The 144,179-nt window shown below is 44.3% G+C and overlaps 1 protein-coding gene across 1 annotated transcript; it reads right to left on the reverse strand.

The window, feature by feature from the left end:
- Window positions 1-26,036: 26,036 nt before the first annotated feature.
- ETV1 (ETS variant transcription factor 1) lies at window positions 26,037-91,091 on the reverse strand. Its single transcript, XM_040431286.1, has 13 exons — window positions 90,861-91,091; window positions 90,254-90,385; window positions 88,958-89,045; window positions 87,746-87,793; window positions 74,650-74,703; window positions 45,585-45,714; window positions 42,135-42,323; window positions 39,403-39,650; window positions 31,574-31,642; window positions 31,358-31,426; window positions 29,829-29,998; window positions 28,856-28,957; window positions 26,037-27,641 (listed from the first exon to the last, which is right to left on the reverse strand). The coding sequence occupies exons 2-13, from the start codon at window positions 90,296-90,298 to the stop codon at window positions 27,420-27,422; spliced, it is 1,434 nt and encodes a 477-aa protein (XP_040287220.1). The 5' UTR covers window positions 90,299-90,385; window positions 90,861-91,091; the 3' UTR covers window positions 26,037-27,419.
- Window positions 91,092-144,179: the final 53,088 nt, after the last annotated feature.

Raw genomic sequence — 144,179 nt, forward strand, 5'->3', positions numbered from 1 at the left:
TGGTTGCCGGCAGGTGGACCCACGAGGTGGCTGTCTCCACCAATCTACACTACGAACTTATAATTGGGAGAGACTTCCTGGGCTTCCCGGCACTGTGGCCTGCTATGAGAGTGACTGATACACATGAGACAGGGGTAACCCTAGCAGAGTGGCCCGGCTCAGGGGAGAGACCAGAACCCTGGGAACCTGAGTCCGAAGGGCCAGCGGTAGGGGTGACCGCCACTTCGGTGGAAGAGAGGGAGACGACCCCGCTAAGTGTGATGGTGGGAGACATGGAGGACTTGCCGCCGCGTCCTGAGCTGACAGACCTCAATGTCTCCGGGGAAAATTTTGCTACCGCCCAGCACTGGGACCCAACCCTATCCCGAGCCTGGAAAAATGTATTAATAGTAGATGGGGAACCACAACAACCAGGGTGTTCCCCCGTTTTGTGGTTAATCAGGAGATGTTGTACCGGGTAAACCAGCTGCGCAGTGAATCCATTGAACAGTTGGTGGTGCCCCAGGCTTATCGCAAACTTGTGTTAGAGTTCGCCCACCAACATGTTCTCGGGGTCATCTGGGAATGCAGAAGACACAGGACCGGATACTACAACGGTTTTACTGGCCCAGTGTGTTTAGGGAGGTGGAAGAATTCTGTAAGTCTTGCCCGACCTGCCAGGTAACTAGCCCCCAGCACCTTTTTCGCAGTCCTTTGCTACCTCTCCCGATCATCAAGGTGCCGTTTGAGTGAATCGCTGTGGACCTCGTAGGCCCAGTACCGAAGTTTGCTAGAGGACACCAACACATCTTGGTCGTCCTGGACTACGCCACTCGGTACCCGGAGGCGGTGCCACTGCGACATACATCGGCAAAGCTTATAGCTAAGGAGCTAATGGAGATGTTCTCCCGAGTGGGGCTACCTAAAGAGGTTCAGTCTGACCAGGGGACCCCTTTTATGTCCAAGGTCATGAGGGAACTCTGTAAGTTGCTGCTTATCAGACATTTTACGGACGTCCGTGTACCATCTGCAAATGGACGGTCTGGTTGAAAGGTTTAACAAAACTCTAAAACCATGTTTAAAAGGGTGGTGTCTAAAGATGGGAAGGATTGGGACTTTCTTCTGCACTATTTCATGTTCGCTGTGAGAGAGGTACCCCAGGCTTCTACTGGGTTCTCGCCCTTCGAATTTCTTTATAGCAGACATCCTCGTGGTCTGTTGGATGTGGCCAAAGAGGCGTGGGAACAGCAACCCACTTCGCATGAAAGTGTCCTGGATTATGTTATCAAGATGCCACAGCGGGTAGAGACCGTTTTGCCTCTTTTCAGGGAGCATATGGAGGCAGCTCAGCGAGACCAGAGTCCGGTCTATAATCGGCAGGTTCGGGTCCGGATCTTTAACCCGGGTGAACGGGTTTTGGTTCTGGTACCGACCGTGGACAGTAAGTTCTTGGCTAGATGGCAGGTGCCCTACGAGGTACTCGAGAAAGTTGGAGAGGTAAATTACAAGGTACTCCAGCCAGGGCGGCGGAAGCCGGAGCAGGTTTACCTTGTTAATTTACTTAAACCTTGGAAAGATAGGGAGACCTGTACGGAAGACAGTCCGCAGCCAGGTTTTCTACGGGAAGATGTTCCAGCTCCTATGTCTGATGAGCCAAGCCAAAGCGAGGAATGCTCGGGTCACCAAATAGTCCTAGCAAAACTTTAAGTTTACAGTAGAACACAGGGCAGGCCGGTTACAGGGAAACGCGGATGCCCTGTCCCGGGTACACTGTGTGGGCGTGTGGCGGTCCGGGTGGCAGTCCGGGTTTTGGCAGCACCTGGCTGTCCTTTAAATAGGCAGCTGGGCTCAGCAGCCGAGTCTCTGTCTTGGGATCTGAAGCATGGTGCTGTGCTGGAAGGCTGAGAGCCGCATGAGGGCTGCACGCTGGGAAACAGGCCCCTAAAGCCTGCTGTGAACTGCCGGGGATAAAACGGCTAGAAAGGTGACGTGTCTGTTCTATGGACTTATTATTGTGTGAATTAACATCAAGACTGTAATAATAAGTCATTTTTCTTTTGCCTTTTGTGTGAATAAACACTGACATTTTGATTTACAAACTTGTTTTGCCTCTGTACTGCATCCGCTTACCCTGCCTACCAGAGCAAATCCTCACACTGTGTGTAATGAATCTATAGGATATATGATAGATCACTATGTATATAATTAATCAATAGAAAATATGAGAAATTACTCTGTATAGTAAAACTTTAAAATATATGAGAGATCCCTCTGTGTGTAATAAATCTACAGAATATATTAGAGAGCGCTCTTTGTATAATGAATCTATAGAATATATGAGAGATTGCTCTGTGTATAATAATGCTATGGAATATATGAGAGATCCCTCTGTGTATAATGAATCTGTAGAATATATGAGAGATTCCTCTGTGTATAATGAATCTATAGAATATATGAGAGATCCCTCTGTGTAATGAATCTATGGAATATATGAGAGATCACTGTGTATAATAAATCTATAGAATATACCAGAGATCACTCTGTGTATAATGAATTTATAAAATATATGAGAGATCACTCTGTATATAATGAATCTATAGAATATATGAGAGATCGCTCTGCGTATAATGAATCTGTAGAATATATGAGAGATCACTTTGCGTATAATGAATCTATAGAATATATGAGAGATCACTCTGTATATTATTAACCTATAGATATATGAGAGATCACTGTGTATAATGAATCTATAGAATATATGAGAGATCACTCTGTATATAATGAATCTATAGAATATATGAGAGATCACTGTGTATAATAAATCTATAGAATATATGAGAGATCACTGTGTATAATGAATCTATGGAATATATGAGAGATCACTGTGTGTAATGAATCTATAGAATATATGAGAGATCCCTCTGTGTATAAGGAATCTATAGAATATATGAGAGATCACTTTGCGTATAATGAATCTATAGAATATATGAGAGATCCCTCTGTGTATAATGAATCTATAGAATATATGAGAGATCACTCTGTATATAATTAACCTATAGATATATGAGAGATCACTCTGTATATAATGAATCTATAGAATATAAAAGATCACTGTATATAATGAATCTATAGAATATATGAGAGATAAATCTGTGTATAATGAATCTATAGAATATACGTTTATGAGAGATCACTAGGTGTCACAAATGGTAGGGATAAGTGCAGCCCTAAGCTCCTCCCACACTACTATCCCTACCTACTTGCACAGTCCGTCCTAAATGACGGTGTACAACTGGGCGGCGGTCCCTAGCTTAAAGGGAACCTGTCATGTGGATATTTGATTATAATCTAACTAATTATATACAATCATTAACTACTAAAAAGTACCTTAGATGTATTCACTTACTGGTGTGACAGATGGTTACCTAATAATATACACACAAAGATGCCACATGCCGCATGCTAATGAGCTGATTTGAGTCCAGCATGATGTCAGTGAGTCCAGCGTTTTTTTAAATTCAGAGCTATAGCCACTCCCCTGCCCATCTGCTGCTGATTCATATGGGAAAAAAACTGTCAATCAGCAGCCGGTAGGCGGGGAGAGGCAGGAGCTCATGAATATTCAGGACTCATCATTATGAGCTGGAGCTTTTCAATACAAGATGAAGAAGAAAGTAAGACAGCATTTTGCTAAGAGAATCAGTCACTTATTTATGTTGCCCTTAGTTAGGACACCATAAAACTGGTGACAGTGCAGTGTCCCACTACCCTCGTGGGTACTGCAAAGTTGTTGTGTTATTGTTTTGCATTCCATATATAGCCTGTTTTTATGCTGCAATGCATCTTTATGTATAATCCCTGCTTACAGATGTATTTAGATTGCATTTCACTGAGCCTACCACTAGGGGGAGATAACACCTCCCATATAGATAGTCCAGCTCAGGCCTAGTCTAGGTGCAGTGCAGTCTAGCAGAGTGTGCAGTCTGGGTGTGTCAGCCTAGCCAGTTAGTTCCAGTTCAGTCTGAGTCTGGAGTTTTATTCCTTGAGTTGAAGTGCTCCATTCACTCAGCAGGATATTAAATTCAAAGAATACTAAAGAAGGAGACCCCCAAAGGTTTACGGCCATCCCCACAAGCACCTTAGGACCTTTGGATTCAAAAGTGAAGGATTCACCAGCCTCCGTCAACCTCACTAACCTGCACTGGGATCACCAGGACCAGCCTAGAAGTCCTCTGCCAGTAAGGCTACAAACTTATATCATTTAATAGCTAGAGAGACAGACATTACACCTGTCAGCAGTGGATCTGTTGTAGTTTTTCCCCTGTCCATCTTAATGAGACTGTACTATACTTGGATGTTACTGTTACCAGGAGCAACGTTCAGTAAAAGTTATAAGTTGAATTACCCCATCCTCGTCTCAGTCTTGGGTTCCTCAATTAACACTACAGTAAATGGTTGTTCCACCACAAAAGGTACTAGAGTCACGACTACAAGGGACCTTGCCATAGGCACATTAATACAGACCATCAAGGGCACCTCAAATCACCATCTGGCCTGTGTCCCTTACACCAGAGTGTGCCCCAGAGAATTTCTGTGCCGTTCTCCTCATCACTTGTGCAGTCCTGCCCAGGAACGATTTAACCGTGAGTAACCAGAACTGTATTTACCTCGGCCCACCTATTGCTCACACCGTGACCTCACGTATAATCCCCCTGTTTGGTCTGGCATACCGTAACAGGTTCCCTTTAAATAGCAGGAACAATTGAGTCATGTGACGGCTTTACGTTACACTAGGTTTATAATGAATCTATAGAATATATGAGAGATCACTGTGTATAATGAATCTATAGAATATATGAGAGATCACTGTGTATAATGAATCTATAGAATATATGAGAGATCACTCTGTGTATAAGGAATCTATAGAATATATGAGAGATCACTGTGTGTATAATGAATCTGTAGAATATATGAGAGATCCCTCTGTGTGTAATGAATCTATAGAATATATGAGAGATCGCTCTGTGTATAATGAATCTATAGAATATATGAGAGATCACTCTGTGTATAATGAATCTATAGAATATAGGAGAGATCGCTCTGTGTATAATAAATCTATAGAATATATGAGAGATCACTCTGTATAATGGATCTATAGAATATATGAGAGATCACTCTGTATAATGAATCTATAGAATATATGAGAGATCACTGTGTATAATGGATCTATAGAATATATGAGAGATCACTGTGTGTGTAATGAATCTATAGAATATATGAGAGATCACTGTGTATAATGAATCTATAGAATATATGAGAGATCACTCTGTGTATAATGAATCTATAGAATATATGAGAGATCCCTCTGTGTAAAATGAATCTATAGAATATATGAGAGATCACTGTGTGTATAATGAATCTATAGAATATATGAGAGATCACTGTGTATAATGAATCTATAGAATATATGAGAGATCACTCTGTGTATAATGAATCTATAGAATATATGAGAGATCCCTCTGTGTAAAATGAATCTATAGAATATATGAGAGATCACTGTGTGTATAATGAATCTATAGAATATATGAGAGATCACTGTGTATAATTAATCTATAGAATATATGAGAGATCACTGTGTGTAATGAATCTATAGAATATATGAGAGATCACTGTGTATAATGAATCTATAGAATATATGAGAGATCCCTCTGTGTATAATGAATCTATAGAATATATGAGAGATCACTGTGTATAATGAATCTATAGAATATATGAGAGATCACTCTGTGTAAAATGAATCTATAGAATATATGAGAGATCACTGTGTGTATAATGAATCTATAGAATATATGAGAGATCACTGTGTATAATTAATCTATAGAATATATGAGAGATCACTGTGTGTAATGAATCTATAGAATATATGAGAGATCACTGTATGTAATAAATCTATAGAATATATGAGAGATCTCTCTGTATAATGAATCTATAGAATATATAAGAGATCTCTCTGTATAATGGATCTATAGAATATATAAGAGATCCCTCAGTGTGTAATGAATGTATAGAATATATGAGAGATCACTATGTGTAATGAATCTATAGAATATATGAGAGATCACTGTATGTAATAAATCTATAGAATATATGAGAGATCTCTCTGTATAATGAATCTATAGAATATATAAGAGATCTCTCTGTATAATGGATCTATAGAATATATAAGAGATCCCTCAGTGTGTAATGAATGTATAGAATATATGAGAGATCACTGTGTATAATGAATCTATAGAATATATGAGAGATCACTCTGTATATAATGAATCTATAGAATATAGGAGAGATCACTGTGTATAATGAATCTATAGAATATACGAGGGATCACTCTGTGAGTAATGAATAGTTTGACTGCGAATATTCTAATCGCAAATTTTTATCGGAGAATTCACGAAGATGTAGAATATAGTGCTATATATACGTAATCGCGAATATTCTAGATTTTTTTTCACCAGTAAAATATGAGCATTATTAGTAACGATTTGTGCAATCGCGAAAATAATGACTGGAGATCACGAATTCTAGAATTTGTGAATTTACTGCGAATATTATGCGAAAAATTTGTGAAATTTCGCAAAAACGAATATTGCCTATGCCGCTCATCACTAGTAATGAATCTATAGAATATATGAGAGATCACTGTGTATAATAAATCTATAGAAATAGGAGATCACTCTGTATAATGAATCTATAGAATATATGAGAGATCACTGTGTGTATAATGAATCTATAGAATATATTTGTTTCCCTTTTTGAATTGAATATCTGAATTACAGGTGAGACTCGAAAAATTATAATATCGTGCAAAAAGTCCATTTATTTTAGTAATGCAAAAGGAATTGCATTAATTCAGCTTAAAATTAGAATATTGTGAAAAGGTTCAATATTCTAGGCTTAAAGTGTCGCACTCTCGTCAGCTAATTAATCCATACCCCCTGAGAAAAGGGGACCTCAAAATTGAGACTTTGGGGTTTCATAAGCTGTAAGCCATAATCATCCAAATTATAACAAATAAAGGCTTGAAATATCTCGCTTTTAGGGATGAGCGAACCCGAACTGTTTTCGTAAAAGTCCGGGTTCGGGTTCGGTGTTCGGCGCTTTCTTGGCGCTTTTTGAAAGGCTGCAAAGCAGCCAATCAACAAGCGTCATACTACTTGGCCCAAGAGGCCATCACAGCCATGCCTACTATTGGCATGGCTGTGATTGGCCAGTGCACTATGTGACCCAGCCTCTATTTAAGCTGGAGTCACGTAGCGCCGCACGTCACTCTGCTATGATCAGTATAGGGAGAGGTTGCAGCTGCGACGTTAGGGCGAGATTAGGCAGATTAACTCCTCCAAAAGACTTCATTCTGTGATCGATCTGCAGCTGTGGATCATTGAAATGCTAATATTGACTTGCTCACTTTTTTGAGGCTGCCCAGAGCGTTTTTAAATCACTTTTTTTCTGGGGTGATCGGCGGCCATTTTGTGACTTGTGGTGCGCCAGCACGAGCTATCACCAAGTGTATTTAACCATCGATAGTGTGGTTATTTTGTGCTATATCCCACATCAGCTGCAGGCTGAGCCTGTGTCACCGAAGTGCATTTAACCATCAACAGTCTGGTTATTTTTTGGCAATATAGTACATCAGCTGCAGGCTGAGCCTGTTTCACCCAAGTGCATTTAACCATCAACAGTCTGATTATTTTTTGGCCATATACTACATCAGCTGCAGGCTGAGCCTGTGTCACCCAAGTGCATTTAACCATCAACAGTGTGGTTATTTTTTGGCCATATATTACATCAGGGGCAAGTTGAGCCTGTCACCCAGTGCCTAAAAAATAGACCTGACATTTCTATTCAACCAAATCTGCACAGTTTTAGCTGGTCAAGTTATTTGTAGTGACCGTCAAAGCAGACTTTTTGTTCTGGGTTGAAAAAGCATTCCCAAATTTGCCATTCTGAAAATAACTAGTTTGTGGTATTTGAGGCCTACTTGAAATCTATCCCAAAAAGAAAATCTTACATTGAAGTTATTGATAGTATCATTCAGAAAAACCTAAGACACACGTTAGCGTGCTGATAGAAGTGTCATTCTGTGATTAAAGCTATAACTGTCACACAGCGCAAAAAAAACAGGTCTCACATCTCTATTCAACCAAATCTGCACAGTTTTAGCTGGTCAAGTTATTTGTAGTGACCGTCAAAGCAAACTTTTTGTTCTGGGTTGAAAAAGCATTCCCAAATTTGCCATTCTCAAAATTGTGGTGAACGGGAACAATGAGGAAAACATCTAATAAGGGACGCGGACGTGGACATGGTCGTGGTGGTGTTAGTGGACCCTCTGGTGCTGGGAGTGGACGTGGCCGTTCTGCCACAGCCACACGTCCTAGTGAACCAACTACCTCAGGTCCCAGTAGCCAGCAGAATTTACAGCGATATTTGGTGGGGCCCAATGCCGTTCTAAGGATGGTAAGGCCTGAGCAGGTACAGGCATTAGTCAATTGGGTGGCCGACAGTGGATCCAGCACGTTCACATTATCTTCCACCCAGTCTTCTGCAGAAAGCGCACAGATGGCGCATGAAAACCAAGCCCATCGGTCTGTCACATCACCCCCATGCATATCAGGGAAACTGTCTGAGCCTCAAGTTATGCAGCAGTCTCTTATGCTGTTTGAAGACTCTGCTGCCAGGGTTTCCCAAGGGCATCCACCTAGCCCTTCCCCAGGGGTGGAAGAGATAGAATGCACTAACGCACAACCACTTATTTTTCCTGATGATGAGGACATGGGAATACCACCTCAGCACGTCTCTGATGATGACGAAACACAGGTGCCAACTGCTGCGTCTTTCTGCAGTGTGCAGACTGAACAGGAGGTCAGGGATCAAGACTGGGTGGAAGACGATGCAGGGGACGATGAGGTCCTAGACCCCACATGGAATGAAGGTCGTGCCACTGACTTTCACAGTTCGGAGGAAGAGGCAGTGGTGAGACCGAGCCAACAGCGTAGCAAAAGAGGGAGCAGTGGGAAAAATCAGAACACCCGCCGCCAAGAGACTCCGCCTGCTACTGACCGCCGCCATCTGGGACCGAGCACCCCAAAGGCAGCTTCAAGGAGTTCCCTGGCATGGCACTTCTTCAAACAATGTGCTGACGACAAGACCCGAGTGGTTTGCACGCTGTGCCATCAGAGCCTGAAGCGAGGCATTAACGTTCTGAACCTTAGCACAACCTGCATGACCAAGTACCTGCATGCAAAGCATGAACTGCAGTGGAGTAAACACCTTAAAAACAAGGAAGTCACTCAGGCTCCCCCTGCTACATCTTCTGCAGCTGCCGCCTCGGCCTCTTCTGCTGCTGCTGCCGCCGCCTCGGCCTCTTCCTCCGCCTCTGGAGGAACGTTGGCACCTGCCGCCCAGCAAACATGGGATGTACCACCAACACCACCACCTGCGTCACCAAGCATCTCAACCATGTCACACGGCAGCGTTCAGCTCTCCATCTCACAAACATTTGAGAGAAAGCGTAAATTCTCACCTAGCCACCCTCGATCCCTGGCCCTGAATGCCAGCATTTCTAAACTACTGGCCTATGAAATGCTGTCATTTAGGCTGGTGGACACACACAGCTTCAAACAGCTCATGTCACTTGCTGTCCCACAGTATGTTGTTCCCAGCCGCCACTACTTCTCTAAGAGAGCCGTGCCTTCCCTGCACAAACAAGTGTCCGATAAAATCAAGTGTGCACTGCGCAACGCCATCTGTGGCAAGGTCCACCTAACCACAGATACGTGGACCAGTAAGCACGGCCAGGGACGCTATATCTCCCTAACTGCACACTGGGTAAATGTAGTGGCGGCTGGGCCCCAGGCGGAGAGCTATTTGGCGCACGTCCTTCCGCCGCCAAGGATCGCAGGGCAACATTCTTTGCCTCCTGTCTCCTCCTCCTCCTACTCAGCTTCCTCCTCCTCTTCTTCCACCTGCTCATCCAGTCAGCCACACACCTTCACCACCAACTTCAGCACAGCCCGGGGTAGACGTCAGCAGGCCATTCTGAAACTCATATGTTTGGGGGACAGGCCCCACACCGCACAGGAGTTGTGGCGGGGTATAGAACAACAGACCGACGAGTGGTTGCTGCCGGTGAGCCTCAAGCCCGGCCTGGTGGTGTGCGATAATGGGCGAAATCTCGTTGCAGCTCTGGGACTAGCCGGTTTGACGCACATCCCTTGCCTGGCGCATGTGCTGAATTTGGTGGTGCAGAAGTTCATCACCTTGCATATGCTGGACAGACTGTGCGACTGTGCTGGACAGACTGTGCTGGACATGACTGGGCCTCCATGCGAGACCTGTGTGCCCTGTTGCGCTGTTTCGAGTACTCCACCAACATGGCCAGTGGCGATGACAATACCACTTCTATGTCTCCTTGAGAAAACACTTAGGGCGATGATGGAAGAGGAGGTGGCCCAGGAGGAAGAGGAGGAAGAGGGGTCATTTTTAGCACTTTCAGGCCAGTCTCTTCAAAGTGACTCAGAGGGAGGTTTTTTGCAACACCAGAGGCCAGGTACAAATGTGGCCAGACAGGGCCCACTACTGGAGGACGAGGAGGACGAGGATGAGGAGGAGGTGGAGGAGGATGAGGAGGATGAGGATGAAGCATGTTCACAGCGGGGTGGCACCCAAAGCAGCTCGGGCCCATCACTGGTGCGTGGCTGGGGGGAAACACAGGACGATGACGATACGCCTCCCACAGAGGACAGCTTGTCCTTACCTCTGGGCAGCCTGGCACACATGAGCGACTACATGCTGCAGTGCCTGCGCAACGACAGCAGAGTTGCCCACATTTTAACGTGTGCAGACTACTGGGTTGCCACCATGCTGGATCCCCGGTACAAAGACAATGTGCCCACCTTACTTCCTACACTGGAGGGTGATAGAAAGATGCGCGAGTACAAGCGCACGTTGGTAGACGCGCTACTGAGAGCATTCCCAAATGTCACAGGGGAACCAGTGGAAGCCCAAGGCGAAGGCAGAGGAGGAGCAAGAGGTCGCCAACGCAGCTGTGTCACGGCCAGCTCCTCTGAGGGCAGGGTTAGCATGGCAGAGATGTGGAAAAGTTTTGTCACCACGCCACAGCTAACTGCACCACCTCCTGATACGGAACGTGTTAGCAGGAGGCAACATTTCACTAACATGGTGGAACAGTACCTGTGCACACCCCTCCACGTACTGACTGATGGTTCGGCCCCATTCAACTTCTGGGTCTCCAAATTGTCCACGTGGCCAGAGCTAGCCTTTTATGCCTTGGAGGTGCTGGCCTTCCCGGCGGCCAGCGTTTTGTCTGTTCGTGACAAACGCAGCCGCCTGTCTACAGCCAATGTGGACAAGCTGACGTTCATAAAAATGAACCAGGCATGGATCCCACAGGACCTGTCCATCCCTGCAGATTAGATATTAACTACCTCCCCTTAACATATATTATTCTACTCCAGGGCACTTCCTCATTCAATACTATTTTTAATTTCATTTTACCATTATATTGTGGGGCAACCCAAAGTTGAATGAACCTCTCCTCTGTCTGGGTGCCGGGGCCTAAATGTGTGACAGTGGCCTGTTCCAGTGGTGGGTGACGTGAAGCCTGATTGTCTGCTAAGACATGAATACAGATTCTGCGCTGACATAAGGCCAGATTCTCTGTTACGGGACCTCTCTCCTCTGCCTGGGTGCCTGGGCCTAAATGTGTGACAGTGGCCTGTTCCAGTGGTGGCTGACGTGAAGCCTGATTCTCTGCTATGACATGAAGACAGATTCTGCGCTGACATAAGGCCAGATTCTCTGTTACGGGACCGCTCTCCTCTGTCTGGGTGCCGGGGCCTAAATGTGTGACAGTGGCCTGTTCCAGTGGTGGGTGACGTGAAGCCTGATTCTCTGCTATGACATGAATACAGATTCTGCGCTGACATAAGGCCAAATTCTCTGTTACGGGACCTCTCTCCTCTGCCTGGGTGCCTGGGCCTAAATGTGTGACAGTGGCCTGTTCCAGTGGTGGGTGACGTGAAGCCTGATTCTCTGCTATGACATGAATACAGATTCTGCGCTGACATAAGGCCAGATTCTCTGTTACGGGACCTCTCTCCTCTGCCTGGGTGCCTGGGCCTAAATGTGTGACAGTGGCCTGTTCCAGTGGTGGGTGACGTGAAGCCTGATTCTCTGCTATGACATGAAGACAGATTCTGCGCTGACATAAGGCCAGATTCTCTGTTACGGGACCTCTCTCCTCTGCCTGGGTGCCTGGGCCTAAATGTGTGACAGTGGCCTGTTCCAGTGGTGGGTGACGTGATGCCTGATTCTCTGCTATGACATGAAGACAGATTCTGTGCTGACATAAGGCCAGATTCTCTGTTACGGGACCTCTCTCCTCTGCCTGGGTGCCTGGGCCTAAATGTGTGACAGTGGCCTGTTCCAGTGGTGGGTGACATGAAGCCTGATTCTCTGCTATGACATGAAGACAGATTCTGTGCTGACATAAGGCCAGATTCTCTGTTACGGGACCTCTCTCCTCTGCCTGGGTGCCTGGGCCTAAATGTGTGACAGTGGCCTGTTCCAGTGGTGGGTGACGTGGTGCCTGATTCTCTGCTATGACATGAAGACAGATTCTGTGCTGACATAAGGCCAGATTCTCTGTTACGGGACCTCTCTTCTCTGCCTGGGTGCCTGGGCCTAAATGTGTGACAGTGGCCTGTTGAGGTGGTGGGTGACGTGAAGCCTGATTCTCTGCTATGACATGAAGACAGATTCTGTGCTGACATAAGGCCAGATTCTCTGTTACGGGACCTCTCTCCTCTGCCTGGGTGCCTGGGCCTAAATGTGTGACAGTGGCCTGTTCCAGTGGTGGGTGACGTGAAGCCTGATTCTCTGCTATGACATGAAGACAGATTCTGTGCTGACATAAGGCCAGATTCTCTGTTACGGGACCTCTCTCCTCTGCCTGGGTGCCTGGGCCTAAATGTGTGACAGTGGTCTGTTCCAGTGGTGGGTGACGTGAAGCCTGATTCTCTGCTATGACATGAAGACAGATTCTGCGCTGACATAAGGCCAGATTCTCTGTTACGGGACCTCTCTCCTCTGCCTGGGTGCCTGGGCCTAAATGTGTGACAGTGGCCTGTTCCAGTGGTGGGTGACATGAAGCCTGATTCTCTGCTATGACATGAAGACAGATTCTGTGCTGACATAAGGCCAGATTCTCTGTTACGGGACCTCTCTCCTCTGCCTGGGTGCCTGGGCCTAAATGTGTGACAGTGGCCTGTTCCAGTGGTGGGTGACGTGATGCCTGATTCTCTGCTATGACATGAAGACAGATTCTGTGCTGACATAAGGCCAGATTCTCTGTTACGGGACCTCTCTCCTCTGCCTGGGTGCCTGGGCCTAAATGTGTGACAGTGGCCTGTTGAGGTGGTGGGTGACGTGAAGCCTGATTCTCTGCTATGACATGAAGACAGATTCTGTGCTGACATAAGGCCAGATTCTCTGTTACGGGACCTCTCTCCTCTGCCTGGGTGCCTGGGCCTAAATGTGTGACAGTGGCCTGTTCCAGTGGTGGGTGACGTGAAGCCTGATTCTCTGCTATGACATGAAGACAGATTCTGTGCTGACATAAGGCCAGATTCTCTGTTACGGGACCTCTCTCCTCTGCCTGGGTGCCTGGGCCTAAATGTGTGACAGTGGCCTGTTCCAGTGGTGGGTGACGTGAAGCCTGATTCTCTGCTATGACATGAAGACAGATTCTGTGCTGACATAAGGCCAGATTCTCTGTTACGGGACCTCTCTCCTCTGCCTGGGTGCAGGGGCCTAAATGTGTGACAGTGGCCTGTTCCAGTGGTGGGTGACGTGAAGCCTGATTCTCTGCTATGACATGAAGACAGATTCTGTGCTGACATAAGGCCAGATTCTCTGTTACGGGACCTCTCTCCTCTGCCTGGGTGCCTGGGCCTAAATGTGTGACAGTGGCCTGTTCCAGTGGTGGGTGACGTGAAGCCTGATTCTCTGCTATGACATTAAGACAGATTCTGTGCTGACATAAGGCCAGATTCTCTGTTACGGGACCTCTCTCCTCTGCCTGGGTGCCTGGGCCTAAATGTGTGACAGTGGCCTGTTCCAGTGGTGGGTGACGTGATGCCTGATTCTCTGCTATGACATGAAGACAGATTCTGCGCTGACATAAGGCCAGATTCTCTGTTACGGGACCTCTCTCCTCTGCCTGGGTGCCTGGGCCTAAATGTGTGACAGTGGCCTGTTCCAGTGGTGGGTGACGTGAAGCCTGATTCTCTGCTATGACATTAAGACAGATTCTGTGCTGACATAAGGCCAGATTCTCTGTTACGGGACCTCTCTCCTCTGCCTGGGTGCCTGGGCCTAAATGTGTGACAGTGGTCTGTTCCAGTGGTGGGTGACGTGATGCCTGATTCTCTGCTATGACATGAAGACAGATTCTGTGCTGACATAAGGCCAGATTCTCTGTTACAGGACCTCTCTCCTCTGTCTGGGTGCCGGGGCCTAAATGTGTGACAGTGGCCTGTTCCAGTGGTGGGTGACGTGAAGCTTGATTCTCTGCTATGATATGAAGACAGATTCTGCGCTGACATAAGGCCAGATTCTCTGTTACGGGACCGCTCTCCTCTGTCTGGGTGCCGGGGCCTAAATGTGTGACAGTGGCCTGTTCCAGTGGTGGGTGACGTGAAGCCTGATTCTCTGCTATGACATGAAGAATGATTCTGCGCTGACATGAAGCCAGATTCTCTGCTATGGCATGAAGAGACTGATTCTCTGCTGACATGAAGCCAGATTCTTTGCTATGGCATGAAGAGACTGATTCTCTGCTGACGTGAAGCCAGATTCTCTGCTATGGGACCTCTGTCCAATTGATATTGGTTCATTTTTATTTTTTTTATTTTTATTTTAATTAATTTCCCTATCCACATTTGTTTGCAGGGGATTTACCTACATGTTGCTGCCTTTTGCAGCCCTCTAGCTCTTTCCTGGGCTGTTTTACAGCCTTTTTAGTGCCCAAAAGTTCGGGTCCCCATTGACTTCAATGGGGTTCGGGTTCGGGACGAAGTTCGGGTCGGGTTCGGATCCCGAACCCGAACATTTCCGGGAAGTTCGGCCGAACTTCTCGAACCCGAACATCCAGGTGTTCGCTCAACTCTACTCGCTTTGCCTGTAAGGAGTCTCATATATTAGTTTCACCTTTTAAGTTGCATTACTGAAATAAATTTACTTTGCATGATATTCAAATTTTTCGGGTTTCACCTGTAAATTAACTTGTTAATAATATTGTAATGTATTGTGATACACCTACTGTACTTCATTAGACCTTTGGACATTTTGGTCTAATAGTCTGGTCTAATAGTCATTGTGGTTTCCAGTAGGTGGACCTTCAATGAGTAATCACAAAGTTATTACATATCTAGACTGGCCTTCAACACCTTGAGGACCACACTCCACCACCGGTTTACACACTGATCATCTGTGGGCCTAATAACTAGGGCACATACGGGGGCCTTTGTTAGGCCCTGCTGTCATAACAGCCCATTGGCACCTTGCGATAGCATTGTGGGGGTGCTACTGAGGTGACAGAGGATTCCCCCTATCCTTGTCTAACTGCAGCATCTAGTTCTGAACCCGACATTGCAGCAGGCTGTCAGTAGGAGCACCCACTGCTAATGGTGCTCCATAGTCTGAGTCTTTCCAATACTGTACATTTATAGTGCTTTGTGCTACATACTAGCAGTTAAAGCTTTTTTTTATGAAGATAGCGTTTTTTTTTTAAAGTTATCATTGTGATCAGCCATTTACCAGTGGACAGCATATCACTAGGTTACACCATCAACTTCTGACCATCATGACCATCGGCTTGCTCTTGAGGCAACATCGTCTGACCAGTCTAGGTAACGGCTAATCATGTGGCCGACTTTAAAAAAAAAAACATATATATGGAGCTGTGAGAAGAAGTAGCACATCATCCTTGTGATTGGTGAGGGTCCAAGAGGTCAATGTCAAAATTAATGTCATATCTTAGTAATATGACTTCAATGTCTCTTCTTGAAATAACATCAACAAAATATCTGCAACTTTGGGAGGACCTTGAAGAGTGCAATGGAAGGACTGTGTGTCATCTTACAGAATTCACTTTGGCAGGGCTGAGGAATATAGCGGAAATATTCCAGACAGCGATATCAGGGTCCAATACAGGTCACTAAAAGATTTGTGATGTCACCGGAGACCTCATTCATATTCACAGACCTAATTTTGCTCCAATTGGTATTCAAGTGCTATATTGAGATCAAGGTGCGAGACTGAATTGCATCCTAAGTTACTGACAAAGATCTCACCTCATCCAGACTCGTGAATTCATGGATTTTCCACAGAGAGTAGACAGAAAAGGATTTTTTTTATTGTAATCTACATAGTTCTAGAAGAAGAAGGTTTGGAACCTTAACAGTATTAGGAGATGAGAATCCTTTGCTTGTGAATAGGCAAATATCTTAAACACAAAATACATCTTCTATCTTTTTTATTGCTTGAGTGTATCTAAAATGAAGAGCTGCAGCAACCATAAGAATAGTTTTGATTACCGCATTGTGTATTCAGCTCCAATACAGACCTACAGTCAGGTCCATAAATATTGGGACATCGACACAATTCTAACATTTTTGCCTCTATACACCACCACAATGGATTTGAAATGAAACGAACAAAGTGTGCTTTAACTACAGACTGCCAGCTTTAATTTGAGGGTATTTACATCCAAATCAGGTGAACGGTGCAGGAATTACAACAGTTTGTATATGTGCCTCCCACTTGTTAAGGAACCAAAAGTAATGGGACAATTGGCTTCTCAGCTGTTCCATGGCCAGGTGTATGTTATTCCCTTATTATCCCAATTACAATGAGCAGATAAAAGGTCCAGAGTTAATTTCCAGTCTGCTATTTGCATTTGGAATCTGTTGCTGTCAACTCTCAAGATGAGATCCAAAGAGCTGTCACTATCAGTGAAGCAAGCCATCATTAGGCTGAAAAAACACAACAAACCCATCAGAGAGATAGCAAAAACATTAGGCCTGGCCAAAACAACTGTTAAAAAGAAGGAACGCACCTGTGAGCTCAGCAACACCAAAAGACCCGGAAGACCACGGAAAACAACTGTGGTGGATGACCGAAGAATTCTTTCCCTGGTGAAGAAAACTCCCTTCACAACAGTTGGCCAGATCAAGAACACTCTCCAGGAGGTAGGTGTATGTGTGTCAAAGTCAACAATCAAGAGAAGACTTCACCAGAGTGAATACAGAGGGTTCACTACAAGATGTAAACCATTGGTGAGCCTCAAAAACAGGAAGGCCAGATTAGAGTTTGCCAAACGACATCTAAAAAAGCCTTCACAGTTCTGGAACAACATCCTATGGACAGATGAGTCCAAGATCAACTTGTACCAAAGTGATGGGAAGAGAATTGTATGGAGAAGGAAAGGAACTGTTCATGATCCTAAGCATACCTGCTCATCAGTGAAGCATGGTGGTGGTAGTGTCATGGCGTGGGCATGTATGGCTGCCAATGGAACTGGTTCTCTTGTATTTATTGATGATGTGACTGCTGACAAAAGCAGCAGGATGAATTATGAAGTGTTTCGGGCAATATTATCTGCTCATATTCAGCCAAATGCTTCAGAACTCATTGTACAGCGCTTCACAGTGCAGATGGACAATGACCCAAAGCATACTGCAAAAGCAGCCAAAGAGTTTTTTAAGGGAAAGAAGTGGAATGTTATGCAATGGCCAAGTCAATCACCTGACCTGAATCCGATTGAGCATGCATTTCACTTGCTGAAGACAAAACTGAAAGGAAAATGCCCCAAGAACAAGCAGGAACTGAAGACAGTTGCAGTAGAGGCCTGGCAGAGCATCACCAGGGATGAAACCCAGCGTCTGGTGATGTCTATGCGTTCCAGACTTCAGGCTGTAATTGACTGCAAAGGATTTGCAACCAAGTATTAAATAGGGAAAGTTTGATTTATGATTGTTATTCTGTCCCATTACTTTAGGTTCCTTAACAAGTGGGAGGCACATATGCAAACTGTTGTAATTCCAGCACCGTTCACCTGATTTGGATGTAAATACCCTCAAATTAAAGCTGACAGTCTGCAGTTAAAGCACATCTTGTTCGTTTCATTTCAAATCCATTGTGGTGGTGTATAAAGCCCAAATTGTTAGAATTGTGTCAATGTTCCAATATTTATGGACCTGACTGTATGTGTCTCCATAGTTCCAGACTACAAATAAAGCCAGTTAGACTGCTTCTGCAGTCAGGTGTTTCTCTAATCTCTCTACTTCAGGAAGGTGGCAATGGAAGAGAGTAAGACATGATTGCAGGGTCAGACTACAAAGGGTTTGTTAATGTGTAACCATAGAGACATTTACATGTAGCCCCATATAAGAGGCCATGGTTCAAAATTTGAAGGTGTATTCTGGTCAGAAGAAATTTCGATCATAAGTGCACCACCAATGAGGCCTGGTGAGGCGAGCGCCTCAGGCAGCACCAGGAAGGGGCAAGAGGGGGGCAACGGAAGGGCCATGGGCATCGAGCGCTTTCATTGTGGCAAAGGGGTTAGGTTAAGAAATTGGCACGGGGGGGGTGGGCGCGTCGTTTCAGTTACGGTATCACTTATCCATTGCATAAGTGATGCTAGATCAATAGGAGACTGACTGCTGGGACCCCATTTATCACCAGAACAGTCTCCCAATCCCTCCTTCCCCCTCCAGCCACTAGCCAGTCTCTAGAAGGAGGTTGAATGGAGTGGTCTAATATCTGCTGATCTGTGGATTTCCAGCAACCAGAATCCCATTGACCTAGCTTTTGCCACCTATGTAGCTTTCTTCCAAAAACAGCACATCCTCTGTTGATGTGAGCAGCAATACCAGACCCAGCCCATGGACAGGGGGTTGGTATTTTTGGAACAAAGCAGCCATCTTTTTCCCTTTAAAAGGGGTTTTCCGGGTTAAGAGCTGAACCTGGACATAACCACTTCTTCCCTCATTCAGCATGAATGAGTGGAGCATCAGAGCATTTCATGCTCTGATGCTCCCACTTGCCCTGCGCCCTATGGCTCAGGGCAAGGGCTTTTTATTTAGATCCAGTGACGTACCGGGTCTCTGAATGGGAATGCTAGGCAAAGACTTCCGCCTAGCAGTGAGCCTCGGTGATGTTACTGGAACTAATAGGTTGTCTTTAGTCCATTAGTGTCAGTGACGTCACCGGGATCACTGCTAGGTGGAAGCCTTCGTCTAGCAGTGTAAAAATGCAAACAAAAACAGCCCTTGTCCTGAGAGATGCAGCGCAGGGCAGGGGAGAGCATCGGAGCATGAATTGCTCCAATGCTCCACTCCTACGGGCTGAATGGTTGAAGAAGCTCTGAACCCAGACAACCCCTTTAAGGTCCTCTTAGGCTATTCACAAGGTATACCAAAACAATAACCAGCCAATCAGTAGTGTTCTGTCAAATCATATGATGCACAACCCCTCTTTATATATCCGGACAGTGCTCTCCTGGCACCATTTTCAGTGTGGAGAGGGCCCTGAAGAGCATGCTTCTGCTGATATGAATTTTTACTCTGATTTGTACAAGTATTAATAATCTTACATTATCCCAGTAAAATGTATGCCTCTTATTTTAGTTGTAACTCCCAAAACTGTTGATTTAGTGCAATGTATATAGTATTCCATTTTTTTTTTTTTATCTGTACAGTGAAAACAACGTTTGACCAGCACCTCCGAACAAAATGAAATAAAGTACAGGTGTATGCTCCCATGGCTGCAATGCAAAAGCAAGCAAACACCATATGCAGCAGCACACTGCTCTATGCGCAAAGACACATGCAAACACTGGAAACACGGATAAGGCCTCATGCATACGACCGTTTTTCGGGTCCGCATCCGAGCCGCAGTTTTTGCGGCTCGGGTGCGGACCCATTCACTTCAATGGGGCCGCAAAAGATGCGGACAGCACTCAGTGTGCTGTCCGCATCCTTTGCTCCGTTCTGTGGCCCCACAAAAAAATTATAGCATGTCCTATTCTTGTCCGTTTTGCGGACAAGAATAGGCATCTCTACAATGGGCACAAATTGCAGAAGGCACACGGGCGGCTTCCATTTTTTGAGGATCCGCGGTTTGCGGACTGCAAAAAACAGCACGGTCGCGTGCAAGAGGCCTTAGTCTGAATTGCATCACTGCTATACTTACTATAAGAAAATTAGAAGCCATTTGCACACATTTGTATTGAATTGTGTCAGGTCCATCTACCAGCAACAAGGTGGCTTCCAACAGATAGGACCTACACTGTCATACTTGCCTCTCCTGGACCTAAGCCTAAAAATTCAGGGCAACATAGAATACAGCTATAGCATACACTGAGAGGCAGTCTGATAGCATAGGTCTCGACTGTTAGAAGCCTCCTTGTCGCTGGTAGATGGGCTGATACAATTATGATTAAAAATGTGTGCAAACAGCTTCTAATTTTCATATAGTAAGTATAGTAGTAATTCAGATTTATTCTTGTTTTCAGTGTTTGCATGGGTCTTCGTGCATGGAGTAGTGTGCTGCTGCATATAGGTTTTTATTTTTCATCTGTGACATGCATAAGCACACTACATTGCCATAGTAATTGACCCATAGTAGCCACATTATATATTACATCTATTGTAAGTGCACTTGAGTTCTTTCAGAAAGTAAGATAGAGTAAAACTGGCCACAAATGAATGGTGGACAAAACCACCAAAGGAAAGGCCGACCACCGGATGAGAGATGATAGATCAGGATTTCAGCTTCTCAATGTTCTCCCCTTTCTTGGCTGAGGAGGACACAAGCATCCCAAGCTTGCATGTGTTTTCAGAGAAATCTGGGGCGATAGCTGTTGGTGAATCATGATATGTACCTATCATTGATCAGAGGGAGAGCTGCATTTACATGCAAGCACCATCCCCTCTCTATGGGAACGAGAGATCGCTACTTCTTTCAGGCCAAGACTGCATGACCACACCTGAAACCAATGTAAGAAAATCTTCTCGTTATTGGGTCCTAGCAATACACAGGACATATTTGAGTCCATCCTAAATCTAGTTCAATGGCTAGATAAAGAGTAGGGTGCTGACCACACTCACAGATAAACCTGGACTACCCACATGACAAGTCCCAGAATCGGTTGTTTCGGCAGCCATTGGTGCCAGAAACCATACAGAAGACTCCACCCACCGCGTAGTTTCCAGTGCACCACAGCTCAACTCCTATTCACTTGAATAGAGCTAAGCTGCCATACCCCAGCATGGCCACTACACAGTGGACAGAAGCTTGTGTTACTGGCTCCATCCACTCTATAGGTTTGGGCACCATCAAACTGATATTGAAGGTGTATCCTGAGGCTAGGCCATCAATATCTTAATACTGGAAAACCCTTTTCATATGTGATGACAAGTTTACTTTAAATTATCATCACTGTCCAAATCCCATCTTGATCACAAGTCTGACCCCCTGAAGTAATAGCATCATAGCGTTATCAGACTGGCAATCAGGCCGGACAGTGGTTTCACTGGGTTTAGTGACATAAAATATAACCATGGGAACTTACAACTGAACTCTCCTATGACCACCATCAGAATTTTGGTTGCTTCTTTTCATCCGTATCTTGGCTTCTCAACATTCTAACGACCCTTTGCTCCATCACCGCCACTATCCAGTTTACCTCCACCTCAGGGGCAGATTTACTAGTGGCCCTTCTAGCAGTTATGCTCTTGAGTTACACATCTTCTGTATTTTTGGTATATCCAGAATAGTGGTCATCAGTTTTAAAAACTTCCATAGAATTAAGGGAGGCAACAACTCACGTGCCACCACCTCTCCATTAAAAACAGCCACGGCACCAGGAAGACCCCCATTCTGGAGATAAGTTTGCATTCCATAGGTTGGACCTGGATCTGTCAGACATTTACGTCATATAATGTGGGTAGGCCTAAATTTTGAAAATGATTAGACTCATTTAAGTCAATAAATTATGTTCAAGGTGCCCCATTCATCAGTGCCAAGAAGATAGCAGAAAACTATCACATTTTTCTGTATAAAATTAGATGCTGTGCACATGTCCTGCTAATTCACACTCTCCAAGATTTTTAGAAGTCACTGTACCATTTTTAGGAAAACATGGATGGACAAAATAAACAAACTCCAGTTTTTTTCTTTTACAAGCCCTAGACATAACATTTCCATTAACCTTGACGTGAATACCAATTATTGAACTCGTTCTTTTGTAATTTAATAGGGTTAGGGTTAATAGACATAGCCAGAATTTTAAGTTACCACTTGGGGGAGCTTATTGTAATACATTTATTTTTGGTAAACTTCCTCTTAGTGGTAGAGAATATTTTAACATTACGGCTATGCAGGTGTTTTGGTGCTCAGTATCAGAATAACACAGCTCTGAACCCTTTGGGTTAGACCAGGGGTGGGGAACCTGCGGCCCGCGGGCCGCTTGCGGCCCGCGAAGTCATTCAATCCGGCCCCCCATGCGATTGTAAAACACCGCCGCCGATTGTCACTATGGAGCGGAGTAAATGTATTGCTAAACACACTGACAATGAATGGATGATCATGGCGATCATTCACTCATTGTCCGTGTGTTTAGCAATACATTTACTCTGCTCCTGCGGCCCGCCCCTGTTAGCCGGCGCCAGCCAATAGCATTTACTCTGCTCCTGCGGCACTCCCCTGTTAGCCGGCGCCAGCCTCCAGCTATTGCACTGCAGCTAAGATGCTTCCCTAGGTTTACAGCCCCGCCCGCCGTGAGTGACGTCACGCCGCCGGGCGGGGATCACCATTCATGCTGGCTGGGATGACACTGATGGGAGGAGCATAGAGAGGACGAGCCAGCGCCACCGACGAGGAACCATTTCCAGCAGCAAGTAAGGCAGCCAGACAGCATCATGAAATACAGCAAATTTTTTTAATATGCAGCATAGCGGCGGGGGGAGGGGGGTAAATGTCCTGCACAGTGCACAGGACATTAATACATAAGTTACCATGACCAGTGCAGGACATTTACCCCCTCCCCCCATGCTGCATATTAAAAAAAAATCACAATGTCATTAGGGGAAAGTTCTTATCTTTATTCAGCAGTTCTGAGTCCCGACAATCTAATCTCCCCACGTCCTCTTCTATACAGATACCCTGGCTGAGTAATGTAATTACTGAGAACCTCTGCACAAGGATTACTCCGCCTGAGCCCGAAAACCATCAAATAGTCCCTGCAGAGTAATCCTTGTGCTGCTGATCCCGGCAATTACATTACTCAGTGTATTTGTATAGAAGAGGACATTGGGGCTCAGATTAAATTGTCCGAACTGCTGTATAAGGATAAGAACTTTCCCCTACCAACTTTAACTACTAGTGTTCCTCCACCAGCTAAGCCACAGTACAGTTTGAATCATGTGTCCGGGTTGAAGGCGGAAGGAGACCCGGACACATGATTCAAACCCTGTACAGTCCGGGTCAATCCCGTACAGGTGGCAACCCTAGGTAAATGTCCTGCTCCGGTCAATGGTCATGGTAACTCATGTATTAATGTCCTGCACAGTGCAGGGTGCTGTGTAATGTAAAGGGGTCCAGTGATGCAGGGAGCTGTGTATTGTAAAGGGTCCAGTGATGCAGGGCGCTGTGTAATGTAAAGGGGTCCAGAGGTACAGGGTGCTGTGTAATGTAAAGGGGTCCAGTGATGCAGGGTGCTGTGTATTGTAAAGGGTCCAGTGATGCAGGGCGCTGTGTAATGTAAAGGGGTCCAGAGGTACAGGGTGCTGTGTAATGTAAAGGGGTCCAGTGATGCAGGGTGCTGTCTATTGTAAAGGGTCCAGTGATGCAGGGCGCTGTGTAATGTAAAGGGGTCCAGTGATGCAGGGTGCTGTGTAATGTAAAGGGGTCCAGTGATGCAGGGCGCTGTGTAATGTAAAGGGGTCCAGTGATGCAGGGTGCTGTGTAATGTAAAGGGGTCCAGTGATGCAGGGTGCTGTTCTTTATTTGTAAAAATTGAGTATATAAATAAAGATTATACAAAAAAAATGTTTGACCAAATAATAACAGGCTAATTTTTAAGTTGATCATTTTGTATGGCCCCCGAATGATGTTACAAAAATCCAAATGGCCCTTGGCAGAAAAAAGGTTCCCCACCCCTGGGTTAGACCCAACATCCTCCAAAAAGGAAACCCAACCCATTAGCAAAAAAGGCAGCTAAACGAATGCTTACAAAGTCTTCCACCACAAACGGTCTTTGACAAATCATCTAGAACGGCATGGAAATGTTGTATACATTATTTTTAATTCAAATGACAAAGTGTTTAGTAAATTTTGCACACATCCTGCATAGGATTGGTCAACGTGCAGGTTAAAAATTCTATTGGCGCAAATACATTCATCAGAATTTAGACTTTGCGCTGGTCTGTAGTCTTGCATTCCACCGTGACAATGGAGATATTTGTGTAAAAAAAAATAAAAAATCATAAACTGATTTTTTTTTTATAACCAGAAAAAAATTAAAATTAAAAAACAAACAAAAAACACACACACAAAACATAAGTTTCCAATAAATTTTCAATACATATTCTTTCTGTACAGGTCTTCTTAAAAATAAAACAAAATGGTCAGAAAGGTAACCTTAGAAATTTCTCCCAATCTGATTTGTGTTCATTTACATAGAGCCTCCAGGTAAGTGGCAGTAGAACCAGTCAATCCATCCATTTCCTCCGAGAGTCCGTTAGAAGCTAAGTCTCCAATCCAATGTTACAAAAAGTTCCTGCTGAGCCTTCCACAGCAAGCAGACGCTTACCGGTTAATGTTGATGCGCAAAAAGCTGATCGCATTGCGGCAAAGCTATGCCCTAAGCAATAAATGATTTGTGTCATCTATTTTGTCCTGAAATGCTACCTGTAGATACAGCGAAGCATATAAATGACTGTAGAGTAAATTTAGCGTCAAAGAGAATAGTACAGAAAATATACAGCAGCAGAAGCAATTTTTTTTTTAGTATTTATACATGTTATGAACAGAACACAGCAGTAAAAGGCATAAATGCATAATAATTGGTACCATGTCTAAAAATTACTAAAGTACCTATTTAGTGTATTGGTTATTGTTGATTTTTTTTTGTGTTTTTTGACTTTTTTTTGTCCAAAAGAGTTCTTTTTTGCAGCCAAACAGCATTACATGGGGTTACACAGAGTACAGGTAATTCATAGTCACTAAATCACTTATTCATTGACCATATTTCTATCCTCTCATAAATGACTCCCATTAACAAAAAATTAAGGAAATTTGTAAAAAAAAAATTGCACCATGTTTTAAAGAACCTCTGACTCCGGAAAACAATTTGGATACATCCCTATGGACCCATTACAAGTAATTCCTAAGAAAGGAAGAAATTCCGGTTAAAAGTTTTGACAGAATCAGACTTGAAGATTATTCAAAAGGTGGAAGCTGTACCCCACCCCTGCTGCCTAAAGAGGTTTGTGCCACATAAGAAGGTATAGTTGTCAGGAGATGGCACATGGTAAGTGAGGGTCCTGTTATGGATTTGGCATAGGAGCCCAGGAGCTTAAATTAAATCTCAAAATAAAGTAGAGCCCATATCTATGAAGCATACTAAACCAACTGGCTTGTGTAGAGTTAGATCCAACAATACAGGCAATTTGTGAGTCATAGTTATCAGTCATAAATAAGTAAAACTTATATTCAACCAAAAATCTAGGACCCAATGCCATGACTTGAAGACCTGCACAATAACTACCGTGCCAAATGATTGAGAGTGACATTTCTTGGTCTTGTAGACCATTAATTGGTTTGACTTCAGTAGATTCTCTAATGATCACCACCAACCATGGCACTTTAGGTCTCCATCATGCCCCTAGCACCAAAACAATTCAGTTGCTTTCTCCAGTGATCACCACCAACCTAGGAAATTTAGGTCTTCATCCTGCCCATAGCCCAAACATTAGACACATTAAGCAATTTGAGAAAATGTTCCCCCATAAGATGGAATTTGGGATGGAGTTCAATTTAGTAATATATAATTTATCCTTATTCTGCCGCTCCTAACCAATCATGGAGCTTACATGGACATTTATGATGCATACACATTAGCAGTATATTGGCTGAACATGTCAGTTGACCATCTAATATACACAGTCTCCTGACTCTTCTATGACAGCAAATGTCAAGGGGCAGACGAGGACTGGGCTGGATAGTATTTCAACTCATCTCATTGATTGTTCTTGAGAAGATAGACTTCTCTGAAGGTAGCCTGATAGCGGCTTGACTTCCCTTCCCCATTCAGAACATATGCACATTTGGCCAAGCCGAGTTTGCATGTGGATTTGGGGTCAGGGATGATAGCTGTTCCGCTGATGGGCATCCTATTTCTTTGGCCACCCTAGGGGCTCGATCATATCACAGCTATTATTTTCCGTTCTTCTGCGCTGTTGGGAGAAGAAGAATGGAAATAACGGAAATGCCGGATTCGGCACATAACTGACAAACAGAATCGAACTGATCCCGTTGACTATAATGGGATCTGTTCAGTTTCCATTCTGGAGAACATCTTCAGGACTTTTGTCTGATATTTTTGACAAACTCTGTGACAGAGGCTCTGAACAAAGCCTTCAACGCAAATGTGAAAATACGCCAAGTCTGCAAATATGGAGTGTCCTTCCTGGATAAGATGAGCTTCTTTCCTCATATTATATATATATATACACACACACACACACACACACATTCCTGAACAACTTGTGCACCCAATTTGTATGCAAGAGTCAGTGGCCCTTGAATCAGCAAATGCATGCACCATTTTAGGGCAAAAAGAAAAAAGTATATAAAAAAAAATATAAACATTCCCAAAGGAAAGTTTATTTTTTTATATATCCATTTCTATTATGAAAATTAACTGTACCCTGTGTATTCAGAAATAACGTACAATATATCTTGAGATCTTAAAACTGAAGAAAAAAAACACAATCATGACTTATTAATGAAGTACCGTGAGCTTTAAGTTCCCTTCCCGAGCATAAATGAATATTATATATCCATGTGTTATTGTCCTGTTACATACATAGTATCAGTTTTATCCCCTGTCCCTCAAGTAAAGTGCTTTGTCCATGGCAGACCATAGGAGATATGCAACAGGAAAAGCCCAGTTATGATTTACTAAATATATATATATTTATATATTTATAAAAAAAATGTGTATTTTGCTTTTCTTGGGTCTTGCGAAGAAAAGTTGAAATGATCGTCATCATAGAAATGTCTTCCTCCCACTCCCATTAGTAAACGTATCCTTCATTGTATGGGTGGCTGTTACAGTAGCCTCCGTCTGCCATGTAGGGAATATTTTCATCAAAATGAGTCAGTGGTACTGTGTCCTCTTCGTTAATGTGTCGCTCCATGTCTGTTTTTAACAGCGGCCGTTGATTGTCTGGGAAGGCCATAGAGAAGAGGGCTTCTGGATCGCATACGAATTTGTACACATATCTCTCTCCGGCGACCTTGTGGAAAAAAATAAAAATAAAATAAGAATGTTTTTATAATCATCAACCATATCAAGTTCTACATAGCTGAGCCATTCAGGATGTGTGAATATGTGTGGGCATTGATGTGTATGGTCTGTGGCATCCACACAGTCTCAGTTGTACTAGGCTGAACCACCAGCATAGAATTTCCTCCCACCAAGAAGCCACTCAATCTTACTGGCTAAAATTTGGAAGAAAAATATGGTATCAAAGATTTAATAAAAATTTTTTAAATCTCAGAATAATAAACTGGGTCTCCATTGCGATTGGAAACCAGTAGGCGGCAAATGGATGGGCATCACAACATGAATGGAATGTCATAGGAGTTGTGCAATGTCAAAAATGAGGTGGTCTTGGTAGCCCGGCACCATAACGTGTCAACCGCACCTGTCATGCCTTTGGGAACTATCTCCACCAGTGCCTGACTTACCTATAATTTTAAAAAAATTCTGGAATCCCCTGGTCCTGGTTCGTGGCAGAGATAGCTGTGAATGCCTCACAGTTTCCATATCTCTGTTTTTAAGAGATTCTGATATTCAGGAAAGGTCATCAATATCAGATCAGCAGGGTTAGATACCCAGGACTCCCCCCCAATCAGCTGTTTGTAGAGGTCATGGTGCTCCAGTGAGCGCCACTGCCTCTTCCTAGGTCAGTGATGTCACATTCCTCGGTGATATGTGCCTAGGCACACACAAGCCCCAATGAAGTGAATGGGGTACAGCTGCAATACCAAGCACAGCTGCTATACAATGAACAGCTCTGTGCTTGGAAACCTGTGAGGAGGCGCAGTGCTCACCGGAGCACCTCTGCTCCTCAAATAGCTGATTAGTGGAGGTCCATGGTGTTGAACCTCTGCCGATTGGATATTGATGACCTATCCTGAAGATAGGTGAATAACATCAGAATCTCTGAAAAGCCCTTGAATCTCAGCAAGCATTTCAGCTCTCTACCAAGAGGGACCTAGAAGCCTTTTTCTCGGGCACGTGATATTTCTTACTGGTTCCACTTCTATTTGCCATTTATTTACAAGGGTCAAGTCTTCGAAAAAAAGAGAATTGCACCAAGGTAGGAGAAAATATATTGAGATGTGCCATTACAGAAATCTAGTATTCACAGTGCCAAAAAGAACATGAGGGAAGAGCAAAGGACATTTAGGGGCTTAACGGAGTTGGGTATGTATGGCATCTCACCTTTTGCATAATTCCCTTCTCATAATAGTAGCGCAGTGAACGACTGAGCTTATCGTAGTTCATGGCAGGTCGGTTCTTCTGTATGCCCCATCGTCGTGCCACCTATGGAAAGAAAAACACACACAAACCATATGATTAAACCTATCTAGCGAAAACATGCCATTTTCAAATTCTTAACATGTAGTCAACTTTTTGGTGCCATTTTTTGAAGACTACATCTATTTGAGGGACCTTTTGTTACCTTTCTGAGAGTGGAGTTGTATGTGCATTGTATATTATATCTGTATGACCAGGTAAGTATATACAGGTAGTACATGCAATACAATAGTCTCAGTACTCCATGATCTTCCAATACTTCTCTCTATACAGTCAGGACATTGCATATTCGTAACCAAAAGATGGCTGCTTGAAGGCAATATACTCTTCCTGTGCCGAAGTTTGACAATGAACTGTATGCCTGGCAGAAGCAAGGTAGGGCAGACTTGACTGCTTTGAGAAATGGGCTAGGCATTGACTAAAAAGGTAGCTACCTCCAATAGGTGGCACTATAGAGACAGCTTTCTTCATTTTGGTAGAGCGCTAATTTACATATCTTTTCCCAGAGAGCATTGTGCCTGTAAGACTTCTCTGTGCTAGCAGTTGCTCTCCAAAAGGAGAAACTGTACCCCCCACCAGAGACATGTCAAAGCCCTCTCACCCAAACAACCATTACCCTGCTCTGCACGGACAAGGACTCTGAAACAGATCTTGACACATTGATGTCTCTTCTTTTTACAGAAGTCTTTGGTTTGGCTAGTCGTTTTAAAGGGTTGGACACTGATTCATAGGGTTGCAATGGTGGCACTAGACAGAACATTTTTTTCCTTCTGGAGGAGAGCTTTTTTGCATATTAGACCAGCAAAAGACATGGCTGAAAATGTGCACATGGTTTCCTACTGAATGTGGGATGCTTGTACATATGCAATACACTCACCTCCTCAGGCTCAATGAGCTTGAACTCCATGCCTCGGCCCGTCCAGGCAATAAAATGGGAGTTGGCCGGATCGTCAAGTAATGCAACTAAAAACTGCCATAGCTGGAGTGACCCTCTTCTCTGATAGGTCGGTCCTTCGCGGTACAGTCCCGGTTCCTGTTTAATATCACCTGCAAAATGAAAACATACATTTCAAAAAATTATTAGACTTGATAAGTTCTATATTCCGGGCTCTCCATGTTATAAAAAACAGCATATCATACATTTTGTTTGAAGGTTTTTTGGACTTCTTAAAAGGCACAACCCTAACCCTAAAATGTCCCACTTTAGAAACTGACGAATTAAGGTTAGTGTCGCTTTAAGTTTAGTGCTATATCACACAGTTCTCCAGTTACATAGTATTACATTCCCTTGAAATTCCTGAATTCAGCACGTGTTATGCAATACACACAATCCATTCACAGAGTGGATAGAGTCCGCCTGGAACGTCCGTCGTTTGGCTGTAGTCCTGGGTGTTGCAGAAGCAGCGGCATGGTTTTGCAGATGTTGTTGACAATAATAATATGCATGATATATGCTCAGGACACAAAAGCTCCAAATGTTTTCTTAGCTTATCCATAAGTACATGATTTGTATGATAAATATGCAAAACCATGTGCGTCAGTCATCAGCAATGCACAGAGCTACATCTCTGGCCTTCTCTGCCTAGTTAATTGCATGGCTGGTTTTAAGCAAATAAGTTCTCAAAACACAGTGACTGGCTGAGATTTCATTGGTTAGGAAAATGTAACCGCTATATTGAAGCTCTTGGTCTTGGAACTAAAGCTGGCCATGCACATTTTGGCTTGTTCCAGTTGACCATTGAATGGATACGTGGGCCTCTCGACTCTCCTCAATGATAGATGGTAGATAGGGATTGGGCAGTTGACCCATCCTTTTGTTCCTAGAGGAGATGAGACCCTGAGGTGTCTAGGAGCATCTTTCTCCCCTGTCCCCATTCAGGACACACCTTTTCTTGGCCGAGGCAAAATGTTCATGTGTATGTAAAGGTTGGGAGAGACTGCTCTTGAGCAAATGAGCATTTGGCTAGATCTGGACCACATTGATGACAACTTCAGGTCCTGCTCTATTGGAATTTTTGGGCCTACCCACGAGGAGCATTAGGAATAGAAATTGTCTGCTTGTGAACATTACAATCACATGCGCCCATAATATTCTAATATGACCATACTTGATGGTTACTACTAGTGATGAGTGAATAAAAAAAAAAAAAACATTTGCAGTTTGCCATTTAAGGTCATGTGATTCTTCATCTTTCCAGTCTTCTAATCTGAAAAATGGCTGATGCCATTTTGAGAAATTCATTTTAAAAAAATCACCAAAAGTAGTTGGATTTCACCCAAATTATTTGGAAAATTTGGGTCAATGTCATTTAGAAGTGATTCACTCGTCTCTAGTTACCACGATTTCCTCCAGCATTGACTATATAAAAATAGATCAAATGATAAATCCATGTCCTGAACACATACCGTCAAATTTCTCTGGGACCACACACGTATCATCAAAGAACTGTCGAGGACCCTTCTCAAACATACAACCTAAAAAAAAAAAAATAATATGTCAAACATATCAAAGAAAGGTCAACGTGAATTGAAACCGATACACCGTTGCCATGGGGAAGAGCACAACGTATGTATAAATAAATAAATAAATAAATAAATAAAAACAGCTGTAGAATAAAATACCTTCGGCCCCGCTGGGATGAGCCAGGAAAGCTTCTTGCCTCATGAAAATGGAATGGCAGCTAGGCACTTCTGCAATGAAAAACAAGACAATGCTAATCAAAGAAGTGTCTGGAATTGAAAGCGTGCAGGTTATCAATGAGACAGCCAGCGGACAGAAGAGTAACAGAAAGGGACGCGCGCTGCAGCGAAAGGAAACCTGTCAACACATGGTTAGCCTTCTCCCCGACACAAGCACGTGGCACGGCAAAATGAAACGAGAATATGAAGAACATTGATTTTATCTAACACAGTCACTTGAACTCAAACTTTCAGCATAATCAACCTTGCTAAAGGTCAGCTCCTTTGGCAATCACACTTTACTTTAAATAGCACTTAGTACCCCCCTCCCCCTTTAAACCCGCGCGTTTCACATTTGCCTCATCTGTTCTGATTAATTACATTATTTAATAGCTGTACAATGTTGGATCGCCGCAATCTACATCTAAGTTGAAAAGTGGTGCGCCGATAATTAGTTCTTAAAACGTTTTTTTTTTGTGTGTTTGCGATTGTGTGTGTTGGAACGTTATACCACAAAAGACATAAAATGGTTTCTGCTGTGCTTAGAGATGTGCGAATCGATTCAGCACGAAGTTACCAAGTGTTTTGGATTCTAAACAATTCGGCCAAAACAGCAGATGTCATTTTACAGATCAGAAGAAGGATCACATCACGTTGGGTGACAACCCGGCAGTCTTCTCCATGACTCCTTGCAGGGGGTATACTTATATATAGGAGACAACATCAGACAGAGAACGAGACAGTAGAACACAGAATACAGATAGCCTGGATTAGTGTCAATGTGTGTGCCTCAAAGTATTGAGGCACCCCTCCAATCCATCCTCAACTTTGCTGCCCGACTAATCCACCTCTCACCCTGTTATTCCTCTGCCTCTCCCCTCTGCCGATCCCTTCACTGGTTCCGCATTGCCCAGCGAATTTAGTTCAGAATACTAACAAATACATACAAGGCCATCCACAACCTGTCCCCTCCCTACATCTCTGAGCTACTTTCCCGATACATTCCCACACGCACTCTCCGATCCTCACAAGACCTCCTTCTCTCCTCTTATCACCTCTTCCCACAAATCGCCTCCAAGATTTCTCCAGTGCACCCCCACACTCTGGAACTCGCTACCCTAACATATCAGACTCTCACCTACAGTGGAATCCTTCAAAAGAAACCTGAAAACCCACCTCTTCAGACAAGCCTACAACCAGTGACCCTGCTGCCTCTATACCGCCATGACCCAACTTCACCCGCACCTACTGTGTCCTTCTCCCATACCATGTAGATTGTAAGCCTCACGGGCAGGGCCCTCTCTCCTTCACGCCTGTTGTAATGCAACTTGTTGGGTTATATTTAGTAAAGATAAAATGTATCCATAGCATCCATAGACCCTCATTCCCCAGCATGTGCCTAGACACTGGTCTACGTTGGACTCTGCATGGGAGTCTGTCAAAAATACATATTGGAGAATACTCCTAAGGAAGCAGAAAGTGAGGTCTGAATGGAGCCTTACAACAGTCACTCAGTTCAATATATTTTTTGGACTCCAGCAATTGCCCTGGGCGGCAATTCCAGCAGCTAATGTCTAAACATCCATAAAAATACTTCAACATAGAACAAAAACTTAGTGCTTATAAGAAACATAATTTGGAACATCTAGAAATGTTCTGATCCCAGTCAGGTCACTGTAGTTGACTTTGCTAAAGGTTCAATTTTATGTAAGACTCAAGCAACAAAGCCCATCACGGGGACAATGAGCGTGTACTCTCATTCCATAGACACGGGCACAAACATGCTTTTGTTCTTGCGCAACCTTCTCCAAACTTTTGTAGAGCAAATTTGGACTTGGGCAGCGGATATGATGTTCTTACAGAAGATTACCATGTTTACGCTAGGTAAATATTGAGCCAGCGTTCTAACAATAATGGCCTTTTAAAGCCAGAGCATAGAAAACATCCCAACTCTGTTGAGAGTTGTAGTACACTTAAAGGGAATCTGTCACCAAAAAAAATCACTGATAAGCCAGACATAATGCCTTGTAGGGCTAGCTCAGCTGAATGTAATGAGAACTGTGTCATACTTAATCTCTCCTGTGGGGGCACTGCAGGCAAATGGAGCACTTGATGCCTCATGCCAACTTCCCCCACAGATAACAGCTGACTGATGAGAGCAGCAAGACAATCTTCAATCAGCTAATATTAGGAGATCTTTCTAACAGAAGATATTGTGCACAATCCCTTTAAAATTGAGTCTGTCATAAGGTAATTCACTATTTGACCAGGCACATTGCCTTTCCGGACTAGCTCAGCTGAATGTAATGATACCTTCCATGTAGTGATCCATTGCTTCAATCAGGAGAAAAGTACTTTTAAGGAGGTTGTCCGGACTTTTACTATTGATGACCTATCCTCAGGATAGGTCATCAACAGGGGTGTACCTAGCCTTTCTGTTGTTGGCTGAAACTGCCCCCCCATGCCAATTTCTTGACCTAACCCCTTTGCACAATGAAAGCGCTTATTGCCCATGGCCCTTCTGCTGCCCCCTTTCTAGTCTCTACCTGGTGCTGCCTGAGGCGGTCGCCTCAACTGGCCTCATTGGTGGTGCACCCCTGGTCATCAATATCAGATCAGTGGGGGTAAGAGGAGAAAGCCCATAGACCACAGGGAGAGAGAAGGAAGACGGCACGTGCACACTGAGCGCCGTCTCCTCTTACAGCCGATCGGCGGGGGTGCTGGGTTTCGCCCTCAGTGCACTTAAGAGCTCATTTGCATATCGATTAAAAGGACTTTTTCCAGAATGAGGCAACATATCGCTAAGTGAAAGGTGTCATTACATTCAGCCTAGCTAGTCCTACAAGGCACTGTGCCTGGCATACCAGTGAATTTCCTGATGACAGACTTCTGTGAAAGGCCTTATGCACTTCTTACAATCCCTTTCAGTTAGAAATTACCCCCTGGAAGATTGGCTTATTGCCCTTAGCAATCAGCTGCAATCTGTCTGGGGAAGTTGTCAGCATGCTCTCCATTTCCCTACAGTGCCCCCACAGGAGAAATTAAGTATTGCGCAGTTCTCATTAAAACCAATTAGCTGTCCGTGAAATCTCTAGCCATTAGCTAATAGATCGGGGTCCTAAGGGTTTTCTATACCAGACCACCCCTTTAAGATTCAGGAGAAGCCCACTGTCTTTCCCAGAATTCTGCAGCAGCTTGTCGAAAGGTCTAAACCGTTAATTTATGGCTCAAACAGTGGGTCAGGGCCTAATCAAATTGCAGAAACATTTCTAAAGTGATTATTCAATCAAATGACTAACATGGTTAATTAGGAGCCATAAACATTGCTCTGAGGTTCATCAAAGTAATGACTTGCTCAGAAAAATAGTAGCTAATTAAATTGCTGGCTGCTTCCATTTCTACCTTATCTAATAACCAGTCACATCAATGAAATTTAGCATTTACAGTTTCAAACTGTACGAAATGTTGATAGAAAACACAGAACTATTTGCACCGGTTAAACAGGGTGACTTCAAAGCAAACAATTAGAAGACACTGAAGACTAATTGTATCTCGCTCCGCGATGAAGACATGACTACAGCCAAGCAAACGTAATTCCAAGAGACTATCTTGATTCCAAATTCTTTATCGGAGGGGGGTGTGGGGAAACGATTAACGGGAATTGGCTTCATCACGTCATCAACGGTCAGGAATATAATAAAATAATTTTGGCCTTTTTATAAGCAAAACAGATAAAGCTTAAAAAAACAAAATAAAAATGAAATAGAAAACAAAGATAAACAAAATATTACAGAAAACAAGAGGAAAATAAAAATAAACAATCCTATAAATTAAAAAAAAATTAAATAACTGCACGAAAAAGCCTACGCGGATAAAAAGAACACAATAGAATGGAACTTTGCTTTGGGTTCTGTTTGCATCTTTTCAAAAGATATTGAATAAAAACAATTATTATGAGGTACTTGAGACTGAAAGAGCGATGCTGGAAGAGACTGCCAAGAATCTAATTAAGGCAAAATGAAAGCAAGAAAAATAAAAACAAGCCTGTGCTTCATGACGTTAAGGTCAAATTATGAGCACTTTTTCTCGAAGAGCGTTTCCATGCATTTGCAGTGATCTAAGGCAGCCAGGGATAAATGGATAAAGCAGTAATACAAGCTGAAGGCTAAAACAAAATTCCAGCTATAGATGGGTCTTTAGTTGCACAAGATTACAAAACATGGCTGATTTCCTTTAAAAACTGAACCATGCCCATCTAGAGGATATATCTGGCATTGCAGCTTAGATCCACTGAAGGGAATGAGCTGCAATACCACACACAAACTGTTGGGGCACTGTTTCTGGATGAAAGCAGCCAATGTTCCCCACCCCTTTAAATGGATCATCCTCGAGATAGGTCATCAATATCAGTAGTGTCAGACTGAGGTTCTTCAGGCCCACCAGAGGAAATTATTCTCTGAATCCAGACACCATATTATCAATAAAGTCAAATAGGTTTTGAATCAAATAGACTCTAGTGCCAAGTGATTGGCTCCAAAGGCAGCTCCAAGTGGTATTTTCTCCTGGATCTTTGGGACTCTCTAAGGCTTCAGAGACTGGGCCCACTGGAGGATCCTCTGGTACTCTGGTGGGTCAGTCCGAGTCTGAATATCAGACTGACAAAGTTCCAAGACCTGGCAGCCTCACTAACCAGCTGTTGGAAGAGGCCGCAGTGCTTCCTAGACTGGTGACATCACTATATAAAGGTCACATGGCCTAGGCACAGCTCGGTCTTATTCAAGTGAATGAACCTGTGCTGCAATGCCAATCACAGCCACTATGCAATGTAGGGTACTGTTCTTGATAAGCGGGGAGGAGACATGCAGCGGACTCTTCAAACAGCTGATTGGGGGGGTGCCAGGAGCCGGACCATTAATATTTGAATCCCAGCTAACAACTTTAAGTGTTCCCTTATAATTTCCTTTATGGAGAAATTGAAAGCTACTATAGTCAAGAAAAAGGTATCTCATTTGGGTTATTTTTAATAAAAATGGACTATGGCTGCAACCACCACTAGGGGGAGCTTACTGAAGACAGATTTATAATATAAGAAATCCATACTATTTCCCCCCCCCCCCCAGTGGATGCCAGAGGTTTGTCATGCTACTCTATGGTTATGATGAGAAGGGGTGTTGAGGTCCGTATCAGAAAACAGATCTCTGTCTGATGGTTTCACAATAATTATTCTTAAAAAAAAATAAAAAATGGGGGGGCAAAAACCACCACAGCCAGACGTTACATGAGTTTTTTTTCGCATTGGTGTTTTAAACCATTTTTAGGAGTTGTTATTTTTTTTCCCATAGACTTCTTCATAGGAAGAATCAGGTGCAGAATACATGCCAAAATCCACAATGTAAGCATGCCCTAGCTTTGGCTAGTCTTCCCAGTCACAGTACAGGGAAGACTGGAAAAAAAAGTTGAATGGAATTCACGATAGAGTATTTTAATCTTTCACAGTTGAGAACACAGCTTTCGACATCTGTGTATATCCGGTACACACGAAGCCCATAAAATAGAGTCATATAACATACTGGCACAGCCAGCGAACATTAATCATTGCTGGAAGATATTTGGCAAGCAGAACAGCTGATGGAACTTTACACCTTCCAACTCAAGATTATTAAACCGCTCACAGAATTTCCCCCCCCCAACCTCTTCGTTGACTTTATGAATGAAGCTCTGAGCTGTACAAAGGCCATTCATGTAAGACAGCGCTTACAAAGGCAGACCCCCTGGAGATCAATCAGTCATGGCTAAAACCTGTGTGATTGGTTTAAGACCATCTCCAGAACTTCCATTACCGATTTAAAATGCAGCCTGTGTTCTCGTGACCTCTCGTAATGCATAAAAGAGTAAATCCAGACTGCGCAATCCTCAAATCAAATAACCAGAGAGTAGTACTTACTGGAACTCTCGATCTCCATGATATGTGTTTATTTGTGCTGCACCCACAACATTAGGTGAAAGCCTGAGCTACTGAGTCACAATTTTTATTTTTTTATTTATTATTATTTTACAGTTTGGCCTTCAAAGAATGCTTTTTGTTAACTATAGTCCTCCTTATATATCCAGTCAAGGAAGGTCATTGTGTCTCAAAACTAAGAGTACTGTAACATTCAGTCTAGTAGGAATCAAATATAAATAGAAATAGTCTTGATTAGTAATTTGATTAGTAAACCAATGAAAACAGGAGATAAAGAAAAGCCTGGTTTGAGTATGGCCAGGCTTTGTGAACCTCTTCTCTGCCTTCATGGGTGTGTTAAAGGGCACAGTTACCAAAGACATTCAGGACTTTTTAGCCCAACCTCTTGAACCGAATGAAACCACCCAGTAAAAGACCGCAAACCCCACCCTTCCTTTTGAAATGAGCCCTCTGCTTTCGTTGACTCTTGACAATGATGAAAGGAGTGTAGAGGATTAGAGAAACATGGCTGCCTTCTTCAAGAAGTAGTGTCAATCGTTCATGGGCTGTGTCTGGTTTTGCAGGTCTGTTGAACTGAAGTGAGCATGGATGACATCTAATACAACACAATCTATGGAGAGGTATGGGATGGTTTTTGGAAAGGCAAAACATGGCCAAGTTTTTCCAACACTGGACTGAATTTCCATTTGTGCTGAAGACCTGAGTAGGACTGAGAAGAAATATCTTCCATGGACACCATTGCGTGACAACTCCATATAAAAAGCTATAGTTGTTAGTCCGTGATTCCTTAGCAACCACTCTGTCTCAGTGTCAGTTCAGTTTTAGGCTGAGCAGTTGGGTCAAAAACGGTTTAGAAAATTCGAGCTATAAAAATGATTCAAGAACCTTCAGATACAAGTGCAGCTATGTCTCCACCAAAAGACTAAAAAAGTTATACGGGTAGATGCAGCCAGAAAACGGGCAGTCAGTTCATCTAGACAACTGTATAATGGATGAAGTCCATCCTTCTAAGAGGGTTGAAGTGTAGTCTAAGTTGTAGTTTGGTTACCCAAGTAACCAGACCATTTGCTTTATAACCCTTCCTTCCCATTTTTTGATGGGAGATGTGGCGGAACTTTTAACTTGAGGTATGCGGTAAAGCAACATAAGGCATGGGAGAGATATTTATCATGTATCAGGGGGCAACTCATACAGACATTCCCTAATATATTATTAGTGAGAATTGTTTTAGCTATTTGGCATGTCCTGAATCCACTACAGGGTTACTCACAGATATTCAAATTCTGTGCCTAGACACCATTTACAGAAGACCCAAAATTTTAATCTATATCCTAATTTTTTTAAAGTCAAGGTCAACATTTAATATCACTTTCCTTTCATACCTGGATCTCACTTTTCTGTCTGACATTTGATAAACTTTGTCCCAATGGTCTGGCAAGTGACTCACTGAAGATTTATATGTTATAGCACCTTAATATTGGTGGGAAGGTATATATAATCCTTAAGATGCAACCCCCTCATCGATACAAAGAAGAGGAACTTAAGCTTCTATTGGAGCCTTCCTTTCCTTTGAGTAAAGCAAGTCAATCAGACTGTACTGTCTATCAAACAACACTTATAGAACTGTAACCAGGATGTGCAACCAATTCTGGGACAAAAACTTTACTTGGAGAGAGACATGCAATATTGGGCTGGACTAGCCCACTAGAAAATCCTCCAGTGGACCCAGGTTACGAAGTATTAAGAAAACCACAAACTTCACCAAAAGGGTGAGTAAATACTGTATATGAAATACGATGCTGATGGTTACCTGAGTCATAAGCAAAATCTCTAGGTTCCTGCTTAATCATAAGAGGTGGAGGGAAGTTCTGGTTGGGGGCATTGCCCACCATAGTGCTGTGTTCATACACTGGATCATGATATTCTTGTTTAAATCCTTGAGGAGGGAACTGGATGCTTGGCTCGGACATTTGTCGTTGGTAGACAGGTCGTCCTTCCCTTGGCAACGCAGGAAGCGGTGGAAACGAATTACAAGGTTCTGAGAGTTGCCGACGAAACCTGGTTTGCAGAAATAAAAAATGGAGAACTTTAAAACTGAATACTAAAAAATAAAAAAATAAACTAAAATAGTCCTTATGGAATTTTGGAAAATTAATTCTGAAAGTCTTATCTGGAGGAAACATCTGTGGACAGGCCAGTTGGAATCATCTTCACAAAGAATCAGTCTTTAAAGGGTGTTAAGCTAGAACATATGATGCCTCAAGATATGTACCTCAAGGGCAGTTTCTGGGATGTTTTGTGGGCATTCTTGGGTGGGACTTGAAATGACTCACGAATGGGTATTCAAACATTGAGAGGTTTTTTTCAGACAATCATTTTATGGGTCTTAATCTGTCCAAGAACATTGGATTATTAGGGCCTCCTCAATATCAACTGATAGTAGATTTGGAGGATGAGGCAGGCTGATTCCTACATGCCCAGTCCCTTTGTACTACCAAAAGTGCCTCCACTGAGGTTTCACATTAGCTTGCCTTCTTCCCCTGTATATTGAGAGAGAATGGAGAAGATAGCTGCTCGTCAAACATAGTTTGAGTATAAGCCAACAAAACTTCTCTATGGAGAGCACCGTTTCAGTCTTTGAATGTTCATCAGCACAAAGTATTCATTGCATACTACAAAGAATATACCACAATCCCTAACAGATCCTTCACATCCTAAAAGCATATAAAAACAGCCATTTTTTTCTCTCTGCTGTTGCCAACTCCGGAGACACTCAAATTCTGAAGCCAATTTTTTTTATTAGACGTATAAAACAAATCCACTTTGCAAAAGAAAGAAATGAAACTATAGCTGTTTGGTAGTCAAAGGTTAATTGCCGGATTGTATTTTAAAGGTGCAACGTGAGATAATCTAAGTGATTCCTCAGCGTTATCCATTGAAGGTCGCAAGCCTAAGGTAGATTTATGGACGGGGATAACAGCCTGCAACAAATCTAGAGGCCGGAGCCATGTTCTTTTTGCTATAGGCCTGACACTGACATGAGCCGTGTCCAGCCAAGGTGATTCAAAACCATTAGTGAACAGCATAAGTAGCATTTTACCCCGCGCCTGAAACATTTGCAAGGCAAAACGTGTATACAAAAATGATGTCGAATTTCCATGTTAGTGTAAGAATATAGGGATAAGGAAACACCAATGAGAGACACAGATCTCAATTTACATCTCTGGATTCTTGATGTTGAAACCACTCTGAGCAGGAGAAGAGGTTGTGTCCTCTGGGGACTTTGATGGCATATTGCTTAGGTAAGTCAGATAGAGGTGGGACCTGCACCTAAGACCTACACCTATCTCTAAAACAGGCCCCCAAAAGTGAAGGAGAGTACACCACGCATGCGCGGGGTGCTCTCCATTTATTTTCATGGAACTTTAAAAAAAATAAAAAATAAGCCAGCGAGTGCGCTCGGTTATTTTCAGAATGGTGAAGACAACACCTTTAAATAAATGGGTAACCCTAATGGAGGATAGTCCTCCATTTGGAACCAAAATTAAAGGGGTTTTCTGGGAGCAGAATATTGATAGCCTATCCTCAGGATAGGTCACAAACATCCAATTGGTGGGGGTCCAGCACCTAGAACCCCTGCCAATCTGCTGTCTGAACAGGCAGCAGCGCTCTGGTGAACACAGCAGCCTCCTCACAGTATACCAAGCACAGCGGTGTACATTGCAAAGTGGCTGTGCTTGGTATGCGAATGGGACCGAGCTGCAACTGGACCATGTAACCAATGAGTATGACGTCACTGGCCTAGGAAGAGGCTGTGGTGCTCACTGAAGCATTGCGGCCTCTTCAAACAGCAGATCGTCTGGAGGTGCCGGGACCCGGACCCCCACCGATCAGATATTGATGAGCCATCCTGAAGCTAGGTCATCATTATTTTGCTCTAGGAAAACCCATTTTAACCAGAGTACATAATGGTTCCAAAGAGCATGTTTCCAGAGGGCTCAGCATGTTCAGGTATTACACTGAAATCCCAGTTCTTTCAGAGAAGAATATGCAATGCTTCATTTCACCTGCGGAGGCACTGCAGAAGAACTCAACACTTGCTGCCACATTCCAACTCGGATTACAGAATAGAGAATACTATTTTCAGCATATTTGTGGGGTCAGGTCTATTCAACAGAACAGTTTTGCCCACAGCAACAGGCAAAGCTTCAGTTTACTGCCACAGCCTCAATAGCCTGATCAGAGAGCAGTTTGTTGGTATCCTTCCCCTGCCTATCCGAAACACTACCAGATACAACCCTGCCCGCAGCAGACAATCCCTTTAAGTTGCCCTCTTTCTGAAAATTCATTTCAGTTGAAAATTTTGAGTTGCCACATGCATTAACACAGTTCTAGATTTCCATAGGGGAAGTCACCCAGAATTTTTGGAGCACTATATAAGCTGGACATGAGTCACCAGGGCTTTCCATTAGAGAAGTCGCCTCATCTGGATCACTTTTCTGGAATTATGCTCTCGTTGGGGATCCCCCTTTCCTTGCTTACCTGTGGTCCATTGTGTAGGTGCTATCCGGAATCGGCTGGGATGGTGGAAGATGTGTAGGAAAGAGATGTTCTGCTTTAGGATTCTGTGCTGTGTTCGGCGATGCATGATGTAGTGGGGACACTGGAGTGCTTGAAGGGGTTGGGGGGTTAGAGGGCTTCATTCCAACTGGTGGCTTGTGATCATAGGCACTAGAAAGAAATATGCATAAAATCGTAAATTTATTTTTAATGAGCCTTTAAATTTTACAAATCAACATGGTTGAAAAGTGGAATAATCTGGGAACAACAAAACAGTGCCCCTACTGGCAGAATAGTTGTGTTACATCCTATTTTTCACACCAAATTGACTGTAATCTCATACATCTTTATCAAAGACAAACATGTAAAGTGATAGGTGATAACTGCTAGATAAATAACTTTTTGCGTCTTCTCTAATGTCCACAGCTTCAGCTCCTGTGGTAGGTGGGTAGGTAGGTAGGCTTATGGGAGGATGGTACTCAGCTTTACTGATCTTCAGAATGGAAGAGCTGCCTAGCTATGAATTTGTATATCTTAATTCAGAATTTAGAGGGGACCCTCTCCTTTTAACCGGAGTGGATCGCTTGCAAAGAGTGTCTCTTGCTCTGGAGGACCCACCATGTCCATGCATTACACAAACAAACTATTGGTTTTCAATGAGACCCGTGCAGTACTTTTCTTCACCTGTGAAGGCTCTGCAGATAAACTGTACACTTTGTCTAAATGGCCAAAAATACAGCAGATTGCTATTGTCCCAGGAGCAGGACACCTTGATTTTAACAAGATCTGACTGAAAGACTTCGGCCTCTTGCACACGACCATATGGCTTCGGCCTCTTTCACACAACCGGCTTTTTTTTCCATTTGCGGGCTGTTTTTTTGCGTTCCGTATACGGAACCATTCATTTCAATGGTTTCCGAAAAAAAAACGTATGCATTATGTTTCCATATTTCCGTTCCGTTGAAAGATAAAACATGTCCTACTATTGCCAGCAAATCACGTTCCGTGGCTCCATTCAAGTCAATGGGTTTGCAAAAAGAAACGGAACACATACGGAATGTACTCCGTAGGTCTTCCGTATCCGTTCCGTTTTTGAGGAACCATCCATTGAAAATGTTATGCCCAGCCCATTTTTTTCTATGTAATTACTGTATACTGTATATGCCATATGGAAAAATGGAACGGAAACAGAAACACAACGGAAACAAAAAAACGCAACAATGGATCCGTGAAAAACGGACCGCAAAATACTGAAAAAGCCGTACGGTTGTGTGAAAGAGGCCTTTTTCAGTATTTTGCGGTCCGCAAAAAACAGATCCGCAAAAAATACGAATGACGTCCGTGTGCATTACGTTTTTTGCGGAACGGAACACCTGGCCCCTGATAGAACAGCACTATCCTTGTCTGTTATGCGGACAATAATAGGACATGTTCTATCTTTGAACGGAACGGAAAAAGGGAAATACGGAAATGTTTTTTTTGCAGATCCATTGAAATTAACAGACCGTATACGAAACGCAAAAAACGGAAAAAAAAAACGTTCGTGTGCAAGAGGCCTTAAAGAGGTTTTCTCATCTGGAAATTCATGGTATACAAATAGGCCAGGTCCTGCACCTATCTAAAGAACGGGGCCCTATCAGGAACGGAGAGCATGCTGCGCATGCACAGATGTCTCTGTTCCCTTCTATGGGACTTCCAAAAATAGAAGTGCTGTCTTGACTGTTTTAAGAAGTCCAGTGGCGGTGAATGGAGTGGCCAAGGCTTCCTCACCATTCACCCCTATGGAACTTTCAAAAATAGCTGAGCAAGCGCACTTGGTTGTTTCTGGAAGCTCCATAGGAACCAATGGGGAGGGTACAGCCACCTGTTCATTCACCGCCAAGCCAGCAAGTGGATATTCTCTCAATTCCAAAGAAGTGAATGGTGAATGCACGCTCTCCAGTCACGATGGAGGACCCATTCTTGAAGGGTCCCTATCAGACATCTAGAGCATTTCCCCATCGATATGCCATAAATCAGGAGATGGGAATATCCCTTTAAATTGTACCCGTTTTATTATTATTTTGGAAGAAGGGAAAAAAATGAAGCAGCGCTAACAGGCTATAAAGCAGCAGATGTCCTTGTTACATTAGACATATTTACATAGCAGCTGAAGGAGAATCACGTGATCACCTGTGTAGCCTACTACCTACCAGTCACAATGCATTCTCCGCTGGACGAGCAGCGCAACGTAAATCACTTTAAAAGCCTGTCTCGTCTATGCTAAACAAAAATGCATTACGGTGAAGGGGGGGGGGGGGGGAAGCAAAGGTTAAAAAGCTCCCTGTAAACACTTCTGCTGAGAAGCATTATTTCTCATCTAAAGGGAAAGTAGAGCCAAGAGGCCCCAAAACAGCCCCGTAAATTACACAACAGTCATCCAGAAAGACCCGTAAATTACAAAGGTGTCGTAATGCGCTTTAGGTGTTGGTTGCAAATTCATCTGCATCGCAATCTTCTAGAGAAAGTTTTTTAAGAATCTTTTTTTTATTTTTATATTTATTAGATATGTAATATTTTATATTATTTTTTATATATTTTTATATTAGTTATATATGTAAATATTTATTTTTGTAGAAGAATCAAAACGTGTATATTTGTTTTTTTACAAACTCCTTTCAGCCGTCGGGGTGTCTCTGCAATGGTGATTGATATTTGACCCTGCCCTATTATTGCACATATCTAAATCAGTGAGTGACTCCAGCTTTAGCTGCATTGTCCACTGGAGTCTAAGGTGGTCTGAAATCCTCCTAGCACATCACAGGCTGAAGGCTACCGTAGGCTTCGGACAGCCCGGCCGGTGTGTGTGTTCTCAATTGCAAAAAGGGCAAGAAGCTGCTGCCAGAAGTCTCTAACGGCGGCTTATCTTCCTTGAGAGAAAAGGATCAGACATGTAGACAGCCAACAGGCCCAATCCTTCTTTCCCCAGACATCAGGAAAAGTCAGAAGACCCAAAAAAAGTAGATGCTTTAAACTGGTGAGTGCAGCTGATGTTCGTATACAAGGCTGCCGTTGTTGACCCATTTATTATGCTGCGGCTCTGCTTGTTCTGACCGGCTCCCATGCACAAGCAGAAGCTCAGCAGGAAATTATTTGCATTGCCAATAAAATGATAAGCTTTGTGGCTACTCAGACTGTAGAGCCTAATAAAAAGAGCCTATAGTGTGCCCCTATATGTGAACTTGGCCAAAGCATTTAATAATAAAAATGGTAAAAATAATATTAAGGGGCGGAATCTCGCATAAATTAAAATCAGAAAGGTCATTTAAAGGTCAACCAAAAGCTTCCAGATTTTAATAGGTGCCCAGATGCAAAAAAAAATGAAAAAAAATTATTACTGTAATCTGATTGGCTGACGAAAAAACCAAACGTGTCCACCATCCGTGCACTTACCTGACATTGTACAGGCACTTTTCTCCATAGCTGAACTTAAATGGTTGTTCCTGACTGCATGCGGTGTTCAGTTCAGAGCAGGGGCTGTGGGGTTCCTTCTTAATTTTTAACGGGACACCATGAAAAGCCACTAGGAGAAAAGTATCAGTCATAATTAATGTAGATCACGTCATCACATTTAGCAAAAATAATCCACAACTATCGTGTGGGTCAGTGCGAAAGCATATTTTCAGCTTCGCTACAAAGTCTCAAGAACTAAAATAGAGATATACACACATATATATATATATATATATATATATATATAAAGCTCTGTATGCATCATCCCTGCCCCTCCGCTTTGTCCTGGGGAGGTGTAGTACTCATCGACTTTTGGGGACTGTACTCTATGGACGCGGTTCTGTTCAATAAAGGAGTTGTTGGACCTAGGAACCATCAGTGGTTGGAAGGTGGCCTCATAAAAAATAAAAAATTAAAAAAATAATTCACCTGTCTATAGTCCCTTCCATTCCAGCTCACTGCCCACTTCCCAGTTGCTTCTGGTCCCAGCCGGAACCTAAGCAACTTGGTCCACGACCACTGTGGTTAATCAGTGGTCACATAGGCCTGAATAGCATGTCACTAGCACCTTCAATAACATGTGAAGCGATTGGCCACAGGACTAAATCATTTTAGTTCTGGCCGGGACCAGAAGTGGCCACCGGACACTGGAACAGTTGCGTTCATTGCAGCTACTACAAAGCACACATGTTCTTACTGCACAGTCTATACAGATAATACAGAGGTTGTGCCCTCAATATGGCCGCCGCCCCCAGGAAAGTTTATAAAAATTTAAAAAATTGCAAATATTTGCAACAATTGAAAACAAATTAATAAAAACAAAAAAATAAATCTCATTGCTTCTCTTCAAAGATTAACGTTCCCTCTATGTATGAAGAGTGCAGGGAGCGAGTCAGGTTTGTAGATGCTCAGCCTACAGGCTATGGGGCTTTAAGGCTTTAAGATCCTTACCTGACACTTAATAACATAAGAACGTTACGTCAGGTCGCTCCTGTACACAAATACAGGGCAGCGCTAAGCCTGGTGCAGCTAATACGCACATCTCTCCGACTGACTGATAATACCGTCAGGTTTGCCAGTCAAATATGAACTGGTAGAAAAAAAAAAATGGTCTGCGATTTCCATATGGATCATCTGGTGGTTTTGTGACAAATAACCTTACAGCTGGAATACCCTTCTAAACGTGATCGATATGTCAGCCACCTAAAAGGACGATGATTCCTCGAGCAGAAAGCACAGCCCACAGAGCCTTACAGCGCCACGCAGCAGAGCACACAGAGCCTTACAGCGCCATGCAGCAGAGCACACAGAGCCTTACAGCGCCACGCAGCAGAGCCCACAGAGCGTTACAGCACCATGCAGCAGAGCACACAGAGCCTTACAGCGCCACGCAGCAGAGCCTTACAGCACCACAAAGCAGAGCCCACAGAGCGTTACAGCACCATGCAGCAGAGCACACAGAGCCTTACAGCGCCACGCAGCAGAGCCTTACAGCACCACGCAACAGAGCCTGACAGCGCCACAAAGCACAGCCCACAGAGCCTTACAGCACCACAAAGCAGAGCCCACAGAGCCTTACAGCGCCACGCAGCAGAGCACACAGAGCCTTACAGCGCCACGCAGCAGAGCCTTACAGCACCACAAAGCAGAGCCCACAGAGCATTACAGCACCATGCAGCAGAGTCTACAGAGCCTTACAGCACCACGCAACAGAGCCTTACAGCACCACAAAGCAGAGCCCACAGAGCGTTACAGCACCATGCAGCAGAGCACACAGAGCCTTACAGCGCCACGCAGCAGAGCCTTACAGCACCACAAAGCAGAGCCCACAGAGCCTTACAGCACCACATGGGAACACACAGCGTCTGTATGGTGCCACTCAGCAGTCCTTCACAGCCTTCATGGTGCCACAAAGCAGAGCCCACAGAGCGTTACAGCACCATGCAGCAGAGTCCACGCTGCCCACATGGGAACACATGTTTCTGTATGGTGCCACTCAGCATAGCCTTCAGAGCCTGTATGGTGCCCTGTGACAAAGCCCATAGGGCCTGTATGGTGTCACAGAGCAGAGCACAAAGAGCCTTGCGCAGCCTACAGAGCCTTACAGTACCACTGAGCAGAGCCCATAGAGCCCGTATGGGAACACACAGCTTCTGTATGGTGCCACGCAGCAGAGCTCACGTAGCCTGTATGGTGGCACATGGAAGAGCTCTCAGAACCTGTACTGCGCCATACACCAGAAACAAATGGCACAGCCTAAAGAGAATGATGGTGCCACCCAAAGCCTATATGCCACCCAGCAGATCCCAGAGAGCCTATATAATGCCACTTGACAGAGGCCACAGAGACTGTACTGAAAAATGCATGGTACAGTAGGGTACAGCAACACACGGCCAAATCCACACAGCTCGAACAGCGCCTTATGGCTATAGTGTGCTGCCATATGACGCCTTTCATACAGCTCCAATGCTTCTTGGTCATACCACATAATGCTGCCCTTCTCCACCAGATCTCACATTACAGAGTTCTTCAATTCTCCATAATACCGTGGAGGGGACTTTGTGCACCTCTGTATGGACTACATGCACACAGCTCAGCTACCTGCATGAAAAACATGGCTGCTGTCTTCCAAAAACAGCTCAACTCAATTCAGTAGCAATATCAGACAGTCGCAGAGCTGTTTTTTTTTTTAGAAGGATGGCGGACAAGTTTTTCTCATCCTAGAATATCTCTTTAAGCCTCACCCCTCCTCTTACACACATTGCTTCACCTGCTTTAGCACCGGAAAGGACACAGAGAGGACAAGAGAAGGAAAGTGAGTCTCCGGAGACAGGCATTAGATATATATATATATTTTCTTCTGTGAGATGGACTAATAAAAAGTTATCTTTTTGTTTTTTTGTTTTTTTTTATTTTGCTTTATTTTAGAATTTAAAAAAATTCTAAATACTACAGACTTGCAAAATTGTGTATTAATAATTGGGCAAAAAATTTTAAGTTAAAAAAATCCCCGCATCATATGGGAAGTATTGTCGTGGCCAAGCCGTTCTTAGAAGATGGATGGGTTCCTTTATACCACGCGACGTTTGAACTGATCATTAAATGGCAGCATTCTTTCACCATGTGCTCAATTCAATATCAATTAAGATTATCAACCATTCATATGCATTTAGTCAATTTTGCCAGCGCGGTCAGTGAATAGCGAAGAGGACGATTAGATTATTTCATTTCCTGTGGCAAGAATTCCCATATGGATTATACACTGCAAATTGTTCAATACAAAAACTGGATTTTTTTTCTGTACGTAGCTTTTAGTAAAAGAAGACACTCATGCGATTTATCAAATGTATATGAAATGATTTAGGAGAGAAACCAATAAAAATAGTAAAAAAAAAAAGAAATAGTTCACTGCTAGGAGATATGATAGAATAGCTATGGCACTAATAATGTGTCACAGATACAAAATTGCAACTTAATATCAATTATTTATAAATAAAAACTGAACTATAGCAACACTTTCTTTTAGAAATAGCAAAACATCGCAATGAAATTATTATAATAATAACATAAAATATAAGAAAATATAAAAAATACCTTCATACAATAAACAGATATTATGGTTTCATGAAGATTGTATCCATTTTTTTTATTTTAATTTTATTCCTAGGGTATAGTATGCGCTTCTACGTTACATTGTCCTAAGAATAAAGACGTTACTATATTGATAGTTGCCAAAGTTTCTAAAGCAATTTAAAGGGTATGAATAAAATATCCTCAAGTGGATGCTACATCTACACAATGAAAAAGACGTAAACAAAAGCAACGAAAACGTTAACAGAAAGAGTTAATCTGGAGCTTCTATTTGCCATGGACGCGGCCATTTTGAGAGCCGAGTCAATATTTATTTTAATGACATCACTAACAAACCAAGTGCCGTTAATCTCAAGCTAAACAGGTCGTACACATTAAAAACTGAAGGTCAAAAGACATTTAAAGGGCTGTTCTGATTATATAAAGTTATCCCCTATCCACAAGATGGGGCATATTAGATCAGTTGGGATCCTACTGCTACAAGAACGCACTCCATGGAGCGGCCGGTCAGGCATGCATGAAGAGCGACCAGCTTCTCCATTTATTTTGGGGAGCTCCATAGGGAGCTTATTTCCGTGATCAGTGGGACCCCAACTGATCTAATAGTGATCGCCTATCTTGTGGATGGAGGATAACATAATATAAGCAGAATACCCTTTTAAGCTCCACCCCGTGGAACACCAAAAACCTGTCTGAGAACGCCCACTTCTGTCCTGCCCATTTTTAAGACAGGGTAAACCCAAATTTGCCAGGATTATTTCAGAAAATTAAAGAGGTTATGCCATGATTGACTTAAAGAAAATTAAACTAAAACAAGTGCATGACAATCTCCTTCTAACAAAGCTAGAACCAGCCCTGTACCTCACATGGGTCCAGAGATCTCCCAATTCGTTCATCCAATTACTTTGCTAAATTGTCTTCAGGCTGGTAGCTTAGGAGGCATGTCCTTTCTGCTTCAGCTCTCTCCCTATCACAGCTCTGGAGGTGCATCCTTTGTGCTGCAACTGTCTCCCTATCACAGCTCTGGAGATGTGTCCTTTGTGCTGCAACTGTCTCCCTATCACAGCTCTGGAGATGTGTCCTTTGTGCTGCAACTGTCTCCCTATCACAGCTCTGGAGGAGTGTCCTTTGTGCTGCAACTCTCTCCCTACCATAGCTCTGGAGACGTGTCCTTTGTGCTGCAACTCTCTCCCTACCACAGCTCTGGAGGCGTGTCCTTTGTGCTGCAACTCTCTCCCTACCATAGCTCTGGAGGTGTGTCCTTTGTGCTGCAACTGTCTCCCTACCACAGCTCAAAAGGTGTGTGCTTTCAGCTCTAGCTCTCTCCCTGTGATATTTAAAGCCTCATATGACTGGTGGCAGTTGAAGGATGGAACAACATGCTCATCCAGCTCAGTAGGCGGACACACACATTACTATACAGAGTAAACACCAGGGGGCAACATTATAATGGATTTTCGTAACAAAAAGTAAATTGCAAATCAAACCAATTTTTCATGTTGAATTATATTAAAACATTAAAAAGGGCATCGGTCAGCAGTTTTGTACCTATGCTTGCCAGCTGAAGGCATCTGTGTTGGTCCAATGTTCATATGCGTCAACATTGCTGAGAAAAATGATGTTATACTATATGCAAATGAGCCTCTAGGAGCAACAGGGGCGTTACCATTACACCTAGAGGCTCCGCTCTCTCTGCAAATACAATGCCCTTGTGACAACCGCACATGAAGTGGTCAATGAGCTGACAATTCTGCAGGTAAGACTGGGGCACTATGTTCCAAGTCATGCGGCTGTCAGCCACTGCAACGTGTGTCCTGAACTGTAAAAAGTTTCATTGTGCCATCATATTACTAGGTAAATAAGCAACAATACATAACAATAGCAATACTAAAAAAAAAAATATATACCGTATTTTTCGCCCTATAAGACGCATTTTTCCCCCAAAAGAGGGGGGGAAATGCCCCTGCGTCTTATTGGGCAAATACTAATGAAGCGCTTCCATTTTGGAAGCGCTCATTAGTACCGGAGGACCGGGAAGCGGTGAAGGCTCTGTACTCACCACTTCCTGGTCCTCGGCTGTCGGCTGTGAGGGCTGCGCACAGCGTGAGGGCGCGCTATGACCAGACGCTGTGCGCGCCGGGTCACAGCACAGCCAACAGCAGGAAGAAGACAGAGCGCGCTAGAGGTGAGGAGCGGCGCCGTCTAGGAGCAGGAGAGGTAAGTAGTTTTTTTATTTTATTTGCTCTGTGGCACTTGGGCTCATACTGGGGGCATAATAAATGGCACAGGGGCTCATAAATGGCATGGGGGGGTCATAAATGGCATGGGGGGGTCATAAATGGCATGGGGGCTAATAATGGCGGCTCATAACTGGCATGGGTGCTCATATATGGCATGGGGGGCTGATCTGAGGTCTTACTGGGGTCTTAACATTGGGGGTCTGATCTGAGGTCTGATTAAGTGGCTTATTAACATTGGGGCGGTCAGATGAGGTCTAATTGCTGGCCTGATCTAAGATCTAATGAAAAATATTTTTTTCTTATTGTCCTCCTCTAAAACCTAGGTGCGTCTTATAGGGTGACAAATACGGTAGATGAAAAATGTAAAATACATTTTTAAAATAATGTAAAAATAATAAATCAATGTATATAATGCAGTTTTGTTTTCCACACTTCTGATGTGATAGGAGAAGGTAGCTAATGAATGTTCATTTCCTTGCCAAATCTAAACGTCGAGCCGGGGGGAAAGGCAAAATGAGTAGGCTGTTTATTTAAAATGATTTAATTTTTACATTTTTTATTTTTTTTTAAAGAAAAATAAAATAAAAAAGGAATGGCATGTACATTTCTCAAAAAATAAAAATAAACAAAAGAAAACAGTATTTCATAATACCAAAAGCCTGTGCATCTGCTAAAAGGCCCGCTTCCAGCTTACTGGCATTTGCACAAAAAAAATTTAAAAAAATAAATTCATCTTCGTTTTCTTTCATTTTCTGCTCCTTGCTTTACCTTCCCACATGGAGTTGGTGCACGTAAAAGCCTGTTAAGTACTAAATTATTCCTTATCAAATCACCATCATCTGGAGTCATGATCAACACTAATTAAATTAAACTCGCTGAACACGGCTCCAGCCTGCTGCCTGCTATATACATTTTGCTTGCATGCTGTACACAGAAGTAAAAAAAAAAAAATCTTTAATGCTTCTGGACTATGCTGTATCGTCTAAAGTTTGGAGATTGTGAAGCACTCAGCACTGATAGTACAGTAACACTTCATCTGAGATGCTGAGTAAGAATGAAGTGATGCTAAAACCACTTACATTATGCCAATCCTGCAGATTCAAGGCCGACCATCCACAAGAAGGGACTATAGGATACATCATGTGCAGATTTACGAGAGGAAAAAAAAAAGTGTACTTCTCAAGTTTTAACCATTAACGGGACAGCATCAATATTTTTTGAAAATGTGATCTTTTTGGAGGCTATGGAGAGTCCCCTGACATCTCTATAATGCTCCAGTCAAAAGTTATAGCATTGGATTGGAGTCTTTCAAAAATATATTTTTTGATTACTTAAAGGAACAAGCCGAGCCAAAGTTGATACACTGTGTTATACCTAGTGATAGAACTGCGGGGGTGGAACACAAGTCAAAGAGAGAGAACTGCCCCCAAGGCTCTACACTATGGATAACCATACTTAGATACTTTCACAGAACATCTAGAAGCTCCCGAAAAAGAGGAGACACCTCCCAGACTCCTTGCAAGTGCTGACTAATCTCCTGGAACCAGCATGGAAGATGACTATGACTTTTATGTATTGGAAGTGCATATGGCACTGGGATTCTTCATCAGTAGATGTACTTTTCCATGGTATAACAAGGACTGATGGAAGTGCCACTGCTAGATCCCCCAACAATCAGCAAAACGCAGAGGGAAAGAGCACAGGCTGGAGAACCAAGTCCAGTAACCAGACCAGGTACTCCATCAAAAGGCTGATCAGTTCTTCTGGTTTCTCGGCTAGATGCCTTTGATGGCAGCTTATGTCCTCTCGAAACAAAGATTGGGCACTTAAATTGAACATTCTCCTTCCATTGACATCATCTGCCACGGGAGAGTCAGGAGGCCGCCATACACAAGATAGTTGGCTGGTCCCACCTAACCTGTTAGGTTCAGCTGAGCTTTCTTTTATATGTATGAGGAACCTAAACCTATTAACATCTATATTGTCAAAACAACCGACACCTTGGTGGAGCCAAATGGACCATACTATAAGTCAGGGATGGCCAACCCGAGGCTTTTCAGCTGTTGCAAAACTACAACTCCCAGCATGCCCAGACTTCCTACAGCTATCAGCCTACAGCAGGGCATGGTGGGAGTTGTAGTTTTACAACAGCTGGAGAGCCACAGGTTGACCCTCCCTGCTATAAGTCATTGGGGGTCTGATGGGTGGTGCCTGTGTCCATCATGAGACACATTCGGCACAGCATTGCTAAAAGGGTGTTTCTGACGGAAAGAAATACAGTATAACCCGATGCTGCTGAGTAAGCTTAAAAGAAAGCTGTACTTATCTCAAGGATACACCCCTTGCTGTTCCTGTACCAATGCTGTCTGGTTCCCCACCACACCCTTCTTTGTGGTGAAAGGATGACGGCAGCAAAGCACTGGCCATCTACAGCCATCACATGCCTCATGTCAGATCCAGGAATCAGGACCTACAGCCATCACATGCCCCGTGTCAGATCCAGGAAGCAGAACCTACTGTCATCACATGCCCAGTGTCAGAACCAGGGAGCAGAACCTACAGCTATCACATGCCCAGTGTCAGAACCAGGAAGCAGAACCTACTGCCATCACATGCCCAGTGTCCGAACCAGGAAGCAGAACCTACTGTCATCACATGCCCAGTGTCAGAACCAGGGAGCAGAACCTATTGCCATCACATGCCCAGTGTCCGAACCAGGAAGCAGAACCTACTGTCATCACATGCCCAGTGTCAGAACCAGGAAGCAGAACCTACAGCCATCACATGCCCAGTGTCAGAACCTATTGCCATCACATGCCCAGTGTCCAAACCAGGAAGCAGAACCTACTGTCATCACATGCCCAGTGTCAGAACCAGGAAGCAGAACCTACAGCCATCACATGCCCAGTGTCAGAACCTATTGCCATCACATGCCCAGTGTCCAAACCAGGAAGCAGAACCTACTGCCATCACATGCCCAGTATCAGCACCAGGAAGCAGAACCTACTGCCATCACATGCCCAGTGTCAGAACCAGATAGCAGACCCTACAGCTATCACATGCCCAGTGTCAGAACCAGGGAGCAGAACCTATTTCCATCACATGTCCAGTGTCCAAACCAGTAAGAAGAACCTACTGCCATCACATGCCCAGTATCAGCACCAGGAAGCAGAACCTACTGCCATCACATGCCCAGTGTCAGAACCAGATAGCAGACCCTACAGCTATCACATGCCCAGTGTCAGAACCAGGAAGCAGAACCTACTGCCATCACATGCCCAGTGTCAGAACCAGGGAGCAGAACCTACTGTCATCAGATGCCCAGTGTCAGAACCAGGAAGCAGAACCTACTGCCATCACATGCCCAGTGTCAGAACCAGGAAGCAGAACCTACTGTCATCAGATGCCCAGTGTCAGAACCAGGAAGCAGAACCTACTGCCATCACATGCCCAGTGTCCAAACCAGGAAGCAGAACCTACTGCCATCATATGCCCAGTGTCCAAACCAGGAAGCAGAACCTACTGTCATCACATGACCAGTGTCAGAACCAGGAAGCAGAACCTACTGCCATCACATGCCCAGTGTCAGAACCAGGAAGCAGAACCTACTGCCATCACATGCCCAGTGTCCAAACCAGTAAGAAGAACCTACTGCCATCACATGCCCAGTATCAGCAACAGGAAGCAGAACCTACTGCCATCACATGCCCAGTGTCAGAACCAGATAGCAGACCCTACAGCTATCACATGCCCAGTGTCAGAACCAGGAAGCAGAACCTACTGCCATCACATGCCCAGTGTCAGAACCAGGAAGCAGAACCTACTGCCATCACATGCCCAGTGTCAGAACCTACTGCCATCACATGCCCAGTGTCAGAACCAGGAAGCAGAACCTACTGCCATCATATGCCCAGTGTCAGAACCAGGGAGCAGAACCTATTGCCATCACATGCCCAGTGTAAGAACCAGGAAGCAGACCCTACAGCTATCACATGCCCAGTGTCAGAACCAGGAAGCAGACCCTACTGCCATCACATGCCCAGTGTAAGAACCAGGAAGCAGACCCTACAGCCATCACATGCCCAGTGTCAGAACCTATTGCCATCACATGCCCAGTGTCCAAACCAGGAAGCAGAACCTACTGCCATCACATGCCCAGTGTCAGAACCAGGGAGCAGAACCTATTTTTTATCACATGCCCAGTGTCCAAACCAGTAAGAAGAACCTACTGCCATCACATGCCCAGTATCAGCACCAGGAAGCAGAACCTACTGCCATCACATGCCCAGTGTCAGAACCAGGAAGCAGACCCTACAGCTATCACATGCCCAGTGTCAGAACCAGGAAGCAGAACCTACTGCCATCACATGCCCAGTGTCAGAACCAGGAAGCAGAACCTACTGCCATCACATGCCCAGTGTCAGAACCTACTGCCATCACATGCCCAGTGTCAGAACCAGGAAGCAGAACCTACTGCCATCATATGCCCAGTGTCAGAACCAGGGAGCAGAACCTATTGCCATCACATGCCCAGTGTAAGAACCAGGAAGCAGACCCTACAGCTATCACATGCCCAGTGTCAGAACCAGGAAGCAGACCCTACTGCCATCACATGCCCAGTGTAAGAACCAGGAAGCAGACCCTACAGCTATCACATGCCCAGTCTCAGAACCAGGAAGCAGAACCTACTGCCATCACATGCCCAGTGTCCGAACCAGGAAGCAGAACCTACTGTCATCACATGCCCAGTGTCAGAACCAGAAGCAGAACCTACTGTCATCACATGCCCAGTGTCATAACCAGGAAGCAGAACCTACTGCCATCACATGCCCAGTGTCAGAACCAGGAAGCAGAACCTACTGCCATCACATGCCCAGTGTCAGAACCAGGAGGCAGACCCTACAGCTATCACATGCCCAGTGTCAGAACCAGGGAGCAGAACCTTTTGTCATCACATGCCCAGTGTCCAAACCAGGAAGCAGAACCTACTGCCATCACATGCCCAGTGTCCAAACCAGGAAGCAGAACCTACTGCCATCACATGCCCAGTGTCCAAACCAGGAAGCAGAACCTACTGCCATCACATGCCCAGTGTCCAAACCAGGAAGCAGAACCTACTGTCATCACATGCCCAGTGTCAGAACCAGGAAGCAGAACCTACTGCCATCACATGCCCAGTGTCAGAACCAGGAAGCAGAACCTACTGCCATCACATGCCCAGTGTCCAAACCAGGAAGCAGAACCTACTGCCATCATATGCCCAGTGTCCAAACCAGGAAGCAGAACCTACTGTCATCACATGACCAGTGTCAGAACCAGGAAGCAGAACCTACTGCCATCACATGCCCAGTGTCAGAACCAGGAAGCAGAACCTACTGCCATCACATGCCCAGTGTCCAAACCAGGAAGCAGAACCTACTGCCATCACATGCCCAGTGTCAGAACCAGGAAGCAGACCCTACAGCTATCACATGCTCAGTGTCAGAACCAGGAAGCAGAACCTACTGCCATCACATGCCCAGTGTCAGAACCAGGAAGCAGAACCTACTGCCATCACATGCCCAGTGTCAGAACCAGGAAGCAGAACCTACTGCCATCACATGCCCAGTGTCAGAACCAGGAAGCAGAACCTATTGTCATCACATGCCCAGTGTCAGAACCAGGAAGCAGAACCTACTGCCATCACATGCCCGTGTCCAAACCAGGAAGCAGAACCTACTGCCATCACATGCCCAGTGTCAGAACCAGGGAGCAGAACCTACTGCCATCACATGCCCAGTGTCAGAACCAGAGAGTGACAGGGGTCCGGACGGCATCATTATGGGAGTCTGGGGGATAATAATAATTCAAATTCTTTCTTCTAAAAGAACCTTTTCTTTTCTCATATTAACTTTGCCTTTTTTACAATCATTTATTTATTTAATTATTTCTGATGCTTATAAAATAATAAATATTATAAAACATTTAACCAACCGTCTCAAACTTAATTAGTTCAGTAAAGATGGCCGAGAGCTAGGAGTGATTGCTCAGAACCCGATTTATTAACTTACCATAGTCCATTACTGGCACATTGTTCTTTTCTATGTTGGCATGTACGACTATCATTTTTCTTTATAGTACAATAAACTTTGCAGCATGACGCTTTACAGCAGAGCACAATTACTGAATAATTAGGCTTCGCTGTAACCGGCGCACCTATAACATAGCACCTGGTCGAATTCCAGAGGCAAAGGGGACGACCTGCGTGTCAAAAAGGACGATGGTGTCACAAGCTGTAATTTTTTTCCTTTTCAGTCTGTCTTCCTGTACAACAACACAAGACTGAAAGCACTTGACATATATCAGAGGCTCTCTCAGATTGTCTTCCAGTACATTTACCTCTGCCAAACTGGTGCCCTTCCCCCCACGCCAAAATCCATTACTGAAAGGCCTAATCTCAGCTATCAGCATAGAGTGCCTTTTATGGAGCCATTAAACCATTTTTCTTGTTTACTGTGCCCGAAGAAAGATGTGAATTATGTCTGTGACAAATCTAGCGATAACGTTTCTAAACCGCTATTAAAAACAGACACACACAAAAAAATAAAAAATTACAAAAAAATATTAAAAAAAAATACAGGATTGACCTGAGCTTAACTAGTTTGATATAAGGGTTAAACTTCGAGTAAGAAGCAAAAATAAAAGCATTGAGTTCCGTGAACGTTATTAATCGCTCACTAAAAAGTTTCCATTGCTAAAAATATCCAAAAAGCAACATTTAAAATTAAATTTCTTCCATTTCAAATTGTTCCACTGACAGCCATTTATAAACTAAGCAACTTTTTAATATTTAGAGGGTTCCTCGGCTTTAACGACCGATCCAGGCACCCGACTGAAACAAATAGACTTGTGTAGAGTCCTTCATGTACGGGAGTCACCTAATCATCCAGTTATGGACCCGGCTCTTGACGCCCTTTGTCGGGGTCCTGGTAGTACATCTGAATAAACCCTATAGGGCAGGCACGCTCAACCTGTGGCCCTCCAGCTGTTGCAAAACTACAACTCCCATCATTCCCTGACAGCCTACAGCTATCATCCTACAGAAGGGCATTGTGGGAGTTGTAGTTTTACAACAGCTGGAGGGCCGCAGGTTGAGTATTCCTGCTATAGGGCATTTCAACATGATACTCACAAATAAAAAGACTTAAAAGGACTATTTCAACTTTTCTACCGCAGGCCACCCTAGTAATCACTGGTCTGGGTGATAAATCCATTGATCGGTAAAGGTCAAAGGGTTCAGTGGGGGTTGGGTGCACCACTGAGTGCAATTTCCTTGCAGTGGCCACTATAGGGGACATGTAGTATCACACAAATCTCAATCCAGTGCAAATCAGGAGCCAATCTTTCTAATGCAGAGTGGTGGGACACTGGAGCAGGAGGATTCCCTCAGAAACATGGAACCTTGGAACACGCAACCCCCTTAAGAAAGAAGGGACCCTGGAGCACGCAACCCCCTTAAGCAAGAAGGGGCCCTGGAGCACACGACCCTCTCAGCAAGAAGGGACCCTGGAGCACATGACCCCCTCAGCCAGACGGGACCCTGGAGCACACGACCCCCTCAGCAAGAAGGGACCCTGGGGCACACGACCCCCTCAGCCAGAAGGGACCCTGGAGCACACGACCCCCTCAGCCAGAAGGGACCCTGGAGCACACGACCCCCTCAGCAAGAAGGGACCCTGGAGCACACGACCCCCTCAGCCAGAAGGGACCCTGGAGCACACGACCCCCTCAGCAAGAAGGGACCCTGGGGCACACGACCCCATCAGCAAGAAGGGACCCTGGGGCACACGACCCCCTCAGCCAGAAGGGACCCTGGAGCACACGACCCCCTCAGCAAGAAGGGACCCTGGGGCACATGACCCCCTCAGCAAGAAGGGACCCTGGGGCACACGACCCCCTCAGCCAGAAGGGACCCTGGAGCACACGACCCCCCTCAGCCAGAAGGGACCCTGGAGCACATGACCCCCTCAGCCAGAAGGGACCCTGGAGCACACGACCCCCTCAGCAAGAAGGGACCCTGGAGCACACGACCCCCTCAGCAAGAAGGGACCCTGGGGCACACGACCCCCTCAGCAAGAAGGGACCCTGGGGCACACGACCCCCTCAGCAAGAAGGGACCCTGGAGCACACGACCCCCTCAGCCAGAAGGGACCCTGGAGCACACGACCCCCTCAGCAAGAAGGGACCCTGGGGCACACGACCCCCTCAGCAAGAAGGGACCCTGGGGCACACGACCCCCTCAGCAAGAAGGGACCCTGGAGCACACGACCCCCTCAGCCAGAAGGGACCCTGGGGCACATGACCCCCTCAGCAAGAAGGGACCCTGGAGCACACGACCCCCTCAGCCAGAAGGGACCCTGGAGCACACGACCCCCTCAGCCAGAAGGGACCCTGGAGCACATGACCACCTCAGCCAGAAGGGACCCTGGAGCACACGACCCCCTCAGCAAGAAGGGACCCTGGAGCACACGACCCCCTCAGCCAGAAGGGACCCTGGAGCACACGACCCCCTCAGCAAGAAGGGACCCTGGGGCAGGGAACCACCTCAGCAACGTGGGACCCTGGAGCACACGACCACCTTAGCAACGTGGGACCCTGGAGCACGCGACCACCTTAGCAACGTGGGACCCTGGAGCACACGACCCCCTCAGCAAGAAGGGACCCTGGGGCACACGACCCCCTCAGCAAGAAGGGACCCTGGGGCACACGACCCCCTCAGCAAGAAGGGACCCTGGAGCACACGACCCCCTCAGCCAGAAGGGACCCTGGAGCACACGACCCCCTCAGCAAGAAGGGACCCTGGGGCACACGACCCCCTCAGCAAGAAGGGACCCTGGGGCACACGACCCCCTCAGCAAGAAGGGACCCTGGAGCACACGACCCCCTCAGCCAGAAGGGACCCTGGGGCACATGACCCCCTCAGCAAGAAGGGACCCTGGAGCACACGACCCCCTCAGCCAGAAGGGACCCTGGAGCACACGACCCCCTCAGCCAGAAGGGACCCTGGAGCACATGACCACCTCAGCCAGAAGGGACCCTGGAGCACACGACCCCCTCAGCAAGAAGGGACCCTGGAGCACACGACCCCCTCAGCCAGAAGGGACCCTGGAGCACACGACCCCCTCAGCAAGAAGGGACCCTGGGGCAGGGAACCACCTCAGCAACGTGGGACCCTGGAGCACACGACCACCTTAGCAACGTGGGACCCTGGAGCACGCGACCACCTTAGCAACGTGGGACCCTGGAGCACGCGACCACCTTAGCAACCTGGGACCCTGGAGCACGCGACCACCTTAGCAACGTGGGACCCTGTTGCACGCGACCACCTTAGCAACGTGGGACCCTGGAGCACGCTACCACCATAGCAACGTGGGACCCTGGAGCACGCTATTACCATAGCAACATGGGACCCTGGAGCACAGAACCACCTCAGCAATGTGGGACTGTTTCTGCTTCTGGGTAGGAACCAACTGGCTATATCACTGAAGACTGGCCTGTCCCTGGGATTCATCAGAGTAAGGCCTCATGCACATGAGCGTTGTGTGTTTTGCGGTCTGCAAACCGCGGATCCGCAAAATACGGATGGCGTCTGTGTGCATTCCGCAATTTGTGGCACGGACAGCCTTTAATATAACTGCCTATTCTTGTCCGCAAAGCGCGGACAAGAATAGGACATGTTATACTTTTTTTGCGGACCGCGGAACGGAGCAACGGATGAGGAAGAGCACACGGAGTGCTGTCCGCATCTTTTGCCGCCCCATTGAAGTGAATGGGTCCGCATTCAAGCCGCCAAAACTGCGGCTCGGATGCGGACCAAAACAACGGCCGCGTGCATGAGGCCTAAAGGAGGAAACTGTAATTGAGATGTTTTGCAAAAGTTGAAGGTGGCAACAAAGTCGACATGCAACTTTGTTGCAACTAGGAAAGTTATAATTATAGCACATAAACTTCTGCCTCAGGGAAAACACATGCATGCTCACCCAAATATGCATGTGTTATCAATGGGTAGAAGAGAATATACTGCTGCCAGATACTTCTGGTGATGGCTCATCTTCAGGGTAAATATTACTAAGGACTGCCGGTTACCTATTTCCTACCCATATACAGCCTTTTGGAATAGATAGAGCATAGTAAAATCAGGTTAGCTATTTGTACCACTGAAAGTGCATAGTTGGCATCACAATTAAAAAAAGGCGTAGTCGTTCCTACTCTAGGAACTGCCAAACACTGTCCCGCAGCCTCCGGCACTCCTCATTATAGTAGGGGTTAGAGAAAGAGACAGTCATAGAAAGTATACAACACCAACCTCACTTGCAAATTTTAATGCAAAGTCTGCTGCTAATTTAGTGGAATTTTCTATATTCTCTTTCAAAAAGTATAGCAAAAATGGAACAAAAATATCTATTTTATACAATAGTTTTCGTAATATCATGTATAACGTAAAAATATCGGATGTAACAAAAATGTTCACATTTCTTTTATATTTGTTTTATTTTAAAAATTTTAAACAAGTGCAGCAACAAAAAACAAAAATACTAAATATCCATTTTAAAATTCAGCACAGAATGAAGGCGACCACAGAACAGATGAAATGAGGCGTTTGATGCCTTATGCCCCATTGACACCCTCAGCAAAATGTGACAGGCCGAAGGCTACTCAATAAAGGCTCAGCCCCGAGAGCGGCTGCCTCCAGGGCACGGGCAACAAGTGCACTTTACATATTACCTTTGTCACTTCCCATATGCAGCAAGTGTGGAGCGGCAGATTACAGAAGACAGAAAAAGACAGATGGTCTTTATTTGGCTCAACTCTGCAGCTGTAAAATTGGTTAAGGGCAAAGGTGATCCTGCTAATGATAGGAGAAGGATATTGTGTTAAATCCTAGACTACCTAATTGATTTTCTGTAAGTGAGCAGTATTTTCTGTCTAGGGTAAAAGTAGTTAGTAACCTGGTGCAACCCGACCCCTCAGTTCCTTGTTAGATTTCACCCGTAAGTGTCTTTAATGGAGGAGATTATTCATACTATGGCCAAACTAGGTGGACACCAATATATGATCAGAGAGAGACAGAGAGAGAGAGAGAGAGAGAGAGGGGTCAGAGAGAGAGAGAGCGAGAGAGAGAAAGAGAAAGAGAGAGAGAGAGAGGGTCAGAGAGAGAGAGAGAGAGAGAGAGAGAGAGAGTAGGTCAGAGAGAGAGGGGGCAGAAAGAGAGCTAGAGAAGGGTCAGAGAGAGAGCGAGAGAAGGGTCAGAGAGAGAGAGAAGGGTCAGAGAGAGAGAGAGAAGGGTCAGAGAGAGAGAAGGGGCAGAGAGAGAGAGAGAGAAGGGGCAGAGAGAGAGGTGGGGTAGATAGAGAGAGGGGGGTCAGAGAGAGAGAGGGAGAGAGGTGGGCAGAAAAAGAGTGAGAGAAGGGTCAGAGAGAGGGAGAGAAGGGTCAGAGAGAGTGAGAGAAGGGTCAGAGAGAGCAAGAGAAGGGTCAGAGAGAGAGAGAAGGGGCAGAGAGAGAGAGGGGGTCAGAGAGGGAGAGAGGTGGGGCAGAAAGAGAGCGAGAGAAGGGGCAGAGAGAGAGGTGGGGTAAAGAGAGAGAGAGGTGGGGTAGAGAGAGAGGGGGAGCAGAGAGAGGGGCAGAGAGAGAGACAGAGGGGCAGAGAGAGGGGGAGAGAGAGAGGCAGAGAAAGAGAAAAAGGGGGAGCAGAGAGAGGGGGGAGCAGAGAGAGAGGGGGAGCAGAGAGAGAGAGGGGGTCAGAGAGAGAGAGATGTGGGGCAGAAAGAGAGCGAGAGAAGGATCAGAGAGAGAAGGGTCAGAGAGAGAGAGAAGGGTCAGAGAGAGAAGGGTCAGAGAGAGGGGAAGATAGAGAGAGAGAGGGGCAGAGAGGGAGGGGGACACAGAGAGAGGGGGTCAGAGAGAAAGAGGGGGTCAGAGGGAGAGGGTCAGAGAGAGAGGGGGTCAGAGAGAGAGAGAAGGATAAGAGAGAGAAGGGTCAGAGAGAGAGAGAGAGAGAGAGAAGGGTCAGAGAGAGAGAGAGAGAGAAGGGTCAGAGAGAGAGAGAGAGATGGGTCAGAGAGAGAAAAGGGTCAGAGAGAGAAAAGGGTCAGAGAGAGAGAGAGAAGGGGCAGAGAGAGAGGTGGGGTAGAGAGAGGGGGTCAGAGAGAGATAGAGAGAGTGGCAGAGAGAGAGGGGCAGATAGAGAGTGAGGGGGCAGATAGAGAGAGAGAGGGGCAGAAAGAGAGAGAGAGAGGGGCAGAGAGAGAGAGGGGGGGGCAGAGAGAGAGGTGGGGTAGAGAGAGGGGGTCAGAGCGAGATAGAGAGTGGCAGAGAGAGAGGGGCAGATAGAGAGGGGCAGAAAGAGAGAGAGGGTCAGAGAGAGAGAGAGGGGGTCAGAGAGAGAGGGGGTGAGAGAGAGGGGGTCAGAGAGAGAGAGAGAGAGAGATGTGGGGCAGAAAGAGAGCTAAAGAAGGATCAGAGAGAGAAGGGTCAGAGAGAGAGAGAGAAGGGTCAGAGAGAGAGAGAAGGGTCAGAGAGAGAGAGGTGGGGTAGAGAGAGGGGGTCAGAGAGAGATAGAGAGAGTGGCAGAGAGAGGGGCAGATAGAGAGAGAGAGGGGCAGAGAGAGAGAGAGGGGCAGAGAGAGAGGGGCAGAGAGAGAGAGGGGCAGATAGAGAGAGAGAGGGGCAGATAGAGAGAGAGAGGGGCAGATAGAGAGAGAGGGGGTCAGAGAGAGAGGGGGTCAGAGAGAGAGGGTCAGAGAGAGAGGGTCAGAGAGAGAGGGGGTCAGAGAGAGAGGGGGTCAGAGAGAGAGAGAGAGAGAGAGAGAGAGATGTGGGGCAGAAAGAGAGCGAAAGAAGGATCAGAGAGAGAAGGGTCAGAGAGAGAGATGTGGGGCAAAAAGAGAGCGAGAGAAGGATCAGAGAGAGAAGGGTCAGAGAGAGAGAGAAGGGTCAGAGAGAGAGAGAAGGGTCAGAGAGAGAGAGAAGGGTCAGAGAGAAGGGGCAGAGAGAGAAGGTCAGAGAGAGATAGAGAGTGGCAGAGAGAGAGGGGAAGATAGAGAGAGAGGGGCAGAGAGGGAGGGGGACACAGAGAGAGGGGGTCAGAGAGAGAGAGGGGGGGTCAGAGAGAGAGGGTCAGAGAGAGAGAGGGGGTCAGAGAGAGAGAAGGATCAGAGAGAGAAGGGTCAGAGAGAGAGAGAGAAGGGTCAGAGAGAGAGAGAGAGAGAGAGAGAAGGGTCAGAGAGAGAAAAGGGTCAGAGAGAGAGAGAGAGAGAGAGAGAAGGGGCAGAGAGAGAGGTGGGGTAGAGAGAGGGGGTCAGAGAGAGATAGAGAGAGTGGCAGAGAGAGGGGGGCAGATAGAGAGAGAGGGGGCAGATAGAGAGAGAGGGGCAGAAAGAGAGAGAGGGGCAGAGAGAGGGGCAGAGAGAGAGAGGGGGGGCAGAGAGAGAGGTGGGGTAGAGAGAGGGGGTCAGAGAGAGATAGAGAGTGGCAGAGAGAGAGGGGCAGATAGAGAGGGGCAGAGAGAGAGAGGGTCAGAGAGAGAGAGGGGGTCAGAGAGAGAGGAAGTGAGAGAGAGGGGTCAGAGAGAGAGGGGGTCAGAGAGAGAGAGAGAGAGAGAGAGATGTGGGGCAGAAAGAAAGCTAAAGAAGGATCAGAGAGAGAAGGGTCAGAGAGAGAGAGAGAAGGGTCAGAGAGAGAAGGGTCAGAGAGAGAAGGGTCAGAGAGAGAGAGAGAAGGGTCAGAGAGAGAGGTGGGGTAGAGAGAGGGGGTCAGAGAGAGATAGAGAGAGTGGCAGAGAGAGGGGCAGATAGAGAGAGAGAGGGGCAGAGAGAGAGAGAGGGGCAGAGAGAGAGAGGGGCAGATAGAGAGAGGGGGCAGAGAGAGAGAGGGTCAGAGAGAGAGGGGGTCAGAGAGAGAGAGAGAGAGATGTGGGGCAGAAAGAGAGCGAAAGAAGGATCAGAGAGAGAAGGGTCAGAGAGAGAGAGAGAAGGGTCAGAGAGAGAGAAAGAAGGGTCAGAGAGAGAGAGAGGTGGGGTAGAGAGAGGGGGTCAGAGAGAGATAGAGAGAGTGGCAGAGAGAATGGGGCAGATAGAGAGAGAGGGGCAGAGAGAGAGAGGGGCAGATAGAGAGAGAGGGGCAGATAGAGAGAGAGGGGCAGATAGAGAGAGAGAGGGAGGAGAGAGAGAGGGGGCAGAGAGAGAGGGGCAGAGAGAGGGGCAGAGAGAGAGTGGCAGAGAGAGAGAGAGGGGCAGATAGAGAGAGAGAGAGGGGCAGAGAGAGAGAAGGAGGGGCAGAGAGAGAAGGGGCAGAGAGACACTCATGCAACCAATCACTGGCCTCTGCGATCAATCACCATACAACAGATGGGAAACATAGAGGCAGTGGTGATCACAGAGTTATCTTAAAAACCTGGATATTCACTTTAAAGAATATCTATTTAGCTATTTTAATGTGTTTTTTTTTTAACCATTTACTGCAACTTTCTAAGTATCCTATAGAACTCCTATCATTGTATTTAAAAGGTCTTGATTGTTCCATTTAGCAAAATAATTAATAATAATTGAATAAGGACATCAACGGTACCTTTATATTGTAGCGTTTGTGTTTCTTTTTTTACATTGCATAGTTTCTAGCTAGAACTGAGATTTGGAGGGGGGAAAAAAATACAGAAAAAAAAAAGTGTAAAACTTATTGTCTTCTATGCTGGAGCTGACAATCACCCATATCATTTGCATGACAAACATCATAGTTGATAAATTATTTACATCATGTTACACTAAAGACATTTCGGAAACACTTGAGTCTCTCTATTCGGAGTTTGGACAACGATTATAAATTAGAGCAGAGAAAAAATGTAACCCTCAGCCGGTGGCATTCTGGGAGATGGTATATGGGCAGTGGCAATGGGCTCTGACAAATGATAACATGATATGAATTACACATATTCACATGCTCTATGTATTAACTGCCAAGAAGTGACAGCCCCATGCGATGCCAAGATTCGGGCGCGCACACTCACATTCCGAAATACTACATGCTCCAGCTTGTGGCAAACATTAGAACAACTGCCCAATGAAAACAATTCCTCTATAGGATGGCAGCATTAGTCACAAATTATATTTTGCTCCTTTATACAAGACAGAAGTGATTCCAGATGACTCCTCATAAAGAAGTACATGAAAAGAAATGCGGTTTCACCCACGCACTAAACAAGTATCTCTAAAAAACAATGCAACTCACAAAAATGATACGGCAATCAGGAGCCAACAAAAAATCTAAACAGCCACTGTTGCAGGTGGCAGTATTATAGCAGTTATATTCTTGTACATAGGAGCAGTATTATAGTAGTTATATTCTTGTACATAGGAGCAGTATTATAGTAGTTATATTCTTGTACATAGGAGCAGTATTATAGTAGTTATATTCTTGTACATAGGAGCAGTATTATAGTAGTTATATTCTTGTACATAGGAGCAGTATTATAGTAGTTATATTCTTGTACACAGGAGCAGTATTATAGTAGTTATATTCTTGTACATAGGAGCAGTATTATAGTGGTTATATTCTTGTACATAGGAGCAGTATTATAGTAGTTATATTCTTGTACATAGGAGCAGTATTATAGTAGTTATATTCTTGTACATAGGAGGCAGTATTATAGTAGTTATATTCTTGTACATAGGAGCAGTATTATAGTAGTTATATTCTTGTACATAGGAGCAGTATTATAGTAGTTATATTCTTGTACATAGGAGCAGTATTATAGTAGATATATTCTTGTACATAGGAGCAGTATTATAGTGGTTATATTCTTGTACATAGGAGCAGTATTATAGTAGTTATATTCTTGTACATAGGAGCAGTATTATAGTGGTTATATTCTTGTACATAGGAGGCAGTATTATAGTAGTTATATTCTTGTACATAGGAGCAGTATTATAGTAGTTATATTCTTGTACTTAGCAGAAGTATTATAGTATTTATATTCTTGTACATAGGAGGCAGTATTATAGTATTTATATTCTTGTACATAGGAGAAGTATTATAGTAGTTATATTCTTGTACATAGGAGCAGTATTATAGTAGTTATATTCTTGTACATAGTAGGCAGTATTATAGTAGTTATATTCTTGTACATAGGAGCAGTATTATAGTAGTTATATTCTTGTACATAGGAGCAGTATTATAGCAGTTATATTCTTGTACATAGGAGCAGTATTATAGTAGTTATATTCTTGTACATAGGAGCAGTATTATAGTAGTTATATTCTTGTACATAGGAGCAGTATTATAGTAGTTATATTCTTGTACATAGGAGGCAGTATTATAGTAGTTATATTCTTGTACATAGGAGGCAGTATTATAGTAGTTATATTCTTGTACATAGGAGGCAGTATTATAGTAGTTATATTCTCCTACATAGGAGCAGTATTATAGTAGTTATATTCTTGTACATAGGAGCAGTATTATAGTAGTTATATTCTTGAACATAGGAGGCAGTATTATAGTAGTTATATTCTTGTACATAGGAGCAGTATTATAGTAGTTATATTCTTGCACATAGGAGCTGTATTATAGTAGTTATATTCTTGTACATAGGAGCAGTATTATAGTAGTTATATTCTTGTACATAGGAACAGTATTATAGTAGTTATATTCTTGTACAGAGGAGGTATTATTATAGTAGTTATATTCTTGTACATAGGAGGTATTATTATAGTAGTTATATTCTTGTACATAGGAGGTATTATTATAGTAGTTATATTCTTGTACATAGGAGCAGTATTATAGTAGTTATATACTTGTACATAGGAGCATTATTATAGTAGTTATATTCTTGGAAATAGGGGGCAGTATTATAGTAGTTATATTCTTGTACATAGGAGCATTATTATAGTAGTTATATTCTTGTACATAGGAGGTATTATTATAGTAGTTATATTCTTGTACATAGGAGCAGTATTATAGTAGTTATATTCTTGTACATAGGAGGCAGTATTATAGTAGTTATATTCTTGTACATAGGAGCAGTATTATAGTAGTTATATTCTTGTACATAGGAGCAGTATTATTATAGTAGTTATATTCTTGTACATAGGAGCAGTATTATAGTAGTTATATTTTTGTACATAGAAGCAGTATTATAGTAGTTATATTCTGGTACATAGGAGCAGTATTATAGTAGTTATATTCTTGTACATAGGAGCAGTATTATAGTAGTTATATTCTTGTGCATAGGAGGCAGTATTATAGTAGTTATATTCTTGTACATAGGAGCCGTATTATAGTAGTTATATTCCTGTACATAGGAGGCAGTATTATAGTAGTTATATTCTTGTACATAGCAGGCAGTATTATAGTAGTTATATTCTTGTACATAGGAGGCAGTATTATAGTAGTTATATTCTTGTACATAGGAGCAGTATTATAGTAGTTATATTCCTGTATATAGGAGCAGTATTATAGTAGTTATATTCCTGTACATAGGAGCAGTATTATAGTAGTTATATTCCTGTATATAGGAGCAGTATTATAGTAGTTATATTCTTGTACATAGGAGCAGTATTATAGTAGTTATATTCTTGTACATAGGAGGCAGTATTATAGTAGTTATATTCCTGTACATAGGAGATAGTATTATAGTAGTAATATTCTTGTACATAGGAGGCAGTATTATAGTAGTTATATTCTTGTACATAGAAGCAGTATTATAGTAGTTATATTCTTGTACATAGGAGCAGTATTATAGTAGTTATATTCTTGTACATAGGAGCAGTATTATAGCAGCTATATTCTTGTACATAGGAGCAGTATTATAGTAGTTATATTCTTGTACATAGGAGCAGTATTATAGTAGTTATATTCTTGTACATAGGAGCAGTATTATAGTAGTTATATTCTTGTACATAGGAGCAGTATTATAGTAGTTATATTCTTGTACATAGGAGCAGTATTATAGTAGTTATATTCCTGTACATAGGGGGCAGTATTATAGTAGTTATATTCTTGTACATAGGAGCAGTATTATAGTAGTTATATTCTTGTACATAGGAGCAGTATTATATTAGCTATATTCTTGTACATAGGAGGCAGTATTATAGTAGTTATATTCTTGTACATAGGGGCAGTATTATAGTAGTTATATTCTTGTACATAGAAGCAGTATTATAGTAGTTATGTTCTTGTACATAGGAGCAGTATTATAGTAGTTATATTCTTGTACATAGGAGCAGTATTATAGTAATTATATTCTTGTACATGAGGGTAATATTATTGTAGATATAATTCTCTCTACTTAGGCTACATGCACACGACCGTATATGTTTTGCGGTCCGTATGTCATCCATTTTTTTGGCGGATCCATTGTAACAATGCCTATCCTTGTCCTCAAAACGGACAAGAATAGGACATATTATATATTTTTTTCGGGGCAACGGAACGGACATAATGGGTCCGCATCCTATCCGCAAAAAAAAGGAAACGGACACGGAAACAAAATACGTTCGTCTGCATGTAGCCTTAGTCTGTAAAGTTGCAAAAATTTGCTGCAATGTTTAGTTATCACTCTTATATTATCATTAATTATGAAATTAAAAGAATCATAATATTTACAACGTGTTCATTTTCTTTTTACACTGAACCCGTTATAATGAATGAATCTTATGGCTTGGAGATAAACTACAAATGAGCATCAGCTTTAAAATGCGACAGTTTCTTTGGTAGATTTGTATTTATTCACACCAGAAAGCTTAAATATATGCATTTTTTTTTTACCTCCCTGTACTGTAAATGTAAGAAGGTACATCATGAATACATCTGCATAATCATGTATGGAATCGGCAGCAGCGAGCGACCCCCGCGTATAGCTTATAGGTGGTTACAGCCTCTTACTGATGATGTTCACAAAGTGATAATGTATCCACTCTATATAACTTGTGATTTGCTCATTTCTTTCTTGCAGTGTTTTTTTTAGATTCTCTTCTTTGGAAACCTTCCTTCCTAGTAGATACAATACAGTTGAGGTCACCAGAAGACAGAACTCCAGGACAAATACAGAGAGGTCGGGGCTAACAAATGTGAAACTTCTGAAATGTCACTATATTCAACATTTATTTTAATTGTTACTTTTTAATTTTTTATATTTTTTTTTTACACCACTTTATGTAATGATTCAAATGTGTACGTTTATTAGTACAGTGCATATTCCTATTCCCACCACTAGGGGTGCTGTTACAAGGAGGGTCTAATACAGGGATCAGCAACCTCCGACACTCAGGCTGTTCAGAAACTACAACTCCCAGAATCCTCCTTTCACTTCTATGGGAGCTACAATAACTGCCAAGTAAGTGGGCATGCTGGGAGCTGTAGTTTCACAGCAGATGGAGCGCCGAAGGTTTCAGATCTACTTGATCTCACTGATCTCTTTTCTATAGAAATCCTAATGATGATTGATCTTCCCTGGCATTTGACTAGTGGTGTCCGCTTGTGGAGTGTCAAAACCTCCCTTCCTTACCAAATCCTCACATTTTTTATATATATTTTTTTGCATCGAATCTTTAAAGCTACAGAAGCATTGCGTGTGAATATACCTACAATTCCAAGATTACTGTCCCTTTAAGAAACAAAGTGCAAGGCACGATCTATAGAGCTTCTCCATGTATGTACAAGTAATGGATGACAGCTGTAATGGTAGAACCAGGCCTGCGAGTGCACACAATGGGGCTCATGCAAACCTCAACGGTCCCCACAAATATTAATGGCCGAGCTGTGTTTGACAGAAAGCAAACTGTACGCCACCTGGGCTGCAGGTAATTAGCACTTACAGGGGGGAACGGAACCACCCTCAAGATGCCAATTAGCAACAATAGTCATCACCTAGAAAACATACTGAAAGGTCTATTCCAGAAGACTATTATTTACAGCTACAAATATGAAATCTAATGGGGGAAAAATGCATTATCACTATATGCAACAGCACTCATCCTGAGCTTCCTGGTTCATGAATAGAACACCAAGCTGCAGTGCAAACTGACACTAGAGAGTAGGATTGATAAGATTTTGAAGGTCATTGGGGCCATTCCCAAGGAGAGGAAGGGACATGATGACGCTAGAATTCTGGATTCTGTGTCCACGATCCTGGCATAATCTTAAAAGGGACCCCCATACGCGATTGGAATACGGAGCAGGGATGAATAACCCTCACTACATGGGCTCATTCAGAGAGCCGTATGAATGGTTCCGCATCCGTTTTCCGCATTTTTGCGGAAAGGGTACGGACCCATTCATTCAAAACGGGGCCGCAAAAAATGCGGGCAGCACACCGTGTGCTGTCCGCCTCCGTAGTTCCGTTCCGCGGCCCCGCAAAAAAAAAAAAAAAGACAGAACATGTCCTATTCTTGTCTTCAATCGCGGACAAGAATAGGCGGTTCTATCATAGGGACGGCCGCAAAATGCGTAACGCACATGGCCGGTATCCGTGTTCTGGGGATCCGCAAAACACTACGGTCGCGTGAATGCGCCCTATAGCAGTGACCAGCAGCCTGACACTCATCATCATTGCTGAAACTACAACCCCCAGCATGCTTCACTAGAATGAATGACAAGGTGACCAGATATCTCCTCTGTATGTGATCTGGGTATAATATATATATTCAGATGTAGCAGAGTTGAATTAGTCAATTAACCCTTTAATAATATGTGACGTTCTATAATGCAAAACTACAAGTAATAGCTTATGTATGGAACTCTGACAAACTCAACTCTGCTGTTACATCGGTATAATTATACCCTATCTGCAGTTTTCCATAGGAATGCATGTAAACCTGCTGCTGTACAAAAATAAGCAGTGACAACTTCAGCTCTGCTACACCTGCATGACCGAAAACCAAACTCAGCCCTGCTAGGTTTGCTTTGCAAGTTGTGACAAATGACAAACTCCAGCTCTGTTACATCTGTATGGCGATATAAAATGTAGACTCAGCTCTGCTGCATTAGACAAGCTTAACTCTGCTACATACGCAGCAACCACAAGAACTTTGTACAGGTTGCAGGACAATTGAAGTTATTACAGTAATTCACAGCGGAGCATTGAAAATAAATGTGGATTTAAAGCACAACCACAAACTCCGGCAATAAAATAATCATTTAAGCTGCAAAGAAGATCCTTCAAGACTCCTTGATGTGGTGGAAAAGGAGGAACTCTCCAGCCCTGAGCTGTAGTCACCTCTCACGCATGGCACCATATGGTCAGCGACTATAGACAGTGTTACAATAGGAAGTGCTGGGAGGGGAATGTAACAAGACCCTCAACTCTGGCCGCTCACCGCCTCTTCTCCAAGGTGGAGATGAACAAATATGCAGCTCTTGTCACTTGGAGACCATCAGCAAGCAGCCTCCATTATAATGATGGGAGGAGATAGGCGCTGCCCAATAATGTAACCCGCCAACGGGCCTTCATTTTGAAAAAGGTAATGGCGGGGTGACAATGTATTAAAGTGAGTAACATAGGATTAAGTATAGGATACAGTTATACCGAAGGACAATATATATATTAGATAGTATTAGATAGGAGTTAGTTAGTTAGATAGATAGATAGATAGATAGATAGATAGATAGATAGATAATAGATAGATAGATAGATAGATAGATAGATAATAGATAGATAGATAGATACACAAGTACAAAGAGGAGTATATCAGCGTCTGGAGGAACGACATAAGAACATCCCAGAAGCTGACAGTATACCGGAGCCTGCAGAGGGAGTACAAACCGGCCCCATATCTGGAGAAACTCCCCAATCCGAGATCCGAGAGACTGACAGATCCTGAGCCGCTACAGACTGAGCGCCCACAGCCTGCTCATTGAATCCGGGCGTCACCGATAGAGGTACTGTACATGGAGAGCAGACTGTGCCAGCAGTGCGACCAGGAGGCCGTGGAGGATGAGGCTCATTTCCTGCTGCGGTGCCCCAAATACTCAGCAGTGAGGGAGACTGACTTCAGGAGACTGTCTGATCTCTGCCCAGACTTCACCTCCATGGAGGAGGAAGAGAGACTCTCCATACTGCTGGGGGAAGAGGAGAACACAGCGGCCACAGCAGCACAATATATATTACTGCCTGCCATAGACTGAGAGGAGCCTGATATACACTGGACTCCTATACCCCCACCCTGGATATGTCCCCATCCCCCAACCCCACCAAATTTTTTCCCACTTGCTTTGGCAATGCTGAGGCTACTTTCACACTTACGGCAGGACGGATCCGACAGGCTGTTCACCATGTCGGATCCGTCCTTCCGCTATTTCGCCGTGCCGCCGGACCGCCGCTCCGTCCCCATTGACTATAATGGGGACGGGGGCGGAGCTCCGGCGCAGCACGGCGGTGCACGGCGAAAGCCACTGGACTAAAAAGTCCTGCATGTCCATTTTCACGGTGAAGCTTCCTCTATTGTTTGTATGCTTCAGCCAATTGTAATCTGCAGATAAGAACATATACACAGGAACCAGGCCATTTGTACAAGACTAACTGCAGCAAATGCTCAATCTAAGGCCTCTTGGCTTTTTCAGTATTTTGCGGTCTGCAAAAAAACGGATCCGCAAAAAATACCGATGACGTCCATGTACATTACTTTTTTTGCGGAACGCAACCGCTTGCCCTTGATAGAACAGTCCGTTATGCGGACAATAATAGGACATGTTCTATTTTTTTGAGGAATGGAAATACAAACGTACAGAAACTGAATGCACAGGGAGTACCTTCCATGTCTTTTTTTTGCGGACCCATTGAAATGAGTCCGCAAAAAAATAGATTAAAAAAACGGAATGGAAAAGTAAAAAAAAAAAACAGTTTGTGTGCAGGAGGCCTAAAGCAGGTAGATGCAGCAGTGCCGACTATGCGCACAGGTCCCCTTGACATTATAGTGCAATATCTGTGGCCTCACATAGGGCTGTAGGTAAACCGAATACATTAGCAGACCAACCCAAATTGGCTAAATCCACCAATTGTCCAAGCAAACATAGTGATGAGACGTAAATGCTACAGCGGAGATTTCTGAACTCCACTAGATGACTTACAATACAAGCAATCAGCTAAGAAAACTCAGAAGGTCCAACCCGTAGGGGACCAGAGTAATGGAGGCGGCGAGTACTTACAGTTATCAGCCTGGTAGTCTGGAACAAACTGCTCATCGTTGTCCGGCACTTGAGCTGTAAAAAGAGGAAAGAAAATATATAAGAAAGGTAAAAATGAAGTAAGAACAAATAATAGTGAATAGTGCATAGGGGGGATGATAGACAGATACAGCAACAGATAGAGTGATAGGAGATAGCAGTATGAGAGAGAGCGAGACAGAGAGAGAGAGAGCATGTCAGAAAGATTGAGAGAGAGAGAGAGCAAGCATGCGAGAGAGAGAAAGAAAGCATGCGAGAGAGAGATAGAGCGCGCAAGTGCCAGAGATAGAGAGCGCGAGAGAGCGTGAGTGCCAGAGAGAGAGAGAGCACGTGAGTGCCAGAGACAGAGAGAGACAGAGAGAAAGGACAGAGACACAGAGAGAGAGACACACAGACAGAGAGAGCACCAGAGAGAGCCAGAGCGTGCTAGAGAGCTAGAGCCAGAGCATGCCAGAGACAAAGAGAGAGATACACACACCACACAGAGACAGAGAGAGAGATAGAGCCATAGCATGCTAGAGAGAGAGAGCATGCCAGAGAGAGACAGATAGAGAGAGAGACAGACAGAGCGTGCCAGACAAAGAGAGAGACAGAGAGAGGCACACAGAGAGAGAGACAGAAAGAGACAGATAAAGAGGTATAGATGATAGCAATAGAGAGATGATAGAGAGAGATAAAAGAGATAGGCAGACAGAAAAATACACATATACTTATCCATATGGTGACTCAAATTCATAAATATATATATATGTGCACACATACACCCCACATAAACATACTCCTAAATACATGGACATCTATCTACATTTGTGAATACAGTATATACATAGACGCACGCGTGTACACGCACTTCTATACATAGACGCACACGTGTACACGCACTTCTATACATAGACGCACACGTGTACACGCACTTCTATACATTGACGTACACGTGTACACGCACTTCTATACATAGACGCACACGTGTACACGCACTTCTATACATAGACGCACACGTGTACACGCACTTCTATACATAGACGCACACGTGTACACGCACTTCTATACATAGACGCAGACGTGTACGCGCACTTCTATACATAGACGCACACGTGTACACGCACTTCTATACATAGACGCACACGTGTACACGCACTTCTATACATAGACGCACACGTGTACACGCACTTCTATACATAGACGCAGACGTGTACGCACACTTCTATACATAGACGCACACGTGTACACGCACTTCTATACATAGACGCAGACGTGTACGCGCACTTCTATACATAGACGCACACGTGTACACGCACTTCTATACATAGACGCACACGTGTACACGCACTTCTATACATAGACGCACACGTGTACACGCACTTCTATACATAGACGCACACGTGTACACGCACTTCTATACATAGACACACACGTGTACACGCACTTCTATACATAGACGCACACGTGTACACGCACTTCTATACATAGACGCACACGTGTACACGCACTTCTATACATAGACGCACACGTGTACACGCACTTCTATACATAGACGCACACGTGTACACGCACTTCTATACATAGACGCACACGTGTACACACACTTCTATACATAGACGCACACGTGCACACGCACTTCTATACATAGACGCACACGTGTACACACACTTCTATACATAGACGCACACGTGTACACGCACTTCTATACATAGACGCACACGTGTACACGCACTTCTATACATAGACGCACACGTGTACACGCACTTCTATACATAGACGCACACGTGTACACGCACTTCTATACATAGACGCACACGTGTACACACACTTCTATACATAGACGCACACGTGTACACACACTTCTATACATAGACGCACACGTGTACACGCACTTCTATACATAGACACACACGTGTACACGCACTTCTATACATAGACGCACACGTGTACACGCACTTCTATACATAGACGCACACGTGTACACGCACTTCTATACATAGACGCACACGTGTACACGCACTTCTATACATAGACGCACACGTGTACACGCACTTCTATACATAGACGCACACGTGTACACGCACTTCTATACATAGACGCACACGTGTACACGCACTTCTATACATAGACGCACACGTCTCAATGGGGCACAGAAGTTGCAGACAGCAGACCGTGTGATGTCCATTTCGTTACCCTACAAAAATAAATAAATACAACATGTCCTATTCTTGTCTGTTTTTTGGAGAAGAATAGGACATTTCCACAGGTGTAAAAAAAAAAAATATGTCAACATGCACTTGGTCGGTATCTTTGTTTTGCGGATCCACGATTTGCGGACCGCAAAACATTTACGGTTGTTTGCATGGGCTTTTAACCCCGGATTTCTACTAAGGAAACACCACGGCTTTCATCCTGTGTGGACAGACTGATGGACAAATGTTAATTTTCTGCAGAAAAATGTTCACATGTTGCAGAGCAGAGTTTGTCATCAGACACAAGCCAATGTTTTATCTGTGGTTTCACATAGAACAACGTTATCACAATACACAGGAATGACCAACTCAGCTCTGCTACATCTGTATATTTCTCTGGGTCTCTGTACAATACACACAGTACATGACAAATCACACACAAGCAGCGCTCCATCCATCTATAGATCCCGGCCGGCACTGAATCGTCTGATTGTGGCCTGTGGACAACAGCCCATTGTGCTTTGTTTCGGCGAGCAATCGGATAGAATCGCTGGATATTCAGACAGTAATATAAAGGGTCATTGTGCTGCTCATTAATGTTACAAATGTTGTTGCTGTAAGCGCTACAAGATGTCGCTATGGAAGTATCCAATGGAGGTCGCCACGGAAGGTACACGGCCAAAAGTTTCCAGAAAGTCCAAAGGAATAGATACAGAAGAATGGAAAACTTTTGGAAACATCTAATTGAAAATGTTTACCCAGAGTTCAGACTGGAAGATGAAAGTTACCTGGATTTAAAGTAGTGAAATAGAGAGGAGTAGACGGAGAAAAGAGAGAGTAGAAGGACAGAGAGAGAAAAGAGTACAAAGAGAGAGAAAGAAAGAAAGAAAGAAAGAAAGAAAGAAAGAAAGAAAGAAAGAAAGAAAGAAAGAAAGAAAGAGAGGGGAGTAGGAGAGAGAGAGAGAGAGAGAGAGGAGTAGAAGAAGAAATAGAGAGAGTAGAAGGACAGGGAGAGAAGAGTAGAAAGAGAGAAAGATGTAGAAGGATAAATAGAGAGAGAGAAGAGTAGAAAGAGAAAGAAAGAAAGAAAGAGGAGTAGAAGGAGAAAAGAGAGAGTAGAAGGACAGAGAGAGAAGAGTAGAAAGAGAGAGAGAAAGAAAGAGAGCGAAAGAAAGAGAGAGAGAGAGGGGAGTAGAAGGAGAGAGAGAGAGAGAGAGAGAGAGAGAGGAGTAGAAGGAGAAAAGAGAGAGTAGAAGGACAGAGAGAGAAGAGTAGAAAGAGAGAGAGAGAAAGAAAGAGAGCGAAAGAAAGAGAGAGAGAGGGGAGTAGAAGGAGAGAGAGAGAGAGAGAGAGGAGTAGAAAGAGAAATAGAGAGAGTAGAAGGACAGGGAGAGAAGAGTAGAAAGAGAGAGAGAGAGAGGGAAAGCGAGAAAGGTGTAGAAGGATAAATAGAGAGAGAGAGAGAAAGAAAAAAGAGAGAGAGGGGAGTAGAAGGAGAACTAGAAAGAGGAGTAGGAGAGAAAGAGATATGTAGAGAGAAAGAGAGAGAGGTGTAGATGGAGAAATAGAGAGGAGTAGAAGGAAAGAGAGAGAGAGAGAGAGAGAGAGAGAAGTGTAGACAGAAATAGAGAGAAGAGCAGAAGGAGATAAAGATTGAGAGGAGTATAAGGAGAGAAAGAGAGAGAGGGGTTATGGAGGAGAGAAAGATGTAGAAGGTGAGGGAGAGAGAAAGAGGTGTAGAAGGAAAAAGAAGTGTAGAAGGAGAGGGAGAGGTGTAGAGAGGTGTATAGAGTGGTATAAAGAAGTAAAGGTGTAGAAAGATAGAGAGAGGGGAGTATAGACAGAGATTGAGGTGTAGAGAGAAAAAGGCCTAAAGAGATAAAGAAATGTAGAGATAGAGAAGTAGAGAGAAGTGTAAAGAGAGGTGTAGAGATAAAGAGAGAAGAGTGTCAGGGGAAGGGGAGATACATATTTGCAGCTGTCAGAGCCTGCTGGGAGTTGTAGTTTCACAACAGCTTGCAGAACATATATGATACAATCTAAAAAGGCAAATATGTTTCCGAGATTGATACAATTTTCTAGACTTAAAATACTTGGATTAATGTAAAAAAAACAAAAACAAAGTGTTTAATGTTAATAAAGTTATACAAATGTTAAACAAAAAACTGATTTAATCCACAATGACATTTTTGGGAAATGCCACTGAGCACCTGAATGACAGATCCGAGTAATGCAAACAAGTCATTAGTATGTCCATGGCACAGGCAGAGTTAATGCTGCCAAATGCTCCTTGCTCCATCATCCTCGGATTACACAGCCATCAATCACCATAATGAGAAGAAAAAGCAGAGGAGCGGCAGATTAACCCCTTCTTATCTGCAGCCAGACTCTATCTTCTCTCTGTAGGAGTGGATTCAGTCTATTGTCCCTGTTATCAGCCGGGGGATGACTGTACAGTTCTAGAAAACTGATGCAACGGCTTCTTTCTATCACATATCTCCAGGGCCCAGAAATGGGGATCCAAGTAGAACCCGGGGGTGTAGGCCTTGTAGCCATGTTTCCTGATCCCACCAGCCCGACCCCTGCGTCCACTGATGGGAAACCTTAGACATCAGATTCCCAGTAATTATCTCCTTTCATTGTGCGCCATCACTTTGTTTCTACGATGATCAGGCCATAAATAGTTAAAAATACGGCTGCCAATCAAACAGTTAGCAACATTCCCTGTGGGCGTCTGCCATCACCCTGTGGACTCGCCAAGACCCGATCTTCTCTAACGTTACAGACCACGAAGAGTTAATAATAGATGTACTGCGGGCCAAACATCAAAAAAGCGACATCCATACCGGCGTCCCCAAACGAGGGGAGGGGGGGGGGTCTCAGAGCTGGGGACCCTTAGGATTGCCAGAATGGGATGGATAGATAGATAGATAGATAGATCCAGGGGTGCACCACCAATGAGGCCAGGTGAGCACCAGGAAGGGGCATGGGCAATGAGCGCTTTCATTGTGGCAAAGGGGTTAGGTTAAGAAATTGGCACTGGAGGGGGGGAGAGACCATTTCAGTTTTCACCTTAGGCAGAAGAAAGGCTAGGTGAACCTCTGGGTAGATCGATAGATAGATAGATAGATAGATAGATAGATAGATAGATAGATAGATAGATAGATAGATAGATAGATAATAGATAGATAATAGATAGATAATAGATAGATAGATAGATAATAGATAGATAGATAGATAGATAGATAGATAGATAGATAGATAGATAGATAGATAGATAGATAGATATGAGATGGATGGACAGACAGACAGATTGATAGAAAGAAAGAGAGACAGACAGAACAGACCATCAGATATGAGATGACAAAACAAGATAGATAATAGATAGATAGATAGATAGATAGGAGATAGATAAATAGATAGATGATAGATAGATAGATAGATAGATAGATAGATAGATAGATAGAAGATAAAACTAAGTTTCACACATCATATACAATGTAACAAGTGCTGCCATCCACCTCCGGCACCTGATACATGTATCTCAATGTATCTACAGTGTAGGGATGGATGGTTTCTCGCTGAGAACCATCATACAGTCCTGTGCTAATAGCTATTTGGAGATAAAATCGGAAGCCTGTTTTCGCTTTATTATTAGCGGGTGCGGAGGAGGAGATGGGAGCTGTATTAACATCGACGTGCCAGTTCCAACCCACCCCCAAGATGTCACGCTTTTTACCAAATCAACAGAATCAAGGAAACATAATGGAGATTTCAAAGAGAGACTCCTGACAAGAGACGTCTCGAAAAAAAATTTGCAAGTGTATCAGCCTGGGTAGCAAAAAAATTTATAAAAAATATTGCATGTGGCTGCGGAAAAGAGAGACGGATAAGGAAAGGGTTAATGTTTTAATTAAAACGAGCTCTATCCACTGTAACAATGACCTGCAGCCAAAGAAGACAGAAGATGTATGAGTCACTCGTTCTGCCAGTGAATGAGACAGCTGATCCGATGCAATTTCTCAAGACAAGCGAGCAGGACTGGAGTTCTGCCTCCATTCACAAAAACACTCACAGAAGTTCACCATGAACCTCGCGCTCCCACCACCCACTCACCTTAGTGTCACACCCTTCTGCCCGGAGAAAAAATAAATAAAGTCAAACTTCATCTTAGTAAACACCAGCCATCCGGGGACAGGAGAATATGTATTTAAAGGAATATGAAAGAGGTTATAATACTACAGAGTAGCATTATAACAGGAGCAGCTAATTTCAGAAGTGGGGACAAAGTAATCATCATGGGGGTCAGAACAGGAGCAGTCAATATCAGAAGTGGGGACAAAGAAGTCATCATGGGGTCAGAACAGGAGCAGTCGATATCAGAAGTGGGGACAAAGAAGTCATCATGGGGTCAGAACAGGAGCAGTCGATATCAGCAGTGGGGACAAAGCAGTCAACATGGGGGTCAGAACAGGAGCAGTCAATATCAGAAGTCGGGACAAAGCAGTCAACATGGGGGTCAGAACAGGAGCAGTCGATATCAGAAGTCGGGACAAAGCAGTCAACATGGGGGTCAGAACAGGAGCAGTCGATATCAGCAGTGGGGACAAAGCAGTCATCATGGGGGTCAGAACAGGAGCAGTCAATATCAGAAGTCGGGACAAAGCAGTCATCATGGGGGTCAGAACAGGAGCAGTCGATATCAGCAGTGGGGACAAAGCAGTCATCATTGGGGTCAGAACAGGAGCAGTCGATATCAGCAGTGGGGACAAAGCAGTCATCATGGGGGTCAGAACAGGAGCAGTCGATATCAGCAGTGGGGACAAAGCAGTCATCATGGGGGTCAGAACAGGAGCAGTCAATATCAGAAGTGGGGACAAAGCAGTCATCATGGGGGTCAGAACAGGAGCAGTCGATATCAGCAGTGGGGACAAAGCAGTCATCATGGGGGTCAGAACAGGAGCAGTCGATATCAGCAGTGGGGACAAAGCAGTCATCATGGGGGTCAGAACAGGAGCAGTCGATATCAGCAGTGGGGACAAAGCAGTCATCATGGGGGTCAGAACAGGAGCAGTCGATATCAGCAGTGGGGAAAAGCAGTCATCATGGGGGTCAGAACAGGAGCAGTCAATATCAGAAGTGGGGACAAAGCAGTCATCATGGGGGTCAGAACAGGAGCAGTCGATATCAGCAGTGGGGACAAAGCAGTCATCATGGGGGTCAGAACAGGAGCAGTCAATATCAGAAGTGGGGACAAAGCAGTCATCATGGGGGTCAGAACAGGAGCAGTCGATATCAGCAGTGGGGACAAAGCAGTCATCATGGGGGTCAGAACAGGAGCAGTCGATATCAGCAGTGGGGACAAAGCAGTCATCATGGGGGTCAGAACAGGAGCAGTCGATATCAGCAGTGGGGACAAAGCAGTCATCATGGGGGTCAGAACAGGAGCAGTCGATATCAGCAGTGGGGAAAAGCAGTCATCATGGGGGTCAGAACAGGAGCAGTCAATATCAGAAGTGGGGACAAAGCAGTCATCATGGGGGTCAGAACAGGAGCAGTCAATATCAGAAGTGGGGACAAAGCAGTCATCACGGGGGTCAGAACAGGAGCAGCCAGTATAAGTAGGGACTAAGTAGTTGTCATAGGGGTTAGGGAGTTTTCTGCACTATATTTAGTCGTTTGTCTCTACTCTTCATAACAGGAAGCAGTAGCTTCTAGTCGTCTGTCCTAGACGCTCTCCTTAGCCTGAAAGAGCTGACAACAGGGTACAACAGAATGCAATCACCTGCACAGCAATATCTAATGGGTTAGTGCTCAGTCCTAGAAGACTGTTCTAAGGAAGCTTTAAGACTTGGATGAATATTCCTTTAAAACGTCACTGTAGGAAATGTTCTGCTTAAAGGGATCATTTGGTTTGGGTAACCCCTTGATATACTACCAGTCTCCAAACTAGGGTAATGCCAAGGTGGTCATATGCTTGAAAATAATGTTAGGTGAAGACACTGATTTTAGCGGCACCGGCTGACTATCTAATGTGTGTGGGGGCCTCATAACTCTACCTCAATGGTATGTGTCGGGAAAAGAAGGATCAGGCAGTTGGGTTTGACATGTCCGATCCCTGTGTCCTCAGAGGAGATAAGCCACCAACAGTAGTTTATTTTTTTCTCCCCACTTAGAACACATGCACACTAGGCAAGCCAAGCATCAGTGTCTGGAAGAATATCTGTCAGCCAAAAGAGCATGGCCACAAAGTCTTATGTGTATCACCCCAAGAACATCAGATTCTCTTCAGATCTCACCAAATTTACCTGGATCTGGCAATGGACTGTAGATGCGCATGGCCAGCCTTAGTCATGCATTTATTTTTCCCCCAAAACATGTTTCCTATGGGGGAGGGGATCATATTATCATTTATTTCTGGAATGGGGTGGTATAAAGCACAAAGCAGCAAAAGAAAAAACAAAACAGAAATGTTACGTAGATTACATGTTGCTTTGTGGACTTTTTCCAACCTTACCAATGATGATACATTGTGACAAAATATGGGCAATAGACATCCAGCTCATGGGAAAATAAAACTAATTCATGGCTGGTCAATCTTCTGGCTGATAGAACTACGTAGTACAGGACCACCATAAAGTATGGCTCCAGGAACTTGCTGTTGGCCAGTAGACCAAATGATCACTAGGACCATATCCATCGTCACCTGCATGAGCTTCACACTTCAGTTAGAAATGGATACAATGTTACTATTTAATATGTACATAAAATATTCCAAGTAACAAAACATATAGAGCCTAATGATACATGAGTTACGATACACCCCTGATCAGATGAGCCTTGCAATATTATTGGGACGCTCATTCTGTATGATGTACAGATACATCTTTAGCTCTGGGCAGATGTGCATCAGTCAAAAGCAACCTCTTGTCACTGTGGACCTGGTCTGGAGCCTGCAATATTCTCACAGGACAGATTTGTACTGGCTTTTCCTATTCATCTGAATGGAGCTTGTAGAAGCCCATGAGTTTGATGCAGACAGAACCCCATTCAGATATCTAAAGCTGATTTTCAGTGGCAGAAGTTTCCATGAAGGCTGGAAAGACATGTTGTTTCGATACAGTTTTTGATCCAAAGCCAGGAGTGGATCCAGCAGGAAGGAAAAGTTTTAGTCCTTCCCTTTATATTTCCAGTCCATTTAAAACCACTTCTGGCTTTGGCTTAAAATAAAAAACATCAAAAATTGCTACAAAAACTACACATGTGATTTCAGAAGGACTCTCCAATGCCAGTGGAAGAGAGTTGTAGTTTCCCCTCAACTGGACATCCGGTTTCTACAATACCATCACTCTATAAATGGTTGAAATGGCCACATAACTGGTAAATTTTTGGACACCTTATGTTCTGCTCATACTAAAAAACTTCCCAACTTGACCAAACAACCCAAAATAACTTCCTGTAGAGATATGACATTGGGCTAAAGCTAAGCCAAGCATCACGATATATCATAACTATGCAATGCTCCCTCATCATGAGTCAGACTTAAAAAAATAATAATTCAATAGCGGAACCTTTGCCTCCGATAAGATGTTGATATTTTCACAGAGAATCAATAGGTTATGTCAGCACAAGGCAGGTTTGTCGCAGAAAATTCCTGCAAATTAATTGCCCATGTGTGAATGGGGTTGTTTCTGCACGGATTTCTGCAACAATTGCACTGTGTTTGAATTCATCCTTCAACATCTGCTTGGGTGAAATACCCCAAATCATTAAACTTATCCGCATGCATCAACAGTTTGTGAAAATGTTTAGTATGTTTTAAGCCCCAAAAAGTAAGAAAACTACAACCATATGATTGCTACACAATGGTACAAAATGGACAAAACGACAAAAATGCTCAAAATTCCAAAACTTTTTGTAATATTAGCCCTTGGTAGTTCTCATGCCGAACCTTACTAAGGAAAAAAAAAATAATTCTGCTACTGCTTAATTACATTAGAGGGTAACGACGGATACTAAATACAATGGGTAATACTCTGGGGTACAAATTATCTTCTCCAATTTATCGAAGGGAACTTACCAAGAACTTTGCAGCTCTCGGAGTCAATGCTGTTTAATCCATGCTCTACCAGAATATAGTGGTCATAGTACACAGGTGCATGACTACAAGCTATTCAAAAACTTACTGGCCATATATAAAGGACAAGTCGGAGTCGCGTCAACCCTCCTCCCCTACCCACGCTGGTGGTCGAGTGTATAGACAAGAATCGATCTGCCTGTCCTCTACCGGTATACATACACAGATAACCCAATGTCAATATTCCAAAAACATCCACCCATTTTGTGTCTACAAAACTTTCACATTTCTTAAAACCAAAAAATGAAACATAGAAAGCAATTAAGTCAAGTCAACAAATCCTATAGGATAGACCTAGACTGGTTTTACAGGGGTATTTTTGGATTTTTTTTTTCTATTAGACCCTAAGTATCCACATGATCTATGAAACCTATTGGGAAAACAAAAAAAAAACAAAGATAAGACCATTCTAAATGAAAAGAAAAAAAAATGCACAAAGCCTAATGATATTAAAGGTTTAACTCTATGTAGGATATGGGCAGCGCGGTGGCTCAGTGGTTAGCACTGGTGCCTTGCAGCACTGGGGTCCAACATCTGCATGGAGTTTGTATGTTCTCCCAGTGTTTGCGTGGGTTTCCTCCGGGTTCTCCGGTTTGCTTCCACACTCCAAAGATATAATGATAGGGAACTTAGATTGTGAGCCCCATTGGGGACAGTTGGATGCTAATGTCTGTAAAGCGCTGCGGAATATAGTAGCTTGATATAAGTGCAAAAAATAAATAAATAACTAAATAGGACTGTCCAAGAGAAGTCATACCTACAGGAGAATAAGTGAAAGACTGGACGAACTCAACATAAAGCATGTTATAGTCTACAGGATAACATCTTAGATGCCTAAATGACCCAAATAAACCAATTCATGGAGATGTCTACCACTAAGATCTTCAAGAACTATGATAGTTGTGGGTTCTTTCTGACATGCCAACTTTTAGATCCGCGGTGATGCAACTTTGGCAATAAAGATATGACTTTTTATTTAGTGCATGTTACAATCTTGGGTTTTTAAGGCGGAAACAATGTAACTCAAAGAGGCCTACACTTCACATTAAAGGGAACAAGATTTCTTAGGATAACATTACAATTTTTCAACCGAACCAAAAAAAGGTCAAAAACTATATAAAGGTGCCAGCTGTATTATCTAAATCACCTACATCATTCTGCAATTATAGGTCTACTGCTGTATAATATCTAGATACAGAGCAGTGATTATAAGTCAGGAATGCTAATAAATGAGACCATTTATACCGAGAGGTAGTAATGATATAGAAAAAGTTATCGCCTCCAAGACACAAAACTATTTACTTGTATACAAGGGCTATAATAAAACTTGCCCCAACAGGTAAAGTCTACACCTGGTGTTTCAAGCACATTTCTAAATCATCTGCTTGACAACTCATCCCATAGAGAAAAGACTTGTAGTGGAAATTATCCGATGAAGCACAGTGTCGTAAATAATAATAATACTTTACATAGATACATGATTTTTTGGGCTATTGAATGTGTTCTGTTCTAACATACGAGACTGTTCACACTACAGAAAAAAAGTGTTACATTGAAAAAATATATATATAAATTTCTTTAAAAAACCCACCAAGTGTATCATATAGTTAAAACTTAAAGTAACTTGTGAGATCGATATCTACACAATATTAATAATTCTGCCTAGTTCTATTAAAAACTGCTGAAATGTAGTTTTAATTTAAAAAAATAAAATAAAGTTTTAAGGAGCAGTCAACCCAAATCAAAATGTATAACATGGACTTAATACAATACACAAAATATTCTAAAAAAATATCTGTAAAAGCATCAATATACCATCTGCCTACATCTGACAATCATATAAATATCCTGGAGAAATAATGGAGCCCAAAAACAAAAATGCACAAAGCGGCTAAAATCTACAATAAAATCCAAGAAACCCCTGTTGAAGCGACAACAGTTGCTAAAACTTTCCATATTGTGACACGGCCATCCCTAGAAGAGCAGTAGGCAGAATGAATCATGCATAAGAAGAAATTTGGAAAGAAATTAAAATTGTACAAAAATATGAAAAAATTAATTAAAAATGGTAAAATGCAAAATAAAGATAAAATAGAAATAAATGCCAAAAATAAAAAAAAATAAAAAAATAAATATATATATATATGAAATAAAGTGCAACATTTTGGTATTCTCAAAAAATTTCCATTGATACACACCTAGAGTCCTATGCTGCGCGCAAGGCGGAAAGAAGACACTGGCACTCAGTTCTTGAAGCATCCCGTCCTCCTAAACTCAGAGATACCAATTTCTGCCATCAGAAAGCTGCTCTTCCAGAACACCAAGGAGTCATGTGTGCAGCTCAGAAGACAAGAGCGAGCCCTGTTCTGGCTGTATACAGTCTCTGGAGGTGCACTGATATAAACCTGATCAATTGCAATTAAAAACCTGAACAGAGGCTCCGAACTTCCAAGTCTTGCTGCATTAGTTCTTGCCAAAAGCAGATGTGATTGTGAGCTGGAAGCAATTTCTCCTGGTAATTTGTGATGACACTGGGTAGAGCAGCCCCTGAGTCCCCAAAGACAAACTCATCAGTCTCTCTAATGTATGCATGACACATGAGGTGGCTCTTTTAAAGCTCAATTAATTGGGCTGAACATTAAGACAGCAAGTTCAAGACTTTTTTTCTCCCCCCCCCCCCCCATCGCCCAACATCCATCCATCCATGATCTAGAGGGTTAACATGCATTTTGTTTTGTTTTGGGGTTTTTTAGTTTTTTTTTCTTACCTTCTGCAAGCCACGTCTCTTGCAACTGACTCAGATCTTGGAAAAGCTCTGTAGACAAAGTTCAATAGTTGCATTTTAATCCATCATGTATCCCGTAGCGTACACATAGATATTTCTAAGGTTCTCCAGTCTCAATCTGGTTGCTAACCTCCTCTATGGGACAGATATATGGTCTTAGTTGCATTTTAACCCATCATGCGTCCTATAGTGTACATATAGACATTTCTACGGTTCTCCAGCCTGTGTCAAGGGGTCTCAATCTGGTCGCAAACTGCCTCTATGGGATAGTTATAGGGTCTGCATCTCAATATTGCTTCACATTAAACTGGCCATAGCTTGTGTCAAGGTGTCTCAATCTGGTCGCTAACTTCCTCTATGGGATACTGTAGCTATAGGGTCTTAGTTGCCTTTTAATATATCATGCATCCCGTAGTGTACATATAGATATTTCCAAGGTTCTCCAGCCTGTTGTGAGGCGTCTCAATCTGGTTGCCAACTTCCTCTATGGGATAGTTATAGGGGTCTGCATCTCAATATTGCTTTACGTTAAACTGGCAATAGCTTGTGTTACAAACTAGACCATCCTGATGGAACATGTATGACATATATTGAATGGGCCATGACTGGTGACATTAGAAATCATGGACCATATTAGAGAAGGTCTGGACCATGTGTGATGCAAGCACCATTACTAAGCTATGTCATACAATGTGTTTAGGTCAAATGTTATGCAATGATGAATAGTAGAGATGCATCCAGTGTATAGTGAGAAGGTCTGGACCATGTATAGTGAGAAGGTCTGGACCATGTGCAATGCAAGCACTATCACTAAGCCATGTCATACAATGTGTCCAGGTCAGATGTTATGCAATGATGAATAGTAGAGATGCATTCAGTGTATAGTGAGAAGGTCTGGACCTTGTGTGATGCAAGCACCATTACTAAGCCATGTCATACAATGTGTTTAGGTCAAATGTTATGCAATGATAAATTGTAGAGATGCAATCAGTGTATAGTGAGAAGGTCTGGACCATGTATAGTGAGAAAATCTGGACCATGTGCGATGCAAGCACCATCACTAAGCCATGTCATACAATGTGTCCAGGTCAGATGTTATGCAATGATGAATAGTAGAGATGCATTCAGTGTACAGTCCATCAATGACTATATATATATACACACACACACACATTCCACCCTTGCACATCTCACCTTCTGAGTCATGAGCCAGGTCTCTATTTAAAAACTTTCTTTTCCTGCTATTCGTGGTTCTCTCATGGCAGATTGTCCCACTTTGATTCTAAAAAAAGCAAGAATCAGAGTCTGAGACCAAGTCAGCTCAACAGTGAGAAGAAAAAAGAAGAAAAGGAAAGAGATAGCCTCATTATATACACCTGGTATACAGAGAGAAGCCTGCTTGGGGTTAGATTGTAACAGTGTTGCAGTGTCTCTCTATGGACAGGTAGTGAGGCTCCTGCAACATTGTAGCAGGTAATAGAAACACTCTATTGCCATTATACTAGATGAAGTTTCTGCAACATTGTAACACTGAAGCTAAATGTCTTCTGATACTTTATTAACTTCCTATTGGGACTTTTGCAACATGGAAACAGTCACAGAGATTAACCCTTAACTGGGGCTTCTGCAACATGCGGAAACTAATAGTCAACTAACAGATTAACCCTTGCCTGGTCACACGTAGCAAGACTAATAATCCACTTTCTGCTCCAGGGAAACTAACGGGTTAACCCGGATAAACTTGCAATTAACCCCTTAATGCAATACAGTCACGTACATTAACCCTTAGCTACATTAACCCATTAACAACGTGGGAAACTAACAGACACGTAGGTTAACCCTTACATGGTCGAGACCAATCCACTTGGAAAACTTGGAAGAATGTAATACAAGACCTGTCCTCTAGCCGCAGGTCCTCGGTGGTGTAACGTAGGAGTCTAATAGACACAGATTAACCCTTGCCTGGTCACATGTAGTAAGACTAATCCGTGGAAAACCATGTTAACCTGGATAACCTTGTATTAACCCTTTTATGGCAACATAGGAAGCCAATGGTCACACAGATTATCCCTTAGCTGGCGCTTTTACAACATAGGGAACTAGCAGACACACAGGTTAACACAAGAAACCAATAGTCGCATAAATTAACCCTTGCGCTGTCACATTTAGCAAGACAAATCCACAGATTCTAATGTTCACCTGGCTAAAAACTTATTTTTAACCCTTTACTGCAACATACAAAACTAAGCAGAGCATGTAAGTGATACAAGCCCTGCTATAGAAGCTCCCTTAGTAGTAGGAATGGCCACACTTATAAAGCAACCCCCCAGCCCTACCTAGGAACCTCAGGGTCACCTATAGGGTTAGTGATAAAAGAGCCATACAAGGAATGTATAGAGCTATAGAGGAAAGAGGGAGGAAGGAAGGTGCAATAAGTTTCAAAACTTCTCCAGCAACATGGAAGACTCTCGGGGCGTTGAAGCCACTCACATTGGGAACCATGTAAGGCACTTGCTGATCATGAAATCCATCCATCCTTGGGAGACTGTATTTACACCTCTCTCTTTGAGTCACAAACTGTCTGTTGCCTGCATTGATCTTGTGATTTCCTCAGGATCTGAGCTGCAAGGGAAACAAGAAGGCTTTAGAAAAATAAAAAAAAAACCTGAATGAGAGGCTCGCATTTGCATAGCTAATTAACCTTCAACAGTTCCATTCATAAAAATCCCTCCTCAGCACTGAGCTGCATTTGCATGAGAGGCTGTGGCTTCAGCTGGAAAGAGGGGGGAGAAGAAGAAGAAGAAGAAGAAGAAGAGAAATCAACAACAGGGCAAACAGAATAGCATACAACCTGGCCATTGTGGGGTCTGGGTGGTGGTGGTGGTGGTGGGCACTGGGTTCACCTCCCTCCCCCCCTCCTCCTCCAGCTCACTCTTCTCTCCCTCCAAGGGATGCACTGCTTTGCAAACGTGTGCACACAACTAGTAATGGCGATCAAGATGATTTGCAGGGAGAGGAGGCTACAGGGTGATTCCCTTCCCATAGGGTCGAGGATTGCATGCAGGAAAAAGACAAAAGTTGTTGCAAAAAGACCCACCTGATGGCGACTGCTTGCACCAAACTCCTTGCAAATTTAATCAAAACCATTAATTATTTCCCAAGCACTTCCCCCTGTGCAGGCTGCAAGCTCCACTGACAGAGCTGGATTGTGTGGTTTTTCCTCTGGTTCTCCTCCAGGGGCCTCCTATCCAAACTACTGAGAGCTCTCTCTCTCTCTCTCTCTCCCTCCCATTTGCTCTCTGTCTCTTTCACAGGATCAGATTTCTGACTGTCAATCAAGCTTCCCTCTCCCTGCAACCCCCCGGCCCCCCCTGACAAGGAAAAAAAAAAACAATGGCTCCTGCCTGATCTCCTCCCTCCTCCTCCTCCTCCTCCTCCTCCTCAGGGGATCTGTCATTCTGACCTTTCCTCACCCTCACAGTGAAATTCGGAAATGCTTTTGTTTTCACTCCAGTTCTATGAACTTCCTAAAAACAACCTGGTATAAAGACAGACAGGAGGCAATCCTCCGCAGGGGCGCAAGGGGTTAAGCGGCTGCCAGTTGCACTGCCCTGGTGGTGGGTGCATGAGGTTTTCTTTTTTGCAGGTGCCATGTGCATTTACAGTGGAGGTCCTTTAATCCGGCATGCTCGGGGGAAGGGGGGGGTCCGATACTCCGGCACAGTCCAGGAGGTTCGATAATCCGGCACAGTCTAGGAGGTTCGATAATCCGACACAGTCCAGTGCGATAATCCGGCACAGTCCAGGAGGTGCGATAATCCGGCACAGTCCAGGAGGTGCGATAATCCGGCACAGTCCAGGAGGTGCTACAATCCGTCACAGTCCAGGAGGTCCGCTAATCCGGGACAGTCCAGGAGGTGCGATAATCCGGCACAGTCCAGGAGGTGCGATAATCCGGCACAGTCCAGGAGGTGCGATAATTCGGCACAGTCCAGGAGGTGCGATAATCCGGCACAGTCCAGGAGGTTCGATAATCAGGCACAGTCCAGGAGGTGCGATAATTCGGCACAGTCCAGGAGGTGCGATAATCCGGCACAGTCCAGGAGGTTCGATAATCAGGCACAGTCCAGGAGGTGCGATAATTCGGCACAGTCCAGGAGGTGCGATAATCCGGCACAGTCCAGGAGGTGCGATAATCCGGCACAGTCCAGGAGGTCCGATAATCCGGCACAGTCCAGGAGGTCCGATAATCCGGCATTCAGTTCTAGTGCAGAACTGTAATTTATCTTGTATTCAAAGGAGAAGACACCAGAAGAACTAAAATTCCTGAAGAATCCTCCGGCAAAGTTTTCTTAGGCTACATGCACACGAACGCTGTTTGTTTCCGTGTGTCCGATCCGTTTTCTTTTGCGGATAGGCTGCGGACCCATTCATTTCAATGGGTCTCCAAAAAATGCGGACAGCACACCGTGTGCTGTCCGCATCCGTATGTCCGTTCCGTGGCCCCGCCAAAAAAAAATAGAACATGTCCTATTCTTGTCCGTTTTAGGCATTGTTACAATGGATCCGCAAAACAAAAAAAACGGATGGCATCCGTTTTTTTTTATGCTGATTCGCAAATTGCGGACCGCAAAACACATACGGTCGTTTGCATGTAGCCTTACTATATGATGATCTAGAACAGGTATTCTCGACCTGCAGGCCCTCCAGCTGTTGCAAAACTACAACTCCCAGCGTGCCCTTATAGCTGTAGGCTGTTCAGGCATAATGGGAGTTGTAGTTTCGCAACAGCTGGAGAGCCGCAGGTTGAGCGTGCCTGATCTAGAATGTTTAATAATCTATAAACTATGAGCTGATGAAAGGAATTTTACCCTGAAAAAAAAAATAAGTAAATAAATAAATAAATGATAATATATATATAATATTATTTTTTTGGGATCCTAAGGCTCTGCTCACGCATTTCGACTCTCTCCAAATCCCATATCAAAACCGACAACAAGCCACATCCCTAACATGTAAGAGTGGGTTCACACTTCGAATTTTGACCGTGTCCAAATCCGCCACGTATCCCGCTGCAGTTTCTGCCATGGGTTTTCATTTTGAATGGTGCGGTCCCGCTCTTAGTTTAGCTCGGGCCAGCGGGCCCCCGTTGCAGCTTTCTGACGCATCTGCGTAGTAACTGTGCCAAGAGTGGGAAAACAGGACGTGAAAAATCCACGGCTGCATGAACTGCGCCGTGGCTTCCCATGGAAAACAATGGGAGACGATTTTCAGCGCTAAATTCATGGCAAAAATCCATTGTGTAGACAGACCCTAGGGTCACCTGCAAAGGTTGCGGAATATGTGCATTTTTTTCCACGCGGATTACTGTACGGAAAAACTGCGCATATTACCAGCAAAGTGTATGAGATTACACGTATCTGATGTACACTTTGCAGATTTTTTCCATGTGGGAATTGACCTGCCGAACTCGCAGAATGTCAATTATGTTTTTGGTTTTAGCTGCGGATTTCACCCTTTTTTAATGGAAAGCACCCTAGCATCGCGGGTGACGCTAGGGAGGCTCCCCCCCGTCCCCGTCTGCCATTGGTTGCTCCCCCCCAATACCGGATGTTTTCATCTGTGTACAGGAAGTAGCAGCGGTGCGGGGACCGGGAGCAGGGTAAGTATATTACCTGTGAGGGGCTCGGCTCATGAAAGGGGGGCTGTTTGAAAAATTGGCTTCACGCATATACGTTTTTTGTGTCATTTTCGTGCACTTTAGCATTTTTTACAGCCTTTTTAGTACTTTGGGGTGTTTTTGTAAATTTTTTCAGTAAAAGCAGCAGTTCCAGGGGTTAGAGGAATGTCCACGAGAAAGACGAAGAGCAGGTCACACAAGTGTAAAAATATAGCATGCTGACGCTTTTGGGCATTTTTTTTCTGATGTTTCAAAATCTCCTTCTCTATGCACAGAAATTTGCACTGGTGTGTTAGTGTGTTATTTTCTTTTTGAAAACGGCAGAATGATCGCTTGCGGGTTTTTTGTTTTTTTGTCGGTACCTGCATAATTTTCTTGTGGCGTTTATTTCATTATTTATTTATTTTTTGTGGCCTATCGCCAGCTTTGTGATAATTCAGAAAAACTGGCAATGGTGTAAAAAACTCCTGAAAAAATTGCCGGGAACTCCAGCACAACGCTGTATTTTTAAAAGGAAGCCAGAAAGCCCAAAAATAAAAAACGCCAGCTAATGAACAAAAACACCAGAAGCAAAAAAAAATCCATACCGAAAAATGGCAGCAAATATCTACATGTGAAGTGTGAACCCACGCTGCAGGGGCAAAAAGCTCCAGGAAACAAAAAAAAAAAACATGGTCACAGTTATTTAGAAAGAAATGCTGCTAAAAACAAACAAACAAAAAACAAAACACAGCATGCAGTATGGAAAAACATGAGCGATATCAATGGTGTGAATTAAAATGTCAGAAATAAATCATGCATATAGGGAATGTTGTTTCCGCTACCTCGCAAGGGGAATTTCGGCGTTGGATTTTTCGTGCCACCGAATAAAAAAAAAAATCTACCGTGATGATAAGAAGCATTTTGCTTATTTTGGGCAATGCAGAGGACTGGCCCCAATGAATGCCAATTGTAATTATACTCGGGCATATCTTCCGGGCACCCCCAGCACATCGCCGCAGAAACCCAGTGAACAGCCTCAGACTTCTGCCATGGAAACTTCCAATACTTCAGATTTTTTTTATGCTTTTATATGCCACAAAAATACACCAACAGAGGCGAATTGGCCATAGATCTTACAGGGAAATTTCCCGGTGGGCCGATGCCCCAGGAGACCACCTAAGTCCTCCTCTCTGCCGCTGACCGGGTACATAATGAGCACTCAACAGTAATTAACTCTGTGAGAATCAGGTACTCATGTACCCGGCCAGCAACAAAACATGCCCTCCTGAATTTAAGTGCTGTGGCCCGCACCTCACCTCCTAAGCCCCCTGCTCCATAGAGAACTGGAGGAGGAGGACAGAAATTGGCATCCATTGATGGCCACCGCAGAGGGACCGCTTTTAGGGTAACATATTGTGCTGCATTGTGGTACATGGTTCTGATGGACAGTATTATGCACTATAGTATTGCTAACCCTGACCCCTCTCTATCTCCATTGTTTTTTAACTTTTGTCCCAGATTTAGGGCTAGGTGACCCAAACCAACACTAGGAGACACATTACTACAGTCACGGCTACGTGCAAGGAAGGCAGGCAGCAGGGGGCTACACACTTTGCTTCCTGTGACCATTTAATTTTGAAGTTTGAGCACTTTATATTTCCATTGACCTGTCAATTTTCCTATCGTGTATTTATATGGACGTGTGCGTCTATGTATAGAAGGGTATGTGTTTGTACTGCCGAGGACGTCTATATGTGCATGTGTTTGTACTGCCGAGGACGTCTATATGTGCATGTGTTTGTACTGCCGAGGACGTCTATATGTGCATGTGTCTGTACTGCGGGGGACATCTATATGTGCATGTGTCTGTACTGCGGAGGACCTCTATATGTGCATGTGTCTGTACTGCGGGGGACGTCTATATGTGCATGTGTCTGTACTGCGGGGGAGGTCTATATGTGCATGTGTCTGTACTGCGGGGGACGTCTATATGTGCATGTGTCTGAACTGCGGGGGACGTCTATATGTCCATGTGTCTGTACTACAGGGAACGTCTATATGTGCATGTGTCTGTACTGCGGGGGAGGTCTACATGTGCATGTGTCTGTACTGCGGGGGACATCTATATGTGCATGTGTCTGTACTGCGGGGGACGTCTATATGTGCATGTGTCTGTACTGCGGGGGACGTCTATATGTGCATGTGTCTGTACTGCGGGGGACGTCTATATGTGCATGTGTCTGTACTGCGGGGGACGTCTATATGTGCATGTGTCTGTACTGCGGGGGATGTCTATATGTGCATGTGTCTGTACTGCGGGGGACGTATATATGTGCATGTGCCTGTACTGCGGGAACGTCTATATGTGTATGTGTTTGTTCTGCGGAGGAAGTCTATATGTGCATGTGTCTGTACTGCGGGGGACGTCTATATGTCCATGTGTCTGTACTGCGGGGGACGTCTATATGTGCATGTGTCTGTACTGCGGAGGGCGTCTATATGTGCATGTGTCTGTACTGCGGGGGACGTATAAATGTGCATGTGTCTGTACTGCGGGGGACATCTATATGTGCATGTGTGTGTACTGCGGAGGACATCTATATGTGCATGTGTGTGTACTGCAGAGAACGTCTATATGTGCATGTGTCTGTACTGCGGGGGACGTCTATATGTGCATGTGTCTGTACTGCGGGGGACGTCTATATGTGCATGTGTCTGTACTGCGGGGGACGTCTATATGTGCATGTGTCTGTACTGCGGGGGACGTATATATGTGCATGTGTCTGTACTGCGGGGGACGTATATATGTGCATGTGCCTGTACTGCGGGAACGTCTATATGTGTATGTGTTTGTTCTGCGGAGGACGTCTATATGTGCATGTGTCTGTACTGCGGGGGACGTCTATATGTCCATGTGTCTGTACTGCGGGGGACGTCTATATGTGCATGTGTCTGTACTGCGGAGGGCGTCTATATGTGCATGTGTCTGTACTGCGGGGGACGTATAAATGTGCATGTGTCTGTACTGCGGGGGACATCTATATGTGCATGTGTGTGTACTGCGGAGGACATCTATATGTGCATGTGTGTGTACTGCAGAGAACGTCTATATGTGCATGTGTCTGTACTGCGGGGGACGTCTATATGTGCATGTGTCTGTACTGCGGGGGACGTCTATATGTGCATGTGTCTGTACTGCGGGGGACGTCTATATGTGCATGTGTCTGTACTGCGGGGGACGTATATATGTGCATGTGTCTGTACTGCGGGGGACGTATATATGTGCATGTGCCTGTACTGCGGGAACGTCTATATGTGTATGTGTTTGTTCTGCGGAGGACGTCTATATGTGCATGTGTCTGTACTGCAGGGGACGTCTATATGTGCATGTGTCTGTACTGCGGGGGATGTCTATATGTGCATGTGTCTGTACTGCGGGGGACGTCTATATGTCCATGTGTCTGTACTGCGGGGGACGTATAAATGTGCATGTGTCTGTACTGCGGGGGACATCTATATGTGCATGTGTGTGTACTGCGGAGGACATCTATATGTGCATGTGTGTGTACTGCAGAGAACGTCTATATGTGCATGTGTCTGTACTGCGGGGTACGTCTATATGTGCATGTGTCTGTACTGCGGGGGAAGTCTATATGTGCATGTGTCTGTACTGCGGGGGACGTCTATATGTGCATGTGTCTGTACTGCGGGGGAAGTCTATATGTGCATGTGTCTGTACTGCGGGGGACGTCTATATGTGCATGTGTCTGTACTGCGGGGGACGTCTATATGTGCATGTGTCTGTACTGCGGGGGACGTCTATATGTGCATGTGTCTGTACTGCGGGGGAGGTCTATATGTGCGGGGGAGGTCTACATGTTTTTGCAGGTCCTGCAGAAAGAAGAAAGAAGAGGATACCGGCTGCGCGATCAAGTGGATGAGGTGAGGTTTTTTTTATTTTTAACCCCTCAATGGCCATTTTATTTAGCATTCTGTCTTAAGAATGCTATTATTTTCTGTTATAACCATGTTATAATGGAAAATAATAAAATCGCCCGAACACCGAACCCGAACTTCAGTGAAAAAGTCTGGGTTCGGGTCCAGGTACCCAAACTTGCAAAGTTCGTTATGAACCCTAACTGCAGTTCGGGTTCACTCAACCCTATCAATGAGCCCCCCATGTCCATGTATCTGTGAGTATGTATATGGAAATGAGGTGATTTGTATTTGTGCAGAAATATATTTTCGAATTTGTGTCTATATGAATAATTATATGTATATCTATCATCTATCTATCTATCTATTTATCTATCTATCTATTATCTATCTATCATCTATCTATCTATCTATCTATTATCTATCTATATATCTCCTATCTATCTATCTATCTATCTATCTATCTATCATTATCTATCTATCTATTATCTATCTATCTATTATCTATCATATATCTATCTATTTCTCGATCTATCTATCTATCTATCTATCTATCTATCTATCTATCTATCTATCTATCTATCTATCTATTATCTATCTATATATCTCCTATCTATCTATCTATCTATCTATCTATCTATCTATCATTATCTATCTATCTATTATCTATCTATCTATTATCTATCATATATCTATCTATTTCTCGATCTATCTATCTATCTATCTATCTATCTATCTATCTATCATCTATCTATCTATTATCTATCTATTATCTATCTATCTATCTATCTATCTATCTATCTATCTATCTATCTATCTATCTCATATCTATCTATCTATCTATCTCATATCTATCTACACTATCTATTATCTATCTATTATCTATCTATTATCTATCTATTATCTATCTATCCATCTATCTATCTATCTATCTATCTATCTATCTATTATCTATCTATCTATTATCTATCTATCTATTATCTATCTATCTATCTCATATCTATCTATCTATCTATTATCTATCTATCTATCTATCTATCCATCTATCTATCTATCTATCTATCTATCTAAGCCCTGGGGGTCCTCTTTCCTTCTGTTACATTCTTTCTCTGTGTCTGTATCTCTCATTCTTTTACATATATTGCACTACAGGATATGTTGGCGCCATGGAAATAAGGAACATTTCTTAAGGTGCATTTAGACGCACCAATTATCGGACGAATTATCGGGAACAGCGGTTCCTGCAGACGGTTGTCCCTGACAATCTGCCCGTCTAAATGTGCCGCCGATCACCGGATGAACATGAGAAACGCTTCTTCATCAGGTGATCCTGTCGCTCGTGCAGACACCACCGATCATGGCTTCTGGGCAGCGGATCGTCCGGTCTAAACATTGATCTGCTGCTCAGAAACCATTATTCTGTATGGGGACGAGCGATCACAATAGACCCCTCCGTCCTTGTACTGTGAGGGAGATCGCTGCATGTAAATGTGTCTCCTCCACCGACCGTTGGCCGCTGCATCGCCCCGTGTAAACCCAGCGTTATTCTTTCTGCTTCCTGGAAGGATATTCGGCCTCCAGGCTTCTGCTGCCTCCTTGTAATGTGAGCAACAGTTTGCAGAGAGCGAGTGTCTGGAGCGGCCTGAGCAGGATCGGTTGCCCTGGTAACCCTGGCGGGGTTTGGATCCTGTCCAGTCTGCCTGGGCGGCTCAGCCAATGGCAGCGCCTGTTTTTCTAATCTGATTGATGTGTTTATTCATAGACTCTCAGCCTCGATGTGCCTCCAGGCCTCTCAGCCATAGAGCTTCATTCACAAAAATTCCACAAAGGGTCACATGGAACTAAAGGGGTGGAAAAGAAGCCAAAGTTACCAGAGCTATGAGAGAGGAGGAGGGAAGAGGAAAGGAAACATTTACTTAAAGGAAATGCGTGCGGCTGATACATTGTTACAATAATATCATTGCATTCTATCTTTTATTAGGCTTCTTATTTCTATAAAGTCGCAGAGGTTCACAGCAGGAGATGCTGGGGTACTGGTAGGGGGAAGCTGTAGGAGATGCACAGGCATGGGGGCCCGCTCCCTGCCACTTCATAGAGAGTCAGGGGGCAGTTAGATAGGTTGCACTAGGGCCCAGGTGCAGGAACATTTGTCTCTGGATCCTGGATTCAAAACCACACAAAATGAGATGGTATTTGTATGTTGTGTCCTGAGCTTGTCGAAGGTCTCCCCAAGACTCTCACACTCCAAAAATCTACTGATAGGTTAATTGGCCCTGATGTGAATTTAGATTTAGTTTGTGAGCCCCTGGGTCGGGAAATGATGGAAGTGATTAAAGGGTTATTCCATTTTATCGCTGGTATATGCAATTAGTTTGTGAACGGTGATGATTAGGGAAGAGCGAATCGACTTCGGATGAAACATCTGAAGTCGATTCGCATAAAACTTCTCTCCAATACTGTACGGAGCATTAGGCTATATTGGCTCTGATAAGCCGAAGTTATTGCTTCGCGAAGTCTCGTAATAATTTCATAATTTAATTTGTACTGTAAAAAAACATTTCCCGAACTGAAGTTATTACGAGACTTCGCGAAGCAATAACTTCAGCTCATCGGAGCCAATACATTCTCCTGCTCCGTACAGTATGGGAACAAAGTTTTATGTGAATTGACTTTGGATGTTTCATCCAAATTCCATTCGCTCATCCCTAGTGGTGATCCCACCTTAGGGTCCCAACAGATTAGGATAATTGTTGCAATGGGGGCCCGTTTCCCTCTCCACCAGGCAGGCACAGGCATCGTGTGACACCCTGGCTCTTCTGTCCCAACGGTCCAGGTCTGCTTGCTCTCACGCTGCAGCCAGTCCGACCACCAGAGTCCCATGTGTCTTCTGACACTGAACGTATGTCCTAGTCACCTCCAGCCAATGTCTGGTCACTGGCTGAGCCATAAATCATCTAGCTTGCTAGTTCCTAGTGAATGTGTGCTGTTCTGTTTGTCTGTCAGTGTACAGACTTTTGCCTGTTTGCTGATTCTGACCCTCTGCTGCCTGATCTGACCTTAGGCTGCTTACTGTATTGACCATTTGCTTCCTGCCCTGACCTCTGACTAATTTCACGGTATGAACTCTGCCTGCTCTGACCTCTGCCTGTTAACTGACCACAAGCATTGCCTGACCCCCTCGGTGCTTCACACCGGTATCTCTGATCCTGTGGGTCAGCTGTCAACCGCACCGGGACTATTCAAAGAGGTAACGGCCTGGTGGCTCACCTGCAGCAAAGTCCAGATTCCTGTGTAGGAGTTAAAGGCTAAATACCAGGGGACTGCCAGAATAACACCCTTAGGTCTAGCCCTAAGTCAAACCATTTTTGTTGGTACAGTAGTTCCATACCCACTGCCCGTCACTGCAAGCTCAGGCCATGGAGCCCACTGGCCCAACACTGATGGGCCTATAAGAATTATTCCAAGAATTAGCTTAACAGTGGGACCATCAGGCGCAATTACTGTCCTATATGCACAATATATCTGCCTGTCTGGACACCCTTCCCCTTCCACAGAGACTTTGAGGAACCTGGAGGTATTTTTTCTACTCTTTTCTATTGCAACTTCATCAGGGCAACCTTACAATTGACCAATACACCATTCAGTTCTGCACCCTCGCTTCTGAGTTGGCCTGGAGCAATGAAGTTCTAGTAGCAGAATTCTGGGAGGCTCTGTCAAGTTACATTATGGACAAATTGTTGGGTCAAGATGTGCTGATTACATTGATCTTCCTGGCCACTCACATTTATCTTTGGTTCCAGGTGTAACAGCGGTTGCTGTCCGCCAATGTACCCCTGCTTACCACCACAGTCCCGGGGTCCGTGATTGGCGGTGATCCGCTGCCGATGTTTCCCCATTCACCACTGCAGGCCTGGGCTCTGTGCTTGCAGGCCTTATCCATCCTGGAATCCGCTCCACGATTTACTTCCAGCCCTGGCCACAGCATGCTTGCTGCTTGTTCCCTGTAGCACTTCCTTAAGTGCCGGCACTCGTCACTTCCTGTGATTTATGGGTTTAGCACATGTGACCGTGCTGACCAATCATAGCCCTCCTGCACCTTTATAAGTGGTCCATCCCCATTCCCATATGCCTGAGCGTCAAAGGTCCTTGTGTCCTGTAGAGGTTGCTGTTATCTGTGCTTGTGTTCCTGTATATATGACCCGTGCTTGTTTCTGGACTCTACTACCTGTTTGATCCCTGCCTGCTTGCCATGACTCTCCTGTTGCAGACACGGATTGCCTGACCTGTACCTGTGCTGCCTGCCCTGACCTATTGCTTGTTTGACTTCACCTCTGCCTCATCCTTCGGTCCGGCACTGTTGCTCCTGTTAGGACCTGGCCTGCTAATTACGACTGTACCTCTGGAACCATGCTCTGGTACCTCCTGGTCTGTCTGGACCAGCTGCCTTGTGTGCCAATCCTCCTCAAGAGGTAGTGACCTGGTGTTCTCCTCGGAAAAGTCTATGCCCACCATCAGGGGTACTGTGAAGAACAAGGGGTTAGACAAAGTTAATAGGAGGTTGGTCACATGGCACAGTGGGTTCACACCCGCTGGTTCATGACAGTATGTTTAAACACCTGGGAAGTGGGCTGGACCACTTATTAAGGTGCAGGAGGACTAGGATTGGTCATCACGGTTACGTGCTAAACCCATAAATCACAGGTGACACGCGCCGACCGTTAACGAAGTGCTTGAGGGAACAATCTAAATGCATGCTGTGGCCAGGGCTGGAAGGAAACGTGGACCGGCTCACGGTGGAGACTGACGACAGCACGAAGGGGAGGTTTTCAGCGACGACCCTAGGAGTGTCGTGTCTGTAGGATCGAGTTCTGGAGTGGACCAGGAAATAAAAAATAGCATCAAGAACCTGCTCAAGGAACTGTAAGTGCGGCTTTGCCGCGTCACATTGCACCACACTGTTGAAGTGGCATTTGGACATACAATAAGTACAGTTACATTGCGGTGTACGGGCTGCAAGCTAATGCATAGCCCTAAGGGACTCATACGCTGACACCTTCCTATCTCACTGGCTGCTCATAGGGTGTTATATGCTGTGAGCTGGAGTAAAGATTAAAGTTACAAGAGACAGACATCATTTCCCTGTGAATTACAAATAGAATTGCGCAATACTTAGGGTGCACCCCAACGAGGAACTCGTCCAGGAACATACAAGTGCAGCTAGGCTGCTTAATGGACTTTGGGGAAAACATCGCATTTACCAGTTTATTGTTAGACAGTGTTACAGTTACTGTTGGTTTATTCTGTTACCAATCTGTTTTATATATTCTCAGCTTCTTGTTCTCTACATTGTTCATTAAACTCAACTGCTGGGAAAGAACCGATGTCTGTGTCTGTGTGGCATGGTGTACCCTCTGTACCTGTGGGCCCAGCCCTCGGCCTTCTTTCAATTGTACAGCCTTTATGTACTCTAACAGTACCACAAAACCTGAAACAGTTACCTGCAGCTTATTTTAGTTTTGTCAATGTCTTTGGAAAAACAGGCCGAGACCCTGCTTCCCCATCATCCCTATGGTTGTCCAATACTACACCTCCACATAGCTGTATTTAACCTCTACCTCAGCCAGAAACAAAAGCCATATTAGACTGCATTAAACAAAACCTCAAGAGGTGGTTTATACTGTATGCACATGTTCATCTCTTCAGATTGGGTCACTCCGATCGTACGTTGATTACCTTTACATAAATAAAATAACTGTGAACAAATACCCACTACCATTGATTCTAAAACTTTTTGACAGGTTTTATGGCACCAGGACAACCTGTTCCGAATCCAAGAAGGAGATCAGTGGAAAGCTGGTTTTAATACCCATGATGGCCATTACAAGTATTTGGTCATGCCCTTTGGCCTCAGCAACGCTCCAGCGGTTTTCCAAGACTTTGTGAATGACATCTTTCGAGATCTCCTTTATGTCTGTGTTGTCATATACCTAGATGACATTGTGATTTTCTTGCCAGACTTCGTCTTCCATCGCAAACTTGTTCTCACTGCACTCCAGCATCTTAGGGAAGACAGAGACTATGCAAAATTTCTTATAAAAAGGATCCTGAAAATTTTTCTTCTGTGTTAAACTGGCCGTGACCTACTGGTTTCCATGCAATCCAACGTTTTTTGGCCATTGCAAACCATTACAGGTAGCTCATTCCCCACTTCACCTTATCTGCACCAATCTCTGTTCTGATCTGCAAGGGGATGAATGCCAAGACGTTGACATCTGAGGCAGAATCGGTCTTCCAGACCCTTAAATGGGCCCTTTCTTCTGCATCTGCCCTTGACCATCCTGTCTCAAAGCAATTCTTCTTGGAAGTGGATGATGTCTCTGTGGGAGCAGGAGCTGTTCTGACTCAGAAGGCTACCTCCAGCAAGATGGTCACATGTGGCTTCTTTTCCAAGGATTTTTCTGCAGCATAGCGGAATTACACTATCGGAGACAAAGAGTTATTGGCCATTAAGCTGGCTCTGGAAGAGTGGCATTATTATCTGGAGGGTGCTAATCATCCTATTATCATAAGAACTTGACTTCTCTCCGGTCTGCTCAATGACTCAATCCTTATCAAGCACAATGATCCTTGTTTTCTGCTCGTTTTAACTTCTTGTTGTAGTTCCATTCTGTAGACAAGAACATTAAGGTGGATGCACAGTCCTGGTCCTTTGATCCAGTTGACCTGGAGGAGGAAGCCACAGCACAGTATCGATCCTGCCAATAGAGTGCCAGTATCTCCTGTCTGATTGAAAGACATCCAGCCCTGTAAAGCATTTGTTCCTTTGGCCAACAGGAAGCAGGTCCTGTATTGAAGTCATCTCTCCAAGATCTCTGGCTACTGTTGCCAATGCAAAACAGTCAACCTGATAGCCTGATATTATTGGTGGCCTATTATTTCTGAAGACAATCTGTACTACGTCTTTGCCCATACCACTTGTGCCCTGAACAAGACTCCTAAATAGAACCCTGCTGGATTCCTTCTTCCTTTGCCCATGCCCAAGGTCCAGTGGCAGCATATTGTCATGGACTTCAAAACCAATTTGCTCTCTTTCTCTGGCTGTATGGTTATCTGGGTGGTAGTGGATTGTTTTTCAAAGATGGCCCACTTTGTACCCATGCATGGTCTGCCCTCTGCCAGCCTTTTAGTTAAATAAATAGAGCAAATGTTCTGCCTTCATGGATTCTCTCTGCAGCTTTTGTCTGATAGGGAGTTCAGTGTACGCCCAAGTTCTAGAGAGCGGTCTGTAACCAATAGACAAGTGGAATCAACCAGATCCTGACCAATTATGGCACTTCACTAGAGATGAGCAAAGTATAAAAAAATTCCATTCAGCTGCTTCACCGAAAGTTACAAACAAATCCGCTTTGTGACAAATTAGTTTGTCACGAAGCGCATTTCTTTGTAATTAGTGGGTGCAATGACAGGGAGCGGCGATTGCGCCGCCCCCGTCATTGTACCCCTCAGATGTATTGAATAATTTGCATTGATTTACACAAATCCAGTAGATACAATGTAACTCTCACTGATGACACATTTATATTGTCATCATACACTTTTTTGCATGTCTTACGAAGTTGATTAGAAGATCTCAGAAGATGTCTCCAGATACCCTGGGCCAGACCGCGGTAGTAAATTATAATATGTTCCCTTGCATAACTGTTATTGGAGATGATATGTTACTTGTTGGGGAACTGGACAAATAACCCAAGTAATGTTCTCTGTGACAAGTGGAAGAGGTTGTCATGATCTGATGGCATCACCAAGGCTGTCTTTACACCAATGGCCCAGAAGGTCCATGGAAAACCATAATATTGATGGGATAGACCTTTGTTATAGGGAATTTCTGTGGAGACACTTCCTGTTTATGTTCACACCTCAGCTAGAGGGCCATTGATGGTCACAGGAACCCTTTTGTGATTTCCCCAGTCACTAATAATAGAGGAAATTTACATAAGATCAGATCTGCAATTCTGTCCATGTGAACTTACCTTTAGGGTTTAGCTACATGGCGTTTTTAGATGTGACACGTGTCCCGTGCCCAAATGTCACAGTGTAGCAGGTAAGCCATAGTAATGCGAATTCACGTGTCACTGTCACAGAAAACGTGCAAATTGGTCTTCAACCCCCTTCATTCCTATGGCTGCACTGCTACACTGTGATACTTGGGCGCCCAGAAGTCCTGAGTCTGTGACCCAGCAGCTTCAAAGAAGAAGCTAAATAATTATTATGTAGAGAGAGCAATCTTCTGATTCCTGTGGAAGTGTCCACAGAGTTTGAAAGGTTTGACTGCATCGGTCCATGAGTTGCAAGTGCTGAAAAAAATGGGGATGAGATGCAGTACCACACACAAGGCGTGACACCGTTTCTAGAAGGAAGCAGACATGTTTTTGTTACCATATACAACTCCTTTAAGGACCCTACAGTGTCCTGTGAAGTAACCTATGTAGTATACCTTAAGGCGTAGTAGCAATATTGTGACATCACTGTGTTTATTATCCCTGTACTGTGACATCCCTGTGTTTATTATCTATGTACTGTGACATCACTGTGTGTATTATCCCTGCACTGTGACATCACTGTGTTTATTATCTCTGTACTGTGACATCACTGTGTTTATTATCCCTGTACTGTGACATCACTGTGTTTATTATCCCTGTACTGTGACATCACTGTGTTTATTATCCCTGTACTGTGACATCACTGTGTGTATTATCCCTGTACTGTGACATCATTGTATGTATTATCCCTGTACTGTGACATCACTGTGTGTATTATCCCTGTACTGTGACATCACTGTGTTTTTATTATCTTTGTACTGTGACATCACTGTGTTTTTATTATCTTTGTACTGTGACATCACTCTGTTTATTATCCCTGTACTGTGACATCACTGTGTGTATTATCTCTGTACTGTGACATCACTGTGTTTATTATCTCTGTACTGTGACATCACTGTGTGCATTATCCCTGTACTGTGACATCACTGTGTTTATTATCTCTCTATTGTGACATCACTGTGTTTATTATCTCTGTACTGTGACATCCCTGTGTTTATTATCTCTGTACTGTGACATCACTGTGTTTATTATCTCTGTACTGTGACATCACTGTGTGTATTATCCTAATTCATTAAGAAGACCAAAATAATTGCAATTCAACACATTCTGAGTAGATGGAGGATGGACTCTAAAAATTATCTCCTCTGGTGGACCCAAGAAGTCAAGTTTGACACTGAGCAGGCCTCAGGTGCTGACCTAGAGGATAAGTGGCCTACCTTCTAGTAGAAGAAAGTCCCTTAATGGGGTTGTCTTAAAAATAAAAATTACTGTATTCTTTGCCCTTTAAGACGCACCTGTGTGTATTATCCCTGTACTGTGACATCACTGTGTTTATTATCCCCGTACTGTGACATCACTGTGTGTATTATCTCTCTATTGCGACATCAATGTGTGTATTATTTCTCTATTGTGACATCACTGTGTGCATTATCTCTGTACTGTAACATCACTGTGTTTATTATCCCTGTACTGTGACATCACTGTGTTTATTATCCCTGTACTGTAACATCACTGTGTTTATTATCCCTGTACTGTGACATCACTGTGTGTATTATACCTGTACTGTGACATCACTGTGTTTATTATCTCTGTACTGTGACATCACTCTGTTTATTATCTCTGTACTGTGACATCACTGTGTTTATTATCTCTGTACTATGACATCACTATGTACATCCTCCCTGTATTGTGACATCACTGCATGCATAATCTTTCTATTGTGACATCACTGTGGTTATTATCCCTGTACTGTGACATTGCTGTGTTTATTATCTCTGTACTGTGACATCACTGTGAGCATTATCTCTGTACTGTGACATCACTCTGTTTATTATCTCTGTACTATGACATCACTATGTACATCCTCCCTGTATTGTGACATCACTGCATGCATAATCTTTCTATTGTGACATCACTGTGTGTATTATTCTAATTCATTAAGAAGACCAAAATAATTGCAATGCAACACATTCTGAGTAGATGGAGGATGGACTCTAAAAATTATCTCCTCTGGTGGACCCAAGAAGTCAAGTTTGACACTGAGCAGGCCTCAGGTGCTGACCTAGAGGATAAGTGGCCTACCTTCTAGTAGAAGAAAGTCCCTTAAAGGGGTTGTCTTAAAAATAAAAATTACTGTATTCCTCGCCCTTTAAGACGCACCTGCATATAAGAGACACCTAGGTTTTTGAGGAGGAAAATAAGAAAAAATATATTTTGAACCAAAAGATGTGCTTTTGGTGGGTTTTGAACTAATGGTGGTCTGTGGATGACACTATTATGGGGGATCTGTGGATGACACTGTTATGGAGGGGATCTGTAGATGACGCACTGTTATGGGTGATCTGTGGATGACACTGTTATGGGGGGGATCTGTAGATGACGCACTGTATGGGTGATCTGTGGATGGCACTGTTATGGGGGATCTGTGGATGACACTGTTATGGGGGATCTGTGGATGACACTGTTATGGGGGGATCTGTGGATGACACTGTTATGGGGGATCTGTGGATGACACTGTTATGGGGGGTCTGTGGATAACATTCTTATAGGGGGGATCTGTGGATGACACTGTTATGGGGGATCTGTGGATGGCAGTGCTATGTGGGGGTTCTGTAAATGACACTATTATGGGGGATCTGTGGATGACACTGTTATGGGGGGATCTGTGGATGACACTGTTATGGGGGATCTGTGGATGACACTGTTATGGGGGGTCTGTGGATAACATTCTTATAGGGGGGATCTGTGGATGACACTGTTATGGGGGGATCTGTGGATGGCAGTGCTATGTGGGGGTTCTGTAAATGACACTATTATGGGGGATCTGTGGATGACACTGTTATGGGGGGATCTGTGGATGGCACTGCTATGGGGGATCTGTGGATGACACATATATAGCATCTTTCTAGAAGGAAGTAGCCATGTTTTTGTAACCTTATACAACTCCTTTAAGGACCCTACAGTGTCCTGTGTAGTATCCTATGTAGTATATCTTAAAGCGTAGAATCAATATTGTGAGATTACTGACGCACCTGCCCATAAGACGCACCTAGGTTTTTGAGGAGGAAAATAAGAAAAAAAAATATTTTTAACCAAAAGGTGTGCTTTTGGTGAGTTTTTAACTAATGGTGGTCTGTGGATGACACTATTATGGGGGATCTGTGGATGACACTGTTATGGAGGGGATTTGTGAATGGCACTGTTATGGGGGATCTGTGGATGACACTGTTATGGGGGGAATCTGTGGATGACGCTGTTATTGGGGGAATCTGTGGATGACACTGTTATGGGGGATCTGTGGATGACACACTGTTATGGGGGATATGTGGATGACACTGTTATGGGGGATCTGTGGATGACACTGTTATGGGGGGTCTGTGGATAACACTCTTATAGGGGGGATCTGTGGATGACACTATTATGGGGGATCTGTGGATGACACTGTTATGGAGGGGATCTGTGGATGGCACTGTTATGGGGGATGTGTGAATGACACTGCTATAGGGGGATCTGTGGATGACACATATATAGCATCTTATGCTATATATGTGTCATCCACAGATCCCCCCATAACACTCTCCTTGTGTAAATAGTGACCCCCCAATACAGGGGGTGGAGGCTGGCAACTTGTGTTGGAATCGCGGCGGGGCCCGGTGCAGTCACTGTTCTCTATTACACCGGGCCTCACTCACAGCAGTATTTATTAAGTGAAGTCATTGGTAAAGCTTTGTTAAGGTATAGCAATCCTCTGCAGAAGTAGCACACGTAGTATTCACTATGAAACTCCCGTAGCAGGCAGGCTGGCCAGCAGCGTAACGTCACTCACTCCGTCACGCGTCTGCTCCGCCTGCTTTATTCATAAAGTGGGAGGAGCATGTGCGTGAGGAAGTGAGTGACCGCCCAGCCTGCCTACTACGGGAGTTTCGTAGAGAGTACTACGTGCGCTACTGCTGGTTAACAAAGCTTTACCCATGACTTCACTTAATAAATACTGCTGTGAGCGGGGCCCGGTGTAATATAGAACAGTGACTGCACCGGGCCCCGCCGCGATTCCAACACAAGTTGCCCCTCCAGCCCCTCCTCCCTCCCCGCTGATACATTGCAGGCCGCGCTGTGCAGCATCGTGGCTGGCGATGTATCAGTGCAAAGTAAAAATGGCAGCATTCGCCCCATAAGATGCACTGCCATTTCCCCCCCAAAAGTGCGTCTTATAGGGCAAAAAATACGGTACTTTTAAACCTGTGAACAGTAGGCTACATCAACATCTACAAAGCATACTCACTAATCCTTTGTCTCACCCACTTTGATTCTGCTCCTCTCCCAGCTGCTCTCTGCTTACTTGTCCCTCTCGACACACAGGAAAGGCCAGAAGTGCCATGCGGCCGTCCACTGTGTGCCAAGACAGACCAGGAAGCAAACAGCAGCAGGGGATGCGGGCACCATTGAAAAAGAGGGAAGGTAACGAAAGTGTCTTTTTTGTTTGTACACCATTTTCCGTGATGTAAAGCTTGGGACAATGTCATGTGTTTGTTCGTATTGTAATGAGTTGCTTCACACCACCCATGGAGAAAGAGATATGGTCAGCCTAGGATCTTCCCTGTGTGGACAACTGCAAAGTTTGCCTCTATGGGATATAAGTCCTTGTCAGGACATGTCTTGCAAGGCTCGGCAATGCTGGCTGCACTATAGATAAATTCAATGTTAGGTTGAAGGCACCCAACTAGAAGTGACTGGGCCCCACAGCAAATTTTTTAATGGGGCCCCTTCACAGCAACTTCTTTGCAACCTTCTCCTCCTGTGCAATCCTCACTCCTGTGGCTAGTCAAGATCACTCTCTCAGATGACGCCCGGCAGCCTCTCCGTTTGTTTCCTACAGTGTCAGTGTATACAATGTCATTTTTAATACTGTTGAGGGGGCACTGACAATAAAATCTTTTAGTCCTCCTCCTGGGTGAGCCCCTTTTGAGTTTGAGCCCCAAGGCATGAACTTCCCCTGCTTTCCCTATAGCTACGCCCCTGAAGGCATCATATCACCACGGAGAACTATCTTGAAAAAACCCAATGTGGCCTCCCGTGTTGTCCCACTGCTCCCTCTGTCCCCTCGCCCTTTTTTCGTTCTTTGCGAAATTGAGGGTTGGAATACAGTAAGCACATCCTTAAATTGTTATTGTGAAGAACGGAAGCCCAAAGGAGCATGGGACTTCCTTTCACAAGCCTCCATGGCATTGGTCTGAAACCAGGAGGAGGTCTAGATCTACAGTGCTGCCCATAATTATTCATACCCCTGGCAAATTTTGACTTAAAGTTACTTTTATTCAACCAGCAAGTAATTTTTTGACGGGAAATGACATAGGTGTCTCCCAAAAGATAAGAAGACGATGTACAAGAGGCATTATTGTGTAAAAAAAAAACATTTATCAGCTTTTATTTACATTTGGCACTATAAGGACATATATACAGGGAGCACTATGAGGACATATATACAGGGGGCACTATGAGGACATATATACAGGGGACACTATGAGGACATATATACAGGGAGCACTATGAGGACATATATACAGGGAGCACTATGAGGACATATATACAGGGGACACTATGAGGACATATATACAGGGAGCACTATGAGGACATATATACAGGGAGCACTATGAGGACATATATACAGGGGACACTATGAGGACATATATACAGGGAGCACTATGAGGACATGTATATGGGGGGCACTATGAGGACATGTATATGGGGGGCACTATGAGGACATATATACAGGGAGCACTATGAGGACATATATACAGGGGACACTATGAGGACATATATACAGGGAGCACTATGAGGACATATATACAGGGAGCACTATGAGGACATATATACAGGGAGCACTATGAGGACATGTATATGGGGGGCACAATAAGGACATATATACAGGGAGTACTATGAGGACATATATACAGGGGGCACTATGAGGACATGTATACGGGGGAATTATGAAGACATGTATACGGGGGGCACTGTGAGGACATGTATACGGGGGAATTATGAGGACATGTATACGGGGCACAATGAGGACATGTATATGGAGGGCACTATAAGGACATGTATATGGGGGCACTATGAGGACATGTATATGGGGGCACTGTGAGGATATGTATACGGGGGAAATATGAGGACATGTATACGGGGGGCACTATAAGGACATATATACAGGGAGTACTATGAGGACATGTACATGGGGGGCACTATGAGGACATGTATACAGGGGGGCACTATGAGGATATGTATACAGGGGGTCACTATGAGGCCATGTATACAGGGGGGCACTATGAGGATATGTATACAGGGGGTCACTATGAGGCCATGTATACAGGGGGGCACTATGAGGACATGTATACAGGGGGTCACTATGAGGCCATGTATACAGGGGGGCACTATGAGGACATGTATACAGGGAGCACTATGAGGACATGTATAAGGGGGGACAATAAAGATTTATATACAGGGAGCATCATGAGGACATATATAAAATCAGCTCTATGGGTCCATATGTATACTGTGGGCTATCTGGGGGTTATTATAGATACTGAAGGCACAGTGCCATTACATGTTCAGGGGGCACTACAGAGGGGGCGTTATATATACTGAAGCCACTGTAGGGGGGGCATATACTGAGGACATTGCAGGGGTTGGCCTGTGAAATTAATAAATTTTTAATGGCCATAAAATGATGCAACACGGATGCAAAACGGACAGAAAATGGATGCACACACTGATGCACTATGGTCATGCAAAACTGACAGTGTATCCATTTTTAATGCCCATTTTTTTCTGTCCAAGCCTAGACCAATGGTCTTCAACATGTCTGATCTCCACCTTTACAGCCGGTGCCCCCTCCAGCTTGTACAAGCACAGTAGCACCCTCTAAGTCCATGTCAAACTGGGTGCAGCACAGAAGGTTTCACTACTTGGGAAAAGTCTCTAACACTGTATCTCTCCTATAGCTTTGGCTTGAAACTTTTGGGGCATATTGGGAGTTGTAGTTTACACACATCTGGAGAGCCACAGGTTGGAGACCACCGGTCTAGGGCTTTGAACATACCAAAGCCATTTTTTTCTGTCTAGCGTCTGTCAATAAATGTAATGGAGCAACTGAACGGCAATGTTACATACAAAGACTGATAAAGTGCTAATTTCATATCTCTTTCTGAGCTGTAGACCTCCCCCCCATCCATTCTTTCTAACTAAATCAGGAGATCAAAAGGACAGATGCCCCAGCATGCTGCGAGGAGAGAACCGGTTACACAAACGCTTAATTATATTTATTTCATTCCATCTGTGGGCAGACAGCTCCGTTCTCCTCCTCGTGACTGCCTGATGAAAGCCACAGAAAGTGTCTTAGCAATTAATATGCATATTATTGATCTTAATATGGGTTGAAGAAGTGTTAACCCCTTGGACTCAGAAACAGATGGGATGTCTCTCACTAGGGGACGACTTCCTACCGATAATAGGCTTGTTAAAGCCCCCCCTCTCTTGCACCCAGCCTAAGTGCATATAAACTCATTGACAAAATAAAAATAGGGTACCAAGAAGAATAAGTTTATTGGAGAAAACTGTAAAGCAGAAAGGAAGCTCTAGGACCCTGGGCACATGTGGAATGGATACAAGATGAGATATGGCCTCTAGCTTGGATACAAGATGAGATACGGCCTCTAGCCTGGATACATAATGAGACATATCCTCTAGTCTGAATACAAGATGAGATATGGTCTCTAGCCTGAATATAAGATGAGATACAGGCTCTAGCCTTGATACAGGATGAGATATGGCCTCTAACTTGGAAACAAGATGAGAGAAGTCCTCTAGTCTCAATACAAGATGAGATATGGCCTCTAGCCTAGGTACAAGATGAGATACGGCCTCTAGCCTGGATGCAAGATGAGATACGGCCTCTAGCCTGGATACAAGATGAGATACGGCCTCTAACCTGGATGCAAGATGAGATACGGCCTCTAGCCTGAATACAAGATGAGATATGGCCTCTAGCCTGGATACAAGATGAGATATTGCCTCTAACCTGTATACAAGATGAGATATGGCCTCTAGCCTGGATACAAGATGAGATATAGCCTCTAGCCTGGATACAAGATGAGATACATCCTCTAGTCTGAATACAAGATGAGATATGTCATCTATCCGGGAGACAAGATGAGATACGGCCTCTAGCCTGAATACAAGATGAGATATGGCCTCTAGCCTGGATACAAGATGAGATATTGCCTCTAACCTGTTTACAAGCTGAGATATGGCCTCTAGCCTGGATACAAGATGAGATATTGCCTCTAGCCTGGATACAAGATGAGATATGGCCTCTAGCCTGGATACAAGATGAGATATAGCCTCTAACCTGGATACAAGATGAGATACATCCTCTAGTCTGAATACAAGATGAGATATGTCATCTATCCGGGAGACAAGATGAGATATGGCCTCTAGCCTCGATGCAACGCAAGATACGGCCTCTAGCCTGGACATAACATGAGGCCGTATCTTGCGTTACATCCTCTAGCCTGGATACAAAATGAGATACGGCCTCTAGCCTGGCTATAAAATGAGATACATCCTCTAGCCTGGCTATAAAATGAGATACATCCTCTAGCCTGGAAACAAGATGAAATATAGTCTCTAGCCTGGATGCAAGATGAGATACGGCCTCTGTCCTGGACACAAGATGATATACAGTTGACGTTGTATGGCATCCTGATGCACATTTGCTCACAGATGTTTCAGCTAGGCCTCTAGATCCTGCAGACTCATAGGTTGCTAAAGCTGGCTTCCTAGCTCATCCCATAAATGCTGGATTGGGAATGAAGCTGATGACCGGGCAGCCAAGAAGGTGTAATCTGATGGAGATATTGCTCAGAAACCATTGCTATGTGTGGGTGAACATTATCCTGCTGAAAAATGGAAGCCCAGTTGGAAGCCTTACCTTGAGGGGAACACATGAGGCCACAGGATATCCTGCAATATCTCTGAGCTGTTAGTGTCCCTCGTACTAGGGGTGGCCAACTGTCATATGCGATGGACCCCAGATCATCACACCAGCAGTTGGGGCAGTGTGTCACTCCACAGCAAAGGCAGGATTGAAGTGCTCACCACTAGACCTCTATACTCCAACCTGACCATCATGAGATCCCAAACAGAACCTGGATTAATCGCTGAAGATGATAGGGTTCCAGTCGATAGCAGTCCAGGTTTCTCGTTCATGACATCACTGCAAATGAAGGTGATGGTGGCTGGCTGTCAATGGCAGGACATGTAATGGGCACTGTGACACAAAAGCCCCTGGAAATGGTCTGGCCAGAGACAGGTGTGTAATGAAGGTGCCACCCGTGTCTGGATAGTGACAATTAAACTGTGGGAGCTGCTCATAGCTGTTGGTAGTTCAAGCAATCCTCTATACTGGTGGTCTATCTGGGCTGTCCAGAGCCTGTTCCCCATGTGTGCGTGTCCTAACGTAACTACTACTCCCAACACCTCCTAACAGCTAGGTCAGAATGGCCTAGATGGAGGGAAATTCATTGAAAAGACCATCCTGTTTCTCTCAGTTTAATGTCTGTCAACTGGGCAAAATGTCTTTGAGTACATTACAGAGGCATGTCTAGCAGTCAATGATCTCTGCCCAAGAGGTACTCTTTTTTTGTCAGTGAGGGCATATCCTACTGCTTTATACTTCTAAGCATTGGAGGTTAAAGGAGTTTTTACAGACGTCTGAATATTCTAAAAAAAAAAATATTTTCTCCTCATCCTCCACCAAGTTTTATTTAAAGGGGTTCTCCATTTTGGTCATTTCCTTTTTGTTGGAACGATCCCTTGACCATAAGCTGATCATAAAGTCTCCATCTACCAGGACCCCAGTGATCAGCTGTCAGCAAGTACTAAATTTCCCCAGAGTGCCACCACAAGAGAAATGAAGCATTATACGATCGTCCTTGAAGTGTCTGGTCCACTTGGTCCTCCAAAGCAAATGGTGCTCTTTGTAGAGCTCTCCTGAAGTAAAGTTTTTTTTTTTCCAAGCTACACAACACCTTAAATACCTAAATCCTTGCGAATTCAAAAATCAATGTGAATTCTTGTTCTGTAAGGATCTACATAGAACCATAGGAGAATTCAGAATAGCCTTATGATATAAAAATGCATTGTGTTCAGTATGACCCGATTTCACCCGGTTGTGTGTCTAAGAATAGACTGTGGTTCTGGCAGGATCTGGGTTTTTCACTGGCAGTGATGTGTCTGTTGTGAAATCCTGGTAAAGTGTGGAATCTGGGCAGTTTCTGCAATATTTGACTTCCGTCCACACCACTAAGTAATGAGGGGTAATTTAATGCAAGACATCCCCGCTGAGCCAGTGAAAGGCCCTAAAGAGAACCACATTAATATAAAAGCAAGTAGAGAAGATCGGGTTATTACTACATTATAAGCCCAAGTGTTTGTGAGCTGTCGGATGAGGATTGGGACATTAGAAGGATGGAGGGAGGAGGCAGATTTACTGATGCACCAGAAGTGACACGTTCTGCTATTAACATGCTGAACCGGGTGATATGGAAACTGGAGAGTATCAGACAGATGATGACTGATGGAAAGGTGTTGACTGGTGGGAAAATGATGAGTGACAGGTGACGACTGGTGGAAAGGTGATGACTATCAGGTGATGGAGAGGTGATGACTGATGGGCAGCTCCCAACTAACAAGTGATGACTGATTGGAAAATGATGATTGACAGATGACTGATAGAGAGGTAATGTCTGACAGATGATGACTAATAGAAAGGTGATAACTGAAGGATGACAATTGTGTGAAAGGTGATGACTGACATATGATGACTGATGGAAAGTTGATGACTGACAGATAATGACTAGTGCAGAGGTGATGACTGACAGATGATGACTGATGGGAAGGTGATAAATGACAGATGATTACTGATGAAAATGTGATGACCGACAGATGATGATTGATGGAGAAGTTATCACTGACAGATAATGGCTGATGGAAATATGATGACTGAGATGATGACTGATGGAAAGATGATGACTGACAGATGATGACTGATGGAGAGGTGATGACTGATGGGAAGTTGATGACTGACAGATGATGACTGATGGAGAGGTGATGACTGATGGAAAGATGATGACTGAGATGATGACTGATGGAGAGGTGATGACTGATGGAAAGATGATGACTGTCAGATGATGACTGATGGAGAGGTGATGACTGATGGAAAGATGATGACTGAGATGATGACTGATGGAGAGGTGATGACTGATGGAAAGATGATGACTGACAGATGATGACTGATGGAGAGGTGATGACTGATGGAAAGATGATGACTGACAGATGAGCACTGATGGAAAGATTATGACTGACAGATGATGACTGATGGAGAGGTGATGAATGACAGATGATAACTGATCGATAGCATATCACTGATACATGAATATTGAAAGGTAGATGACTGATATATCATGACTGGCATACAGAAGACAGCTGACACATGATGACTGATGGACAGATTATAATTGGCAGACAATGCAGATCATAACTCATTTAAATATACGACTGATGACGGGCAGAAGATGATGACTGATAGATGATGAATGACAGATGGGTAATAAGCGATGAACATGTGACAACTTACAATGATGACTGTGACAGATGATTGATGGATAGATAATGACTGATTGACTATGACTGATAGATGATGAATGACAGACGAGTGATGACTGTGGCACAGAAGATGATTGATGAACATGTGATGACTCGATGACTATGAAAAATGATGATTGATGGACAGGTGATGACCAGACAATGACTGATGGACATGTGCAACTGACAGATGAAACTGATGAACAGATGGAGGCAGATGATCATTGATAGACCGTATAGTGTACACTATTCAGGGTGCATTCCTGAAAATGTATATGTATCCCTGCTCACAGGCGACCTTTCCACCAGCAGCAGCTCTGCCCTTCTTCACATCCACATGACTCATCTAGTTTATGTCATTCTCATTGTCGTTTCCCCAGCTGCCGTGTAATATTATACACGGTGTAACCCAACAGCGCTCCGCAATGTGATGACCCGGAGAAACGTTGCCTTCAGTTCCATACAGGAGAGAACTTCTGCTTCAATAGAAGAGATTCAGAACCTAAGAAGACAAGCAGAACTCAAGACATTGTCCAACAGCAACACAAACTCATAGAAAAAGAAAGAATCCCTGAAAATGTAACTTTTAAAAGAAGAAGAAAAAAGAAAAACCCAATAGTAGGACCCCTATCCTGTCTTCTAATCTGACCCTAGAAAGCCCTATACTCTCCCGCTGGATCAAATATACCAAGACAGCGAAAAGAGGGTTGACAGTGGGATTTTACTTTTCCTCTTGGTATATTGAGACCTCTTGATTGCTGGCCTATGAGATACTGTGACTTCCAACAGGAATACAACATCAATATATAGAAAGAGTTACCTGCAAATCGTTGCTCCACCGCTCAGGATCTTCCTTTCTTGCTCCTCGGGGGCAAGACATGCTTGTGATCCCAATTAAAGTGAATGGAGCTGAGCTGCAATACCATGCACAGCCTGTGGACAGGTGTAGCGCTGTTATTTGGAAGAAAGTAGCCATGTGTTTTCAATACAGGACAACCCCTTCCACCTCCAGCATTATGATGATGAAAAATATTAGCACATTATTCATATCAGGCAAAAAATTAACCCATGTGGCTTTACTATGATATAGTATACAGGTCCTTCTCAAAAAATTAGCATATTGTGATAAAGTTCATTATTTTCTGTAATGTACTGATAAACATTAGACTTTCATATATTTTAGATTCATTACACACAACTGAAGTAGTTCAAGCCTTTTCTTGTTTTAATATTGATGATTTTGGCATACAGCTCATGAAAACCCAAAATTCCTATCTCCAAAAAATAGCATATTTCATCCGACCAATACAAAAAAAGTCAACCTTCAAATAATTAAGTTCAGTTATGCACTCAATACTTGGTCGGGAATCCTTTTGCAGAAATGACTGCTTCAATGCGGCGTGGCATGGAGGCAATCAGCCTGTGGCACTGCTGAGGTGTTATGGAGGCCCAGGATGCTTCGATAGCGGCCTTAAGCTCATCCAGAGTGTTGGGTCTTGCGTCTCTCAACTTTCTCTTCCCAATATCCCACAGATTCTCTATGGGGTTCAGGTCAGGAGAGTTGGCAGGCCAATTGAGCACAGTAATACCATGGTCAGTAAACCATCTACCAGTGGTTTTGGTACTGTGAGCAGGTGCCAGGTCGTGCTGAAAAATGAAATCTTCATCTCCATAAAGCTTTTCAGCAGATGGAAGCATGAAGTGCTCCAAAATCTCCTGATAGCTAGCTGCATTGACCCTGCCCTTGATAAAACACAGTGGACCAACACCAGCAGCTGACATGGCACCCCAGACCATCACTGACTGTGGGTACTTGACACTGGACTTCAGGCATTTTGGCATTTCCCGCTCCCCAGTCTTCCTCCAGACTCAGTCCACTGCTTCCACAGGTCCCCCAAGGTCTGGAATCGGTCCTTCTCCACAATCTTCCTCTGGGTCCGGTCACCGCTTCTCGTTGTGCAGCGTTTTCTGCCACACTATTTCCTTCCCACAGACTTCCCACTGAGGTGCCTTGATACAGCACTCTGGGAACAGCCTATTCGTTCAGAATTTTTTTTCTGTGTCTTACCCTCTTGCTTGAAAATAATGAACTTCATCACAATATGCTAATTTTTTGAGAAGGACCTGTATAGGTCATATAAACCAGGGTTCCTCAACTCCAGCCCTCAGGGCTGACCTGCCGGCCTTGTTTTCAGGATTTCCTTAGTATTCTGCAGGTGATATAATTAGTGTCAGTCCATAAGGTATTCATTCTCAAGTCATGACCGGTAGGTGGGCCCTGAGGACTGGAGTTGAGGAACGGAATTCTTAGATAACCCGAACCTTGTATGCCGAACAGTCATTACTATGTTTCTGGCATTCCATCCTCAACACCGGCTCAGAATATGCAGTACTATAACCCCCCTCCTCTGCAGAGGTCTATGGCAGAGTCCTGCTACTTCTCTACATACAATTTGAACATTGTGTCGATATCAACATCATTTTGCTACATTTGGAAAGTAGCTGAAATCCGCTGCAATATCTAAAGGGACATTCACACCTTTAATAATTAACTGATCTATTCATTTCTGCATCTTGTTTGACTACAATTTAATTAAAGTGCTACACATCTATCTGTTTTCATGCCATCTGTGTTTGATGATTCACCAATTACTCTCCTGTAATTAGATTTCTTATATGTGCTTGTATTATTTTAAACCTGTTTTCATTAAGAAATCAAGCTTGCAATGTAAAGCAGCTCCTTTCTCTAAGCGGAGGTGCACTTGGTGGTGGTGGTGGGCTTCTGGTTGCCCAGAAAACACCCTAAAAGTCAGTCCCCTCTCCAACTTAATTTTTGGAGTGACACTGCTGTACACACCTCCTCCTGCCCCTCCCCAATGCAGTACTGATAAGATGGAGAGGGGTTGGGAAGCCATTCTGAGTTTCCGTGACTGAGGGCTGTCTCCTCACCACCTAACTCATTCTCCCCTCTCCTCTCCAACTTAAAGGGCATCTGTGTGAACTCTTGCTGTGGAGAGACAGAGATGGTGGGCAGTATAGAAGCTACCAAGCATGGGACCAACTAATAGGGATAAGCGAACCTCTGTTTTCAAGTTCGGTGTTTAAGATTCGGGTTATCTAAGAATTCTGTTGTGGATTCTGCTACCATGGATAGTGTTGAGCGAACCCGAACTGCAACGCGGACCCAAACCCGAACTTTGCAGAAAAAGTTCGGGTTTGAGTTCGGTGTTCGGCCATTTAAGGGCAGGGCAGCCAATCAACAAGATTTTAAGCTGTGGGCACTTAGAAGCCATCACAGCCATGCCTAGTAATGGCATGGCTGTGATTGGCCGGTGCATCATGTGACCCGGCCTCCATAAAAGCTGGATCACGTGTAGCACCGCCCATCAGCTCTCAGTAGTGCAGGGACAGGAAGCTGAAGTGAGGGAGAGTGTTAGGAATCTCATCTGGATATTTATTCTGTGGTTGACCTATAGTGATTTTTTTGTGGGTACAATATACCAGCTTTACACCCCTGACGCAGAAATGTAATAATTCATCTGGCTGTTATTTCTGTGAATGACATATAGCAATTTTTTTGTAGGTGCAATGCACAATGTTTTTGGTGTGAGGTACACCTGCACTGCATACGTGACAGGGAAATAAATCTAGTTAATCCATCTGTTAGTTCGGTGGGTGACCTCAAAGAATAAGGAGAGCATCAAATAAGGGACATGGCCCCGGTCGTGGTGCTGCTGGTGGAGCTCCTGTTACAGGGAGAGGACGTGGTCGATCTGTGCCAGCTACACGCCCCCAAATGAAACACCTTCCTCAGGTGTGAATAGGAGCCAGGACCTTCAGCGTTATTTCGTAGGCTCGAATACCGGTGTACGAATGGTGAGGCCAGAACAAGTAGAGTCGGTAGTAGATTGGGGGGCTGACAGTGCTTCCAGTTCCTTCACATTGTCTCCTACCCGGTCTCCTGCTGAAAGTGCAGAGTTGGCACCTGCAGCCCATGGGCATCAGTCTTTCACCTCACCCCCTTGCAAATCAGCCAAGCAGTCTGAGCCCCAAGTCATGCAGCAGTCTCTTCTGCTTTTTGATGACTCTGTTAGCAGGGTCTCTATGGGCCATCCATCTAGCCCTGCCCCAGAAGTGGAAGAGACTGAGTGCCCTGATGCCCAACCACTTATGTTTCAGGATGTGGACATGGGAGGACCACAGCAGCACGTCTCTGATGAAACACAGGTGCCAACTGCTGAGGCTTTCTGCAGTGTGCAGACAGACAAGGAGGGCAGGGGTGAAGACTGGGTGGAAGATGATGTGGAGGACGACCCCACATGGAATCAAGGTCATGCGAGTGACGTGGGCAGTTCGGAGGAAGAGGTGTTGGTCACACATCGCCAGCCGCAAAGCAAAATAGGGAGCAGGGTGCAAAAGTGGAGCGGCCGTCCTCTAGACAGTACGCCTCCTACTGCCCACCGCACCCAGGGAATGACCGCACCAAAGCCATCTCCCAAGAGTTCCCTGGCGTGGCAGTTCTTCAGACAATGTGCTGACGACAAGACACGAGTGGTTTGCACGCTGTGCAATCAGAGCCTGAAGCGAGGCATAAACGTTCTCAACCTGAGCACAACCTGCATGACCAGGCATCTAAATGCAAAGGACGAGCTGCAGTGGAGTAGACACCTCAGTACATTCCGCATGGGTTCCGGTGAATGTACTTTGGGGGTCATTTATTATACTGAAATTTCAGGCACAGATGGCAGCACAATGGCGACTTCTCTCCGCTCACGCCAGTTCTAAAAAAGTGGACATGGCATGGGCGTGGAAGGAGATGGTCCGGCAGGCCCATCTCATTCATCATTTTCTACCCCTGTTTTAGGCATACAAAATGGTCTACATTTAGAAGCGGTGCTGGATGCGCCGAAGTTATGAGGAGGTCGGCGCCTCTTCATAACTTCGGCGATCCACCACCAGTGCAGCGGCTTTATTAAGACCGGCGTCTAAAACGCCGGTCTTAATAAAAGTGACCCTTTGTTTCTAGGTCTCTGTATGTCAATGTCACCATGTCTAACCTCTCTGGTAGTTGCTTCTATGTCTCTATGTTAAGCTCTGTCTGTGACCGCCATGCATCTAGTTCCAGATGAGGTCCAGGCATCTGTCTGTCTTCATGTTTGTAAGTTGTGTATGTGATCGCCATGTTTCCAGTTCTGCATGGGGTCCAGTTGTCTGTCTTTGTCTGCATTTACTGATCTACCTGTGTTTGCCATGTGTCCTGCATCTAGTTCTGCATGGGTTCCTGACAATGTGTCTCTTCTGAGTTCTGGTACTGGGTTTGTGTCTGAACAGTGTTCTATGTTGAAGGTTTGTTTGGTTTCCTGTTTGTTTGCCTATGTTCCTGTTTTGTTACATGGCTGGACCACTGGTGACCTGCACCAGCATTTGCTGTCTTTCATGTTTGGGCTGAGTGTACCAGGACCATCCCAGGATGTAGTGGTCTGGTTGCTCCCCTGCAACAAATACCAGATCCCGGTATAGGGCTTAAAGTGTGAAAACTAGAGCAGCACCGGAATAATGCCCTCAGAGTTTGGCTCTAAGTCAAACCGGTCACTTGGCCCAGTGGTTCTACATCTGCCACTGTTCCCTACCTGTTTGTCTAGGATTAGCCAGTTTCGTCTTACTTGTTTATAAAGGTATTCCTTTTGGCTCTGGTCTGTTTTTCTGTATTCTTGTGGTATGGTGTGGGGTTCTTTCGACCCCCTAGAACATGACAATTAGTTTGGTTTCAGTGATTGGCCCTCGGCCTCTCATTTGGTTTGTGTGATTTAGGGTACCAGGGACAGGTTCCTGCAGGGGAGAACTGGGGACTTAAAGTGGCCCTTGAAAAAATACTAAAAGTGGCCCCGTTTTGTAGTCACGTCCAAATTGATGGAAGGCAAGGCCAGCAATACCATATTTCGGCAGATTATACCATTCCAACAGAGCCAAATACCACAGTCCATCACAAAATACTGCCAGCAGCACAAAATACATCCCCAAAAACTTCCACTGGCAGGACGTGAGTAGGGCCCAGGCGGCCCCCTGGGCATCGGCCCTCTGGGAAATTTCCCTGTAAGGTCTATGGCCAATCTGCCCCTGTGTTCCTGTGGGGCCAGACCACCCTTTTACCCTTTTCAGGTGGAACGCACTGGCTTTCTTGTAGGGACCTTCTAGGACTGAAACCCCCACAGCCTGTTTGTTTTTTTAACAGTCATTGCAGCAGCAACTATAAGTATACAGTACTAGGGAAGATGAATTTCTCAATAGATCCCAACAATACCTACTGGGATTTATGTTAAATAATGCATATTGTGCATGCAGCTGAACAGGAAGACACAGGAGCAGAACCAGTTAAGACTTCGGCAGAAGAGCCTGCACCCAGTCAGGCAGTCTCGTGGAGTCAGAGGCAGGATGGAATGGTAAGTAGCGGTTGACTGAAAGCTAGAATTTTGTTAAATTCCTGGCCAACGCTAGTGATGAGCGGCATAGGCAATATTTGTTTTCGCGATATTTCGCGAATCTTTCGCATAATATTCGCAATAAATTAGCGAATTCTTAAATTTGTGATCTCCAGTCATTATTTTCGCGATTGCGCAAATCGGCACTAATGATGCGCATATTTTTTGCACAATACATGCAACTTCACATTTTATCAGGTCTGAGTAGATATTACTGATTGGTGCACTAAGTATTATTGTGACATCACAGCACTATGTCTGTCTGTAGCATGTACAGTACAGACCAAAAGTTTGGACACACCTTCTCATTCAAAGAGTTTTCTTTATTTCCTTGACTATGAAAATTGTAGATTCACACTGAAGGCATCAAAACTATGAATTAACACATGTGGAATTATATACATAACAAACAGTGTGAAACAACTGAAAATATGTCATATTCTAGGTTCTTCAAAGTAGCCACCTTTTGCTTTGATTACTGCTTTGCACACTCTTGGCATTTTCTTGATGAGCTTCAAGAGGTAGTCCCCTGAAATGGTTTTCACTTCACAGGTGTGCCCTGTCAGGTTTAATAAGTGGGATTTCTTGCTTTATAAATGGGGTTGGGACCATCAGTTGCGTTGAGGAGAAGTCAGGTGGATACACAGCTGATAGTCCTACTGAATAGACTGTTAGAATTTGTATTATGGCAAGAAAAAAGCAGCTAAGTAAAGAAAAACGAGTGGCCATCATTACTTTAAGAAATGAAGGTCAGTCAGTCAGCCGAAAAATTGGGAAAACTTTGAAAGTAAGGGCTATTTGACCATGAAGGAGAGTGATGTGGGGTGCTGCGCCAGATGACCTGGCCTCCACAGTCACCGGACCTGAACCCAATCGAGATGGTTTGGGGTGAGCTGGACCGCAGAGTGAAGGCAAAAGGGCCAACAAGTGCTAAACATCTCTGGGAACTCCTTCAAGATTGTTGGAAGACCATTTCAGGGGACTACCTCTTGAAGCTCATCAAGAGAATGCCAAGAGTGTGCAAAGCAGTAATCAAAGCAAAAGGTGGCTACTTTGAAGAACCTAGAATATGACATATTTTCAGTTGTTTCACACTTGTTTGTTATGTATATAATTCCACATGTGTTAATTCATAGTTTTGATGTCTTCATAGTCATGAAAATAAAGAAAACTCTTTGAATGAGAAGGTGTGTCCAAACTTTTGGTCTGTACTGTATGTATGGACTGCAGAACCTATCAGCTCCACTATATCACTATCTAACCTACACTGACTATCTCCCCCTAACTATCTGTATTATATATATGAGATATCTAACTATCTAATGTAATTGGATAAGGAATAGGATCCAGATGAAAGCGCAGAGCACAGCAATGTCACTGCTCTCACTGAGAACTGCAAAAAAAACAGCAGAAAGTGGCTGCTGGGGAGGTTCTTATATAGTAAGGGGGTATGCAACTTTCCTATTGGTTGCTAGGGATGTTGCTAAGCTCTGACAAAGATATTGCAGCCTTCTCATTGGTCCACAAGCAAGAAGGGAGGTTACTGATGAAAACAAAATCTAGAATATTTGCAATTACGAATATATAGCACTATGTTATACATCTTCGTGAATTCGAAGTGCCGATATTCACGATAAAAATTTGCAATTAGAATATTCGCGATCAACACTAGACAACACCTTTACACATTTGTCTTACTTTTTTTGAATCCCAAGAAGATTTGGCCAAGCCATTTTGATCTGTATGCACCATAGACTTAATAACCTTCGTCAGCCTTGCTGCCTACATTCTTGCCGATAGTCTGGAAGACATATAAACCATAAGGAATCCTCTACGGAATTCCCAAAAACAGCAGAGTATACCTTGTGCCACGAATTGGTGCTTTGTGGCACAAAAAATGCACCAAAACAAGTGTAAACCATGACATGTACAGGTGCCCTAACGGTAGCTTACATACCAATGTAGCTTAGCTGGAGTTTGATGACATTAATGAGAAATAAATCATTAGATCATCAGTCCATAATGAGCACCAGATGGCAAGTCCATTCGCTCTCCTTTACCTCCATTTAAATGGAGCGATTATCGTGAGACCATCTGATTGTTCGCTCCCTGTCCTATTTACTTTGGGTGATGGGCGGCCGACAAACATTGAGTTTTCCGAGGGCACTGAATGATGACCTTGTGACCGTTTGTCATGTGATTGCTTTGATTGGGTCTCAAATGGGTTTTCTGCTACTTAGCTATTGATGGGCAGTCCTTAGGATAGGAGGATAGGTCATCAAGTATAGATTGGTGGGGGTCTGACTGCCGGCACCTCCACGGGTCAGCCGCCAGAAGCTATACAGTGGACAGAATTGGAAGTAGAATGCTCCATCAACCAATTAGTGGCCATGCCAGAAAAAACCCTTGATGGCTGGCCATACAGATTACCTAGCTGTCAGACAACAGCTCATTTGGCCAAAAGCTATTCCTCTTGATCCCTCCTTACATATCTACAGTGGCTGCACCGACCGTGATATTTTGCGCAATATGATAGGGCACATTATAATCCAACAGCCCAATCCTTATGTCCCCGAACATTTGTCATTGGGGGAGAGTTGGGGGGGGGGTCCTTTCTATACATTAGCTGACATTCATTTAAAGGGGTTATGCTAAGTTTATAAAGTTTAGAAGTTATCAAAAGGGCATGGGATATCTAGCTGATTGCTAGGGGCCTACCTCTGGGACCCAAACCGATCCCAGGAACGGGTTCCGCTCCCCCTGTTCTGATAGAGCGACAGGTCCTGCATGCACACTGCTGCCCCATTTATTCTTTATGGGAGTGCCAGAGATAGCCAAGCATTGTACATGACTATCTCTGGCGCTCCCATGGAGAATGAATGGAGCAGCAGGGCGCATGCATGACATGCCGTTCTTAGGATTGGTGGGGGCTTCAGTGGTTGAACCCCCAGCTTTCAGCGAATTATCCCCTATCCTGTAGATAGGGGATAACTTATAAACTTGACACAACTCCTTTAATGTGAATGGGTCATCTTAAAACTCCTAATCCTGAATAATCCGGAATGGTGAGATGCTAGATTGTCATATTTTCTAGATTACTAGTTATTCAAGCAAATTCCAATGTGTTATGACATGAGTACCATGGTGCTCCAACATTTCTTTCATATTTGGCGTATTTCTGCCATAGGATTCATTTTGGTGACCATCATCCGATATCTAGGGGCATTTGACTATTTGCTATCCATCGGGCCAGCCCTACAGGTGTGCAGTCATTTCTTAAGGGGGAGGGGGTAGCAGAGGGTGCACCCAAAATTTCACACTAGGTTTTCTTGGTGCCCCAAACTATGGCATTTAGCTTAATTCTCGGTTTGCTATTGGGGCGGTGTTTTGGGCCAGATTAAATTTGGTGGATATCTCTGGACAAAATATTCGGTGGGCCGTCACCCCACTTTTGGCACGAAGACCCAGGTTTTCTTCTGCATAGGGCCAAATTCCATAAAGAATTGTAATTACGGATCCGGCATTAATTTACATTGAAATGTATTAGTGCTGGATCCAGCATTAAAAATACCGTAATGCCGGATCCGTCCTAAAAATAGAAACTGATCCGTTTGTCCGTATGACAAACGGAGAGACGGATCCGTTCTTGCAATGCATTTGTGAGATGGATCCGCATCCAGATTGCCTGATCCGACAGGCAGTTCCGGCGACGTAACTGCTTGCCGGATCACTCTGCCGCAAGTGTGAAAGTAGCCTAAGAAGCCCAAGGAACGTCCCTATAATCGTTGGAGCCCAGCCGCTCCCCTTCTCCTGGAGTCCAGCACTGCCCCACATCCAATAAAGCCCATCTTCCAGCCCCGACGTCACTGCCCAGAAGCGCCATAATCCCACGCATGCTAGCCTTTGGAGTGAATTATAGTAAATCTGCCAGATCTCCTGAAAATGGAAAAAAATAAATAAAGTAAAGTAAAAAAAAAAAGCAGTGTAAAGGCCATGATAACCTCCCCCCCCAACATAGATCTGTAAAAAACAAGAGGTTATGGCTAAATCGACATAAAAAAAAAGAAAAGAAAAGAACCCCTGGTAATACATATGGCTCCATGCACATTTTGCCTCAAAATAGCAGATCTGTTCTCCCTGTTTTAGCTCACTAAATCTAGAACACTACTTGAAGTTAATTAAATTGTAATGCCACTTATCTCGTAAGGTTTACACAGTCATTTACTACATCTCCCTATATATAGCCTGCCGTGATTAGCGGAGTGAATACAGGCCACCATCGTTATGTCATCACCTATGGGTGGGGATAGGTACAATGTATCTGTATGTATTCTATTTATATAATTTGTAAAAAAAATAAAAAAAAATACAGTGCATTCAGAAAGTGTTAAGACTCTTTCATGTTTTCACATTTTGTTATGTTGCTCCTTTTACTAAAATTAAAAATAATCAAGTTTCCCTAAAACAGAATTTTAGAAAGTTTTGCAAACTAAAATTTTGCCTGAACATACAGTAAGTATTCAGCCCCTGTGCAATGACACTTGACATTTAGTTCTGGGACCTCTCATTTCTCTTGATCATCTTTAAGATGTTTCTCCACCTTGGTAAATTCTGTTGTTTGGACATGATTTGGAAAGACTCTCTATATAAAATCTCACAGCTGACAATGCATATCAGAGCAAAAACCAAGCCATGAGGAGGAAAGAACTGCATGTAGAGCTCAAAGACAGGATTGTGTGGAGGCACAGATCTGAAGAAGGGGAAAAAAACATTTCTGCTGCACTGAAAGTTTCCAAGAGCACAGTGACCTCCATAATTCTTAAATGGAGGAAGTTTACAACAAACAGGACTCTTCCTAGAGCTGACCACCCCACCAAACTAAGTAATCGGGGGAGAAGGGCCTTGATAAGAGAGGTGACCAAGAACCCAATGGTCACTCTGATTGAGCTCCAAAAAGCCTATGTGCACATGGGAGAAACTTCCAGAAGGTCAACCATCACTGCAGCCTCCACCAATCTTAGGTTTATGGCCACAAAACCACACATGAAAGCCACCTGGAGTTTGCAAAAAAGCACCTAAAGGACTCTCAGACTGTGAGACACAAGATTCTATGGTCTGATGAGTCCAAGATTGAACTTTTTGGCCTGAATTCTAAGTATCATGTGTGGAGGAAACCAAGCTCTGTTCATCCCCTGCCCAATACAATCCCTACAGTGAAGCATGGCAGCGGCAACATCATGCATACTTACCAATGTTTTCGTTGGTAAAATTGAAGGATATCAGCCCTTCCCCATGAAGGGCAACCACACTTTGGGGTGTGTATACATTAGCTCCACCCTTTTTCAGCCCGGTACAGACAGAATTTGCTAGGACTGTCTGTGAAAATCAGGAACAGTTACGAACAAATTCAGGAGAGTTGGCAATTAGAATAACGCTGTGAGATTGTTTTTCAGCGGCTGGGAAAGGGAGACTGGTCAGAGTTGAATAGAGTAAAGTACAGATATATTCTTAATGAACACCTGATCCAGAACTCTGGACTGCAGACTAGGCTGAAGGTTCACCTTCCAACAAGACAATGAACCTAAGCACAAAGGCAAGACAACACAGGAACAGCTTAGGGACAACTCTGCGAATGTCCTCGAGTGGCCAAGCTAGAGCCCTGATTTGAACCCAATGGAACATCTCTGGAGAGACCTGAAAATGGCTATCAACTGATGGTCCCCATCCAACCTGATAGATCTTCCGAGGATTTGCAGAGAAGAATGGCGGCAAATCCACAAATCCAGGTGTAAACCTTGTGGCATCATCCCCAAGAAGACTGAAGGCTGGAATCGCTGCCAAAGGGGCTTCAACTAAGTTCAGAGTAAAGGGTGTGAAGACTTATTGTCACGACCGCTATCCCAGCAGCAGTCGTGTCGCACCAGACGGAGGGGAAGGGGGACCCTTATCTACGGATGGGAAATAGAATGGCCACCCCTGACTAACCCTAAGCTGGCACCTGTCTGCCCTGAAACCCTAGACGGGGTGTGAACCCATGCGGCGAGCAGGATGCATAAACCCTCAGTCACCCTAACAAGACTAGACTGGGGATAGGCCGATGGGAGCACTAGTCACCATCACAATAGAGATAGACTTATCCAGTCACGAGCAGAGAAGGCGATCCCAAATACGACAGTCCACGCCGGACAAGAGCTCCACAGCAATACCGTCAAACGATCTCGTTCAAAGGTCAGAATAGCACTGGAAGAAAGGACTATATCTGGCAATGACTGCAAGTGAAACTGAAACTAATATAGTAGCTGGGAGTGGCAGACAGGACTCACCTGAGAAGGATGCCTACAAACTCCCAGTCAGGACAAAAAGGTTCACAAGGCAAAACCCGGATGACATACCCTGAACCACGGAGCAAACTCACAAGCTATCGCGAGTAGCAAGTCGCTGCGACCTTCTCCTCCCAGACCTGTCTGGATCAGTCACAGTCGTGACAGTACCCCCCTTTCTACGAGGGGCCCCCGGACCCTCAAGACCAGGCCTCTCCAGATGGGAGCTATGAAAAGCCCGAATGAGTCTGTTCGCTTTCATCTCTGATGCTGGAACCCACATTCTCTCTTCGGAACCATAACCTCTCCAGTGCACCAGGTACTGAAGAGAGCGGCGAACATATCGTGAATCAACAATCTTTTCTACCTGAAACTCAAGACTGCCATCAACAACCACCGGTGGAGGCGGTAGTGGCAATGGTTCAGGAGGTTCTACATATCTCTTAAGCAGAGATCTGTGGAAGACATTATGGATCCTTAGAGTCTGAGGTAGCTCCAGACGAAAAGCCACCGGGTTAATGATCTTAATTACCCGAGGTAAAAGACGCCCAACCGGACGAGTATGATCTACCTTAGAACGAGCACAGGTAGCACATGCAGACACAAAATTCAACACCTCCTGGTGCCACTTAGGCCACCAGAACCGACGAGACACTAACTCAGAGGTTGCCCTACTACCTGGGTGTCCTGCCAGTGTGGAGTTATGGTGCTCTTTTAGTATCTCAGGCGTAAATTTTCTGGCACAAACAGTTTACCCGAGGGGCAGGAGGCCGGGGCGTCCCCTTGAGCTTCCAACACCCTCCCCTCCAAACCTGAGTGTAATGCAGAGACCACCACCCCCTTTTGCAAAATGGGCTCTGGTACATCAACATCACCCCCTCCAGGAAAACTTCGGGACAATGCATCCGCCTTAGTATTTTTTGCCCCCGGCGATAGGTTATTACAAAATTAAACCTAGTAAAAAATAACGACCACCGAGCCTGTCTAGGGGTGAGACGTTTAGCAGACTCCAGATATAATACGATTTTGTGATCAGTAATCACCGTGACGGGATGAACCGCCCCCTCCAAAAAATGACGCCACTCCTCAAAGGCCAACTTAATAGCCAAAAGTTCCCTGTTGCCAATATCATAGTTCCTTTCTGCAGTAGACAATTTCTTCGAAAATAAAGCACACGGACGCCATTCACCAGGGGACGGGCCCTGAGATAGTACCGCTCCCACCCCCACCTCTGATGCGTCAACCTCTACAATAAAAGGAAGCAAGACAACTGGCTGTACGAGAATAGGGGCCGAGGTGAATCTCTCCTTCAGAGAAGTAAAGGCAGTTTTGGCTGCATGTGACCATTTGGAAAAATCGGATCCCTTTCGGGTCATGTCCGTCAGTGGTTTGACCACCAAGGAATAGTTCTTTATAAACTTTCTATAAAAATTGGCAAACCCCAGGAAGCGTTGTAATGCCTTCAGGTTCTCAGGCAGATCCCAGTCCATAATCGCCCAGACTTTCTCTGGATCCATGCGGAAACCTGAATCTGACAACACATACCCCAGAAATGGCAGTTCTATTACGGCGAACACACATTTCTCTAATTTAGCAAATAATTTGTTGGCCATTAATATCTGCAGCACTTGTCTCACATGGATCTTATGTGTATCCAGATCCGGGGAATAGACCAGGATGTCATCAAGATATATCACAACAAATCTCCCGATAAGGTGACTAAAAATATCGTTGACAAAATGTTGGAACACAGCAGGCGCATTAGTAAGACCAAACGGCATGACCAGATTTTCATAATACCCCTCCGGAGTATTAAAAGCCGTTTTCCACTCATCCCCCTCTTTGATGCGAACCAGGTTATAGGCTCCTCTGAGATCCATTTTGGAGAACCATTTAGCACCAGCAACCTGATTAAAGAGGTCGGGAATGAGAGGAAGAGGATTGGGATCTCGGATAGTTATCCGGTTTAATTCCCGGAAATCCAGGCAAGGACGCAGGCCCCCCATCTTTCTTTTTAACGAAAAAGAACCCTGCAGCCACGGGTGAAGAAGAGGGTCTGATGTGTCCCTTAGCCAAACTCTCCGAAATATAATCTTGCATAGCCTTCCTCTCCGGGCCGGAAAGATTGTATAACCGTGTTTTAGGTAGTTTTGCCCCAGGTAATAGATTAATCGGGCAATCATATGGACGATGAGGTGGTAACCCCTGACAAGCCTTCTCAGAGAACACATCCATAAAATCTGACAGAAAGGCAGGTAAAGATGTTACAGAGAGTGTAGAGCACCTACTACTCAAGCAGTTGTCCTTACAATGTTCACTCCACTCCACAATCTCCCCGGCCTGCCAATCCACCACTGGATTGTGAGTCACCAGCCAGGGAAGCCCCAATACCATAGGAGCCGGAAGACCGTCCAGGACATAACAAGAGATATGCTCTTTATGGAGGTCCCCTACCTGCAGATGGATATTATGGATGATCTGAGTTAACTCTCTCTGAGTAAGAGGGGAGGAGTCGATGGCAAAAACAGGAATAGTTCTGCATACCGGTTCCGGAGTAAAACCCAGAGCCTGAGCAAACCGTGAATCCACCAAGTTGACCCCCGCCCCACTGTCCAAAAAGACGGAACAGATCTCAGTCTTATTGCCCGCCTCAACGGTAGCGGACAACAAAAACTGAGACATGCGTATGGAGGAAACGAATACGCCCAGACTGTTATCCTCCGCACAATCTGGGGAATCTAGTTTTCCGGCGGCTCCTTTGTTTGTGGTCTCTTGGGTCCTGAGGGACAAACCTTTACAAAATGACCCCTCCCCCAACAACAAAAACAAACCTCTGACCTACGGCGGAACTTAGGAGGATTCACCCGTCTAGTGGCGCCCTCTATTTGCATTGGTTCGACTGGATCATGACAAACCGATCCCTGTCCTATCGAGGGATCCATAAAATTTAATAGTCTCTCCATGAGTCGTCTGTCGATTCTTATGGACAAGCCTCAAGTGAGCCAGGGACCTCGTATACCGCCAGCGCGTCTTTTAATTTTTCAGACAACCCCTGGCAGAACTGACTCCTAAGGGCCGAGTCGTTCCATAATGTATCAGTAGCCCACCTATGGAATTCGGAACAATATAGTTCAGCAGACCGGTTCTCTTGCCGAAGTCTACGTAGCTTAGACTCAGCCAGTGAGACCCTGTCCGGGTCATCATATACGAGACCCAGGGCTTCAAAAAACTCCTCCACTGATCGTAAGGCCAGAGAGTCTGATGGTAGGGAGAAAGCCCAAGCCTGCGGATCTCCTTGCAGGAGAGAAATTACAATGCCCACCCGTTGTTCCTCACCGCCGGAGGATCTAGGGCGTAACCTAAAGAATAATTTGCAAGCTTCTCTGAAAGTTACAAATTGGTCTCTCTCTCCTGAGAACCTATCAGGTAAAGCCACTTTTGGCTCAGGAGTACCTTGGTTTCCCGTAGCAACGGTGGAACCCAAGGATTGCTGCTGCTGCTTCAGCACTGTTGCTTTTAATCCTGCCACTTCAAGGGATAACCCCTGTAATTGTTTTGCCAAAACCGTAACCGGATCCATAGTGGAACAGAAAAATACAAAGCAAAAAAAAAAAAAGAAATGTCACTTTTTTTTTTTTTTTTTTTAAAAGGCCAGATATACTGTCACGACCGCTATCCCAGCAGCAGTCGTGTCGCACCAGACAGAGGGGAAGGGGGACCCTTATCTACGGATGGGAAATAAAATGGCCACCCCTGACTAACCCTAAGCTGACACCTGTCTGCCCTGAAACCCTAGACGGGGTGTGAACCCGTGCGGCGAGCAGGATGCCTAAACCCTCAGTCACCCTAACAAGACTAGACTGGGGAAAGGCAGATGGGAGCACTAGTCACCATCACTCACGTCTAGGAGAACAACAGGGGAAGACAGCAACAAACAAACAATCTACAATAGAGATAGACTTATCCAGTCACGAGCAGAGAAGGCGATCCCAAACACGACAGTCCACGCCGGACAAGAGCTCCACAGCAATACCGTCAAACGATCTCCTTCAAAAGGTCAGAATAGCACTGGAAGAAAGGACTATATCTGGCAATGACTGCAAGTGAAACGGAAACTAATATAGTAGCTGGGAGTGGCAGACAGGACTCACCTGAGAAGGATGCCTACAAACTCCCAGTCAGGACAAAAAGGTTCACAAGGCAAAACCCGGATGACATACCCTGAACCACGGAGCAAACTCACAAGCTATCGCGAGTAGCAAGTCGCTGCGACCTTCTCCTCCCAGACCTGTCTGAATCAGTCACAGTCGTGACACTTATGTCCTGAGCAAAGGGACTGAATAGTTATGTAAATTCAAAATTTTAGTTTATACTTTTTAATAAATCAATAAAAATTTCTAACATTCAGTTCTCATTTTCATATTATGGGGGATTGAGTGCAAAACGATGAAAAGAAACTTGCTTCTTTTTTTTTTTTAACACAAGGCCGCAAAAAAAAGTGATAGGGTCGGAAATAAGGATGAACTAATCGATTCTAAACTAATTGGATTTGTTAAGAATTACACAAAAATTTATCTGCAAAACAAATCTGCCATTTTACTGTTAAGATTGGAGTGGAAACCATGAGGGAGGAAGAAGACAGAGGAACACACGACACTGGGATGAAGTCTGGGGAGAGGTGGCTTGCCCTGATTGTTTCAGAGGCAGCCTCATCAGCCAATCAGGGGGCAGTAGGATAGGAGATGCCTATGCTGAACCAGCAGAAGTGCCATGATGTGTTCAGCTTCTGACCAGGAAGAAGATTTGCACCAAAAAAAACAATTTCACAGTATACAGAGCTTTAACCACCTGCCATCTGGGCCATTTGCCCCCTTCCTGACCAGGCCAAATTTTGCAAAACTGACATATCTCACTTTATGTGGTAATAACTTTGGAACGCCTTTATTTATCCAAGTCATTTAGAGATTGTTTTCTCGTGACACATTGTACTTCATGATAGTCATAAATTTGAGTCAAAATATTTCACCTTTATTTATGAAAAAATCCCAAATTTCCCCAAAAATTTAAAAAATTCGCAATTTTCTAAATTTCAATTTCTCTGCTTTTAAAACAGAAAGTGATACCTCATAAAATATTTATTACGTAACATTCCCCATATGTCTACTTTATGTTGGCATCATTTTGGAAATGTCATTTTATTTTTATAGGACGTTAGAAGGCTTAGAAGTTTAGAAGCAATTCTTCAAATTTTTAAGAAAATTGCCAAAACCCCACTTTATAAGGACCAGTTCAGTTCTGAAGTCACTTTGTGGGGCCTACATAGTAGATACCCCTATAAATGACCCCATTGTAGAAACTACACCCCTCAAGGTATTCAAAACCGATTTTACTAACTTTGTTAACCCTTTAGGCGTTCCACAAGAATTAAAGGAAAATGGAGATCAAATTTTTAAATTTCACTTTTTTGGCAGATTTTCCATTTTAATCAATTTTTTTCTTTAACACATCGATGGTTAACAGCCAAACAAAACTCAATATTTATTACCCAGATTCTGCGGTTTACAGAAACACCCCACATGTGGTCATAAACTGCTGTATGGGCACACGGCAGGGCGCAGAAGAAAAGGAACTCCACATGGTTTTTAGATGCCATGTCCCATTTGAAGCCCCCTGATGCACCCTTACAGTAGAAACTCCCCAGAAGTGACCCCATTTTGGAAACTAGGGGATAAGGTGCCAGTTTTATTAGTACTATTTTGGGGTACATATGATTTTTTGATCATTCATTATAACACTTTATGGGGCAAGGTGACCAAAAAATTGGTTGTTTTAGCACAGTTTCTATTTATTTATTTTTACAGCGTTCACCTGAGGGGTTCAGTCAAGTGACATTTTTATAGAGCAGATTGTTACGGACGTGGCGATACCTAATATGTATACTTTTTCTCATTTATTAAAGTTTTACACAATAATAGCATTTTTGAAACAAAAAAATTATGTTTTAATGTGTCCATGTTCTGAGAGCTATAGTTTTTTTATTTTTTGAGAGATTTTCTTATGTAGGGGCTCATTTTTTGCGGGATGAGGTGACGGTTTTATTGGTACCATTTTGTGGGACATACGCGTTTTTGATCACTTGGTGTTGCACCTTTTGTGATGCAAGGTGACAAAAATTGCTTGTTTTGACACAGTTTTTTTTTTTTTTTTTTTTTACGGTGTTCACCCGAGGGGTTAGGTCATGTGATATTTTTATAGAGCTGGTTTTTACGGACGCGGAAATACCTAATATGTATACTTTTTTTTATTTGTTTCACTTTAACACAATAATAGCATTTTTGAAACCAAAAAAATTATGTTTTAGTGTCTCCATGTTCTAAGAGCTATATATTTTTTTTATTTTTTGAGAGATTTTCTTATGTAGGGGCTCATTTTTTGCGAGATGAGGTGACGGTTTTATTGGTACCATTTTCCATTTTGTGGGACATACGCGTTTTTGATCACTTGGTGTTGCACCTTTTGTGATGCAAGGTGAAAAAAAGTTTTTTTTTTTTTTACGGTGTTCACCCGAGGGGTTAGGTCATGTGATATTTTTATAGAGCTGGTTTTTACGGACGCGGCAATACCAAATATGTCTATTTTATTTTATTCTTTCTATTTTTAACTTTTTTTTTTCATTCCTTACTTGGGGACTTTTTTTTTTTACATGTGAAACTTTTTTTTATTTTTTTATTTTCAACCTTTTATTTTTATTTTTTTTATTTTACACTTTTCGTCCCCCATAAGGTCATACAAGACCTCTGGGGGACATTTACTTCACTTCTTTTATTTATTTTTTTCACTGTTGATTTCTCCTGTAACTGGGGCTGACATAGTAGCCCCAGTTACAGAAGAAATGCACCCCTAGAGAGGCTGCACAGCAGCAATCCAGCGCTGTACAGCCTCAGAGCAGGGCTGATCGAGGTCTCTGAGAGACCTCACACAGCCCCTGCACGCTTCCTGCTCTGCATACACAGCGCTCGGTGAGCGCTGTGTCTGCAGCGATCCTGAAGGCAGGGACACCTGGGCACTGTCCCTGCCTCCTCTCTGGGTTGCCCTGCTGTCACTGACAGCGGGCAACCCGATCAGCAGCTGCATGATTAGCGTACAGCTGCTATTTCTGACGTGCTTTTAGAAATAGAGGTCCACCCATAGGACGTTTATATCCTATGGGCGGATGGGAAGTGGTTAAGCAACTGTTGCTGTGTGTTTAGGGACAAAATAGGGAAACAGTAGAAATACAATTTTGTACGTTTTAGGAAATTTGATCAGGGAAAGCTGAGGGATAGCTTTGATGGAGTTGGTCACAGGAGGCTGGTCACAATATGCTTAAATGTGCTCGCTGCTGCAATTCTACTGTCACGGCTGAGGATGGGGGAAATCCTCCGCCGTGCGATGATAGAAGATGTCCAGTCGCTACTCGCCAGGAACACAGAATCAGGGAGCAGGTCACCTCCTGTTGCGTCCCTAATGCTGACCCTGTCTCCTACCTGCATGGGCCGACCTTGATGGTAGGAGGACCCATGCGCAGGAACCTCGGAGCCCTGACTTACCCTCCGTCCGGTCCCTGGGCTAAGGAGCAGGGTAAGACAACCCACTCCTCCTAGGCACGGAGGAGCAGGAGTCTCACAGGCCAAGCAACATAAAGAAGGGGGTACATAAACAGGACTATGGATAAGACAGGTGAACCAAACAGTTCCACACAAACCTGTCTCAGCCTTGCTGACTGGAACCCGTGCTAAGGAAAGGCTGTCCACACAGACAAAGGTAAACAGCACACACATGAAGACACACAGGGACCAGGACATCCATAGCTGCACAAAAACCAAAGACACAAGACATCAACAACACATCACGGAATTATAACTTATGACCGGAAGGGTGGCCCTTACAAGAAGATGGAAATCACAGGAGGCTGCTACAGCAAAGCATGACTGAAGCAACCTACTGAGCCATTACAAAGTGAGAGGCTTTATAGACCTAAGAGGCCACACCCAACGGTCAGACACACCCAGTGACATCACACACACTGGGAAGGGAGTTAACCCTTCCAGCACCACAGGAAAGGGAAAACACCAACTTAAAGGGAAAGTGTCCAACACAACAAACACACTGTGGTTGTTGCCGCAGGCAACGACATGGGTGGCAACCGTGTCCTGGGAGTCAGCCCAAAGGCCGGGACACTGCCACCACATGTACACAACACCAAACGTTGCCACGGGCAACCACAGTGCAGGAAAGGTGTCAGTGCACACCACACAATACACAGAGTGCACACAGACTAACAACAGTGCATACATACACGCACACAAACTCCAAAGGGACCGCACACATACCTTTTGTCCGCGGCAACCGCACTTGAGGCAAACAACATCAAGCCTCAAGCAGCGGTTGAAACAACAACCCAAACCGCGGGCAACTGTATGCGGCTCCCAAGGAGTCACGGCCAAAACCGTGGCCGTGACATCTACATTCCAAAACTAGCCCTCTGCAAAAAAATTTTTTTTTTTTTATATGAACTTTTTTTTCAAAACCTCAAGTTTCTAGATACAGTAGGCTTATTGCCAGCACAGCATCCCAATAGCAATCTGCTGCAAAGGCAGGTGATGCATTTTTTTCAGTGCACTATATCCATCTATGTTATGTTATTAAATGGGTTGCATTAATGGGTAACAAAAGCGTTTTAAGGAAATAATGGCATTTTTATACCAGTGATATTAAATGCAGAATTCAAAGACATTTCACTGCTAACACTGGATTGTTCTATTTGTGATAGAGGAAGCATTATTGCATTGCACCATGTGTTTTATATTGTTGAACCAGTCCATTGTTATTAAATGTATGCATAGTTCATAGAGATTTCACAGCCAACACTGCATTGTTATATTGATGGTAGGCGGACGCATTATTGCATCACACAGTTTTTTACAGTGCAAAATTTTCATTTTTTAAAGGGCTTCTGTCACCCCACTAAACCTTTTTTTTTTTTTGCTTACTTATAATCCCCACACTGCGATGTATGCCTACATAATCAAATTAATCATTTTGGTCCTGTAGATTTTGTTTAAAACATGCTTTTAAAATATGCAAATTACCTTGCTACCAGCAAGTAGGGCGGCTACTTGCTGGTAGCAGCCGCATCCTCCGATCCTAAAGACGCCCCCTCCACATTGTGATTGACAGGGCCAGGGAACGGAATCGTTCTCTGCTGGCTTTGCCTGTTAGCATTCAAAATCTGGCGCCTGCGCCGCGGCAGTACCTATCTTCAATCGGCGCAGGCGCATTGAGAGGTGGCCGCTTGCTCGGCCGCTCCATCCTCAATGCACCTGCGCCGATGACGTCACATCTACACCCGGCGCAGGCGCATTGAGGATGGAGCGGCCGAGCGAGCGGCCGCCTCTCAGTGCGCCTGCGGCGATTGAAGACAGGTACGGCCGCGGCGCAGGCGCCAGATTTTGAATGCTAACAGGCAAAGCCAGCAGAGAACGATTCCGTTCCCTGGCCCTGTCAATCACAATGCAGAGGGGGCGTCTTTAGGATCGGAGGATGCGGCTGCTACCAGCAAGTAGCCGCCCTACTTGCTGGTAACAAGGTAATTTGCATATTTTAAAAGCATGTTTTAAACAAAATCTACAGGACCAAAATGATTAATTTGATTATGTAGGCATAAATCGCAGTGTGGGGATTATAAGTAAGCAAAAAAAAAACTCCCCTCCAAGGGAATTGGGAGGGGGCCAACAGGCTCATAATGACTTAACACAGTCTAATAAAAGTGTCAGAGAGGGTGAAAACTATGATGATGTTTGTGTGTTGGACAGGACCTAGGAGCCCAATTGGGGTGCTGAGAAGGAAGTAACATCAGAGGAGGATTGTGGTGGAAGTGGCAGCAATAAAGTGCAGAGGCCACATACAGCCAGAACTTCCCAACAGTGATGGCCAGTTCGTCGTGTTCACCCGCGAACACATGCGAGCTGCCATCTTTATTCACAAGTCCGGCGATGCACAGGTAAGTCCTTACCTGTGCCTGTGCGCGAGCGGTCTGAAATGAAATGCGCTCTCCGGGTGCAGGCAGTTCCGAGAACAGCCCGATGAAGGCCCCTGGAGGCTGTTCTCGGAACTGCCTGCTCCCGGTGACCGCATTTCATTTCAGACCGGCTCGCGCACAGGCACAGGTAAGGACTTACCTGTGCATCGCCGGACTTGTGAATAAAGATGGCAGCTCGCATGTGTTCTCGGGCGAACACGGAGAACTGGCCATCACTGCTTCCAACAAAACTGCCAGGGCCAGATATGCTTCTGTTATGGTCAGCACAGCCTGGAACTGGTGATGTGCCAATACTATGGGCGCAGGCTCAAAACATGCCAGCCGTAAGCAAACCTTGTCTGCCACTGGCTTTGTGCGGATGTTTGAGTGTCTCTTTTCTGGCAATTTTTCTACACAGTGCCAGAAGACAAAAGCATTGCCATGTGCAAGATCTGCAGGATCAAAATAAGCCATATTGCCAGGGTTAGACTGGGTTTCCTTGGACCCACCAGAGGAAAGTATTCTCAGGGCCCAAACCCCATATGATTAATAAAGTGTAATAGATTTTGATTCAAAGGAATAGAACCTAGTGGCAAATTATTGGCTCGAAAGAAAGCACCAAATGATTTTTTCTCCTGGACCTTTGGCGCCTACTATGGTATCAGAGCCTAGGCCCGCCAACTCCAACTGGACAAAGTAGTCAGCGACATTGGCCATGCCACATTTGGGTGAAATAACACATGCTCGCTGTATGGTGCACATGATCAATTTAGTTGCGCAATGTTTTTTGAAAAGTACACTGACTTGCAGAGATTGTCCTCACATTTTAGCCATTATTATGTTGCAAGGAACGTTCTAGACTTTCAGCAACAGAACGGTCTGCGTTATAACACTTTATCCACGATATTCCAACTTACTGGAAATACACCTTGCTGATGGTAGAGCGTCTCATAAAGCTGTGAATGATTTTGTCATGCACCAGATGGTCTCATCAGGGAACATGTGTTGTTTCGCGGTCAGGCGGTCGAAGCTCACCAGAGATGCTTGTGATCTGCTGAAGCCCTTTGAAGACACCACAAAATTTGTCAGTATGGACAACTGTGGCATGAACGATCTCATCCCCCTGATACTGATCTTAGAATAGATGCTGATGCTTATGCAACAAGGGACAGAGCAAGAAGAACCACTAATGCATCTTGCTGGCCGCACTGTAGGTGTGTGGACCCACAAGAAAAAACTCCCAGGGAGGAGGAGCTGCCATGATAGTGGAGGAGGAATCGGTGGTGGAGATGCAGGAGGATGATGATGACGACAGCCACAATTACTACTCATCCCAGTGGGGACAGAGTCAGAAAGAACTGACCAAACGCTGGCCAAAATGGCTAGCTATATGCTTGCTTGCTTATGTGCTGACAGGCGTATCATTCACATAAAGCAGTCTGATAATTACTGGATAGCCTTGCTTTTAGACCCTCGCTACCAAGGGAAAATGGAGGAATGTTTTCCTCTAGCAGAAAGGAAGGCCAAATTACTTTATTTCCAGGAAATACTGTGTACGCAACATGCTGCAGCTTTCGGTGAGCAGACGCCTGCGGCCTGTTTATTTGAGGCACCTCTCCTCCCCCCACAGAGTTACCCGCCTACCTACAATCTGTCCAGTCACTGGCTCATACCATGGAGCAAGTTGTCGTCCCCGTCCCCCCCCCGTGTCCGAAACCTCACTTTTGTCAAAATGAACCCTGGTTGGATTTTCACACTCCTCTGGCTAAGACCGATGAATACATCTGGCCTTGCTGATGGTGATTATGCCACTGCCGCTGTCTGCCTGCCTACCATCATGTTCCATACTGTATGGCTGCTCCTGCTGCTATCATGCCACTGCCAATGTCTGCCTACCATCATGTTCTGTACCATATGACTGGTGCCACCGCCAAAGCTGTTATTCCTGCTGCTAATTCACTACTGGCACTATCATTACCGCTGCACAGTTTCCATTGCTACTACTGCTAGTACTCCTAAACACCAGTACACACATCTACTGCCTTGCATGTTCCATGCTATGCTGCTTCTGCAGCCGGTACTATTGCAGCCATATGCCACTATATCCATATTGTACCCTTTCCACATCCACACTGCTGCTGCTCCCAATTAAAGGGGAGAATTTTTCCAGGCTCATTCAGAACAAAATACATATCACTGAAAATCATTGATACAAGGAGAAAATCAATTAATCACTAATATCACTGCAAGAAGAAAACTTTTTCTCTAAAACTTAACATTTATTTGTATAATATAAAAATTAGGTGAATTCATCCCAAAATATAGAAAAAACAAATATATAAAAAATATAATTTCTCACACGCTATGGAGCTTTCTGAAGACACACTGGTACATAAAAATATTCCAGCAATAGTCAGTGTTAATCAATAGAGGTAACAATCCATAGATATAATGGTTAGTTATGACTTACAGCACCACGGCACGGTGTCGGACTCTGAAGTCACATCCCTGTCATCCTGCTGAGAGGAGGAGTGAGCCATCCAATCCACAATCTCATCCTCTTTCCCCTCAACTATAATGTTGCACCTAACCAAAGCCAGCATGGACAACTGCGTCTTACTACTACTACTTCTGACCAGATAGATGGTGCTGCTTCTACCCACATTCTGGCTCTGGGTCTTTTGTTTTGAACCCTTACGTAGCACATTTTTGTGTCTCTCAGATAATGTTGTGCACTACCCTGTGTATTGGTGTAGTAAACACGTATATATGCTGCTAGTTTAAATATAATTAACAACACCCCAGCCCAATTTTTTTAAAATTAAAAACGTTTGAAATAGAGAAATTGGTAGTGTTGATCGAGCACCATAGTGCTCGGGTGCTAGGGGCTCGGGCCGAACACATCGGGATGCTCGGGTGCTCTACAGAGCACCCGAGCACAATGGAAGTCAATGGGAGAACCCGAGCATTAAACCAGGCACCCCCTTCTCTGAAGAGGGGAGGGTGCCTGGTTCATAGGAAAAGGTCAGAAATTGATGGAAACACCACTGAAATGGTTCAGGAACAGCATGGGGAGGATGTCTGGATGCATCTTGGACTCCCAGGTCGCTGCTGGGAACGATGTTGTCCGAAGATAAAATCGATTTTAGAGAAAAAATTGTTACGAAACATTCTTTCCTGTATATTTACTTGTTTATAAAGTGCAAGTGATGCCAAAAATTACAAGGAAGAGGTACTCCGATACAACCTGTATATCACATAAAGGAGGGCTTAATTCACATTGTGGTACAATTGTTCAGGTAGTGGGACTCCGACACTAATAAAGCCTATGCACTAACTGAAAGGGCTGCCAAAAATTACAAGGAACCGGCACTCCAATATACCCTTTGTTACACATAAAGGAGGGCATTATACACAGCCTTGAAAAATTATGACTGATGGCCTGCTGGTGACCCTCTAAAACATTTGGAGCAAGGGCCTGTTGATCTGACCATCTAAAACATTATAGGCGAGGGCCTGCTGCCGCTGTGGTAACTCTAGATAACCTGGGCCCAATCGCACGTCCCCGTGACGGCGACGATCCATTCGGATGTCTGCCCTATCAACTTTCAATGTTATTTTCAGCACGAACCACGATGACCATGGGTAACGGGGAATCAGGGTTTGATTCCGGAAAAGGAGCCTGAGAAACAGCTACGGCTACGACTTGCAAGCAAGGCAGCATGCGCGCTAATTACCTATTAGGTATAATTAGGTGAGGGCCTGCAGGTGAGCTGACCCTGTAAAAGATTGTAGGTAAGGGCCTGCTGGTGAACTGACCCTCTAAAAGATTGTAGGTGAGGGCCTGCAGGTGAGCTGACCCTCTAAAACATTATATGCGAGGGCCTGCAGGTGATCTGACTCTCTAAAAAATGATATGCGAGAGCCTGCTGCTGACCCTCTAAAACATTATGGTTGAGGGCCTGCTGCTGAGCTGATCATTTACAAAATTATGGGAGAGTGCCTGCTGCTTAGCTGACCATTAAAAAATTTACAGTGTTTAAAGCAGGCTGGGTCGCCTGAATACTTCAGCTAGGAATAATGGAATAGGACTCTGGTTCTATTTTGTTGGTTTTCGGAACTGGGGCCATGATTAAGGGACGGCCGGGGGCATCTGTATT

The sequence above is a fragment of the Bufo bufo genome, chromosome 5, assembly GCF_905171765.1.
Source record: "Bufo bufo chromosome 5, aBufBuf1.1, whole genome shotgun sequence".
Taxonomy (NCBI): domain Eukaryota; kingdom Metazoa; phylum Chordata; class Amphibia; order Anura; family Bufonidae; genus Bufo; species Bufo bufo.

Bases quoted from the DNA above. Each gene is read 5' to 3' on its own strand.
- ETV1 (XM_040431286.1), bottom strand. From the start codon at position 90,298: ATGGATGGATTTCATGATCAGCAAGTGCCTTACATGGTTCCCAAT. The intron at 89,046-90,253 runs GTGAGTGGCTTC...TGCTTTTTTTAG, and splicing joins TGCCTTACATGGTTCCCAAT to AATCAAAGTGGGACAATCTG. The intron at 74,704-87,745 runs GTAAGAAAAAAA...CTCTTTTTACAG, and splicing joins AGAGACGTGGCTTGCAGAAG to CTCAAGTGCCGGACAACGAT.